Source organism: Platalea leucorodia (assembly GCF_965183815.1).
Source record: "Platalea leucorodia genome assembly, chromosome: 2".
In the NCBI taxonomy this organism is placed as follows: domain Eukaryota; kingdom Metazoa; phylum Chordata; class Aves; order Pelecaniformes; family Threskiornithidae; genus Platalea; species Platalea leucorodia.
The window spans coordinates 103,952,439-104,096,617 of record NC_138824.1 but is presented as its reverse complement, the minus strand read 5'-3'; the positions used below and the strand labels follow the sequence as shown (position 1 = coordinate 104,096,617).

At 43.3% G+C, this 144,179-nt stretch overlaps 1 protein-coding gene across 2 annotated transcripts; it reads right to left on the bottom strand.

The window, feature by feature from the left end:
• Window positions 1-51,038: 51,038 nt before the first annotated feature.
• On the bottom strand, window positions 51,039-110,774 carry CYYR1 (cysteine and tyrosine rich 1). 2 transcript variants are annotated; one of them, XM_082337213.1, is made up of 4 exons: window positions 110,657-110,774; window positions 108,393-108,495; window positions 56,955-57,112; window positions 51,039-53,894 (listed from the first exon to the last, which is right to left on the bottom strand). In XM_082337213.1, the coding sequence occupies exons 1-4, from the start codon at window positions 110,730-110,732 to the stop codon at window positions 53,761-53,763; spliced, it is 471 nt and encodes a 156-aa protein (XP_082193339.1). In that variant the 5' UTR covers window positions 110,733-110,774; the 3' UTR covers window positions 51,039-53,760. The 2 variants fall into 2 exon arrangements, with proteins under 2 accessions (XP_082193339.1, XP_082193338.1); XM_082337212.1 differs by having other exon boundaries at window positions 108,393-108,498; window positions 110,657-110,758.
• Between the last annotated feature and the right edge of the window lie 33,405 nt (window positions 110,775-144,179).

Sequence of the window (144,179 nt, the reverse complement as noted above, 5' to 3'; positions counted from 1 at the left end):
CCATTATTTACCGATTCTTTTTACACGTAAGAGGCAGTCCCAGGAGTAGTAACTCAGCTGACAGGAGTAATGCCAACTTAGGACAGAATTTTCCATCCTAGTCCTGCGCCACTTCCTTTGTGCTACGGTACAGATGAAGTCAACGTGTTATTGAATCCACATTTACACTCTGTCAAGCGCTATTCAGAAATAAGTGCTCCTTACAAGCAAGGAGACCTAGCACATTCACTGTGTCTTACATCTGCTTGTGTTCAACCCTACCTATTTTGTGAATCCCCAAATGAAAATAACCATAGAATAATTTATGCTGCAAGGGACATGTTGAGCATGCACTCAGTCAAATTGTCCACGTTGTAAATAAAGCCATTAACAGTCTTGGCCGTGGTATTGATCCCTGAGGCACACCACTAGTCATCAGCTGCCAGCTGGACTTTGTACTGCTGATCACCACCCTTTGAGCCCAGCGGTCCAGCCAAATTTCCACCCACCTTATTGTCCACTTATTCAATCCAGATCTCACCAATTTGGCAGCAAGAATACTGCAGGAAACAGTGTCAAAGGCCTCGCTAAAGTCAAGGTACACAACACCCACTGCTCTCCCCTTCATCGCACAGTTAGTGATCTTCTTGTAGAGAGCAGGCAGGCTGGTCAGGAGTGATAACAAAATATTTCTTCTTCAAATAATCTTTGCTTCCTCTCTTCTTCTGGGTGTAAACTAAACAGAAAAACATCCAAATCCCAGATGTAAATTTGCCCAGTAAATGTGCATGCAATACATTATTACAGGCATACGTTACTGTAACACCCAAAGTCTCAAATTCAAATCCAGGGTGGTATTACAGAATACTATCTTAGCTCAAAGAGAATTTACAGTCAAGGACCAAACCTTAACATAAATGACTCATGATTTCCTGTTACCGGTGTAATACTACTTCTTTTGGGAATGATTGCACAAAGTATTGCTTGCTAATAAAAGGTAGTTGTTTAAGAGCCAGCTTACAGTTTTATCTAAGAATTCATAAAGCTAATAACCTTAGAAAGAATTATCAAAAGCTACATTTCCACTGCATATTACAATTGAGGGGGTAGCGTTATACATTTTTGCATACCTATGCAGTAAACATTTTTAGGCAACAGAAACTTGTATTTGAGGGACTAAGGCTTATGCTTCAGCTAGAGATGCTTGCCCAAGCTTTCCAAAACACAGAATCTTCAACAATCTGCTTCACACCTACAAGCAGTGTTTTAGAGAAGAATATATATATATTTTTTTTTTTTTTTTTTCTGTTTGATAGATGTGTTCTGCCCTCTGATGAACACAAATCATTACCATTACTAATCAAGGATGATCTCCAGGGTACAGGTAGCGATTCCTTTCTGCAGAAGTTTTTGTTTGCTCCATTGGCTTCTGGGGAACTCAGCAGCTATAGGAGTGCTGAGAATCCACTGCAAATCCATCATAGTTGGAAAATTCATTGTAAGATAGCAATAAAACCAAAAAAAGTTCTTTCCTTCTTTCTCTCCCAGCTCAGAGAACATCCAAAATACAGAAAACCCTGTAGAGAAAATGAGATAAATTGGTTTCAGATGACTTGTCACTATAAATCATCTTGGACCTCAACACCGGGAGTGGACACGAAAATCCCTCTGAGTTTTCACAGACACTAAAGTACTGCAAAGAAATTTCATGCCCAATTTCAGTAGAAATATTTCTTGGTCTGTTTTGTTCACATCATTCCTTATTTGCACAAATTTGGCTAAGTCAAAGGTAAATAACTTCCAACCATATCTGATTTTACCTCAAAAGTTTCATACAGTTTCTGTTGCCTGAGCTCAAGAGATGCATCACATAGAGTCATCTCCCAGGACGGACTGACAGCGATCTGAATCCATTCATAAGTCCTGACTTAGTTATGCACAAGCAAAAATAGGCCAAACTCCAGCACATTCTTTAAACTGAGACATTCGTTATACTTCGTGCATCTCAGCTCTCCGTCATGCAGCCTGGACAGACGAGGCATAGCACTGGCCTCCACATCTTACAACAGCCCACCAGTGGATGTTCTAGTTTTAAACCTTTCTTGGAGACGGGAGCAGGCATCGTGCCTGAGCTGCAGCCAGAGGAATGGTGGCAGGTGCCTGCCCAGCTCAGGCTCCCCCAATGTGCAGGATGAACATAGCAGTGATATTGCACACAACTTCCCAGCCTCCTCCCTTTAAACACGGCAACACCACTGCTCGCAGAGCTGAATGCAGAGCTTGGCCAAACGGAGACAGCCTCATTAGCAACCCCCTGGAGGGGAGCTCTGCGCTGGTTTGAGTGGGAACTGGATTGAAGCCTTTTTAGTTCTCAAAAAGAGTAAGGGAAAAGTGACTATGCTACGATAAGGGAGCAGCGACAGATCAGGTCATCGGTTTTCCTTCTAAAGTTCTGGAAATTCAGTTTGCAAAATCAGAATCTAGAAGCACACACCGAGCAAGTTCAGTTTTGTCTGCAGACAAAACTGAAGTAGCAGGACATACTGAATCGGGCCTTTTCCTGGGTTATACCTGAAATAAACTGCTTATAAGCCTGTTGTAATAGTGGGGAATATGAAAGATTATTCACTTGCAACAAAGGCTGGAAACAAAACATTGCAAGAACACTGCAGATGGTTAAAAAAGGGTTTCTCATGTAACGTTGCCTTATGTAAAAGTGTCCTCCCCTCTGTCCTCCAGCGTCAACAGGAAACGGTTGCATGTCCTTCAGCATGGCTTGAATACATTTTTATAGTACTATCCTGTGTTGGTGCTTTTAGATTTAAATCATATGCAAAGCTGAGTGCTCTACAATGATTAGGAGGATTTTCCTTTGAGTTTGTAGGTTCACTTAATTCCAGAACAGGAAGCCATTTTATTTACTTGCTTAATACAGCATCAGCATGATGAGCAGGAGAGCTTCCTAGCTGCAAATGAAAAGGTTCAGAGATAAGCACTTTCCCCCGATGGATGTTATGGCTCATATACCAAACAGCCCTGAATGGAGATGCCGGAGATGTTTCAGACCTTAAAACTGTAAAACTGTGTGTTAACTCAGATGAGTCTTGTATTTTATTACTACAGATAAAACATACAATTTAATTAAACGTGCACCTATAAAATGTAAGGTTCGGTTAACTCTCGGCTTTATTTTAATACAACCTACATAGGTAACTAATGGTAATGTTATGTAAAGAATGAATAGCTTTTCAAGTCATAAAACACCTCGGAGCTATGTTGTTTTCTCAATTTATAGCAGCTCCAATTTCAAGCTCAGTTTCTGCTCACATCATCACTTAACCCTTCATCTTCTATGCTCTTCCTCACTTGTCTATACAGTTTATCTTTAGACACTATAATAGATCCATTACCACAGCTGCTTTCTGTATCGTAAATGTAAGTGAATTTCAACCTGTATGCATCCAAACCCAAGGCTGAATTTTAAATAGGGGAGATACAATATTTAAAAGAATGCATATACAGTGTTACAGTCAGAACATCAAGAGCAGCAGAGCCGATGAAAGTAAATTTGGGTATGCTTTTTACCTGGGTGCGTATTTGAAAGTCAAAGGAATTGAGTCACAGGACGTTATTTTCTTATGTGTAAACAGATGCCTCAAGGATTCATCTTTTACTTTGGTATCCAATGAAAATTGTTTTTGATCAACAAGCCTGAGTAGGCTGCTTTTCATCCTGATGCTGATATGACTTATAACTTCTGTTGTCAAAATAAAACCTAAAGCATTGCTGCTGTGCAAACATACACTTGTATCCACTTACAAAGTCAAGAGACCTGGTCTTCAGCTGGGATAAACAGAAGAAAATGAAAATGCTACAGTTGTTTTGAATTAAATCAACTGATGAGCCATCCAAGATCTCCTTACACCAAGTACCTGTACTATTACCCATCTACCATACATTTAAAGTACCTTTCCTGAAAACAAGAAGCATAGGCCTCCTTTCTCCAAGACACTGCTTTTCTTTGCTAAGGCAGACTTAGAATATCCCCTTTTCAGATGCTCATTCTTCAGCCATTTCTCCTCAGAAGTAAGAGTGCTATTTCAACTTCAATAAATAATTGGAGGGGTTTTTTTGAGGGAAAAAAAAACAGTTAGCCCAAATTCTCCCAAATTCAGTTGAGCATACTGAACACCATGTTTTCTGTAAAACAGGAACAAAACAAAAGCAACTCTACTCCTTGAGGCAGCAGTAGTACATTGGATGACAAGAGCAATTTATGCTGTACATCCTTCTGTCTGGTTTAGGATGCCCCTCAGCATACTCGGCAGGCAGCATCCCTGAAGCACACCTTTCTTCCTTCGCTTCTCTCATCAGCGCTTCCTCCCTCATGCACAGCTGGTTTGCAGAAACCCTCAGCATGCAGATGATCAGGTAAGAGCTACAAATGCTTAACTACCACACTCCTGTGCTAAGAGCAACAGAAACGAAGCTCAGGTGGCACAGTACAGAAACACCAGGCTTGGGGAGATGAGAGCAAGGGCAAGTCAGAAAAAATGGTGCCCTGCCTCTCCGGGGCTTGGGGTACTAATACTCCCCCCTCCTGCAGCTTTCTTGCTCAGGACCTGGTCAGGCAACTCCACCTCGCACATCATTACGGAGCACCAGTGTAACACCAGGGGCATTAGCGCCCAGAGGAAAGCTCAGCACCAGGTCTTTACGTTCCCTTCAGAAGAGTTTTTGCTAGCTAAACACGTGCATGGTACAAATCCTCTCCTGCACTGCTTGGAGCTCATGCCCTGAGAGGTCAAGTCATCCTCACACCCCTGTCGTCTTAATTTGCTTTAGTTTAGGGAAGTTATTCTGACATGTGGCAGGGCTGCCTAAAGTTATGCCTCTCCCTTTATGTCAGGCAGAGGTGAGCCATAGTAGAGACCTAAGGCAGTTGTGGAACTGGCCTTTTGTCCAGATTTATTAACTGTAATTACAACACCATCCATTCCTTTGGCTTTTAGACATTCATTTGTTTCTTGCTGGTTTACAACATCTTTTGCCAAGGGAATAATGGTGATTGACTCAAAGGACAGCTCATCAAATAATGTTTTTCTCATCTGCAGCCCCTCAGATTTCTAGTTAGTGAACACATTTAATTAAGTTAATCAGAAGTAGACTTAATACAGTTTACATGATAAAAGAGTATTACTGCATTAATGAAAGCATTTTAATTGGCATTTGACAGATGTTAAAAGAAATGCATTCCAAGGCTATATTGACTGCATTAGTTTTTCTATCCTGTATAAAGACCAGTCATCAAATTAGCTACCTGACAGCAATAAAAATCTGGATCTTTACAATATGGGAATTCATCATTCCTTAACTGTTACCGTAAAGGCATGCCAAAATCTTTCCCCAGTCAAAATCATTGGTCGATTTTGAAAGTCATGTCTAGAACCATGAAGAAATTAAAAAATAACTAACTTTTGTTTGTAAGCTGTAAAAATTCTTACTAAAATATCCACTAAATTTTGGTTAGTGAAAAAATGTAAAGACAAAACCTGCTTTCTATCAGTGCTTCATAAATGTTTAATTTCAAACTTGTAAGAACAGCTTTTATTGATTTATCTTCCCTCTGGTGTGCCTTCCAAACCAACCATACACACACACGCACAGGATTAGGGAAACAATTGTAGTATTGGATAAAAATCAGTGTTTTCCTTGCCCTCTGCTTCCCATTCCTCACTAGTCCCACCCTATCTGCTGCTTTCCTAGCAGCAGGTGATGGGGGAATTAAAACCAACTGGAATGAAAGGCAGATGGATTTTTCCACCCAAACTGAAAACAGTTTGTTAGAATGATCCCAAAGGAGAAAAGAAATCCATTTGAAAAGCAATCTTTTCTTCCTTGGCGTTTCACATGGAGAAACATTTCCAGCCAGTTCAGTCCTAGCATATTGTGTGTGTGTGTGTGTTTTTAGAAACAGACTCAACACTTGGTCTCCTGCTGCCGCCTGCTCTCCAGAGCTTCAGGCCTAGGTTAGAGAGGCGCATTTCAAGAAAGGCACAATACCTAGGAACAGGTAGCACCTGCAACGATCATAACCATTTAAGTAAAAAGGAACATTTTATGCTCTGTTTAAATGAGACAGCAGAATTTTTACTCCTAAATTTGGCTTAGGCTTTTGTTTGAATGTCAATGATAGTCTAAAGTTATTCACTTTTACCGCAATTTGGTCATTTAAATTTTATAACTGCCATTTGAAAATAAAAGGCACACACTTGTTTTCATGGGAGCAGGGAAGGCTAACACTGAAGTCTTCTCCAAATCTTCATGCTTCTAGAATAGGGGCAAATTTGCTGTCATGTGCATGGTGCCCAGTGTACACAGTCTGTGTCCATCCTTACTGATGAGACACCTGACTAACATTTTTAGTTTACTGTGCAAAGAACAGACTAAATCTTCTTTCCTTTTGGACAGAATTTAATCAGGAGGACAGGGACTATATTTTCTGAAAGCTCTAGCACAAAGTTCACAAAATTCAGCATAAAAATGCCTTATTAGTACTTTTTGTCCTGATCTCAACAGCTCTGTGTTTGTAGCAGAATTTTTTTGGCTTCTTCCTATTATCTTTTTCCTCATTCCTCTTACAATACAGAAGGGCAACTAGGATACTGCTTGAAGGCAACCATTTTCAAGAAGATTTCCTCTGAGTCAGACATTTATAGAAGCCCTAATGAGGTTGTACTCAAAGAACCGCATCTCTCTCTGCTATCCCTTTTAGCTACACATTAAGCACTTCATGAACATTTGCATGAAGAGGCAGACTGTGAGTCTGGTATTATAAAACCATGAAAATGTCTGAGGATCTAAGGCCTTTCTAGCAACATCTCTCTCTATTTGGTCCATGAGAGAGATGTGCAAAACCTAGGTTTATTTTCAGTTGGACAGTGAGAGAAGCAAAAAGTTGCATGCACATATAATTCAGATAAAATTTAAGGTCTTTAGATCTTTGCTTTACAAGAATGAAAATCTTCCACAGTACATTTAATTTCATTCAAAACATGCCACTTGAGTCCATTTGAATCCCCAGACAGATGGGGATGGTACCACTGACTCTGTATTACCCAGAAGCACAGGGTTAGAGCATTTGGAGGGAAATTTGAGGCAACGGTTTTCCATTTCTACACCTCCCTCCCTCCTGCCTGCCCTGAGCAAACTATTTTGATTTGGCCATAACGCACAGCTCATCTGGGATAACAAAGCCCAGGTATTTCATCAGATTTATTCTTCACTGGAAAATATTTGGCATCTCCTGCAAAGCAGCGTGCCAAGAGGGGCCTCCTTGTCAGACTCAGCATGGTTTGCTCAGATACAGAAGTAAAAACACTAAATGCCCAGATTTTGTGGCTACAGATCAGCTTAAGGATCAGAAGATAGCAGATGCAGCATATGCCTCAGTTTGTGTTCCCAATACCAGTTAAAAAAAATAGCAAGCACAGCAGCCAGCCTGCCAGCCAGCGCAAAGGGGCTGACTTACCCAGGCTGAGACTCTAGCCAGGGGAAAGAAGCAGCACAGATTTATGCATGTGGGAAGAACGGCGATCCCCTGCCAGGCAGGAGGCAGTAAGGGCTCATGTAGCAAAACTCGTCCTCTCTCACACAAACCATGCTTTTTAAGGAGGTTCACAACATTTTTGCTGCAGGACTCTGATTCAGACAGGAGTTTCCCCTCAGCACAGGCTTTCTGGAAACAGTCTGTGTAGGGAACGGGAACACTGTCTGCAGCGCTGTTGGGTGCCTCCATCAGCACCGTTCCTGAACATCCCTCTCTGGGGCACTCCTGCCTGTGCCATCTGGACCCAGCAGAGGACAGATGTGGCAGCTCTAGGCTTCTCTTTGGCAGCCTGGGTCTCCTCTCCACCCCACAGCATGGCACCGGCAAAGGTGGCCATCCTGCTTGGATGGAGATATGGGACCTCAACACTCTCACTGGCAGCGTGGCCCAGCAACCCCAGGGCTGTGCCACGCTGGAGGGGGGACTGCACTTAGAGCAGGGGTATCCTCGGGAGAGGTTTTCCTGGTCCTGCCTGGTATCCTTTCTGACACCCATTCCAGTGGGACATGAGGCTTGAAGTGGTCCATGAGCTGGCACCTGGGGACCACAGCCTGGGGAAAGGCAGGAGCAGGCTATCCTCAGGGCCCGGGTCTTTGCTTGGAGGCCAGAGTGTCTCAGCTTTGAAGGACTGAGTATCTGCTTTTTGTGGGGATCCTAGCCACTAAGGACAGGTGGCCGCCCACACAGGGGGCATACCACAGCACGGTCCTGGGCACCAGTACCACCCCCTGCCACTGCTCAGAGGTGAGGAGGGAAGGCAGGAAAGGTTTGCAGTGGGTGGGCAGTGGGGTACAGTCAGGTCCCGGGGGGCCCTCACTGCGGGGCTGCAAGGCTGGCAGGGAAATGAAAACCCAAGAGCAGTAGCTCAAGGCAGGAGGAGCCCGTCTGGAGGTAACTGGGGGGGCTTTGGGGTAGGGGAGGGGGCCTGAGAACACTTCACTGGGGTGCACCTGGTGCATCTGGGAGGCTGCGTGATAGACACCCAGAGTGTTCAAGCCAAGGCAGCCCTTAATAATTTAATAGAACAGCAAAGATGTTATCAAAACTATCTTTCTAAATTCATCATTCCCTGCTTTCCGCACTTTGGGCTTGTATCTAAGTATACATCACACTACCAGTAATCGCAAAGCAGTTAGTACCTGCCCATCAATATTAGCAACACACCTGTGTGTTACAGCACTTATCTCTTGTCTATGAGACATCTCAGGTGATTACATGCCTAGAATGCTTTGCTGAGTACGTCTATGAAATAAATGTCCTGGCTAAGGTTTTCTAGGCAAGAGACACTAATCTTCCATTATTTTTCATGGAAGATGTACAGCATACCTAGTCTGAAAACCCAAACCCCTGTAGCTATGCTACAAGGCAGCAGTTTTGAACTTCAGTGAAGTGCTGACAGTAAATAGAAAGTTACTTACAAGGTCTGAGCAGCAGCTACAACATTGTAAAGGCAGGCTTCAATTCATTAAAACAAAATTTTAAGTAGGAAGGTAAATTTTGCAGCTGCTAACTGGCATAAAATTTTCCAAAAGTTTTTCTTAGGTTAAAAATTAAAAGTACATAAAAACAAAAGTCAACAGTCGCATTTTCCTTAATTTCATATACCAGTACATTTATATAAATGACTGAGTCCTTCCTTTCTCTTGTAGGCAGCATGAAATTCAATAATTTACTCTTTTCACAGAATCTTAGAATGGTTTGGGTTGGAAAGAACCTTTAAAGGTCATCTAGTCCAATCCCCTTGCCATGGGCAGAGACATCTTCCACTAGATCAGGTTGCTGAAAGCCCCATCCAACCTGACCTCAAACACTTCCAGGGATGGGGCATCCACAACTTGGGACAACCTGTTCCAGTGTCTCACCACCCTCATAGTAAAGAATTTCTTCCTTATATCTAGTCTGAAACTATCTTCTTTTAGTTTAAAACCATTAGCACTAGAGGCCCTGGTAAAAAGTCTCTCTCCATCTTTCTTACAAGTCCCCTTTGTGACAGGCCACAATAAGGTCTCCCTGGAGGCTTCTCTTCTCCAGGCTGAACAACCCCAACCCTCTCAGCCTTTCTTTATAGGAGAGATGCTCCATCCCTCTGACCATTTTTGTGGCCTCCTCTGGACCCGCTCCAACAGGTCCATGTCTGTCTTCTGCTGCGGACCCCAAAGCTGCAGTACTGCAGCTGGAAGCCTCACAAGAGCAGAGTAGAGAGGGAGAATCACCTCTTTCAACCTGCTGGCCATGCTTCTTTTTATGCAGCTTTTTTCAGTTCCTCCATGTTATGACAACAACCCAAGAACATCACTTTTCCCTTTATCATTTCACATGGTGCTGAACAAGTGTCCACAACAAAATAAGAACAAGAAAGTTTCAGGGCTGTTTTGCTTACAAGCTTCTTCCTGAATCCTCTATTGTCCCTTTTAAGTAGATTTCTAAGTTTTATAAAAACAAAACCAAGGATATTAAATCCTCACCAGACTACCTCTGGAAAAGTACCAGTTACCTTTGTAGCATTCATGACAAATACTTGGGGCATCTCATCACACAGGTGCTTCTGCTGCAAGCACTCGTCAGCTTTCACTGAGAATAGCAACATGGGGACTATCAAATCCAAACACTTATTTGAGCCCCTGGAAAGTATCTTCACAAAAGATGTTAAGGCAGTTTTGGGGTCTAATGGTTAAAACAGATTTAACCATGTCATATAAATCCCTGGAGGCAAACTATACTGGCCACAGAGCAGGGACAATGGCTGCTAACAAGACAAAACACAAAAGAAAGGAATATTTACTTTTTTTCTGAATAGTATTGTGAAATGTAAGAAAATTCTTACTCAGAAGACCGAAGATAATGTTCTGCCTATGGGTTAAAATCAAGGCCTCCTGGTAATCAGGCTGTTTATTACAATGTGGTAAACAAACCATCCTCAAGCCCATGAAGACAAATAACCATGTATTTATAACACAAAATAGGAATGTTATCACCAGTTGTGAGGAAAAAAATTAAAGAAACAAGTGCATGTAGGAGAAAATAAGGAAACAGTCTACTCCTTTAAAACTCAGTGGATCAAATGCATTACTGATATAACTTTATTAAGATCAATTGAGTCATACCATGAATGGAGTGGTTAATTGAATAGAAATTATGAGGCAAAATTAGGTGTCTTTTTTTAACAAATGGAAAAAGCAGAGTATCCTAAGTAAAGAATGAACAGAATAAAGGGGTTAAGAGTGGGAAAAGCTTTTTCCTTCTTTTTTATTGAATTAATAGGAAAACAGATTAATTCTGGGAGCTGGTCATGGTACAACTTGCTTGCTTACACTTCACAAACCCTGTGTCCACAGGACCCTTGATGAGCTCTCATTAGGCAGCTTCTCCACTCCAGTGTATTCCAGGAGCAAAGCAAACCAGAGGTGGTTGTTTGGAGTCTAGCTGCACTGAAGCTGCTCAGCTAGAAGCCAGCCTCCTGTTGTCAAAGGTTATAATCCGTAATGAATCATTTCAGTAATGTGATCATGAGTTACTGATCATGAGTTACATCATAATAATTCTATGCCCAACATCTGAAGACTTAGGTCATGAGAAAGTTAAGTAAAATGGAAGAGGCAGGAGCTGAGCAGCTACTCGGACTTGCTTTCCTTTCTTAAAGCAAAAACAAACAGCTTCATGAATGTTGGAAAGATATAGCATAAAAAAAGCTATTTTATGACTCATCATTGTATGATGCTCATCACAAGTGTGAATAATTTCTTAATAAGCAGAGAGAAATCAGAGCAATACTAGTAAGAATCCAACAGCTGCACCAAGCATAAAATTTCTGTACCTTGTGCGCTATACAATTCAGCAGAACAGATTCTGGTGTATACAGTCCTTAAATCTATTATGTCTCAACTCATCTGCTAGTGCAAGATGGGGCCTGAGGTATTTTTTCTTCTTCAGTACAGTGGTTACTCACCTAGATGACAGGACACACGGTAGGTAGGAGGCTCTTCTGAGCTGTTTCATCCCTGTCCTGCACAGACAGAGTACACACAAGTCAGATTATCATGAGCCCTGTGCTGATCCAAATCTTAAGCAATGGGAAGATAAGGGAAAATCATGTTGCCCAGGTGGTAGCATCATTCCATCAGACCTCCATTCTTGAATTCCTAAACTATTAATATTAAACATTTATAAGTATGTAACAAATGAAATTATTATTTGCAAAGTCTTTTTTTCCAGTTAAGCAATTTAATAAGTCAATGAATTAGCAAACAGAAGGAAACAGAAAATAAATTAGAACATCATACTTGTGTTTACAATAAATGGTCACTTGTATTAATGTTTATAGCTGGTTTATCTAAGGGCAACATCCTATGATTCATTATTCATCAATATTAATGAACCTTTTGTCCTTTAATTTCTATAAAGAGCTTTGCCCACAATGTAACTTGAGTACAATTTTTGAAGGATGTTTTGAGAAGATCAAAGAGCTGAAACAGGAGAAAACCATCGACAAGAAGGGAAGGGTACGTTACAGAGAAGATGTGTCCCTATGTTTGTAAATAAGAACACACAGTTAAATATCAATAGAAGTTATTTTATCTACTGCCATTAAATGAACCATAAAGTCAACCCTTACTTGCCCTTCCTGAAACCCATACTCAGGCAGACACTCTCAGAAGGCACCTGACAACTACTGGCAGATCTGGATGTGTTAAGAGACTATAGTAGTGGCTGCAGGCTTGGTAGAAGTAGTGATGCTGCTACCACCCTTTGTTACAGAAAATATCAATCCTCCAATTCTGTTAGGACCTGTTCAGCCTGTTTACTTCAAGAGAATGGTCTGATCACCAGGATAACAGCTGTCATCCATGGGAGAAGAAATGAAAAGAAACCTCCTTCCATGGGGATTGTCAAGATCTGCCTGGAGAAAGCCCTGAGCAGCCTGGCCTGATCTGAGAGCCGGTCCTGCTTTGGGCAAGAGGTTGAATCAGTGACCTCCTGAAGGCCCTTCCCAACCCAAGAGATTCCATGCAAATGGAAGCATAGGAACAAGGAGCAATAATCCCTATCCCTTTTACTGGAACTGTGAAAGATCTGAGAAAGCAAATAATACAAATAACTATACGTCCAAAATAGTCATCTTGCAGAAAATGAGGATGTACATTCAATGTACATTACCAAAGACTTTTCACACTCACCAGTTAAAACTTGCAACCAAATACACAAAAACAGTTCTTGAGCAATGTTTTTAAAGAAAAAACAACCCTTGATCTATTCTTGCAAGGAAACAAAGAAAACAACTATTAAACACAGGTATTGGACTTGGGGTCCTAACTGAAGGAAAACAGGGAGCCACAAGTAAACTCCAGAGACCTAAAGAGAGGCAGAATTTGCGAATTTCCTTATTATTTTCTTTAAGATTACATTTAGACAGAATACAGACTGAGGAGCTGTATAGTTTTTGGATCCCTCCCGTGGTAGCCAGCTCTTCCTACTGCAGCACGTGAGAAGCCAGCACATACCACTACTCCACTGAGGCCAAGTGCCTAGAAATTCACTGTGGCAATACTGAAGTTGTGGGGACACTGCAGTCTCAGTGCTTGACAACGAAACAAAGATAAAAAAAAAAAAAGCTGCGTTCCTTCCTCTCACTTGCAAAACTCAATTTTTGATGCAAAACAGCATTCATTTCTAATCTGCATAGGTAAATAGGAACAGGAGCTTTATAATCCCAACTTTAGGTTGCATAGAATAGCTTTTAGGTAGCTAAATTACATTCTGAAGTGCTAAACATTGCTATGTTTTTCTTATACAGAGGCTGTTTAATTGGATTCCCTGTACTACAGTAGCCTAGCTCTGGAGTCAGAGGTGACTGCTGTTAGAACATCAGAAGGTAAAGCAGGTTTTCTATATAATATATAGTACCTCAGTGATCTTTTTGGTGGAATGATATATAAACACACCTATTTAACTGACTCATATGATGCCTGATAGCTGAAGCTAGAGAAATTCAGGCAAAAAAAGTGCATCTCACTAGATGAAAGGTATTTATTCTCTATCCAAGCAAATCTGTAAATCAACATTAAATGCTTAGAAGATATGTTCAGGCAGAAGGTAAGGGCTTGATGCAAAAAACATTTGGTAAAGTTATGGACTGAGCTCTGCAAGATGGCAAATTATTCCAGTAATGCCTTCTAGGGCATTAGTCATTTTGCTAGCAGCAGTGTTACCACTACCATTAAAACCTGCATGAAACAGAATTTCAACTAGAAACCAATAATCACGCCTTTTCTTCACAGATGGATCTATTTTTCAGAACCTAATCTGTGAAACAAGTAGATTAAATCCCCTCTTGTTTGATCCTTTCTAAAGCCTCTTTTCCTCATAAGGTGTCCATTCCCATTCACTCCATGAGCATCTCCAAATAGATCTCCTAGCCAAAGAGTACAAATACCCCTCCTCTACTCTTTTTGTCTTTTTTATGGGGCTGTGCCCCGGATTTTTAATTGAGATCCAGGATCCCTGCAGACTGCCACCTTCTTCCATAAACATTTGTCTGGGCAGCCTCTCATCACTCACAGCTTCGGCCAAGTCCATCGCCATTAGTGGATATTGAGCCACAAACAGGAACTTTAACAACTGTTGTATGGATTTTGTCTCTCTAAAATAGTCTTTAAGCATATTTTCATGCTTTTTTTGTGCTCTTGGTGGGCTAAGATTAAATTCTGACTTTGGACAGAATGCTGTTCTTGCCTGCCCTGTTGCAGAGAATTTTGATTGTGTGTTGATATTTTTCTAAAATAATTGCTTATGTAAGTACCAAAGATATCAAACCTATCAGTCCTGTTTTGACTCAGGGTAAGAACATTGCTCTCTGAAAGCTCTTCTATGGTAGGACAACACATTATGACAGTAAGAAGAATTCTTTAAAATTATCACAACATTGGGCTTCATATAAGTCATTCATTTGTACTTAACTCTCAAGAACTTAGTCTGTTTGCCTCTGTTTCCTAACGTAAAAATTGGAGATACTTGGTACAGACTTTCATATTCTGCTACAAAAGGGAGTCCGCAATGTTTCATTTCATTCTTTTATGTTCCCACTTTCTTCAGGAGTACTTCTTGCTGTCCCATTTCTTCTGAATATAGAAGAGCTGTAATTCCAACTCAGTGGCTATGCTTCAAGTTTCCTAGTTCATACAGCATAAGGTAAAAGTTAGAGACCTCATGGATACACTTTGGTTAAAACCGTCAACATTATAGGTCCTAGACAACATGCAATTTTAGGATAGAAGACCACAGTAGAGATTTATATATGTAGATATATACATATATTTTCTTCAGTAGTGTAGTGGACTGAGGTGGCCCAAAGTCTTCCCACCTCCACTATCAGTTCCTCTTCATGCATCATGGTTTGTCACTATCTCAGATATACCTATGCAATCTGAGACCACGTAATCCTGATAAGCACAGCAATCCACTTTTTATGGAAAAAAAAATCCCTCCTCTCTGCTGCTGGTCTGCAATCAGTTGCAATGGCATGCCTGAAAGGGCAGTCAACTTCAAGAGAGCAGACAGGGCAAGGGAGGGATTCAGCCTCTTAAAACTGCTTTGCCTCTAGAGAAAATGTAGTTTTAAAAGATGTGATTCAATCTGAATACCTCACATATGGTGTCTCCAATACTATGATTCAGCTGAAAACATTTAAAGTAGGAAGGTAAAATTAGAGTTTAGAAATGTCCAGTTCAATAACGGTGTTTACAGTAGACACAAGCCACCTCCTTTATCCCTGTTTCTGTATACCAGTATAGCTGCTGATTTAGCAAAGTAATTAAACCATGCCTAATTTTAAGCATGTGAGGAGTCCCATTGGGTTCAGAGAGATTACTCATATGCTTAAGTACATTGCTGAATCAGTGCTGAAATGAAAATAGTTACATAATTACAGGATTATATGAACATAGAGTTGCAAATGTGATGTTTAAAAGAGAAAGGCTAATTTACAGGATGATAGGAACATTTAATTGCAGTTTAGAGATGGAAGGAAATCCACAACCATAAGTGATGATACAAAACACAGCACGTCTTTTACAATCACTGTGGCATCTTTAACTTGGAAAGCTTAAACTGAGAACCCAGGCAGGTGTATGAACAGCACAGTGCTGCAAACAAGTTTTCACATACATCCTTTGTATATTCCATCCTGTACCTGTACACTTCTATATAAAAATGTCTGCTTTTCAACATTCTTGGGTTTTTACTCTAACCCAACACCAGTTTCACTGTATTGTAATACTCAGGTCATAACTCTGAATTATTTCACAAGCCATTCCATTATCCCAGCTATAAGAGCAGAAATCTCTAACAGACTACTGGGCAATACTGCCTTTTTTAAAAAAAAAAAAAAAAATCTTCTATCACTGATTAAACCCAGCATCTATGTCCACACCCACAGATTTTAGGGACTTATCCAGAGTAGGATCTAGAGCTAAGCACCAAATCTACCAATGGTAGAAGGCAGCCCTGCCTTGCAAGTAGGGACTATGTCATGTTGCAATGGTGAGTGACACGGGTGCCCCTCTGCTGCCCACAACACCCTTCTCTCATAGGTTTCCACTTTTTCTTCCTACAAGGAAAGACAAGTTGCTGATGAAGCCTCTGAGCTTTCCCTACTGCTGATGGCAACATGATGTGTTCAGACAAAACCTTCCCAGGAACTGCTCTGGGCCAGCGCAGCCTCCGTGGAGTGAGGGCAGATGCATCATCTGCTAACCCAATATCAGTTGCCCTGTTTGCAATTCAGAGCCTTCAAATGTGGTCCAAAGATCAGAAGAGAAAAACTTGGTGTGCCCGAGTCCTGTCCCCCTCTGGATTTCACATCCCTGAACTGTGACTACAGAGAGGTTTCTCTCTCCCCTCTGTTTATAACCCACAAACAGCTTCTGAAGGGAGAGGACTACAATTATCCATTGAAAGAACAGGCCTATCTTCTGAGTCATCTAGCAGGCCACACGCTGTTCTCAGTCACATCCAGTTAAGTCAGTGGGGTTGCATCAATACACGCTCACAATTTGACCTCAGCTCTGCTGTTGTGCATGCCCAGCTTCCTCAGCTGAATAGCTGGAGACTATAGAGGAGGTCAGCAACATCTAACAATATTAATGAAACTGGAAGCTGTAACTATATATAGCAAGTTTGTAAGGCTTTGTTCGCATGGCTGTTTCCTTCCTCTTTAAATTTCTCACCACTGCATAACCCTGATGCCGTTCTATCAGATACAACAATTTCTCAAGGGGCAACAGTTCAAATGTGGATGGGCCACTGCTCTACTTTGCAAATCAATACAGCTTGGAATAAATCTAGGTAATCCATGTCTGCGTGAGGGTAGAATGAGATGAGCAAAGCCCGCAAGAACATCTACTGCATTAAGAGGAAGTAATTGAGACGCTCCTTAGTTTGCTTGGTTAGCTGGCAGAACAAGTTTGGGGTGGTTTATGAGAACGCCTGACATGTGATACTTATTTTTATTTGCTTTTCAATTCCATTGAGTGCTCACTCTAAAAGAACACAGGGCTATCAAAGCAGCCCAAAACAGTAAACACTTCAGAATAAAGACTTAAAATCCACATCAATGTGAAATACACTTGCAGAAAATCTTGGTAGAGTTAAGCTGTATCATGCCTCACAAAATGGTTCCCAAACATATAAACTTGCAGAAATACTACCAAAGATCACCAAGATCAACTAAAGTTGCTGTTTTCTGTGGTAACAGAGAAATACTCAAAGCTTGCTGACAGATGTCATATTGTGCTTTGTGCTTTACCTGTTAGAAGAGCATAGTATCAGTTTTCCACTATCTAAATCAAAGTTTTGAAGGACAAAAGCCTGCTTTTAGAAGACAGAAACAAATTACTAAGTTTCAGAGTACAAACCTGGCACTGCAAGTTCCGCTTTTATAGCCCTTGTGACACTGTTGTGAGTTCGGTACTTGGTACCCTGGGTTCCCGAGATGAAGGATCACATTCACACCTGGGAGTTTCTGGAGTTAGACTCATGACTGTGCTGTAAGAGTAAACTCTTGTGCTTGACACTCTGTCTTCACCTCACTGCATCGTGTAAGGTTAGATGTTTGAGGGTGCATTTAATCTAGTCAATGTAATCCCAGTATCAGGAATAGTTGCGGGCACTTTCCAGCATAAACTCTGCTGAAGAGTATTTTTGCTGAGGTACGTGAGAAAAGGTTTGCCAGCTTTTTCTGTTGGACTTTAACTGCTGAGAAATTAGGGAAGTCTGAGAATCTGCACATTGGTGACTTTTTGCAGTTTCTCTCCTCCTGACTTACCTCCTCTAATCAGGGAAAAACGGTCAGTTTTGTTATGAATAAATTGCCTATTATGCTTGCAAAAAAAAAAAAAAAATCAAAGCCAGAGGGGAGCAGCAGGGGTTTCTCAGCAGGGGAGGAGCACGGCTGCAGGGGGCCACTCAGCCCAGGCCTCCTGCCAGAGCCCCACAGCAGCTCCCTGAAACAGCTAGGGATTTCTCCAGGCACCTATGCACACATACCAAGATCTTTATCTCAATGTGATGAGACCCCTGCTCACAATTTAAACTTGCACCCAAACCAAGAAGTCTTAAAGCAGCCTAACTTGCACAGAAGCAAGACCTGGGGGAGTTCAAAGGAAGGGATGCTTCAATTTTAAAAGAATTCCTCATCTTCTGATACTCCCCCCAACAGAAACGCAGGAATTGCTACTCAAGCAGCTGGCAAAAGAAACAAAATGACATTGTCTGGTCAGTCAGGAAACAAGGGGAAGTTTCAGGATCAATTGCAGCTAGCCTCCAGAGCTCAACTTTAAAGCACTGAATAACAGTCCCCTGCAGCCGGAGGTCTGCAAGCAGTGAATAGAACTAAAAAATGAAAAATAGTTTACTTGAATTCACTCAAGCAAGCAGTTTCTTAAAAAAACCGTAATGCTTGTGTTTCATGAAAAAAAAGAGGAAAAACACAATTTAATGAGCTTCACTTATGAAGTAAGTGTGATTTTCACATCGTGAAGCCAAGTGTACCATGTCTTCACAGGTGGGCTCTGATGTCAAATATTCCCTCAGGCCAGTGTCACTGTTCTGCTGTCCCAGAAACATTCATCCCAACAGGAACCTTAGCAGCTTGGTGTTTTAGAGGCAAGTTGCAAAGGTTTTGGGTTTGTTTTCCCCTAATTATTTCCTAAAAGTTAAAAACATATGCTAAGTCTTTATGCAGTAAGAAAGCACACCCTTTTAATCTTTTGATTTTTTTTCTAGTCCTACCATTTTTTTTCACATTTGAAAATGATTAAAGCAGTGGTTTTAATAAAAATCGGCAAATTACAAACAAATCTCTCAAAGCTACATATGTTAAGCCAAGAACACATACAAACATCATAACCTTGCAATTCTTTGGTTTGTTTCAGTAAACTCCGATTAAAAGCTTCTTAGATAGTTTAAATAATTGGCTAAAATAGTTGTGGAACAGTCCTGGTTCCTTTGTGCAGTCAGCTATACTGGAAGTCATTTCTATGACAAAAGTGTTTGCTGAAGGAAGAAAAGGAAATTCACCACTTGAAATTTTCTTGCTCTAACTTGGAAATATCCTTGGTACATAATGCCATAATCAAATATCAACGATCTGATTACTGAATATCAAAGGTTCAACATAAATTACTTTCCTGCTGCATAAGATTTAAGTTTTCTGCTCTGGGATTAGGATAAATTGTTTTTAGAAAAAAAGAACAAATAAGCTTTGCAAAAAGTCTGATATTTCCATTTTTAGTGAGCTTTCCTCAACCTCCTGAGAATGAGCCTGCAGAACACCAACTGACTGCAAAAGCATTTAACTGATAATCAGTGAAACCCTTCTAACTTTGCAATTACCTTTGATTAGCAAAGGGCACTTCAGGAAACACAATCGCCAGCTTTGCCTAGAAATTTTGCTCTAGATTTCAGCATGAAAAAGGTGAGCAGTGCACCAGGAGCTGAAGGGTAGCAAGGGAAAGCACTGAAAAAAAAAAATGTTAGTCCTTACAGTACTTTTAAAATTGTAGGCTGTGGATAGGCTCATGTTCTCCATTTTGATATATCTATTTTAAGAGAAGATTAAAATCTTCATGAAATAAGACCTGATGAGAAGTAAATAAAGCCCTTTATCATCTCTGTCTACATCTTGTCTCCTTAATCATACTTCCATTTCCAGTATACATCTGTCAAAGATCAGTTACTATCTCAGCAGATAAACACACACCACCCCACCCCCAGGCTCCCAAAGCCATCAGAGGGGCTGATCATGCAGCTTCTCTGTGTTTGCAGGCTCCAGTGACTTTTTCTCCCCAGCTTCAAGCGATGGATTAACCATGGTTGCTGCAAGGTGGTGGCAGACCAGGCACCAACAGCCAGCAACACCCCAGAGCGATACCCCCGTGCAAGTGCAACCTGGGCATTTCCCAGGAAGAACAGATGCAGCTTGTGACAAAGTTCCCCTCAGCAGGATGCATCTCAGCCCCCAGAGCTCTCCCTCCGGCGATTTGCAGAGTCCATCTTCCCTTGTTTTTGACAAGCTATCAGCATTCTTCTGGCCTTGTATTATATTTGGCTGCATGGTAACATCTTTGGGAGTTGCAGTGAAGCTCTGAGCACATCTAGTCAGGAAATACACAGTGCATAAAATGCCATAAAATCTCTTATGAACATACTGATGGACCATGCAGCAGGTGAGAGCTGTGAAGGATGTTGGTATTCGAGCTGGAGACTGACCAACAAAGTTATTCCCTTCAGTCTCCAGACCTCTGGGTGTCAGAGGAAGCCGAGGCTCTGCAGGGGCAAGGGAAAGGCTGGAGCTTCTTCTAGCTGTCCCTGACTGCACTTCAGGGAGACACTGTTCACATCCTTGTCTTTCAGGACAAGCGATACAAGTTAGAGGTAAAAGATGACAGTATGTCAGCAGAGCAGAGATTACACACTGCTACAATACACTTCTGTTCTAGGTCAGCTCTACGATGTGCTCTGGGCTCTCCTCCCAGCCCCCACCCCAAAGCCCAGACTGAAATGCCTTCTCTGAAGCTTTCAGGATTCTCTCCTCATTTCTATCAGGCCACATGTTGGGGCAGCTTTGCTTGCCAGCAGAAAGCAGCATTCCTCAATAATCCATTTTACCTTGGATTTCATTTAGGTAAATCTTCCGACAGCTCTATCTCTCAAAATTTGAGTGAAGTCTGCTACTCCATCAAGTTTTCTTGCAAAATTATAGCATGATTTATAGTTAAGTTTTTTAATGACTACTGCTTCTTAGGCATGGGAAAAATTACAGAATTCGAGAGATGTGAGCAATGCTTCCTTGGCTATAATGGTGACAGAAAAACTACACAGGCTGAGCCTTTATATAGCACAGATATACCACAGAATACAGTGGATTCCATACTGATTTATGATATAGTAAATCAAGATTATCTAATCAGTATTGCTACTTAGAACACCTATGGATTTTGGAAGCCTTATGAGCCTTGCATGATATACTGTTAATCTAGCATTAGGGGAACTAGAATATCTTTGTGTGAAACATCCGACTGCAGCAAAGTCAGCGAACGTTTTGGGATGAAGCAGGAAGGTTTTTTTGGACACCCAGGTTTTCACTCCACTTTGTACTCCCATTAGTATAGACTAGGACAGCATCAGAGCCAGCCCAACTCCGTACTCATATTAATACAGGGCTGTCCCATGAAAGCTGCACACAAATAGGAACATCCTGCAGAACTGGCCAGAAAGAGAAAAATATTCTACTGAAATGTCACAAAGTCGCTGAAGTAACACTCATAAAAGTTCAGTCACGTTTCTCTTAAGGTACAGGATTACAAGTCTGGAGATCTTCCTTTTGCTGGCTGACTAGTACAGATGCCCAGGAACATCAAGTCACATATCCTCTTGGTTCTCCAGCTTTCCTCAACACAAGCTGTCACGAATCCCCACCTCGCAAGCGCACTGAGAAACTAAACTGATTTTTTCAGGCACGCACTGGTCGTGGAACAGAAGGTACGAGTGCCTGGCGAGTTAGTTCATGCAAGCCGAAAATGGGTAGCATGACCTTTTCCTCCCTCAAAAGTACCCAGCAACAGTACTCAGCTTGTGTCAACCCTAATTCCATGCAGATGAGATTTTTCTTTGCTGCAGCTTGTCAAGAGTTAACAGTTAAGCCAAGAGAAACAAACACTAAGAAAGAATAACACTATTATGGCTACATTACATCCTTTAACATACTCTTTTAAGAGGCTGAGTATACATATTTGAAGGAATAATTTTCAGACCATTAAGTACAATGCCTTCCTGAAGAAAACATTCTTGCCTGATCACTTCTAGAAATAGCTGATATCTGAGGCTATGAGAGCAAATTGCCATGGATCAAGTTAAAGTAGGATTTGAAAGCAGTCCAGCTGGACTAGTGAAAAGACTATATATTCACCCTCGTTCCGAATTAAAGTGGATTTTTTTTTTTTAACATAATGGCTTGAAAAGTCTTTGCTCCTTAGCGAGGAGGTATCAACAAATCAAACGATAAACACAAAAAATTTCCTTAAATTTATAAAGCAGGTTTTCTGTGCAACACATCAGGTATAAAGTGGTATATTAAATCACATCAGCTTGTGCAATACTGTTTAGCATTCTAAGCCTTTTTTTACATTATAGTATTTGGGAACAAATCCAATAGACTAATTTTCAAAATGTGTAAGAAGGGTTAACATAGTAATTAAATACTTCTTTTAGGTGTTGTTTTATAGGCTTCCTCCTCTCTTCAGTTTTATGAGCACTGCTGGAAAAGCTGGATTATGATTTTGTTATTTTCCAGCCCCTCAGCATTTCCCCTTCCCCTCAGGATCATTTTATTTGCAATGAGAATTCATGAGAGAACGCCCTCAGTAAAACTGACGTTTTCCAAACATGCAGTTTTGGAACCTACAGGGCCTTCAGCAGGCATCTCGCTTTCCTGCTGAGCTCAGGAGGAAAGCTGCCGACATGGTCAGTGGGAAGATTAATGTTCCAAGAGACATTTTTTAAAAAAGAATAAGGCAAGATATTGGCATACATTTTGTATCTGTTTGGTTTAACAATTAAGATAAACCAAATAAAAGCTTATTGCACCATATGCTTACAATAAAGAATTTAGTGTTAAGAAAACTTGATATTATTTCAAAAGCATATCCATCTCTGTCATTGCGTTCTATGCATGCATATGCATGACACAGATCTCATCAGTGGCTGAAGTTGTGCTGTGTCAAAAAGACTGAAATATTACATTTATTAGATTTCATGGATGTAGCAAAGGTTCATTTTTCTGAGGAGCTACTTATCTTATAATGAAGGTAAGAGGTTCCCTTCTCTGTGATCACACAAATATTCCTTCAGAAGGATTAAATCCTCTGAATTATAATTTGGAAACACTGAGCTCTGCTGTGAGTTTGATGGCAAGGCTGGCTCTGAATGCAGTGTTTTTGTATCTCAATGGAATAACTACATCAGCCACATTTGTAACTCTGGCTGCCTTTAGGGTTTCACAGAGTTGGCTTTGTGCTTCCATTAAACAGAAGCTGCGGGCCTCCAGGTGTCTGACAGCCACTTGAAAGTCAATTTGTAGTTGTTTATGCCTGTTTCACTAGAGCTGCTCCTCATGGCATTAGCCAAAGGGTCAACAGCAAACACATAGCACAACATTTCAAGTGGCCCATGAAAGGCAGGCAATGGGGAGCTTCACAGGTTGTTACCAGCAATCCTGCATTTCCACTTGGCAGGACTTGGACACACACAGAGGAATTCATTTGGATGTGAGGCAAAAATCACTAGGAGCTGGACTGGCTTAGGATTCCCTGGAAGATCATAAAAGTAAATTGGTGTCCTGGATTTATTCCTAAGATTCAGTCTGTTTTCCCCCCAATACTTAGAATCGTAGAATCGTCAAGGTTGGAAAAGACCCTTAAGATCATCTAGTCCAACCATTAACCTATCACTGCCATGTTTCGAGCACCACATCTATCCGTTCTTTAAATACCTCTAGGGATAGAGACTCAACCACTTCCCTGGGCAGCCTGGTCCAATGCCTGACCGCCCTTTTGGTGAAGAAGTTTTTCCTAATATCCAGCCTAAACCTCCCCTGGCGCAGTTTGAGGCCATTTCCTCTCATCCTATCACTTGTTATTTGGGAGAAGAGACCAACCCCCACCTTGCTACAACCTCCTTTCAGGTAGTTGTAGAGAACAATAAGGTCTCCCCTCAGCCTCCTCTTCTCCAGACTATACAACCCCAGCTCCCTCAGCTGCTCCTCATAAGACTTGTGCTCTAGACCCTTCACCAGCTTCATTGCCCTCCTCTGGACACGCTCCAGCACCTCGATGTCCTTCTTGTAGTGAGGGGCCCAAAACTGAATACAGTACTCGAGATGCGGCCTCACCAATGCCGAGTATAGGGGCACTATCACCTCCCTGGTCCTGCTGGCCACACTATTCCTGATACAGGCCAGGATGCCATTGGCCTTCCTGGCCACCTGAGCACACTGCTGGCTCATGTTCAGGCAGCTGTTGACCAACACCCCCAGGTCCTTTTCTGCCAGGCAGCTCTCCAGCTACTCCTCCCCAAGCCTGTAGCATTGCATGGGGTTGTTGTGACCCAAGTGCAGGACCCGGCACTTGGCCTTGTTGAATCTCATACAGTTGGCCCCAGCCCATCGATCCAGCCTGTCCAGGTCCCTCTCCAGGGCCTTCCTACCCTCCAGCAGATCGACACTTCCACCCAACTTGGTGTCATCTGCAGACTCACTGAGGGTGCACTCAATCCCCTCATCCAGATCATCAATGAAGATATTGAACAGGACTGGCTCCAACACTGAGCCCTGGGGAACACCACTCGTGACCGGCCGCCAACTGGATTTGACTCCATTCACCACAACTCCTTGGGCTTGGCTGCCCACCCAGTTTTTAACCCAGCACAGAGTGCACTTATCCAAGCTGTGAGCAGCCAGCTTCTCCAGCAGAATGCTGTGGGAGACAGTGTCAAAGGCCTTACTAAAGTCCAAGTAGACAACATCCACAGCCTTTCCCTCATCCACTAAGCAGGTCACCTTGTCATAGAAGGAGACCAGGAATACTTACTTTATTTCAACACTTAAGCATTATTTTCCTTACAGTTGTCTAGCCATCCCCATTTTACATTCACTACATTTTATCTTTTAGGGATTAATTAAAACCAGCAGCTCTGCCTCTTCCTCTGCCTGTAAAATAAAGCCCCAAACATAGTTATAACTGCTTTTATCTTCTGAGTTTTACCTATCATATCCTTTTCGTTCTCCAGGGAGATACTGCTGTTGCCAAGTCTAGGGTGATGCTATATTCTGTTCCTGTTATGCGACTTCGTATTTGTAAAATTTACCACAAAAATCCATTTTGCTTCTTGCCAAAGGAAAACACTCTAGTATACGAGCTAGATTTAATTTTAAGTTATATTTCTTGTCTTATATGGTGTAAAGTAAACTTAAAATGGAATAATATGAACAGATGTAATGATTCCTCTGAGCTTGTAGAGAGCCCCATAAAACACCCAGGGTAAGAAGCAAGGATTGACCAATTCACTTTATAAAGTCAAACTAACAATTACGAACAAGTTACTCTAGCTTGAAATTTTCACTCAGTCTTCTTCCAGGCCATGTTTGGCTATTCAGTGTTTCTGACTTTCACAGAACACCAAGTGCATTATCTGTATTTTGTGCCTTTTAATGTCACCCACACAGTCCACATGGAACACTATGTAACACCAGCCTGACAGTGGGGAGGAGATAATTCTACATCTCAAGAGAAGAATGTCTCAAAACAGTATTAAATACACTAATATGCATGTGGACCCCCTGAACCCACCAATCTACAGGCCCTACCAGCTGGAACTATGTCCAAGGTGGAGGGACCAGGAGCATCTGCTGAGCTCTAGGTTTGGATGCACACCCCACCTGCATCTCATGTTCATCATGTGTGTTAAGACTTCCGTGTAGATCACTGAGAAGAGCCTAGTGTGTTCATGAGGACAAGGAGGACAACCCCTCTGTGCTCCCTCACCTCCCCTCAACCTCCCATTTTTCTTGGGGAGTAAGGCTTGAGGGTAAACTGCAGAGCACAGCTGTACCACTCTATCAACATAGTTTTAATCTGCCTGTAGTTAAAAATATATTAACACATCAAAGTCACAGAAGCTCCTCCTATTATCAACTCCCACAAAAAAGGTTGATCAAAATAAAATAAGAAAAGGTCATAGTGGTAGAGAGACAGAAGCAAATTTTTGCATACAATAAGAATAACCCAAGTGGATTAACACGAAATAGAAGTACATTTAATGTAGCACTGTGGTACACATAATGAAAGAGAGGCAAACCAGCCATTAATTAGCCAACTTTTATCATTCCTAAAGACAGCATCTAGCATCAGTCAAAGCCTGGAGTAACAGCTCAATAGTATGTCAAAATAAACATCACATATGCCATGCTCAATTTCTGCCCCATTTGCTGAATGCTTTAATTCAGAATCCAGATGTCACAATAGCAAACTTCACCATCTCCTTTCCAGCAACTGGAAGCTTAGCAGCAAATAAAAGAGTAGCATTCATTCTTGAGTGAAAAGTTATACCAAGGTTAAGGGATACAATCGCATTATCAAAGCTTGATATTGGCTGTATTCAAAGGCAAACTTTTATCTCTAGAAATATATCTGTCCTCAAAGATGGACTCACATTGTCTAATCTGAACTCCTGCTTTTAATCTGCTTCTAGAAGATCCAGCCTCTAAGATTATTTTGAGTAATTTCTTATCTTGGATGTAATGTGTAATTTTCTTTAATGACTATCCTACTAACAGGTTGGTCATTCCTCCAGGCACTTACAATTCCAAGTTTTCCTCCATATTTAATGGTGCTTTCAGCTTAATCCAATATTTCCTCTTTTTCCAAAGCCTCATTTGCACCGGGTGCATAAACTTCAAGTTCAGATTCAAAGTCTTGATGGTTGGAGGGAAAAAAACATTAGGGAAACCTTCCACAGTGCCAGGTCAACACCCAAGCATATACTTTGAGTGGATGCTTAAGCCTCATTAAGGTCTGTTTCTCTGTATACAGATAACAGCTCAGAATATTTCCCAGTTAAGTCTCTCAAACCAGCATACTGGCTGCTTCTCTTTCACTTCCAAGACAACATGTCAGGAAGCACATTCAATCAATACATCATACCAGCTTTACATTTAGAAAGTCTTCTTGAAACCACCCTTTGCATGCACTGTGAGAACTAAAGCCACGTGACAATACTTCTTTAACCAGCGTCTGGGAAAAGAACCACCCACACACTCACAAAATAAAGAAAAAATAAAAACTTGTGATGCTATGCCCTTATTCAACACAAAGATGTAAAGTTGGAAATTTGTTTTTAGAGAAGAACAGATTTTTCCTCCAGCTATGCAGAAGAATCCTTAGTTTTTATTCTAGGATAGAAGTAAGACTCAAAATACATGTCTTTTTAAACCTAGCCATGATTATCAGCACTGTGTATACGCAATATTTAAAGAGTTTATTCCAATTTATTGAAGTACTCCATGGTTATTTGCATTGCACTTGTTTCTTTGCCTCTTTCATTGAGCTTCATAATATTTAGGTGTACAATTGTTAATTGTAACTGTTAAAAGTGAAGTCTCTGACTTACGTATTTTATCTCCAAGAGACAACCCACAGCAAGGAGCTGCACCAGGCCTCATGCAATTGCAGCTAGTTAATGGTCTGTGCACCAATTCCCATTTCAAGATGATTTCCAATTAGAAAGAAATACCTTTGGACTAATCCAGTCTTTTGCTGCCAGTTTAGTACCCAGGCAAGTCATTATCAAGGGCTGAAACACAGTGAAATGGTAAACATAGGAGGACCTGAAGTAAAAGGCCACCTTTACGCAGAAAGCATCCCAAAATGATGACCAGAAAGCAGCAGAGGCACCGCAGAGGGCATCCCCCAGCAGTTCAAGACAGCCAGGCAAGTGATCGTTGTGCCAGAGACGGGCAGCAGCCCTGGCAGAGAGGCAGAGAAGGCAGCCAAAGGAACAACCCACTTCTTGCTGCTTCTCCAGCCAGCAGCAGGGATGACTTGTAACAGGGCTCCAGTGGGACGGGGTGCCTCCGTACAGGCTGCCACCGCCGCCTCCTCCACCATCCGCAGGACCGCAACCCCGCACCTCCGCGTTTCAGGGCGCTGGCAGCACTTTGACAGTAATAAGATGGATACTCTGGGCTGCTCACACATTTTCCAGAATTTTCACTCATTCCCAACCAGCACAGAAAACTCAATAAGTAAGAGCTTCATGTCTCTGGAAGATTTACCTTCTATTAATACAAGCTATAGCCCAAATTCACATATTCCAGTAGCCATTTAGAAGAACTCTCTGGACAAACAGATGTTTGTCGAGAATGAGAGGAAAGATATGGTCTTAAAGTACACTGTAGCAAGCACAGTCTGGTACCTTTGAGGTGTTCTAGCAGTAAGAGGTTTGGCTAGTTATAAGAGAACTTATATTGAGAGCATCTGGCATCTCTAATGAAATACTTAGTATTTCTCCTAACTGATCTTATAATTAGATCTCATTCTTACATGAAATAAAATGCAAAACACTAACCAGTAAGCATTAATGAAATTGGTGCTGCTGAATGCCCGCTGACACAAGGATATATCCTATTTGCCTTCCAGGCGATGCCCCAAAACACACTGACAGTTATTGTATTGCCCTTTTCTTTGTTACTCCTGGGTAAGCCTCACCATGGAACAGCTGGTTTTCCTCCACTGAGCCGGTGAATAAAATTATAATCCACACCTTTTCTACTTGAATTGACATGCTATTGCCTCCAGAATGATAAGGCTGAAGGATTAGACCGAAGAAGCAGTTGTTCCTCTTAATCTAACACATACCAGAAACAGCAGAACAGCAGTCATCACACAATAACCGGCTTCCTGAAACGCGGCAGATCTGAAGTCTTTACACCAGGTCCTGGATGATCAGAAGAATAAATGGAAGATGCAAGGGCTCCCTCATTACTACTGTTAATAAACATAATATTTAAACATATATATCTTTGGAGACCCATTCGTGTTTCATCCTTGAAACCTGAACAATTCTATTTACGAGGGAGAGATTAGGCATTCAAGAAATGTGAAGTGCCAGGAAATGAATCTAGAGTTTATTTTAATACATTCATTGTTACCTGCAGACACAGACTAAGCAAACATTTCCTTCAGCAATAAAGTCAATGGCAGCCTTTCCAGCTGCTGTAATGACTGCCTTTTCTGACATCTCAGTTGATAGTTGTCTGCTCCATATTAGTTTGTTGAACCGACACCCACACAATAACAGAGAAAACTGAGACAGTTTTAATTTTAATCTCCACACTCTAAACAGATGAGCAGTTTCCTCACATATTCATGGTATAATTAAGAAGTTATATCAAACAAAATGTGATTATCAGACAGGGAGACGAATTACCCAGCACTTCAGAGATCCATAAGGCAGAAGCTGGCACTGGCAGAGGACTCGTCCTTATTTAGGCACACAGCTCCCTGCTGCAGCCCATGAGGCTGTCTATCTGAAACAGGGCACAGCACTAGATATTTACTTATAAAAAACAAGCTGTGAGTGTATTAAGGATATTCGGGGGCAATTCTAGGCAGCTGAAGAATAATGGAAGGAGGGAGAAGGAGACTTTTCACAGCATACATCTTCCTGCCTCTTGTTTTGTGAGATACTTCTGGATTTGTTCCAGTTACCCCTCCCTCTGATTTTGTTTGCTCTCTTTTTATCACTAGCATTGCTTACATCAGAAATGCAGAAGCATAAAAAAGAAATTACAGAAAATGGTACTGACAACAAAAAAACTTTAATTTTCCTATTCCTCGAACTTTCTTCCCCATACATGCTGGGGTGGGAGCAGACTTCATACTATGTTCTGGGTCTTACAGGCTGAGGAGTGTGCTGGCAAGTGATTCACCTCCCAGTTGTAGAGGCTTTCCTGTCCATTTGAATTAATGTGCTGCTATCATGGGGAATCATTTATTCCCCTCCTTCCCCCGATTCTCCCTATAGGATTTTTACACTCATACACAAAGGTACGTGCTTGCTCACATGCACATATGCATGTGTAAACACATGCTCACACACAAAGCAGGTCTTGTTTCTGTGGCACTGCAGCAAAAATATTCTGTTACATATCAGAAAACAAAACCCAGCAAGCAATTATAGGTCTAAAACTAAATGAATGACTTGCTATACTAGTGTGTAGATAAGAAATATTAATGGATACCACAGTCAAAGTGTATATGGCTTAGGAACTCCAGAAACAAAAGTGTTGATCAGCAGGATACTACTAGTGTCACCGCTCCAGCAAAGGGTCAGATTTAAAAATGATTTCTTGCTTTCTTGAAACAGGAACTGGGAATTCAAGAACTTCACCAGTCTGAAGTTCTCGTAGTTACAGTGGTGCCAAAGAACCACCACAATTTATAGATAAACACCCTCCCACACCCCCTCAGCTGATTTCATTGCTGTCACAACAGTAGAGCTCCACGGACGTTACCCAGCGCTACAGGGCATGCTAAGAATGATTCCTGAAGTTACCATAATTCCTTGTGGCTTAAAGCTTATTTTTTATCACATAGTCAATGAAAGCCTTTTCTCAGCATTGAAACAGCCAAAAGAGATTTACATTGCTTTTCTGGTCTTTCACTTGAAATTTGAAGAGCCGCAGATCTCTTATCAAGGCATATTCCCCAACAGGAATAAACCAGGGGAAATGGAGAAAGGAGAAAAAACCAGGAGAGAAATAAACCAGGGAGAAACCAGGGGAATGCTCCCCTCTGCTAACTGTGGCGTTCTAGGTATAATTCAGTAACAAAGCCACAAACACCCAGTATCATTTGGGTACCCTCAGCCTAACCTACCTGCTACTTCAGAAGAGGTATGGATCCACCAGTCCCAGGTCATCCCTACCAGCCCCACACCACCCTTCCAAGAAACCTGAATCAGCCTGAGGACTGATATTTAAGCAACTGAATCCCACCCCAGGTGTTTAGACTACACATTTTATCTAGGATCCATCTGCAGGCAATGAAGAGAACAAGGTGTCTTCAGCAGGTGATTCATCTAACTTAACAGCTACCCTGTAATGGGTAGTTCTTTTTTCAGGAGCTCAGAGACTCAGATAGCCTAAACAAGGCATATTTTAAAAGAGATTTATTAATACTTGCTATTGCTATGAAGGTCTGTAAATTTCATATTTATCTACCTTAAAGATAGTAGCAAGAAAAAAAAAAAAAAAAGAAAAAAGCAGAAGTGAAAAAAGCCCAGATCCTCAAGAAGCAAGGCATACTTCCTTTTCAGATAATCTTTTTTATAGGCAGTATCGTCCTCTTTCTAGCAAAGTATTTAAGTCAGAGAACAATGACAGCATAGGCTGTCAGCTATCTGATACGCATAATCACTTCTATGGTCTGGTTTCCCTCCTCATCAATATAGTGTAGGCAACATGACAGATGTAGCTTTTATTTGTTTTCATGTTTACCTTAATGGCATCAGGGTGACTTGCTGCCTGCACGAAGGCTACTTCATTGGCCTTTTAAAAAAAAACAAGGTGGCAAATTGACAGTGGCCTGAAAAAAAGGCAGGAACCAATTATTCTGCTACCAAGTATCAAATTCTATTTTTGTTATCATACATCCCTGGGTACATAAACCTCAAATTTTGAGAATTTCAAACAATGAAAAACAAAAATCCCTGTTTGCTCAGTGCATATATATATATACCAGAGAAAGGATCTGCCACAGACGCAATATCTATGGCAATTTTTGAAATCAAAACCAACGTGCATAGCTTGAAGGCATACTAGTAAATCAAACCTATCCATGGCTGTCCCCTGGCTCTGGGGCCAGGAGCCACGGAGCACCCGGAGCCCATGGAGCACCCGGAGCCCCGGATCCCCCGCATAGCCTGGCTGCGGGCAGGCTGTCAATGGGCTCCCTGGTCCACGCTAACTCCCGTAGTCGTACCCAGGAATTGTTTGGCAATGTACTAGTTCTCCTGGACCAAAACTGTTCAAAAAAACCAGTATGGGATCACGTCCCAGTGCCCAGGAGCCTTTAAACCAGTTATGCAGATGCATGCTTCCTGACTGCAGCACTGGTGCCAGCCCTCTCTTCTCAGAGTGGCTTTACTAGCAGCCTCAGGGACAAAACCTCTGCCCAGACATACTGTTCACTGGGGCTGGTGTGAAGCTCGGTGCCCCTCGGGCCACCACACTGAAGGGAAGGCTGCGCAGATGAAGAGGACCCAAACTGCCGGCATTGAGCCCTGGTGCTGGCAGAGCTGCTCCCCACGAGAGGCATCTGCAGCAGAGGCAAGGGAGCTGTTGCAGGAGCATCTGGAAATAGAGCAGTGAGATTTTCCTGAGGAAGATGAGGATCCAGTTGCGCAAATGGTAGAGAGCTGTATGCTGGGGAAACAGGAGGTTCTTCACACCCTGAGACTCGGCTGGGTGCCACCAAAATCTGCGTCAGTATTCAGACATTCAGCCTTGGCTATAACTGAAGGGGAGCCAGCATAAAAGACCACAGACACTGACCGTGCTCAGAGATGACGAATGAGATAAAGTGAATGAAGTTTTCAAAGGTTGAAGAAAGACCCACATGTTTCTCTTCAATATTTTCTAGAAGTGCTAGTATCTCAAGAACACCTTGGATTGTTTTAAGCCTTTTCATGAGTTTTTCTACAGCTGCTTCTCCTGTTTAACATTAATAACCCCAAGGATGTTCACTTCTTGCTATATGTGAACACAAGGATACTAACCAAAGCCCACAAAACATTTTCATATGTGTGAGCTGTAATGACTGATCTTTTTCTCACTGAGACTGCGATTTGGGGGCAAATGCTGACTATTAGACTAAAGAAGTGCTGTAAGTGTTTAGCACAGATGATGTTTTATTTAACCAAGAAACAGCTAAGAGCCAGTGTTATTTTACAATACTTTATCCTAGAATTCACAGAAACTCTGTCTTCTTTACTTCCAAAACATCAATGAATTCTACGGTGTCCCATGAAGAGGATGCCGCCTTCTGCTGCAAATGTGAAATCTTATTCAGAAAAGAGGCCCAGTTATTTATTTTAGAGAGACAATACAAAGCAAAGGCTCACCAGAAGAGCTCTTGGCTCCTTGGGTTGCTTCTTTAAAACAAGACTTACAGTATAAAGCAAGAATATAAAAATACCTATGTTTGGAGTACAACTTCAGAGAGGACAGAGAGCACCAGTATCTCTTCTAATAGTGTTCCCTCTTTACATGTGCCTTTGAAAATGTAGTAAAGATATCCTGTACCCTCTCTCTTTCTTGAGCAGCTGAGGGAACCATTTTGGGTCATAGCTTCTCAGATTTTTGACATCCCTTATTAAGCAAGCTGAGACACAAAGGGGTGTTTACAATGATACCACTCTTTTCGGTTCCAAATGATTTGTTTATCACATAATCATTTATGGCTAAAAAAAATTAATGTTGAAATTAAATCATTTTGTATATAGCATTGTGAATACAAATGGACACTTTGATCACTAGCTGACACAATGGATTGTCTCCCTGGGAATAATTTGGATATTAGACTTATGTGTGCTTCCCCACCATCATGCCTATAATAAGTTAAGCTACTTAATATGATTAGCTTCCAAAATGGAATTTACTGAATCAGAGAAGATGGGAGAAAATGAGGAAATGAAGTTTTCCTTACTGCTGAGTACTACAAATACTGCGTGTCATTTTGGCTATGGGAATCTGAGTTTTGTCTTGTTTTAATTTATGGTACAGAATAGAAGTCACACAAATGCTGTCTTCTCTTCAGACGCCAGTTTAAGTGATAGGGTATAAGAAGCTCAAATTCAGATTTGATTTATGAGAAAATAATTCACACAGTATGTCAGCTCTACCAGAGGCATTGTACAGAGATCAAAGACTGTCAGAGTCAAGGTTGCTGAGTTGTTCTAGCGAGGTCCATGTCCTCTGGACCCACAGAGATAAATCTGAGACCTGGCTTTTGTCTCTGGTTTAGTGTGACCTAGGATCTTGTTGTCTGCCTTGCTTTCTGTGGAGAGGACAAGAGCTATGGCTGTCCCTGTTTCCCCAAAGAAGCAACCTTCTCTTCATGAAAAGACTGACAAGTTACAGTGCAAGGGTCAGCTTGATGCAATTTCAGAGAGTCCAGACATGAAATTTCTGTAATGTAAAAAAAAAAAAAAAAAAAAGACGACTTTCAGGTTTGATAATCAGAAAAAAACAGGGGGAACATTATTAACTATAGCCACTTCCATTGGCAGCAGTGGTATTAATTAATTTTGCCAACACAAGTCGATCTTATAGCCGTAAAAAAGTTGCAAAGGTAGCTTCAGTGTAAGCAATGTCCCGTTCAGCTGAGTTTTCAGTGGTTTAACTTTCATGCAGCATATAGTAAACACACAAATAACCCATTAAATGATGTTCAGGTTAGTGAGGATCTAAAAGAGGAGGAAGAGGTTGGCGTCTCCCCTAGTGTTACCTGGAAGGTAGCCTTTAGCACGGAAAGGATGGGGCAGATCTGTACTGGGAAGGCATTTGGCTGTACCGAGGTCAGCTGAGCTGTGCGTGGTCGTGCACGTCTGACTCTGGTTCCTGCCGTCGGGAACGAGGAAGCACAATTTGTTCTTCTGAAGGAAACCGGTTCTGAGAAAAGCCATAAAACTAGCAGGAACGTAAACTTGTTGAATCCCAGGGAAGAAAGTTTTATGCAAATATATCACGTTTTACTTAGAATTAAGCTTCTGGAGTTATTCACTCCCTGACTGAGCTGTGTGAAGAATTAGGCCAATGAAATGGAATAGGCTATAGGAGAGAATTTTCTTGTCACAGTGTTTGGGGGTTGCTTGTGGCAGAAGCATTTCAAGTAGTTGCAAACTTTTTAATAATTTGTGTTTATTTATTCATTCTTTCAGTCTCAACAATCTTCATTTGAAAGCAAACGGGAAGTCAGGGATACATGGATGCGTAATAACCAAAAGCTTCTAGGAAAGCACCGAGTTTATCCCTTCTTCTGGGAAAGGCAGACAGCAACCCTTTATTTCTACCAAGATGGATATAATTATTGCAGTTCGGTTTGTACAGTTTTATTGGAGATTCTTTTGAAAATCATAATAGGAGGGAGAAGAAAAGATGGCCTTTCACCAAAAACTAGGAGAACCTGAAAAAACCCTCTTACTTATCACTGCATAAAAGGAATACACTGTTCAAGAGACGTCTGCAAGCTGGCCTCCCACTGCTTTGAGCCTAATTTGGTTGGAGAGAAACAGAAAAATAGTGGCCCTTGAAAACTCAACATTGTGCTGCAAAAATCTGGTCTAATGTTAACACGGACCCTCAGCTGCTGTTGCCACAGTCAGATGTTTTAGAAATGTTGATTTTCTTGTACCGATGATAAAATGCTATGAGAGTATTTGTCCAGTGAGTGCTTAGTGGCTTTTTTTCAAAGTTAAGTACATTATCTCATCTGTTTCAGAACATTTTTCTTTCAGAGAAACCGTATGACATTAGACTGTTGTGTGTATGACTGCCTGCCAAGTCTCCTTTGTCTCTTCAATATTTAATAACAAGTCCAAAGACTGACACAAATGTAGGAAACTGTAGTCTGAGAAGCTGTGCTTGCTTACTGCAACCCATTTTTCTCAACAAGGAGAACAACAAAGTCAGAGCAAGGTTTTTGGCCGAGTCGAACAGTGAACACATTTTTGCATGAATATGCATTCCTATTTTCTAAGACTTCAGCTGCTTACACCAATTCTGTCTGCCTTCCATGAATTTCAGATTTCTTGTCGAGAACATTCATCTTGGAAATGAGGTCCCACGGGAGTTACGCCAACCTGCACAGCTAAGTGACCCATGTGGCATGGCTGCGGGTGTATGTAACTCCACCTCCGCAGCGTTACCTCACTCTGATCTCTCCTCTCCACCAAACTGCTGAGATCTGCTCCTGGAGCAACCTCACACTTGTGACCACTTTGGCCGCGCTCTTGACACGAGTGTGGTGCGTATTCACTGTGCTGATCCAGCGGATCTGCTTGAGTTCAGGCATGTCCTGGCCTTCCCTACAAGAATCCATGTACGGTGTGGTACAACTCAAAGAATTGTTTTGAAAAGCAGGATCGACCCATTTTGATACACAAAAAGATTTGAGAATAAACCATCCACATGAACTGATCTCTAACATTTAGAAGCTCATCATCAGGTGATGCACCAGTCTGGTCCCTTAACTGATCACCATCCTTGAGGGAAGATGAATTTTTAGCATCTGTCAGAGCCCTTGTATTCTTCCCTGCTTCTGTTCTCTGGACCATCAAGAAATGAGTTCCTGCAGGTTCAAAGGGAGACTGAACCTGAACCTAGGGGCCTTTTTTTCCCCCTTCCTGCCTGTTTCCTCAGACGCTTTGGGTGATTTAAGCCAACACCGCCATGTGGCAAGCCATTTTACAGTGCTAATACACAGCTACAGAGCAATCCCCAGCTCATTAGCGTGTGTGTCCCATAAAACACAGTTGTATTATTATTTGCCCTGCCATCATTTATGCAGAATGCTTTGGTTCTGAAGGAAAATTAGGCACAATAAGAAAATTAAAACAATGACATAGAACTAAAGAAAGGAGGAACCTATTTGCCCCAGTAGGACTCTTAAGGTCAAGCAAAATAAGGATATCTCTGCTTACCCTCCAAGTGATTCTCCCAAAGGCCCAGAGAGCTGTACCATCTTTTGTTAAACCACCTACATTTGTCCTCTTTATAGTCCTAAACAGTAATTCATTCCTGGATTGGCTGAAATATTAAGTCCCTGGTGTTGCCACTATGATGCTAGGCAGAACATACTGCAGATGCAGAAGGCCAACCGCTTGTGTGTGCAGTTGCGTGTGTCAGAAGTGGAGAGAAGGGCACTTTGAGGAGGCCCATGACTGTACTGATCTCAGGTGAAGCAGGGGACAGCTCACCACGACAGGGACTTACCTGGCCCAGGCACCTGACCCATGAATCAGCTGTGCTGGTGATGGGTTTCCTTAGGCTACGAGCTCAACTCAGTTTTGCACTGGGGGGAGTCTCAGTTATTTCTTCCAACACTGATACTCAGGTCTTTCATTTTACTTTCTACATGGGCAACTTAGGCAAGCCCTTTTAGACCCAGGCGCTCCTGGCCTTTGGGCAAGAAATGTCCATCCTAGAGCAAGTGCCTTGAGGCAAGACAGGGCTTCGAGGGGGCTTCAAGGGAGCTTGCAGAGTGTCATTCAGTTTTCACTGGGGAGCAGTATTTCTTCTGCAAAACTCCTCCATCATACATAAGCCAGGGCTGGGGAATTCACAATTTTTTTTCTCAAAAGCAATTTTTTAAAATTGTCAGAATCATTCTGTCTTCATCTGTACCCACAGGCAGATTTCTACAGAGGGCTATCCACCTTTGTGGTTAAAGACACAGGTCTCTTCTACTTTGTAAAGACTTCTGTATGGTCTGTCTTTCATGAATACACACACACACACACACAAACCTCCACAGCCCCATTTCCCTGCTTGTTACAGGTAGTACAGATGATGTGAGTGGCAGTCTGCTAAAAGCTATTTGGCTAGCAGACAGGGGCACACCACTCCTTTAATCTATTCAAGTTCTTTAATGGCCTCACCAGAACCATACCTGAATCACTTGCCAACTTTAAGTGGTTCTGTTTTACAATGCCCCTCTGATACAAAGAAATGCCATCCCTACCTTACAGACAGGGAACTGAAGCACAGCAAAGATTAGACGTTGAAAATCACAGCTGCAGCAGTTATGAGCAAAAGCAAAGTACATCCTAGGTGAGTGTCCTATTCATTCAACTATCCTATTAACAGCTACATATTTGGAAAGGAAAACGAGGGTAAAATAATGAGGGAAGGAGACATTAATAGAAAGAAAAGAACCGCGGGAAAGAAAGATTTATCATCAACTGATTTTACTGCGTAATCAGGCAATTGCTCTCCATTTTGACTGCTTGAGAGTGTCCCCTGTCGCATAACTAAAATGGCATTTGGGGCAAGTTTTCATATTTCTTTTAGTGCTGCTGCGAGTGTGGGATGTATGGGAATGAGAAGGGCCACTGGATGAGGGAGCAATATTTGCTGTGACCCAGGACCCCAGAGGAAAGCAGAAAAGAGAAAAGCAGGACAGGGAGAAGAAAACCTCTGGTTAGTGGTTTGAGAACGCGTCCTGTAAATAGGTTAAACGCTGATCACTGGCCAGCTGCTTCTAAACACTGCAAGCGTATGCAGCTCTGGGTACGGCTTACTCCAACTCAGGCACTTGGAGTCAGATTTTAGTTCTGGAGCAATGGCTCAGGGTTTCAGGCACTCAAGTTTCAGAAACTCAGGCCAAACTCAATTTGAACATTAAAAAAAAAAAGAACAGAAAAATAAGAAAAGGAAAACCAGCCATTCTGCAAAGTGAGCCAGAGCCACTGTCCCTTGAGTATCTCATAAATAGGGTTATCAAGAGATACTCACCGTTGGGAAGCTGTTTGAAACTCAAAGAAAGGCTGTATTTAAATAATTATATAAACGATACTTTTCTAGACTATTCCTGCTCCCATTTTAATCAAGTTTTCTCTTGCAATAAAAACAAAAATCTAGACATTTAACTACCATCTCCCAAGACAATGCTATTATTATAAAGAAAAGCAGATTTAGAGAGTTAATAATAAAGTATGGATTATGTTTTCTTGAGTGAAAAGAATCGCTTCATAATATATTGCTCGCAATAAAGAGTAAGCCTCAGATTTCATGCAGCAATATTAATTACTAAGGAGAGAGAATGAAAGAAATCACGTCAGATTAAGATTCTTCTGAATCACAGCAGAGACGATAAGAGTGCATCTTCTGAATAAACAGATTATGTTACAGGGAGTAAAATTAGCAGGCAATCTTCAGCGATGCCTGCCTCTAGCAGTTCTCCATATGACTTCTTGTGGGCAGGCCCAGGGGAGAACAACTGATGGCAGAATGATTATTTCAGCTTCCCATGTTATTATTCTGCAGCCTTTCTCAGAGCGAGGGGATATTAACTATTCCACCTCTTCGCTGCGCTGCGGAGAAATTAGGCTTCACATCAGCATGTAATGTGCGTGTAACAAATAACTGCTTATCACAAAAGCTTTTTGATCTGAAACTATGAGAAATGGCATGCAGAAGAGAGAGGACTTTGTGTATTACTGCTGGAGGAATGATACATTTCAAATAATTGATGAAAATAAGACTGCCATCAAGAAAGCAATGTAATAAGAAAGACCAAGGTACACGCTTTACATGTTGCAGTGAGAATATTTCCACTGATTTTGGTGAACTCAGCCATTCTCCCCTCCAGACCAGGATACTGCCCTCGGCAGCGCAGCCCCCCCCAAGGGCAGCACAAGCCAGTGTTACCGGGGCTGAGCCATTCTGCTCTTGGGCTAACGCTGCCTTTTAGGAGCCAGTTCTTTACTTAACGTACACACATTTCATCCCTAATGGAAACAAGGTTTGCGAAGGCCCTGGGCTCTGGAGGGATTTGTCGCAGGCTGCCTCTGAAGAAAGCTCCGTTTTCTGCTGAGGTGACAAGAAAACCAACAATGTGCACGGTGCCGCAGCCTGCCAGTCTGCACGTGTCTTCCCAAGCCCCTCCTGAAGTAGTTACCCCAGCTTCATGCTTTCGAATGCCTCAGCCTTAATACTCTTCTCCAGCCTGCTGAGGAGCATGAGGAACAGATCAGAAATCCTCAGAAGGGCCCACGTTGCTGAGACATGTCCTACGCAGGCTGGAGCACCTGAAGGGCTGCTGGTGGGGCAATGGCCCAGCGCCGGGGTGATGGGAGGTGGGAGAGATGAAGGACCCCTCCACAGGCTGCTCTCGGAGGTGGGGTGCCGCATGGGGAGCGGGGGTGCCGGCAGGAGCACGAGCAGGCAGGCAGCCCCAGCTGTAATGCCAGCTCGGTGTCAGGGAGCAGAAATGTTGGCCCCAGATCTATCGTGTATCAGGGTTGAGGAGTCGAGTACCACACCGCCAGCCTACCCTGGATGCCAAAAACTCTTGCCCACCTGTGCCGAGTCAAGGAAAGCTGTCATTAGCAGTTCACTTGTAAGAATCTCCCCTATCCTAGAAACCCTGTGAGGAATACATATTAAAAAAAAGAAGGTTCTGAAATACTAACTTTCTCCTTAAAATGCAGTGAGGTTACACCACCTCATGCCTATGTGGCATTTACAGAAATGTCTCTTCTTCTTTTCGTCAACTGAAAAACTTTGCTTTGCCGAGCTCTGCAGAGATCCTGAAATGCACCGTTGTTCTTTGGTGACAAGAACGGGGTCAAGCATGAGAGAAGCTCTTCATCCTCTAAACTTTTTTAAAGTCGTGGAGGTAACTGTCCCTCCTAGAAAGATGACTAAAATAAATCCACTGAGTTTTTATTCAGAGCAGGTGGGCAGACTATGCTGTACACTGTCTATTCTCTGCCCTGCAAAAGGCACTCCTTCGTGCCCTCGTGGTGCACAAGGCTTGCCCGTGCCCATTCACGACACAGAGTTTCTGTTAAGAACTCCTCTTTAGCCTAGGTGTTTCTCCAAAGCTTCCTACAACAGAGAAACACCAGCTGCCTAGAGATAATGACATAACATCTTGCCCTTTGGGAAATACTACCTAATAAGAATCTGACCACTCTTTGAAAAATGGGTAAGAGAACATTTTTCTTTTTTTTTTTTTTTTTTTTTTTTTTTAAAACATTTATGGTTAAATCCACACTAAGGAAGAGACTGGTTTATATTGTGTTCGTAGTGGTGCCCTACCTTGTATTTGGGGGCAAGATCTCATCTGGCCTCTATCAACCCAAAGCCACTGGAGGCTGAGCTGGCTCTGGAAGAAGAGAACCATGTGAATTTGAACTCCAAGCAAGGCAAGCACCCCTCTGGAGGAACGGAGGGATTCTGCCTACTCCACTACTCGCCTTGTCCCCCAGCAGCACCGTGCCTCAACAAACTCCTCTCACAGCACTCTCTGGGAATGGGGAGCTTACAGAAAAAAATCCACAATAAGCTGTTACTAGTGATAACAAATACGGTCTTTTATTTCTGAAATTCTGTGAGAGTTCCTAGTTACTTCTTCACTGTTTTCACTAGAAGAGTCAAGCAACCTTTAAGGCAATGATATGGTTTTTGTGCTAGCTTGTTTTTTTAAGGTTTGTGTCCGCAAGGTCCTCAAAAGGGGAAAGGGCTCTGCCTTGCAGAGTAACGTAAGAGGGATATAATTTCCTTGCCTTTCTGAGAAACACTTAACGACTAAATGGTAAACAGTACATGCGAAGCAGTACAACTTTCCCTTGTTGTAACTACGGTATGAGGTACTTAATTCCTATACAGTTACTCCCACCCAGGAAGAACAGGGCGATGTAGCCAAATGAGGCATCCTCATGCCAATAGAAACCCTAATTATATGTTGGGGAGTGGAGAAAAGGGGGGAAAAAAATCTCAGTAACTAAAGCAGTTATTAAAATAAAATAGGAATGTTTCAGCTCAGGATGAAGCATGAAGCCAAAAAGAGGATATTTGATGGCATGGAGAACTGAGCGCTGGATGACGGGCAGCCCCCAACTCACAGACCAGTGAGTTGCTGGTCTCCTGCTCCGCAAGAGAGGAGGCCTCTTCGCCAGAGCAAACGTGTTGGCTGCCGCTTCTTCTGGGGATTGCCACGATTTGGGCTTGGGCACCCATGAGCAGACTGCCCAGTGACAGCAAACGGGCACAGGTCTCACTCTATAAATATTTCCACCTGCAAGGGTTTTTTTTGGTATTTTCTTGTGCTTGCTTTGTTGTGACACAATGAAGGACCATATCCGTGGATGATCCAGTCATCTTGTGCTGGGATTTCACCTGTCAGCACATTCACCGTCCTCTCTCAAAAAAGAGAAACAAAGGGCTCAGAGCTGCTGCTCACCCTCCTGAGAGGAGGAATTACATTCAGATCAGAAGAGTTGGGGCCAAGGAACTTTTACTTGTGTACTCATACTTTTGCTCAACAGACAGCTTCCAGAGGAAAGGGAGAGGGAACTGATGTGTGAAAATCAACTATGGACACAAAAAGATAATTTGCCAAACTACCTGCTGACTTCAGTCTCATTAAACTCACATTTCTGGCAATGTTTCATGAAGAAGCTGGCGCATCCCAGCTGGCTATGAGGTGCCAGCCTCCAGGGATGGAGACAGTCCAAGGAGAGGGGCTGGCGGGGGCACCCAGCCCACCCCATGGCTGTGCGACGGCAGTGCAGACCAGCTCCACCGCTCCCCCTGCCCCAGCGTCCCCACCGCGCAGGGTCCCCACCAAACGCAGATGCCGACGGCACCGTCACAGAGAGCGAGGCACTGTGCTGCTGTGCCGTGTTGCAACCATCAGGATCCATCCCGTTCAGTGCATAAAAATTGAACTTACAGCTTTGGTTCAGGTTTAAATGGGAAGGCAGCTCTTCCTTTCTTCAGCTCCATTGAGATTTTTAAAAGACTCTATCTTCCCTATGTGAAAGATGGGTATTTGCCTGATTTTTTGAAGCTGTGAGATAGCTAATTATCTTACTGAAAAATTGTGAGGGGGGAGCGACTCCTCTTGTTTGCAGAGTGTGGTTGAGGAAAGGAAAGTTGCTGTCAATACTAAACCAAACGACCCTGACTTTTATTTCCACTTGATTTTGCAATAAGATAACTAGGAGTGGTTATTAGCTTAGCCTGTGGTAAAACATCTTTTTTTTTTCCTCCTTTTTTTCAGCAACCTTTATTTAAACCTGGAGATTTCCTGGACAGAAATATGAATGCATGCACAATAAATCTGAATTTTCTGGAAAGCTCTGTGAAGATGCAGTAAATCTCTTTCAAAGATAAAATTAATTTACCACAAGTAGCAGGCAATCGGCAGCATCTGAGCTGAAGACCTCTCTGGCCCTTCCCAGACCCATCAGGCCCGCGAGGAGTGCGGGCAGCCGTGCCGCAGGCAGCAGTGTTTCTTCCCAACAGCGGCAGCCTTTCTACCTGTAACTCATGTGGTGGCCCCAACAGGTCTGCTGCGTATTCCCAGCGAAACTCTGGAAAGTCCTCAGTATCCCCCAAGAAAAACCCTCTGGGTGTATAAGGAAGACAGAGAAAAGCCCTGAAAACTTGGGAGACGAGATCATCTTAGCCCAAGTGGCCTACAAACCCAGAGTAGGTGGAAGGCTTTCCTGTATTACAGTGATTTCATTACTTTTGCCTCCAGGTCGTGAAAGTTTATTCAGCATTCAACAATCATGGAAAACAAGGGAGGAAAAAACCCCTTCTTTTCCCAAAACCACAGGCCAGCTCCTCATTTCAGGGTAAACAAATCAAATTTCAGAAAATCGTCCTATCCAACTCATATTCACCCTTCATTTATCAAAAGACAACCTTCTTGTAGGCTGTCTGTTGTAAGGCAAATTATAACCTACACCAGGTATAAAGTTTAAAAAAGGGGCGCCTCCCAACCCACTTAGATGGTTTTAAATTCCTTCTGGTCTTGGCGATACCCCTGCAGTGCGCACAAGGGTAACGATGCTTCCTTCCACTAAGGGGCGTAGGGCAGGCGTGGTGGCCTGCAGTCATCACAAGAACTGATGTCGGTGGCATGGCCTCAGCGAAAGGTTTAGATCACTAAGTCTCTGTATCACACTCCAGCCCAGGAAAACGTAAATTTCAAGATCAGTGAGGAAGGCCAATGATGAGCCTTAGTCAAGCTCAGCAATACCACATAGGTAATAGAAAACATATTAATCACCAGTGAAACCCAATACACCACGGGAGTTTCATCTTCCATGTAAATGGATGCTCAGACCAAAGGGTTTCTTTAAAAGGCATTATCTCTCCTACCACACTCTGTTCTCATGCTGCCTTTGCGGGATATCAGATCTCACTCAACTCAACACACCCAACTCCAATGCAGTAGTGATGACATGAGTAATGGCAGCAGCAAAGACGCGGGGGCAAGGGGCTTACAGCAGCAGTCTGGGAGCGTGGTGCAGCCTCTCCAGAGCCCCTGCGTACCTCCCTGTTGCAGGTCTGCATGTTGTGTCCTCTCTGCTGCCCTCCCAGCTGTGCACCAACGTGTGACAGTCACACTTCCATGTCGCCACGCAGACCTAACCTGAAGTCTTGCTGGCACATTTCCATGAACGACGCTAGCAAGACACTTTAACTGTCGACCTTGTATCCACTATTTCTGTGGGCAAAACTGAGTATTCTGTCATGCCTGATTACATTTCTAAGTTCAAGTCTTCACTCAGACCCTAACTAGATGCTGAGTAATTTTCTTCCTGAATTACACAGAGACTAGCAAATCATATGTAAAGGAAACCATTTAAAAAAAAAAAAAAAAGCTATTTTGTGATTGCATTGTCTCTAATAAATAGAGACTGTGAAAAGGTATTATGTTCAGTATCAATTATTCATATTTCCAGCAAGTAACTGACACATCCTCAAGTTACGACTTCCATCCACACTGGCTATAAAATACCGTTTTCACTATGATTGGAATGGCTGTTACTGGCTGTCAATTAAAATATATATCATGTACCAGGCAACAGAAGCTGACAACACCAGGAAGAAATAACACTTGACAGCCACTTGGGAAATATATAGGCAAGAGAAGACTGAAAATTGCTGAAGATCTCTATCTACAGCTTCTTAAACACTGACCTCCAAGATATGAAGAACAGAAAGATTTATCTGCACTTGAAAATTTCCCTTACCTCCTGTTGTTCTGTTTCCTTTTCATAACCAGGATATATGAAATATTTCTAAATTAGATTGCCATACGCATATTTTAAAGAAGCAGCATTAAAGTCACTCCTACGGCCCAGCACGAGAAAATCCCCTTAGCAGAAATCCTTGGCTGTCATTTTCCAGCCCTTGTACCCAGGGTCGACTGCAGCTAATTACCTAAGTGAGGAAGTCTCCAGGTGAAGCCCAGGGAAGATTTATCATTTTGTTTGTTTAGCCCTTAGATCCACTGGAATTGGCCTTTCCTAGCAATATATCATTCATACAGGAAGGAGTATTTTTTTTTTCAGAAGCTGAGAGGTCTCAGCTCTTGGGTAGGCATCCAGATATGGACAACTTATGCAAAGTAACTATACTGTCTCAAAAATTAACAGCCCAGAGATCGCAGAGTTGGCCATATAATTGCCCAGCAGTTCCCAAGGCTGGATGCAGATGCTTGGAGCTGTGCCCATTCCTTCCGTCCGTGCTGTCACCGGGCTCTGCAGGAGGGCAAGGCTAGGCAGAGCTACTGCCAGAGGTCAGCCTGTACTCCCTTTTCTTACTCTTGGGGCATGGAAGAAACAAATGGCAGAGACTTAATTGCCCTTTTCTATTGCAAAGGTCAAAAATACCAGCTTATCAAATTGATATAAAATGAGCGAGTGTATTTCTGGTTGTAGATCCCACTTTGCTTAATCCAACCTTATCATACAAGTGTTATGTGAGGATCATAGTGAACAGGGCACCAGATGAACCAGACACTGTGCTCTGTCTAGACCAGAATTATTCTTCCGTCGCAGACTGAACCGATCACTGTTGTCCTGTTTCATTTATGAAAACTCTCATCAGGTACCTTGACTTTCATGATCAAAGTAAGTCTATTATCCATGGATGCAGAAGTGCTTGAAAACTTCAGTGAATCTTGAGCTCCAACTAGTGGGATGCTTTGTTTTCCCTCACTTCCCACAAGCCAAGATCTAAGGTCTGAATTAATGCCTTTTATTATCCTTACTGGTGTCAGAAGGATCACTGTCCAAGCTTACCACTGAGTACATCAGGCTTAGAAAGGAAATTCTCTGCACTCATCAGCTAGAGAAAGAACTTCTTTCAGGAGCCAGGCTCCTGATCTTTTTTTTTAAATGAGTATGACAGGTGTGGAAGGGATAGGAACATCAGGATGCTACTCTTCTGGCTTTAAAGACAAGCATCAACAAACCTACCTGTTTATGTTGTGACTTTTCCCAGGCTTCTTGATTATCATCAGGTCAACCTTACCCTTCTGCAGGACTTCAATCCTTGAGACATACAGCATCCCCTCTCTGCACCACATCACTAGTCACAGCTTGTTCTCAATTTTACTCACTGAGGCTGACCAGAAATCATAATCAGCAATGAACACCAACATCCAGAAGGATTTTAATGATAGACTTTTCAATGAAAGTAAGTACTGGCTCTTGCCAAGCTGACTTACGGCCATGTCCCCCATTTGTTTTACCACCCTGCAGGTGCCGCACACCAACCCTTGCAGAACCAGGGAGCAGCCACTTGTACAGTGGGGCATGAGGACTCACGGCTGGGGAGAGGGAGCCTTCTCCTGTACGGAAGGATTACTAAACTGCCCTAGTTTGACTGTAATCACATATAGTGAGAGCTGGTGGAAACTTTATTTTACTCTACTGGTCTCTCAGATGTGTCAGGGACCATTTATACCTCGCTATAGTCTCTTGTAGATTATGAAGAGGAATATACAGTGATAGTGGAGCAAGGCCTGCGGCAGACCTCTGAAACATAGGTTGACAGTTTGTCGGTAAGTAGCCCAAACCTGTCACCCAGCTGGGATGGTTTATCTCCAAGTTCATCACTATGTGCACACACACCTATCAGCTGATTTCCCAGTCCTGAATCAGATGGCCGATGCCCCACCCTCCATCTCAGAGGAAGAGCACCACCAAACGAGGAACAGTAATGCAGCACATATGTCTTCATTTTCATTCCTAACTCTCAAGAATTTACCTGATGAGGTCTCAGCTGAGGCACGGTAGTGGAGACTGCACTACCACAGCACTTCTTTGATGAATGCCCACAAGAACTTTGCCTTGTTTTTTAAACACAGAAATAATGATGATGATAATTGACAAGGGCAGCCTCAGATGATTTCATAAATTCTTGTTATGTGAGGCAGCAGGTACAGAAACAACCTTGTCTCTTAGCTGTCAATAAACGGCAGGTACCCTGGTATCCCTTTATGCCTTGGCAAGTAATCAACCACCCCAAGCCCACTACCATAACAAAGCGGCTCACTGCTATGATCCTCAGCCTCAAACAAGGGCCAGTCTCAAGTATACAGATTTATTCCATGTATACATTCTGCATATCTTGCCGTACAATCTATATAATCTGTAGTTGTCAAGTTATTGTTCAAGTTTCAGGGTATAATGAAAGTGTTTGAGTCCCACTACATGGGTTCACTGGATTCCCAGACATAGATTAACATTTTGTTTAATTAAGCACAGCCTTGTCACCAACAAGTTACTGCCTGTACAAGACCAAGGATCATTAGATATCTAAAAATTCAGCCAGGAAGTGTATTACACTTCAACAAAAAGGGTAAAAACAATTTCCCAGTTGAGTGCTTGTTCATAAAGGTCCAGACGCAAAGCAGGGGGCTATAGGTACCGAGATGACAAAGCAGCCCCAGGGCATGTCTGGGCTTTGCAGTTGCACAGATGCCCATAGCACACCCTCCCCTCCTGGTAAAGATGCTTTACAGCGAAGGAAAACAGGAACATTCAGAAAAGAGGAGACGTGCTATCAACTTGATAGCTGGCAGTACACAGGGAAACAGACATCCCTCAGAGCTGAGCTAAACCAGAAAGCAGATGTGGGCATGACTTCTTTTTCCATTTCCCTTTCCTCTTTCTAAACTTCCTGACCACACTTGGATTTTTGGAAACAGAGAGAGAGTGGAGTTTCATCACAAGCAAAGCTTGGGCTGAGGGTGATCTCAGGATAGCTGCTGACAGCTGCTCTTCCTCCCCTGCAGAGGAGGTGATGTTTAAAACCGGGGTAGGGATGACTCTCGCAGAGCCCAGGCTCCCCAGGCAGCTCCTAGCAGCGGTGATGCAGGGGGGCAGGGGAAGGGTCTGCTTGGAAAATGTTTTCCTGTGATCAGCACTCTTCGGAAAAGCTCTTTGGCAAGCAGCAGTAAAATAAGGACACAGCCCTGAGGGATCTTAAGGGAGCATGTAAAATAAAGGCAACGAGATGAGTCACCGGTAAATATGCTGCAATATAAAAAAGATCGGGCAATTTGGATGAACTGGCGAAAGGCCGTACCAGTGCCCAGATCAGTTCCTGTAATGGAGGACTTCCCGTCAATACGATGCCATATCTATCGAGAGAAAGTTGGGGATGGCTTACTGGCCATGAAAAAATGGTTTTGCCCATGTCCCTGAAAATGAACGTATTATAGATGTGTTGCAAAGGGCTAAGATGTGTTGTGTTATGGGCAAAGATGACCAGCTTGGCATTAATGCAAGAAAGGAGAACTGCCTTGAAGCCTCCCCCCAGCAGGTTTTCTGCAAGTGAGCAGGGGGTTCAGGTGAAGACTCAGGCCTGGGGAAAACCAGCATTACACAGCTCCCACTTCAGCCTCCCTCCTGCAGGCTTCAGTTGTTTAAAATCAGCTGCCTTCACTGGCAGCAGGCCAGCTCGCCTCCATGAAGGAACTGGCTCCATATGCTAGGCTGACAAAAAAAATCCCACTTTCTTCAGAAACACCTAAGTCTTTGGCTTTGCTTTTGTTTCTGTTGGCTTTAGTCCATTCTTAGTCATCACTGTGATAGCAATGGCATCTAAAGGCTGCCCTTTCCTAGTCTCCACCAAGGATGCAAAATACTAACGGTGCACAGCATAACAAAAATAATTCACATTTTCCATTTCCACTGCTGTGTAAATATTGACCATCTAATCTTCACAGCAAACCAGACAGACAAACATTTCTGGTCTAGTTAATGCCTCCAGCACCTTGAGCTACATGATCCCTTGAGCTGGAGCTCCCTGGTTCCTTCTCTAGGCTGTTCTCCCGATTGCGTGGCAGCTCTTCAGCACAGTCCGTGCTCATTGCTTTCCCTCTTCCTACAGTGAAGAAACACTGGCAACAGCATCAGCGAGCCGTCCTCTGTAGGTCATACAAAATCAAAAAGTCTTGACCGTTTTGTTTTTCCCCATATCTCTTTCCCTTTTGTAAAGTGGGGGACCGTCACCCCTCCTTTCTTTAGTCCTCTGTTCATCTCTTTTGGCTGCACAAGATCATGATGGAGCGGGAGGGGTGTTTTTAGAATGGGTGCACTACAATCCAGGCGTGGACTGGGGCTCTGCTTTTCAGACCTCATATGTTGCTGCAATATAAAAAACACCACTAGACTGGGCACACCCATTGGAAAATAGCAATAGGGACCACTTGAGAAAAGGTCCTGGTCATTATTTTCTCAAGGTGTTTTGTCTAAGCACTGACGTTTTAGTGAAACTGAAGAAATATATTCAATCTCCCTTAATTCTTTTGTGCAATTTCTGCCTCAGGATGTTACATACTATTACTGTGTGCCGTTAAATACCTGTTGCATTTTATTCCAAGGTGACTAAAATAATTATTTTTCTAGTTACTAAAGCATTTGGAGAGCTTCCAGGATGAAAGTGAACACAGAAATGCCAAACATTTACTGTTCTAATAGACAGCCATCAGTGCTTTATGAGCTATCCCATTACATCCAAAAAATATCATTGCGGTTTCACAAAGGGTCTTGAGAACATTTGCTTTAAATTGAAAGACTCTCTTTCTACTATACCAAGAACAGAGTTAATATTGATCCAGGTGCTCTATGGAGCAATTTGATCTTTTCATTGTGGCACTATTGAAAATCTGGTCTAGTACACTGGTAAAACTGCATCTTTCAAAGTTACAAACACTAAAAAAGAAAATCATTACATTTTTCATTAATTAAAAAAGGCTTATAATAGCATTAACGATCCTTTCATTGGAGTGTGTCATTTAGGTAACGGCAGCCTAGCACATTAACTTCCCTTGGCTTTGCCTTGGCCTTTTAACTCCTCCAACTGATTATTACCTAATTTGTAAAGTCTCCCAAATGGGTCATTAGCTCTTAAATACATTTCTCCTGCTGTTTGGTATATACCCAAGAAACAGTAGGCTGTCAGAGAGGTAACTGGTATGGAAGTAGCTCGTTCTGGGGAAAAAAAAGTTAAAGAAATGCCAGATTAAATTAAGTTTGCGAAATGAATCATGGCTTGAAATATCCCCGATACATGATTAACTAAGACATCACACAGAATTTATTTTTTTCCACAAAAGAGGACTGAAATCAGCGCATATGCAAGCATATGTGCCCTTGTAAGCACCTGCAACTCCTGCTGCTTCCAATCCATAACAGCAATCGTGAAACCAGGCAGTCATCTAATGTGCTAAACTATGAAACCAAGGAGAAAGGCCCATGGGACCGGGTCCTGTACTCCTGGCACGGTGACCTTCCCTGGCTGCCTCCCCAGCTCAGCCTAGAAATTGTGAACCAAAGGCAGAGCAACCCAAGACCACAAGAAAATCAGTGGCACCTGGCTCAAGTGTATGAACTGCCCAGGGCAATGCTACATTCACTGACCAAATTAGCAATATTGTCCACTGCCAAGCAAGAAAAGCAAAAGATCGTTTGGCCTTTCCCAGCCATAGACTACATTTTTGTATTTTTTTCTTACTTTACAACATGATGTAGGGCATGAGACTGAAATAAGTTGGTGTGACTAAGTAAAAACTCTTTGTACTAACCCACTCATCTGCAAGCTATTCATGTGAAAGAGAATAAATGACTATTGGCCGGCAATATCTGCACTGCAGGAACTTTGAATATGGAGGTGTTGAACAAATTACATTCCCATACAAAGAAAATAATACTTAAGGTATAACAACACTTCAATTTTTTCAGCTAAATTCAACTAATAAAACTTCAGTATTAGCAAATGCTCCCATTTGTTTATGCAGCAACTTCTTTGTTCTATTCCTTTACTTTTATAAATCTTTCTGACTCCCTCCTACTCTTTGGCTGTCAGTTTGCTTGCTTATTTTCAATGCAATCATCGCCTCTTTCCGAAAAGAAGCTACTCTGTACTAGTTTTACCTGGTTTGCTGGAAGGGCAACGCCTTTATGTTTTATGCACTTCACAAGGACAAGGGATGTGGTGTCCTTTGAGATTAAAATCATTGTCTGGTATGGCCCAATATATACGGATCTGCAAAACATTAATTAACATACTAAAATCAACATCCTCATTAGTGTTTCCATATCAAACAAATAGCTCGCTATCACTATGAAATTCTCAAATTGCTATTTCCATAATTTTCCCCTGGAATAAGCCATGTATACATTGTAGGTACTTCAGTCACCGTGACCTTTATGCAACATCAACAGGGGCAACACACAAAGCTGAAAAACAGAGGACTCTCTGATCAAAGACTTACAGTTATTTTCCAGAAATGCCTTTTTATTTAAGAAACCTACTTTATAACTTGTTCTGACAAATGTCACAGCTGGAGAAATTCTTCCTCTAAGGGAAGATTTACGATCTATAGGATAGTTTTCTTTCTCTCTATTTTCCAGGAGACTGGATTCATTAAATACAAACTGCTCTTTGATTTGTGTGTCTGCATGTTCAGCACAAAGAAATGAAATGCAAGAATGGGAGAAATGACAATACTTGTTATCTATAGGTAACTTTTTGGCACAGAAATGTCATCCAGTGTGATCAACTGGAAAGTGCTGAGGTACTAGCGTAGAATTGATGTGGTACAAACAAGATTTCCCGCAGAGAAAACTATGCTTATTCTGTTCTTCATGCTGGCCACCACATTGGCAGGCACATCCAATACCCCAGCAGATGGTTTTGAGAAGGGACTGCCAAAACACCGCGTGCAGAAGGTTGCACTTCATGGGAGGGTTTCAGGAGGAACATCCGTTTCTTGAGAGGTCACAGTACCAGCTGAAATGTTGCAGGACATAGCCCAGAGCAGAAGTAACTGTAAGGATAACCTAGTTCAGGACTTGTCACCTCTGAACAGCAAAACAGAAATGAGAATATAACTGTCCTTATATATACATATATATATATATGTATAATTATACATATATAGAATATAACCAGCAGCAACCAAAACCTGTGATGCAGCTCAGTTTTCCTCTGACTGGGTTACAAATGCCTGGGTAGCTAATGGGCCTGTGACTCAAGGCTCAGTTTGGCCAAGGGCCACAACACAGAACTTATAGTTCTTTCTTACTTCTTCTGAACTTACAGCAGTGAGGACTAAGGCCGTTTGCGCTTTCAAGGAGGGTTTCAAGAAGATAAGCTTAGTCAGCCTGGAAAGGACAAATACAATTACAGAATCTGAGCAAGAACAGTCAATAAGGTCTTGTTTACAAGAAAGCCTCTGAATAACTTTTGTGCTCAAAGTTAAAAGGTTGCTTGAGCTCCTCCCTGAATCAGGACTGAATGCCAAAAATATCAGACTTAGGGGGCGATGAAGGCTTGTCAGTTGACCTCACTTGGATATGGTACCACGCTTTGCAAGTTGTTTTTTTATTCATTAATACACCGACACACTTGAAAAGAAGATGAGGGCTACGCTGGAAAACATTTAAATGCGTTCTGATCTCCAGGAATCAGCGGTAAGCTGTAGTCTCTCCCTCTGAAATGGACCTGATGCCACATCCTGAACTCTAGGTGCCATATTTTTGTCACCTTCTGCTATTTTGGCTGTAGCGTTCTCGAACTGCCCAGCCACCCAACTCAAACTAAGGACGTTCAGCACTTTTAAATTCCCAAAGAGAACCACTGTCTTTGTGCTTCGCATATAAAATTGAGAAATATACTAGTCTTACCACTGAAGGATGATGCTTTAGGTAATGGGATACCCTATTCTGAAGTCAAACAGCTGCTGCTGAATCGCAGTTAGCCCCATAAGTATATGGAACATTTTAAATCATGAAGGCCTGTACTTTACATAGTAGAGATTAAGTAATTTTGAACAATATGTCTGACAAATGCAAAAAATATTATTTGGTGACTTACAGTTTTAAAATGCCCAAGACAACATTCAAAAGCAATCTGATGCTCAGTCTCTCTGCTCATCTCTTTGGTTAGGCTGAATATCATTATTACTGGTAAACAATATGATTTAAAATAAAAGTCTTTACACAATCCAATTGAAGACAAATCTATGATGTTTTAATATTTGGTTTGTATTTCTTCTCCCATTTGTGAGTTCTCCTGATTCAGTATATTTTAAAAAAATGGAAGTATCATTTGCTGATAAAAAAGGCATTGTAGCATATGTCCACTGTATACAGTATTTAAGTCCAGGTAAAAGTAAATCAGCTATAAATTAGTGTATTTCACATATAAAAATGCTCTTTATGTTTACATTTCAGGCTACAAACTAGTCTCAAACTGTTTCTAAGTAGGCACTTAAAACAACCTGCACTTGGCCAAAAATAATATCCATCATTTCTTGGTTACTGAATAACTCCAACAGCACTTCTCTTGATACTATGCTTATCAGACCAATATGCACTGCTGATCGTTGGGTATTATCAGCCTGAAGTAGAAACTGAAAATAGCTTCAGTCTTCAGTCTTCTTTTTAGGGACATGGTTTAGTGGTGGACTTGGCAGTCCTAGGTTAACGGTTGGACTCGATGATCTTAAAGGTCTTTTCCAACCTAAACAATTCTATGATTCTATGATTCCTTGTTCTTCTTCTTCCCCTTGTTTCAAGAAAAGGCGTAACACATGCTTGAAGACAACAGTTGGGAGTTTTCCCCGAAAATAAGCCCCAGCAGCTGCCTCTTGTGGTTTCGAAACAGCTTGTTGAACCATTTGCACCACCTGCATGTTCTTACATGGGAAGGCCCCCTCTCCCATGTGCTGTAACGGGCTGCAGCTGAAGCTAAGCACTGATGCTAAGCACTACTCGTCAGGCACTAACTTACAGGAACTGTTTCTTTGGTCACGCATTGTTTAATCATGAAACGTGATGGTCTGGAGCGGACAGTATTTGTCTTCATCCCGAGCCATGGCAACCCTCCCAGGTTATTTCAACACCTGGCCGTATGTATTGATGCAGACCCCATCCTATTTGTCCCTGAGCTGACAGTATTTGTTCCAACGGTGCTGGCTGTTTCAACAGGCAGTTAATATCCATGTGAAGGCATGTAATTATTTCCCTGAATATCCAGGGTAAGGAGGGGGTGGGGGATACTGTATCGAAGTCTGTGGAGTTGGAGTATAAGGTGGAGGTAGGTCAGCTGGGTACTCCATTTCGTATTCGTAACTGTATGGTGGTGGAGCCACTGAAAGGGGAGAAAAAAGAAGATATAATTAAAAATGTTTTTTTCAGATGCAGACCCCCAGGTATTTTCTAGTTGACATTCAGACTTTCATACAACAGATGCAAAGTCTCCTGGCAATGCGCTCATGTTTTTTTTTCAGGCTGTCATTATACTTAGGACTTTATGTCAGTGCACGTCCTTGCTTATTGCCGTTTCCTTCACTGCTTAGCCGTGTGCCCACTGACACGTTGTGCTGGTAACAGTGTTTGAGTGGCCATATGGCAGATGATACCAGGGTGATGTGGCAGAGCTAAACTTTCTCAGGGGAGGAAGGTTGTTTTTTTATCAGACCCATTCCCTTTCGCCCCCTTCAGCAGCAACATGGACTTATGTCATCTCAAATTGATGGTGTAGCCAGGGCTTTTGCTGATCTCCACAGACCTCTCAACCACCCTCTGGATCCCCAGGAGATGTGTGCCATGCCATGCCATGCCATGCCATGCCATGCCAAACACAGCTGACAGTTCCTCACTGCACAAATGCTGGACATCTTCCCGGGACTTGGGCGACGGAAGAACAAAGCTTTCGCCTTGTTCACCCCAACAGAGACATCTGAGGAGAGTCCTGCATTTGTAAACTGGGTCAGGCATTTAGGAAACAACAAAAATGTTCACAAACAGCTGAAAACATTTTCTCAACTACTTCTAATAACCTTACAGAGGAAGGATTAATTCAGTGATCATAAAGACAGTAAATGCTGCAGAATGATAGCATGTTAGGAACCAACGGCTCCATATCAAGACTCCATTAGAGTACTCTCTACAAATTTTAAGGTCCAGAGTCTGCTTCTTCTCTGTCCATGTCACCATGGATGCTTTCCTATCCCCTCCCTAGATGTCTCAGGCAGACTGGCAGTGAAATAGCACTTGAATAGAGAGAAAAGAGAAACCTAGGATGTTTGTGATGGGGGTAAGAGACTCAAATCCCAGTGTGCCATGAAAAGCACTCCCCGCGCTCTGAAAACCCTGCTGCCACTGTGGCTGAGGCCAAAGGAAGGGCATCCCCTTGCTTGCCGTTCCTGTCCAAAACAGGTAATGGCAGGGGGGAGGGTTGATCACAAACCCTGCAGCCAAAGCCAGGTTAGTCATTACTCCAGAAGTGTTCACGACAGCGGGGAACACAAATAATTTCAGAGCTTCCCCATCCTTCAAAAACCTGCTGCTGCTGAGAGGAAGAACTGCTTGAACTAATGTTTGCACCAGAACAGGGAGCGTGCAGAGTCAAACTGCCTGGAGGTGGAGAGACAGGGGTGAGTCACTGCAGGAGCAGACTTGGGGAGGAAAAGGCTACAGCCCCGGAGTCTTCATTTTGCTCTTGTTTTTACAGCTTGCAGTGACTATTAGAGTCTGAAGTAGCTCTTCAGCAATTCATAGTTGAGAATATTGCAGTTCTCTTTCAATACTCATCTCTCTATGCAAAACAATGTTGCAATGATAAGGATGATTATAGATGGTTTTAGTTTAACTGGAAAGTAAGAGCATGAGGGAGAAAACAGACACTCAGAGCAGTGAATGCGATAAAGAACACCTAATAAATACTGCATAGCTTTTCGTATAAGTATACGTAATGCACCTGGGGTTTGCTGCAACCTTTGCAACAGGAGGGAATATAAAGGGAGGGGATCTCTAAGAGTGGGATGAGGGGACTTCATGCATGAAACACCATTGCCTTTTATTACAGTGAACTCTCAAGTTATCCCAAGGCAATCGCTCCTGCATTTGTAATTAACAGTGTCACTGAAGCAGAGACATAGCTGCATTGCATAAACACCATTATGCTGCTTCCAGGGTCAGCTCTGCTCTTCAACAATGTGGCCACTTTCTTGTGGTGGGGAGCCCAGACAAATCAGCCTTGCAGACCCCAGCTAGCTCGGTGCAGATCCACCTTTAGTGCTCCTGTACCCCAATCCTAGACTGGCACGAGTTGACAAGTGGCTCTGCACAGAACTAGCTCAGGTACCAGTTCCCACTCACTATGGGCACAACTGCACTGGAGCAGACCCATGAGGGGTCCCTACTGTCCCCTGGGGCACCCCAGAGCCTGTGACAGCTTATTAGCTCAGTGCGAGATCTGACTTAGGCTCTGTGCCTCCCCTGGTGCTGCCCTGCACCTAAAAGCCATGACACCAAATCAACGTAAGCCCACAGACAAGACTCCATTGAGCACGTCCAACACTAAGCTAGAGCTAACAAGCACTGCCAGATCTCACTAGCTAACTTTGATCAAGGCACAACCGGCATCTCTGCACCGTGCTCCAAGTTCCTATCAGTTCAGGCACGGTGCCAGGTGAATGCAGAGAGCTAGCTTGGATCCAGCACCGCGTGCTAGCCAGCAGTCCCTCCTGGGACACACAGCAGAGAGCAACACACTGCAAAGATGCTTGTGTGCCTTTGCAGAAGTCACCTGGGATCCTGCAGCACCCGGCAGGGCCTGTGAGCTCTGGCCGAGTACCAGCCAGCTCAGGCTGCATTAGACTCCACATGGCATCACTCGAAGCCTTTGCACTATGATCCACAGACCTTATTGTCCAGGTTTTCCCCCCTCTGTGGTATGCCGGGCCCCCATTATATCGGACAATGAAAGGGAGCTGACTGCACGTGACCAAGAGCAAATACAAGAACCAGAACACAAAAGAAGAACAACTGATCCGTCGCCAGAGAGCCTCTGGCACAAGGAGAAGGTCTATCCTGCACAATGCAGCACCGCCCTGAGCGAGGTCTCAATGTGCTACTGCGGGCACCGCAAGCCATACAGCTGTGTGAGTATGGCACCCCGCCAGATCTCATTAGCCCGCTGAGTGGCTGAATAAATCAGCCCAGGCAGAGTGCTGCACTGACGAACGCTGCGCACGCTGAGCTGTCTTGCGTTTCTCAGCAGGGAGTCGTGCCGTTCCCCTCCGGACTGAGAAGAGCTGCCTGCTGTATTCACATCCCCCATTTGCTGCGGAGCCGTAACTATCCAAAGATACGCTTCTGCCATGAATGCAGGCACTCCTGCAGGGGTGTCATTTCGCTTCCTTACCTGGGTACGTGCTGATGGTGTTGATGTGCGTGGTTCGGATGACCCCTACTCGAGTCCCACGGTTGCTCTTCATGCACATGCAGATACAGATGGCAATCCCGGCAATCACTCCCATTATAAATACTATACCGAAAACAATTCCAGCTATTGCTGTGCCTCTGCAAGGGGAATGGAAACATGCAGTCAGTCTCAGCCAAATAACGTTTACAAAACAATTTGTTTTTCTCAGGAGCAGCCCTCATTTGAGAAAAAAAGTGTATATTGATTACTGAAAATGCTGCAAATTTTGATCCATCAGGGCACCTCAACGGAAGAAATGAAAATCTTCAAGACCAAAATGAGAAACTCTTTCAAAGTCACCTTTGCAATCATGCCAGATCACTCTGCTGATCTACCCTATGTTAAATCCTCCCATTCCAGGGCCTTCTGAATTTAACAACTTTTAAATATTACCAAGAATAACTTCTTCCCTTTCCCCTCATCACACAAGACTTTTTTTTCCCTAAAGGCACTGGTATGATTTTCTTTTGAAAAGGAAGAGTAAGTTATCCCCAGTAATATATTCCAGAAGCATCCCAAAGCGCCTGCATGCTGTGCTTCCACAGGAATAGTTTTGTCATTGTTTTATCTTAGGTCAAAAAGTCCTTCTGCTGTGCTTCTGAGCCCACAGATTAAGGAGAGCCTCCTTTTCTTGAGGATGAGCAGCAAGAAGCAAAGCGAATGCCCACTCTTTCACACATCTGCTGCTGCAGCCAGCGTAAGTATTTGAGGCTTAAACGATTCCTTTTAAAACGGTCCAGAGGAAAGAATTTAGCTCAGCCCCTGAAGTAATGAATCAGACTTTCCCTGAAATTATATAGAGAAAGGAAAGAAAGCTTTATTGCACTGACAAGTGGGAGAAGAACCTCACCAAGACACACTGAAGAGCTCCCAATAATAGAGGGCAAAATCAGCCTTTCTGATGAACCCTAGTTCACTCAGGTTTGTTGTCAGGCACAGGCTGTGAAGCATATGTTATATGAAAGACGATATTTATAGCCTGCCCTTTTATGAAAAAAAGCCAGTGACTTGCCAGAAATATTCTTACTTTGTGCATCTCTTCATCTTCCAGCAAAGATTTCAAATAGCAACCTTGCTGGCCACTTTTTTACTGGACATTTTAATCAATCCAAACTGATAGTTTGTCAACATGAATAAGGTCCACTAGGAATTATTGCAATGTATAGAATAAAACAGACACTGCAAAGACAAATATTAAAAGGCATCTAAACCACAGTTTAGCTTCCCCATACAAGCGTGGGAACACATAGCAGGCCTGATTTTCAAACTGCTGATAGCCTACTGGCTTCCAAAAAGTCAGCAAGAGTCAGGATGGACTCAACATTTGAAAAATCCGAACTTCTGGTTAGGAACCTAAATATGAATTTAAGAGCTTGTTTTTAGGCCCCAACTATTCAGGAACCTGGCCAAGACCTGCAGTACAATTACTGAATTGTACAGCATAAGTAAACACAGACAATTTGCTGTCTTACTAAAATACACTGCCAGGGACCTAAATTGCTCTCTGCTGTTATGTAGCAATGAATGAAGAGTGTGCAGGGAGAGTAAACCTGTTAATATTTTGCAGAATATATAAAGGCCTAATTTACAAAACCCTAGCTCATGGCAGCAAGCACCTGGCCGCAAAACCAGTAGCTCAAAACACTGATGTGATCAAGCGCTTTGGTATTAACCACCACAAGTAACAGAGAAACACCTCCCTACCCTCTGCACATCCCCGATAGTTTGTATTTAACAAAAAGGTAGTCTGATGCTCTTGGAAGATGTGACCAAGAGACCTCCAGTTTTCCCATCCTGCTCTCTCTGGGAACATTATCTCTACCTTGAGAGAAAATGCCATATGAGAAAACAGTTTTGATTCAGAAGACACTTCAAACACAGTGCTTTCTTCATCCCAGAAAGTTTTCTTATAATATCACAATTAAAAAATCAGGCATAAAGGACAGTAGCCCTATTATAAACAACAGTGAATCACTACTGCTTTTGCTACATCCACTTAAGTGGATGAATCACTGTGCCCTTTGCTGGGAGGGCTGCCTTGCAGAGTTGCAGGGAACTCCGTTATGCTGAAATAACCCCTCTCCCAGGTGGAAGAAGCAGAACCAGCCACTGCTGACCGCTGGCCTCAGGTCCTGCACTGCATTTCTGCTTTGTACATGGTCCACTGCTGCCCAGCTCCTGCATCCCAGGTACGCTCTGCCTGCCTGATCTGCTCAAATCCCAGAAACCACAAGTTTCTTGCACCTCAGCTGCTTCTTGCACCTTCTTCTTCTCAGTTTCTTTTCCTCAGCTGCACCCTGAGGAAAACCCAACCTCCATCCTAAAGGCTGACAGAAGTGGGTAACACACAGCACACGTTACCTTCCCAGTGCTAAATTAAAAGTGCTATATTAAGAAAGCCCATTTTAAACACAGCTTAAATAGAGTTTGTGTCAGCTGCCTCCAAAGGCAAAGGTGTCCCGTTTGTTCCAGAAGTGGTCAGCCAGATGCCATTCGGTCATCTGCCCTGAGCGATGGGTTGCACTCCTCATGCGCCGGTGCCTACCAGACACCCCAGCCTCACACCCAAAGCCCGCTCTCCCCTTCTGCATGAACAGTAACTGCTCCAAAGCAATATCGCTCCACTAATTTAAATGACAATTCTGTGATACTTTACGTAAGAAGTAGAAGTATTCATAAGGAAAGGAAAAAAGATGACAAAAGGTCCGATACCATCTTCAAAAGGAGTTTCCACCTTTCCTCAGATATTAAGCAGATACTTAGAAACCTGCCAGCTTGCTTTGGGTGATAGAACTGAGATCCGAGGACTCACTTGCATTCCTATAGCTTTTCCTAGTGACTCTTTGGTGGCGCTGGCTGACTGGCACTATCTCATCTCTGCAAAGAAACAGTGGTAGGACAAGACACAGCTGTAGAAAGCCCATCTGTATCTGCCTGCATCTGAAATTCAAAAAGGGCTGAAGTCCACTGGCAAAACTTCCAAGCTGGAAAATGCCTCTCAGTCTAAACACAACTATACTGGAAAGCAAAAACCACTGCTGTTGAGCTAGCAAACCTCTGCCAGTAAGCAAAATAAGGAATATCAGCTGAAGAATTCTTTTGCTGGTCCCCACTGTAGCTTCTGCTAACAAAAATGGTCACCAAAGAAAATATTCACCAGCTTAGCTCTGCTGACAAAACTGGTAAGTGCAAGTCTTACTCATGGTTCTGAAATCAGGACAAAAAGCAGTTTAAGTAGCTAGACCCACCGCTGCTCGTGGATTCAGGTTTTCACACTGCAGTGGTAAATTTAGACCACCTATGGATGGTTACGCAAAGAGAGCCTGAGATATGGAGCAAAAGATGTAGGTCACTTTTTAAATCCGGTTACAGCCTGACTGAGTACCAGCAGAAAGGTGCTTGCTGGTCTCAGTGGGCTTCAGATCAGGCCCAGTGCCACGCACGTGAAACTGTCCTAGGAACTGAGTGAGTTGAAAAGGATCTGTTTGAGAAGACTTCAGGAAATGTACTCTCCCAAATATCTATAACAGAATATATATAACGCTATATATATATATATAAAATGCTCTGACAGTGAATCAAAGTGTAAACCCATCCTGATTCGGAGACCTGCAGCCCCTGCCACTCACAACGGTCCCCAGCAGAACTAGGAGCACTCTGCCTCTGAACATCAGGCTGCACCTTCTCAGTACCAAATCCTGGCAGGATGATGGTCGTGCAGTAGCTGTTCTGGGCACACAGCACAAAAATAAGTGCTTGTTCTTTTTCTGGAAAGCTTGTGGTATGACTGGAACATATGAAGAAAAACAAACATGTATCTTCTATAAAATGAGGAAGTTTCTCTTCATGCTATTAGGGAATTTTAAAAAATAAATATCCTATCAATAAATATCCCTTATTTTATATTAAAAAATGCTTGCTTTGTCTCTCTTTCTCTCACTGATATTTTAGACTTCTGTATAGAGACACAGAGGGATACAGAGATTTTTCACGCTATCACCACTGTAGAGCTGTTCAAGAGAAAGTGCCTAAGAGAAAAAGGACACAGTAAAGCAAAGTAAGACCTAGAAACCACACAGCAGAGTCACGTAGCAACTAGGAAGTCTGAAATAAAGGGAAAACTTTGAAATGGAACAATTTGAAGGAAAACATTATGCAAAGTCCTTTACAGAAGCAAAACCAATGAAGAGAAAAAGACTGCCACAGAAAAACAATGCGCAGAAAAGTAAAGATAGAGAGGGGGAAAAATAATTTTAAAGCCGTGGAAATGTCAAGAGAAATTGTCGGGGTAAAAATCAGATATTCAAAGAAGCAGCTTTCCACCTGCTTTTAACAACATCCCACTGGAAAGAATATAAATCTCATATAAATCTCATATAAATCAATAATATAAAGAATATAAATAAATAATATAAAGACTAGAAATCTCTCATAAACCAGTAGAACCCTGTGCAGGGGATCAGGCCATTTGCTGGGTGGCACCAATGGCTTGGCAATGCTGGAGCCAGGCAGAGCTCTCACTGCTCTTGCAGCTGGCACGGCTGAGGTGCCCGGGGCCAGAGAACCCGTCCCTCAGGGGAACCGGTAACTTGGAGGTGCCCAGGGTCAGAGAACCCGTCCCTCAGGGGAACCAGTAACTTGGAGGTGCCCAGGGTCAGAGAACCCGTCCCTCAGGGGAACCGGTAACTTGGGTGTTTTACACAAGTGGCAGAGGCATCACCAACAGTTGCTCCAGCCTGCGACAGCTAGGCTTGAGACGACTGGAGAAAAGGAGATAGGCTGAAGAGCAGCCCTGCTCCTTCAGGTCTTAATGAGTAGGAATGGAGTTCATTTAGTACCCCTTCCCCCTCCAGAAGGCTACTAATTTGGCATTTAGGCAAGCCAAGTGGATGCCAAGTTTGCTCAAGATGAATACTACCTCTGCAGTCATCTCCACTGTGGGGACAGTGGATCTCGGAGGCCTAAAAATCTTATGGCTCAACAGGTTAGCATTTCCTGAAGGAAGAATGATTACTGAATAGGCATCAATTTTTAAATGCATTGTCAAAATTTGGGAGCCAGGTATACATAGCCTGTACTGCTGTACGGCAGGGACTTTGTAGTCCACTGGCCTCTGTTTTCCCTTCTTGCGTTCTGCCCTAACTTCACACGCAGTATGGTGTGGAGCATAAAAATTTGCCAGGAAGCCTGGTTTATTAGTACAAAACTGCAAAGAAAAGAAAAAAAACTTTTTAGTCAGCTTTTCCAGAAAGCCCACAGACTGTAATGCAAAATGTTTTAATCCCACTGGCACCAAGACAGACCCTCCTGAGTCTGCCCCCTCTATCCCTGCTTTCCACCCAGCGAAGCGCATGTCCCAAAACCTCCCTGCATCACTGCGGCTGAGGGAGGCTGCGCAGCATGTCCCCCTGGCCTCCTCCTGCCTCTAAGGTGGCCTCAGCAGCAGGGCACGCACAGGTCTGGCTCCAGTTCTGGGTCAGGGCAACCAGGCAAGCACAGGGGGACAGATGCCCACCTACCCAGCCTCGCTGCACCAGAGACCTCCAGCCACATCCTTGCATCCCAATGCTGCTTCAGCCTCCCCCGAAACCCTCCTGCTGAGGCTTGGGTTGCCCTCCTCCCCTCATGTTAGCACTCATGCCTCCACACCTGCACCTCCTCAGCATGCCGGGACAGCCCCAGCTGCTGGCGCCGTTCTCCTCTGAAGATGCCATGGGGACAGTTTCCATTTGCACGTCCTCCCGCGTCCCCACCGGGCAGCACCCCTTGTCCCCCGCGTGCCTTGGAGGGAGCGGGTGCTGCCCGGCGCTCTGCTGGCTGTCCCCGCGCCCCCGACTCTTCAGCTTTGGGTTGTGCGACGCTCACACCCCTGCCCTTCTTGCATTTGTTGTCCTTCACCAGCAGGTGGTTTCTCTTGATTCCCGTTTTCCTTTAGCCCTTTCCCTCCCTGGAACACCTTTAAAGGCTTTCTTAAACTGGAGAAGTCACTAGGGGCAAGTAGCCAAAAAGATGCCTTGGGAAGAGCATAAGAAAAGGGAGAAAACTTTTCTCTTCTGGTGTCCTTCAATGATTCGCTGCTCAGCAACTTTCTGACCCAGACAGGTTGGCTTGTTTTTTAACTGTATCACTCAGTGGATTTCTCCTCTGCAAACCTGCTCAGCCTCATCCTGAGCTCATGTAAATTTTAGCATCCACAGCCTCATGAGGCAAAGAGCTCCCCAGCTTAATTACGTATCTGAAGATCTGTCTCCTCTGGTCTATTCTGAACTAAACGCCCAGTAATTTCACCCGAGCCTCCCATCTCTCAGCTCGTCAGATGCCAGCTACCTCTGCCGCGCTGCCCGTGATTTACAGACCTTTAGCATCACGGCTGGCAGCCAACTCTTCCCCTCCCTGCAGGAGCCCCGTCCTACTTGGCTGTTCTGCGTAGAGGGACCACTTCATGCCTTTGGTCACCCCGGCCACTCGTCCTTGCACCTCTTCTCATCCTCGTCTGTTGTTTTCTGAGAGCTGCAGCAGAAGCACGTACGACACAGGGGCACAATAACATTTACTGTTCTCTTCTCTATTTTCTTCTTAAATAATCCACGGTATTAGATCTGTTTTTTCTTGACTGTCAAACAGTTTTATGGCACTATTTACCGTAATACCATGTCTCGTTTCTGAGAGCCCATCAATTCGTGTGGGAGTTTGGGTTGGTTTTCCCTGCATGCATTACATAGTGTTTATGGGCCCAGGATTTCCTGCCATGGTGCCTGGACGCACGTCCTCTACCAGAGGACACAGACCAAAGCTAGCACAGGTGAACTTAAGCCACCAGTTTTTCCAAAGCCCAGCTCACTCTCTAATACTGTATCAATTTAGAAACTATCACTGCAGAACTGACAGAGCTCCGCACCAGAGATGCATTTATGTTGGCATAAAGGTCTTTTCATCCTGTAATAGCTCACGTTAGCAATTTCACAGAAATTTGACTGAGTATGGCAAGAAGTTGTTAGAAGCATGTGAAGATCAGTATTCCCACTCTGCCTTTGCTATATTTCATTACCATATTAGTGCAAGAAAGACATGCCATTCTCGGTCTTCACTTTGCTCGGCTGATCTCTTCCATCTCATCATCTTCCCTAATTTCCAGTACTTTTTCAGTTCTCCAATTAATTTATTGCCAACTCTCTGTATCTATGATTTGCTGGCACTGCATATCTAGAATAATATTAATAATAATGCATGCAATACATTTTGGAGTACTACTGCTAATACTAATAAACACCCTTTAATTTTTTCCCCTTTCAGGCATTCAGAAAGAAGCTGATAAGGGATTTTTTAAAACTCATTCTCTGAGATAAAATAAAATAAAAAAAAAAAATCAATGATCTTTGATCTTCTGATCCAGCCACTGACGTTTTGAAAAATGTACTCTTTGGATTCTTAATCAGACTTGATGTTACTTGGAGGGAGGGAGTATTGGGCTATTTATTTAATTTGGTTGGCAAACCCCGGTTTACTTGGACCGACAGCAGAAGCGCAGCGGGGTTGCATGCCATTTTCTCCTGCCTCTGCTGGAGCAGGCAGACCCATTCTGGGGGGTTTGCCCCTCTCCACGTTTGTCCCTTTACTTTCATAAGGACAAAACCACGTAGTGAGTGGTCCTCTAAGAGATTGGACTTGCTGTCCAGGGCATTTTGGCTTTATGGCTGGGGTACCTTGAGAACCCCATGGCACAAGCTGATGGAGGAGCCACTGAATCAGCTGGGGTACCCCATGGCTGAGCCAGCAGCCTTCTCACCACAGAGTTTTACAGCCTTGGAATGCAGACACCAGGGTAGCATGGACTGAAAAGCTATCCAACTCAGGAATCGGTTAAATAGTCAGCTAGCTGCTGCCTCCTGGTTTAAATTCAAGAATTAGTTTACAGAGTAGCAACTCAAATGGACCAAGCTTTACGTTGCAAGTTGTACTTAGACAAAATTCCTACTAGTACTTCCTTTAAATCACATTTTACCGCAGGGAGGAAGGAGGTGATTGTCTGCTTCCGTAAACAAATCCCACCTGCCTGTTAAAACTGGGTACAGACTGTACTTGAACAGTTCCCTTCTTTTGCTCCTACTCGGTTGCATTTAAGGTGTGTTGTTAATGTTTAATTCCTTCCAAATAAGTTTCCTCTGTGCCGTTCCCTCTCTACCTTGTTATATTTACAAGATTATTAACTCAAGCACCAAAATATCCTGAGTAGCCGCTCTACAAAGAGAAGGTAGTGGGTAATGATCTCAATTCCTGACCTCCCTCCTCCCAGCTCCTTGTGGACAGGTCATCCCTTTGAGAGTACTCCATATTGTTAAGCTCCATAACCTTGCAAAGGGTTAAAGAATAGTAGGTTCTGTCTTTTAGTACTGCCAGTGCCTGAGCAACAGGGTACCTTCTACAGCTTGTTAAAAGTGCGCTGAGCCACTGAAGTGTGACTGTGGCACACTTGCAAAACCAGAGAGAAAATCATATAAACTGCAAACCAAAAGGATACGTAATTACAGCTTGTTCTGGTTTGGGCTATCATCACACAGACTTTTCAGCCAATTTGCCTTTTGAGAAATATGTAGACATTTTATGCTTACTTCCTTTATGCCAAACCGTACGCTTTTCTCCCCAGCGCTCTGCCGGAGATGCTGCTTGGCCAGTAGTGCTGCAAAGTGTGTCAGATAAGCGATCCTGGAAAGGCCAACGTAGATGCTACAGTAAAGGGAGAGCAGAGAAAGTGGGCTCTTCCTCTAGCTGGTTCCCAAACTGCTTCCCCTGCCTGTGCACAACAGGCCTGAGACCTTCCCGCTGCCCTAGACAGAGGGGGTGGAGGGAGGGATGGCATCGCTTCTACCCTCCTTAAGACTCCGTGCAGGGCAGGCTCAGAAGTAATTTTACGGGCAGAGGGAATGATGCACGTAATATAGCTAGGCGGCGCATGCTACAATATAGCAAGCACAATACTTAATACACAGTGGTGGTATTAACTGATCACGGCTAAGCAAATACATTTTCATCAGTCTCAGCCTGCCCAGCATTTTCATCAGACTGATACATGCACACATGCAGATGCTGGTTTTGAAACACTGAGCCTATCTGTCTGGCAGTTCAAAAATTTCGGAACGTTGCCAGAATGTGGGAAAAAAAAAACCCAACAATGCATATTTAAATTAAAACAAGAGATTTTAAAAAGTCAGAAATACAGACGTAATGGGGGGAGCTTTTTTTTGACCTTTTATGTGAAAGAATTTTGATTAAGATACTGCAAGGCTTCCAGTTACCACTTTTCACCCTCATGCTCTCCTGCTGTTTCCCTGTCCTTGTTTTGCAGCAGCTCCTCTCGCCCCACCTTTCCCTCTCAGACATCCTGTGCTGTTCCCTGCAGTCATGACCTTCCCTCGCTCTGTAATGTGCTTCACATGCTTCCCTGGAAAGGAAACAGAGGCCATAATGCAATTTCCACTTTCCAAAATGCTCCTCATTGTGCTCACGAATCCAAGGCCCAACCTGATGTTGACTTAAATAGAAAATTATGGCACAATTGTATCTAACGTAGCCTTTGCTTTAATTTAGGGATTTTTATTCTTTTTGTGCCTGCAGTTTGCATTGCTGGCTGAGCCTGACATTTAAAATGCTTTCTGAATCAACAGCAAAGGGAGAGGCTGTAATTGCTGCCCAGCTTCCAGCCCTTTGAGCATCAAAGCGCGAGAGGTCGGGACGATATGGTGGGCTTCCAAGAATACCACAAAGTTAGTAACCCCCAGTAATAGCTCACTTTTGGCAGCCAGGTTACTGGGTATAAACACGTAGGACAATCCCAGGAATATTATCTTTCTGGTAATTCTTAACATACTCTTTCTGACAGTGATTTTATTGATACCAGCTTCTGCAAACGCTTGATTTTGCACGCTCCATGAGCTCAGCGCAGGAGAACCCTGCAGCTCCCCTCCTGGGAAGTTCTTGCTGTAGGAGCCTGACTTACTATTCTGACTTCTGGACTTCTTGCTTGTCCGATCCTGAAATCTCTGAGCGATCAACAGTCAAACCCACCTAGTTTTACCCAGGCGTGCATCTAGAGTGTATTTTTACCCAACCTTAAGCCAAGCCTGTAGAGTCACGGTTGCCAGGAAGGTTAGTTCCGCACCTTTTAGCCTGTCTGCTGCCTGCTTTGAGCCTGTAACAAACCCTGAAGCCAGCCACGCGTGATGTGATTTTGATGTGCCAGCGAACATCCTGCACGGGGCCCGTTTTTGGTCAATGAAACAAGCGAGCAGGCACTAAGGGAAAGGGCCAAAAGATGGGGCTCTTAACTCTTGCTCCGTGAGGCAGGGGAGCACCAAGCCAGGATGAAGGTGACCCACAGATTAATTAATTTTAAAAGAGAAATAACTGTGATGGCTGTAATTAAAAAGAGCAGTTCCTCATGATTTCCAAGGCAATGGGCTAAACAAAGAAGTAAACGCTCAATATGAACCAAAGGAGAGCTCTGCCATGCTCCAGGACGTCGTCTGTGTCCTCCCTTTGTTTTTCTTGCTGTTGGCCTTGATGTCTGTCTTCACAGTTTCACACCACTCTGCCCACTCTGATCAACTTCACTTGCAAAGTTTTGCATGGTGAAGGCTGGTCCTCACTGTATTTAATTTTCTCCACATACGACTGTCTCCTTCTCAACAGCCTTGTGTGTGCCATCTAGCCGCTACCCTGAGCACTGCGGCACGAGCTGTAGTCGCTGGCAGAGCCACAAGCTACCCATCCTCTGCTGCCACATTTCCTTTAGCTGGAACAAAGAAACCACTGAAAGAGAATGAACTGGTTGTTGGCAGAAAACCCCCTGCCCCTTAACATGACAACCACACCTTTTTATTGCAGTTTCTGAAAAATAACAACAAAACCAACAACAAAAATAGCAGTAGCACTCTCCTCTCTGTGTTTCAGTTGGGTGGCAGGGTAAAAGAGGATAGGCATCTGGGTGACTTTCCTCAGCTGTTGAGAGCTGGGACCTGATTCCTGGACAAGGGATCCTCCAGGCTTTCCCACAAGCGCTTGCGCTGGCTCAGGAGAGACCAGGACTGGGTGGCTCAGGAGGGCAGTGCTGGAAAAGGCTTCCCTTGCCCGTTCCTGCTGGCAGCACAAACTCATGCCAAACTCAATGACTGAGTGAATCGAGGTGACAACATGTTATTTCCCTGCCAGTTAAATCCTTTCCATGACAGTGTTCTCTTTGAGAAGTAAAATGACACTGAATATAACTCTAAGACAATGTTATTATTTGGTTTGCTAATGAGAAACCTGTTTGCATTATGTAAACATGGCTCTTCTAGGCTCTGACCCTGGACTTCCTAGGTTCCCCTCAGCGTCTCTCAAAGGCAGCCATGGCTCAAGCATTCAGTCTCAAAATACTCTAACGGAGGCAAAATCTCAAACTTGGTATCTTGCATTCGGTCCATGCTTCATATAAAATTGCATGTTGCTGACTCGAGATCTCCTTCCCAATTGTGGAAAAACTGAGGCCAACAGAAACATTTTTTTCCTTCTTGGTGGTCAGCTCTGAAGACAAAAGTAACCTAGATGCCAATCTAGTAGCTTATGTAAATTGCTAAGTAAGACATATTTTTAATATTGAAAGATTTCTGCCTAGATGCAACGTAGCTCCTAAATAAACACTTGGTGACTCATGCAAAGAAGTGCACTACCAGCTCCCGACAGAGACGGCACAAGCCAAATATGAGCTTTCAGACGAATGAAGACCACAGAGCACAGAGGGAGAAGCCACCAAGCAAATGCCACAGACCAGATATTACAAAACCAATTGCAGCTCTTTCTTGTGCAAACTGAACTGGAAGAGCATCATAGAGACCCTCATACCTGAAATGCTCCCTGCTCATTCAGCCCATTTTTCAGGAGTCCATCATTCTCCCTCAAGGGGGATCACAGATCTTCCTCTGCCATTCTAGGATACATCCTCATCACCTATTAAAAGTTCTACGGGACCTCAGATCATCCAGAGTAACTGCTTTTCAGGAACACTTCTTTTTCTTCATAAATTGCCTATCTCTGAAATAAGTACTGTCTTGGAAGAGATCAGTAGACACCTGAACCCACCAACGCCAGGAGTGCAAACCATATTTATACAGAACATCACTGGAAAAGCATCCAAAGAGTATAAACAAATTGGAGGCTTTGGCTCCCCCCTGCACCTTCTGGAAAGACCAGCGATGCTCCTGCTCCTTTTAATGGAACGTCGCATGGACACCAGCACCATGAGGGAGGGAGCACCGGGACCCACTTGCTGCAGCAGTGTCAGGGCTGGTGCCAGTTACCTGGTGACGACATCTGCAACCAGAAAACAGCTTTGGTGGTGAAAATCCAAGCCCCTTCCAGTTCCTGCAAAGCTCAATGCACGTGATACGCAATTCATGGTCCCTTCCTAACTAATAGTGTTGTTTCATTTGTACTCTTTCACTGACATTAGTGAGCTATAAATTATGCCAGAGCAGAAGCCTATTAACTCTTTTCTTTTTTTTTTTTTTTCTTCTTGGAGATTGAGGGAGGAAGAAGGAGAGAATTTTGCCTTTTTATGGAGAAGAGGAAGATTGTAACCAAAAATCCTTTTTCACAACAACAACAACAAAGTGAAAATAACATAGAATAAGACAAAGCAATAAAGTATCTGAAAAAGAACAGATGCCTGCAAACAACACTGCTTTATGGACCTGAAAAAAAGGTTTTTGACTTTTTCAGAAATCTGATTCCCAGAACATAAACTGTGGCCCCAAAATGCATTTATGATTTATTAAATTTCAACTCAAATTGGAAGATTTTACTGCTTTTAGAATTCTGTCTGTTAGATGGACAAATGAAAAAGATGTACGATTTTTCTGGACATTGAATAATCTGAAGTGGTTCCAGGAAGATTTGGGAGAAAAAGGCTGGATTAAGGGTTTTAAACCCCAGCGTCATAAATTAGTTGATTCCATTTTAAAAAGAAAATCATAAATTATGTGCATTGCCTGAGTAACAGTGCAATAGCTTTTTTAAAAGGCAGTGCTAGCTAGTACTGTATATTTTGAGTCTAAATAAATCTATCTGGGCTTTGAATTATCCAGCATAGGGATTTTTCCCTCATATCTTCCAATAAAAATAATAAGACATTGAGAGTTTAATTTTAGAAATACTGGAGCAGAGTGAAGAAAAAAAATGTTTTTCATCTTCTCTTTCCATCTCCTTTTTCTAATGTACTTTAATATTCAACTCTTTACCTTGTGAAAGCAATAAAAGAGCCTCTTCTGCATTCTTTTCTGCATCAGATTTATAGCACCAATTCCATTTTTCTTTCTTACTCTCTCTTCCCAGGTGCTGTGTCAGAGCTTATGAGGACCACAAAGACCCACTGAGTCCAAGCCAGTGGACATTCTGGCTCTAAGTCACCATTTGCAAAAACCTACAATGAACTTGAAAGTATTTACGTAAGTCTTTGCAGGATTCAAACCTTATTATGTAGCATAAGTAAATTATGGTTTTAGTGGTTTGGAATACCCTCGTTAAGCATGCATGAAGTGCCATTTACAAATGTAAAAGGAGTTAAGTGCTTGGGTATATGAATCATTTTATGTTTCTGGAGAAAAGGACTATGAGTCAGAAAACCAAAAAAACCTGAAAATTAAACTGTAGTTACAAAAACATGCTGTGGCTCTTACTGATTCCATAAAATGATGAAAGTCACTTTATCTGAAGGCAGCTATGCTGAGGATGCAGAAGTCACCGCACGATAGAAACATGTGCACAGGCTACATTAAGTAACGTTGAGCTAGATTTGACCTCTTCCACCTCAGGAGCTGTTTAGGGGCTGGAGAAGAGCCGGTTACTGATGAATCAGCAATAACTTTCCTTGCAAGTGAACGAAATCCTTGCTCATCTGCCTGCATGGCTGGGATGAAGGACAGGGAAACCCCACTGAGCAGCGAGGGAGAGCAGAGCAAGGACCCTGCTCCCCTTTCCCAGGAGACGGGACATTGCTCGTTCCTGCAGAGATGTGCAGAAGAGACACCTCTTTGCCCTGGTCCCTTCCTCACAGTTTTGGTGTCACTTTACCTTGCTTTTTACGCTAATGGGATGTAGCAAATAAAGTGCCCTGATTTCTTTAGACAGAGAGCCCAATGCCTTTTCCCCTCCTGTGCAGGGAAGGTAAGAAGCGCTCTCCCCAAGGGCCTTGCTTGGAAACCTCAGTAATGAACTTAAACATATGCTTCGGTTTACATACCACACTCCCAACGAAGTCAACAGACTTCATGTGCTTTGCTCAATGAAAGCCTAAATCCACTGCCTCTCAGACAATTAAAATGTTATCCTTCCATTTTAGTTTTGCCTAAGGTAACAGCTTTGATGTTCGCTCGACTGTTTGAAAAGAAACGCTCTGCTCCCTCCTCTCGGAAACGCGAGGAAGCCTGGCAGAAGGCTCTCCCATGCTGTGATTATCACATTTGACAGTAGTTAAACACAACCAGGAACACCAAAGCGCAGCCAACCTTCAGGTGTCCTTTGCCATACTGCACGCTCTAGTAAGTCCGTGCTCTTTAACAGGGCTGAGCGTTCGTCATGGCTCTGTGAAACAACAACGGCATCCGCAAGCCAGAAGAGCTCATATCCATGCAAATATCTCTGGCAGCAAAAATAGAGATGTAGCGAAGATCTGAGCTATTTTGACAGAAAAATCTGTAAACATAACATTGTGAGAAGTTTTCCTTGAGGCTTTAAGTACTGCTGTTATGTCATGACCTGTTACTAATCTAAACTTTACACATTTTGCAACAGTGTGAAGGAAGTGACTGAATGCCGTTATGTGGCTTGTGAAATATTTAACATCAAAAGCATCCATAACCACTAAACCACATATTAATACTGTTTTCATTAAGATACATGCTCATGGGGTCTATTTTTTTCCCAAGCGTCACAGTCCATTACAGTAACTTCAGACATACATGCAACTGTTGGAGAGAGCAGACAGGTCAGCCAACAGTGCAGTGAAGTAACACAGAAAAATGTTTCCCCAGGAAAACGGACCGACTTCTGTCCCTTGGCATAAGCAAACCATGTACCCCACCGCTTAAACAAGAGTTACACCCTGACTCATGAAATGCACTTTAGCCTACACAGTTGACAGGAACGCTGTGATCAATGCAAGGACATATACTCTGCCACAGAGCAGCTGCCCAGAACAACTCCAGTCTGGAAACACCATCACTTAAAGGATCAAAAAAGCTCTTTCACAGTTTTATATCAAAATAGCATATGCAGGGTCAATTTCGAAATGCATCACTGGAATTAACACACTTGTAGAGGAAGCTTGCAAAATAACAGATTTTCAATGATCAGAAGAGTTTGGCTCTGAAACAGCCTTCCAGGAGATGCAGCAGGGGTTAGCTACTTGAGAGGTGTGAATATTGAGCTTGGCACATTTATGAAAGCAATCACGTGATGGGTTGGTTGCCTGTGATAGCGGGAGCCCGGTCACAGTGACCCGGGAGTGCAACGCAAGCAAAAGTTCTGAATTCAAATCTAAGCTGCAGTAGGTTTAAAAAAAAATATGCAAAGACATCAAAAGGACTCGCGTGTCTCTGAGTCAGTGCTAAGTCACCAAGGCTCTGGGAAAGTTCTGGGCTCAAAGATTGAGCGAAGGATCTAATTAGCAACCTTCATTCCAAACTTTCCTTCCAACTTCATCTCCAAATTTTCCATTCTTTTCTTTCTGAAGCCGCTGCATGCATCGACTGTTCCCATACAAAGCACAGGAACACCCTTGTTTTAAGCAAACATTTAGTCCAGCACAGATATTTTTATCCCATCAGGACAAATGGAGGTGAGAGAGTACCCTTGGACAGGTCTCGTCATGGCATGGGAGTGGCATTCTTGGTCACCTGCCCGGTGGTACCAGAAGCATGTCATGGACCAGCCAATCTGAACTGCCAACTCAATTAAACTAATTGTACTGTACAGCAAATTTTCTGCGGCACAAAGTAGAATTATGCTTCCCAGCTCTGGGGAAGACAAGTGGTAAATGAAAGAAGAACAGTGTGATGTGAAGCAAAAAGGCAGATGGTACAATAAGGCAGAGAAAGCAAAAAATGGGAATCTAAGAGCAATTATATTGAAGAACCAAAGAGACTAATAAAAGAAAGAATTAACTGGTCCTCTCTGTGCTGCTGAGGATCTCTCCTTGTGCCTTTCAAACTTCAAAGGCTACTCACACTCAAACAGGCCGAGCTGAATGCAAAGGTCCTGACTCGACAAAACACTTCATCACCTAGAGCTGAACATATGTTTAAACGCTTTGTTGCACTGGGACTCCAGCGCTTAAGGGGAACGAGGAAAGCAGGAACAGAAAAATAAGTGGCAGTATGTTGGACTTGGCAGAAGCAGCAGAATGCACTGCGTCTAATATGTGATATGAGCTGAAACAGAAGGAGGCTGGGAACAGAGCTAAGAATTAACAGGGTTTTAAGTACCGACAGCCTAGATGACACAATGGCCGAGAAGGTCTAATCCTGAAGTTAAGTGAAGCTAATGAGGCACACTGGTTTCTCTAAAATGGATCAGAGTTTTACGAGCAGTGGCGCTCTACCTTGGGACTGCACCTCACTTTTCAAACGATGGCCTTGCTGCTTCTCGCCCTTCACGTGAATAGTGAACATTTCAGCTGGACTGGTGTTTTGGGACAGGCACGCTTTAGGAACAGGACAGCAATGGCACACACAGATCGTGGGAGTGAGCGAGGGTGGGGGCGACGGAAGGGCCCAAATTCTGGTCTCCTGACATGACAGCATCCAGAAGTAGGAGAAACGCACCAGAAACGTGTGACTGCATCACCTGGCACACACATACTCCCATCACAGAATGAGATCCCGTCATGGAAAGCCACTACGTTTTGGCTGCATGATGAAGATACGTCCAGCCACAAATTGCAGAAAGGGCCACGGACAATAAGAACAGCAGTGGAGTAAGGTGTCAGCTTGCTTTAATTAGCAAATTAGCCATCCTCATATATAAGGAATTTTAATCACTGCACAAAAGCAAAGCACCACCAGGAACACTAAAGAAAAATTTTAAGACTTCGGAAAAAGGAGGAAAGCAAACCACTAGTGGGTATAATGAAGAAACTGGAAAAAAGAGGGGGAAATATGAAGGTGTTTTATCATACAGTTCTCATTTTCAGGCTTTTGCAATGGACAGCTTACACTCTTGAGTGGCTTTTTTGCAGTTTCACTATTTCATACTTCAGCTATGAGTATCTGCCTGAACAAAAACCATGACTTTACAATCAGGTAAATGCATTTTTATCTGCCTGTCTTTAATGCTACCCTCTTGTCTACAGCACTGAATAGAAGGCAAAGTCAATACGAAACCCATAAAGCAAGCGAATACAATGACCAGTGTATATGACTTCATGGTGTAATTTAATGGACCTATTTCCTGCCATAAAAATGCACTTGTGCCTTTCTTATGACCTGCCAGCTTGTGAGTAATGAAGTATGTGCTCTTCTAGCTAGTTAATTATTGCAACGTTTCTGTAGTTTGTTTTGCTTAAGAATTATTTAATAATCCTTTTTTCCACATGGTGTTTCTACTCTGCTTTATGACATAGATAATTACAAAGAAAGAGATTTACAGCTTCTTTTTTTCTGATCAGAGAACTCATGCGGATAAAGTAACATACATGCTTGCATGTTTTATAAGACCTTAATTGCAAACATCAGGGTATCACTTGATTTTCAGCCTTCATCTCCTGCACTCACCAAAGACCACAAAGCTTCTAACAGGACCGTGTCAATGACAAACCACCATTATTTTTAAGAAGCAATTTGCATTTTTAGAAGTGAATGTAAGAAAGTAAAATAAAAAGTAGTCTCTCTGTATTTCTAACATCTAAGATATTTATTTCGGAACTACTGTTCAGTACATGCCTCATAGTACAGTCACCACAGTAAGATACAAACATTGCAGCTGCCAAAGAAGTAGCATGAAGTATCCAAGGAATCACTTCAGTCTCACTGTGCTTTTGCCTTCCTTTATCAGCAACTTATCCTGAAAGGTGTTTCATCTATTTCAAAATGTTTTTACAACCCCCTCATTTCTTTAATGGGTTTGGGGATTATGAACAGACCCTCCCACCACAAAGGAATCAGATAATGCTCAGATAAACATCTGTTTAGAGACTGAAGGTTGTGCTAGACCCATTACCAGATTACGGGTGATCTGGAGACCCTGTTGTAAACACTAACTTTTGCGAAGCAGAGAAACAGATAAATTAAATCCTTCCATTTCAAAACAGCAATTTGACAAAGTGCTTTTTCCTATTTTTCCCCCTTTCAAAAACAGGGAGAAACAGGAGATTTCAAAGCAATAGGTTTTCACTACTAATGTGAGGCTTAGCTGAAAGCTCATATGATTTAAACCATGGTGTTCCTTTTTTCCTATTTAATTGTCAAAGGGAACAGCCATGTTTTAATTTTGCCTTTTCCTCATTTACTAATTGCACAGAAAGCTGTTTCATTTGGCTTATTTAGTTCCTCACAGAATTAAACTCTACAAAAACAAAATATAAATCATGCTCAATCATTGACAGTTTAGACTACCGGCAAGCAGTTAGGTCTGATTTGAAGCCAGAGAGAGTTTAAATGCATATCCAATACAGAAGTCACGATCAAATACTCCGCTTTTCCTAGCTTTACAGCTGTGCTGGATTTCCAGAGATGCACACCACGATAGGGTTTTGACTGCCTTTGACTGGCGTTTTGCTGGTCCCACTACTCAACCTTCAGCCTCAAGTGAACAAGCCATCTCAGGGTGAGGGGAAGCAGGAGGCGGGGAGAGAGAAGATCTCTTTCCCAGCTTCCTGAAGAGCCTCACCTCTTTTTAATTAATCAACACCGTGCATGTCTGACAATATTCACAATATGGAAAATAGCTTCTCCTTTCTTTCCAGAGGACAAAAAAGTTGTTACAGATCCCCAGCTGGCTTGAGAGAATGTAGGTCTATGAAAGCTGACAAATATTACTGCAGGTACTCACTGGCCAAGGACCTAGCTCAGAGGGTTTCAGAATAATTTCTCCTCAGTAGCATTCAAATGACCCTCACTGTACTTCCTCCGTGTAAAACTATGGTCAATGAGAGAAGAAGTATTTTCTCCAACTCCTACAGCACTGTACCGCGCAGGTACCCACACTGCAGCCCACTAAGGAGCGCATGCTGGAGCAGGGGAAAAGTGTGAGAAGGAAGGAGCAGCAGAGACGAGCTGTTATGGACACACCACACCTCCCATTCTCCATCCCCCCTGTGCCACTCAGGGCGGGGGGGCAGAGGAGTTGGGGATGAAGGAGTGAAGTTGTGCCTAGGATAAAGTCCGGGGAGGTAAGGGGAAGGTGTTTTAGTTTTTGTCTTTGTTTCTCACCATCCAACTCTATATTTAATTGGCAATAAATTAAATTAATTTTCCCCTGGTCGAGTCCGTTTTGACCGTGATGGTAACTGGAAATTGATCTCCCTGTCCTCATCTCAACCCACAGGCTTTGCCATCTTATTTTCCTTCCCTGTCATGTTCAGGAGGGGGAGTGAGAGAGCGGCTGGGTAGGCATCTGGGAGCCATCCAAGGTCAAACCACCACAAGCAGACAAATAATCTAGAGCCCTAAACCTAATATTCTTCAGTGATTCAGGCTCTTGGAGAGAGATGTTCCAAGATATCCAAGTACCCAGCACCTATGCCAGGAGGAGGCAGATTTTTAGCGGATTAGCAGGGAGGATCTATCTATCTTAGAAACCCCCAGGACGGGCCCTTAGCTGCCTGCTCCACCTCCTCCCCAGAGATTCCCATCCACACTGCAGGGACCGTTCAGGTTTCTGCTAATTCCTTACTCAACTGCCGCAAATTACAGCCTGATGTATCAAGAAAACACAAAACTGGATCAAGTTTACCGTAACTGCACGAAGCCTGACTGCCATTTTAGGGCAGGGGCCATAGTTTTTCATTGAATGCCTGGGCTTTTTTTTGTTTGTTTGTTTTGGTAATGTTAATGCGACCTCTGAATCAGGACAGTAGAAAAGTTCTGTCTCTTCCAAAATTTTCTGTTTGGTGAGAGCAAATCCAAAGCAAATCACTATAGAGATATCAGAACTGGCACAGACCGGCAAAGAATACATTATATTTAAAAATGTAACACACAGGTGCTCAGAGGTTAAGCTCACCTGTTCTGGTCTCAAGCTGACATGACATAAAATCAGAGGTAGAACAGCTTTTGCGAACCGAGCTGAGGGAACAGGCCGTTCATTAAAATGTCACACTGAAACACTGGAGATAAGTGACAATCGTTTAAATAGAAAGCAAAAATAGAATGAGGGGCAAAAATTTTCCCTATTTAGCAGTCCAACAACATTAAAAAAGACTTTATAGTAGCTGGTTAATCATCATTTCCAGAAAAAAACAAAAATCTCCATGATTTAATGTGGGAAGAGAAAAATAAAGACAACCCCAACACTACAAAACAAAAGGAAACACATTCTCTTGTCTTTAAGGCTAACCTCAGCAAATACCTGTGTATCATCTAAATTTATGAAGATCACACCTCTCACAAATACCTGTGCCCACCCTATTAACCTTCCACAGGGAAACCTCAGGCACTTTTTTTAGCACATGTGCAGCATCCTATTATGTGGAGCTGTAAAGAAATTAGTCAGTGCTAGAAGGGCAAAGCTGGGAAATGCAGCCAAGAAAATCATAGCCTAGAAGTTATAGTGGTGGCAGAAAGAAGATTTGCTGCTGTCCTGGGACTAACAGCGAGAAGTGGATGATATTTAGTCCTTTCCCACCCTACCAGTCTCCACTCCTGGGGACAGGATCTGAGTAAGTTTGACTGAAGCAATCAAATAAAATGGAGATGTCATGCTGGAAGGGATAGCATGGCTGGACAAACTAGAGGTCACAGGCTGGATTTTGCCTTCAGTGCCTGTCTTCACTATCTGAAAAGACAAATGGATTCTTTATACATTCACTCCTATGTAGAAGGTTTGCTTTGCCAAGATAAACACTGGAAAATCACATTTTTTAAGTTGTGGAAGTTGATGTTGGTGTCCCTAACTGGGTTTTACAAATCTCGTTTAGGACAGCAAATTAGCTTTATAAAAGGACTCTGTAAGGTAGGTAAACAACAACCCCATTTTACGAAAGAAGAGGAGGCACAAGAGGTTGAACTGCAGCAGTTCCTGAAAAAGAACCCAGGATTTCCAGTCCTCATACATATTAGCTGCTTCCCATGCAAAATAAAGTTTTATAATTTCCAAGTGTCTCACTGCATTGATGTGGAGATACTGAAAAGCAGTGCTAGAGGCTTCCTCAACAGTCAGAGCACAAAGATCTGTAGAGAAATGCAGAGTTTGATGCAGGCTGTAGGATGCTTTCCTTTCCTTTCTCTTAGCATATGCATTCAAAGGGTCTAACACATAAAGAATATGTTCCAGCAATTGGTGCTGAGCTGAAGAGCCCTCCAGTGACTCAGTATGACTCCAGGCTTGAATTTCTGTCACTATTCACAAGGAGTTCTCACCCAAAGAGGCTGGCAGTCATAAATAAATGTACAGCAGTCTGTGGCTACCAGAAATTTTCCATGATCCATTAGTTTGGATCTGGGCTAAATATGAACCGAAACTGAAGAAGTTACGGGTCAGAGCACTGCTGTGTAAGCAAGGCTGGCAATAAATGGAAAAGTGCAGCCCCAGAACATACTACAGGTAGTTTCAATCTCATCCAGGCATCTCTATTCAAAAACAGACTTTGGGTTTACTGGGTGCTTCTCCTGCCTCAGGCGCTGTGGCAAACAGGACGCTTACCGAAACATTAACCCTTGATGTGCTTGCTCAATACACAAGCATCGAGGACTGCAGATAAGCTTCGTGTACCTGCTGGAAGCAGTAAACTTCAGGCATTTCCCCTCTTTTGTACAGTAACCCTTAGATTTTTTCTCCCCCTTTGACTGGGCAATGAATGGAAGGAGTGAATCCAAGGCAGAGTTATGCTGTAGGTTTGCTTGTTGTCTAGAAGTGGGGAAAAGTCCTCCAGCTTTCCTGAGGTCCAGGTAAATACAGAATGCTTCTTTTACTTGGCACGAAGTCATGGGGCAAGAAGCTGGGTGGAATGGAGTCACTCCCTGGGAGAAAAGACATAGGTCTTCTCACCTATCTGGTAATAAACAAGGAAAAAATCTGGTAGTGCATCCCATTCTTCATAGTGTTTTGAACTTTAGAGTGGCCATTTACATTCATGTAAAATGACAGTAAAAAGTCTGCAAATTAGAAGGCTAGGCATTTACACTCACTCTGCTCCTGCAGAAACATGCAAGATGCAGTGGAGGGGGAAAAAGAGTAAATCGGGCATTCATGGTAGAAGTTGTAGGAAAAGGGAGATTGTAATGCTTCCTTGAAATCCTCATGGCAGATTGTAGAAGAGCCTTTTAAGCACAACACTGAGACCTTGCTATGCTGGGACCCCGTCATGCCCTATGGGCTATGCATGGCCCGAAGCCCCTGTCAATCTCTGTGATGCTCCTTCTTTCACATAACTGGTGCTGTGGCAGAGGGTGAGTTACTTGACAAGCAACATGCATTTCTCAGATCATTATTACATGCTCAGACCTTAAAAACCAGGAGTGAAATGGTGGCACAAATGTAATACAAGAAGACAGTACCTGCTCCCCTGGGAATCTTAATGGCACTGCTGTGCACTTTTGAACCAGGCAGAAAAGTCTAGAAGGTATGTAATAAAAGATAAGTGAGCTTTTGTAGAACAAGTCTGATCAAAATCCCCACCAATGTGTTTCCCCGCCTTCAACACTTCAGTTCTTTTAATCTTTGTGTCAACTTCCCCACGTTTCAAATAAACCAGGAACTATTAATGCATTTTCTTTCGTTTCAGGAACTAGGCAGGCTCTTGGCTCAGGATGTGGTGATTGGAAATAGTTATTTTGCCTCAGCATTGGGTCTGCATGAACATAAAATGCTTTGGAAGCCACTATGGCATTGGCAACATAATTCTTTCAATGTTATCTGTGTGGTGTAAATCCAACCTTTTTTGAAATTCATTGCCTGCCAGGCAAAACTATTCATGCATAATACATATCTTGGAGTTGGACACAAGATTACTGACATATTACTCCCTGTTTCCTTTGTCATGGAAGCTCTGCATTCTTGGCAAACAGAAAAAAAATATCTTACATCTTTCATAAAGAAAGACCTCTCAACTATGTTTTTATTTACCATTTCTGAGCACTGTCTCAAAGTTTGGCAACAGTATAAGAGTTACTCCTGTTCTTCCTTTTTGTAAAATTTTGAACTTGTTTGCATTGTTCATAAACTACCTTCAAAATAACATTGAGAGAACATGCTTTACAACAAGTACAACTACAGTACAAGTAACAGCATGTGTTATAAAGAAGGTATGCATCAGTCATTCTTGGGGTAATTCTAGCTGTAACAAAACAGAAAAATGAAGCAACTCTGAGGTAAGCCTGTAATTTTCCTCTGAAAGCCGTAAGTCTACATTCTGCTAATATTCTTCACACTTTTATAAGGCAAGACAGTCACATTTGAGCTTTGCTTTGTCATCTTTTTGAACCTAAGCTTCTCATTAACCACCTTGAAAACGAATACTTGTTCCCAGGAAGAAATAAGTGGGTACGTACTGTGTTGCATACATGTGGTAAGGGCAGTGCATCCTGGACACAACAGGGCCGCAGATAGAAGGAAAAACAACTTCAAACCATGCCAGCCCAACTGTCTCTATGTCAATGGTATAATGCCTGCTCATGAGGTTTGCAGACTATGGAAATTTTGGCCTTACTGTGTGCAGTTCTTACCTCTGGGCACAGATGATCAGAGTCTGACCCCTGGGGTGTTCACAATGGAAATCCTCCTGGTTATGGGAAGTCCCAGGACCCGGGCCTGCACTAAGATGGCCCATCCCTACCCCTCAGCTCCATAAGCATGACAGAAGAATGGCCAAAGATGGGTTTGACAGATCATAGAATGGTTTGGGCTGGAAGGGACCTTTAAAGGTCATCTAGTCCATCCCCCCTGCAATGAGCAGGGACATCTTCAACTACATCAGGTTGCTCAGAGCCTCGTCCAACCTGACGTTGAATGTTTCCAGGGATGGGGCATCTACCACCTCTCTGGGCAACACGTGCCAGTGTTTCACCACCCTCATCGTAAAGAATTTCTTCCTTATATCTAGTCTGAATCTACCCTCTTCTAGTTTAAAACCATTCAAGTAATTTCTAGGGGCTAGTAGGGGGTCAAATGTAAAAGAAACAGCCTTTGAGATAATTAAAGACAGCCTGTAACCATGTTCTTCTAAGTTGTCCCACTGGCCACTTGGGAGTGTGACTATTCAAAGTTATTTTTAAGGTCTTTCCAAGAGGGTGTTTTTGAGGAAGTCAGTATGATTTAAACTCTCAGCTTTGTACTAAATAATAGTACAGTGAGCATGATAAACATGCAGAATTAAACTGTGGAGCAGAACTCAAGCTGCCAACGGCTGCTGGCATGGACCTACCAAACATTCAAGCCTCTGACCCAGGTGTATCGGGTTCTCCCCCCCATTGTTAATCATATCCATGTCAACATTTCTTTCAAGGATTATATGGAGTACAATGATAGTACAGGGAGTACAATGACATTTTTACTAGCAAATAATGCAAAATAGGACCTGACAATTTCTTGGCGGTTTCAAAATAAGGGAATAGAACTAAGAGGTCTTTAGGTTAGCTTTCCATTAGTGACAATACATCCACTGATGGAGGGAAGTATTTGGTTTTCCCATCTCACCACTGTGATTTTTTAAACAGAGTAATTGTCAAAATCCAGTGTGCTTTCATTTCAGAATCTTAAATGACAGGGCTCATTTCAACATTTCCTTGTTGCTTTGTTTAAGTTCTCCCTTCTTTCACTACACCTCCTTCCTCCTGGTTTATATCCCTGTGCATAGGTGTTTGCTCAGTTAAAGCCTAAGACAGAAAAATGATATGGCTATTTCATGAGAGCTACTCAGTGAGGGCAATCTTGGGTCTGCATATCACGGCTGTGGAGGGCCGTGTCCACACCAGAGCAGCGGCATGTAAAGCGAGTTCACAGGCTGCAACAGTGCTGCACGCCCTGGAAGCGCCTGTGCTCAGTTTTGTGAGGGTCCTGGGGTAGTGGTGTTAAACAGGACAGGAAGGCAGGCAGCACCTGAAAGCATCTGTTCCTGTACAGGGCTGGGCTGCAATAAAAGCCACTGCTGACCGAGGCGCCTGCCACCTCGGCAACGCCTCTGAAAACACAGTTTCACATGGGGAGCCTCTGGAGCTGTTCCAGAAAGCTACTCAGTTTTTCAAAGTGGAAAGCGACGAAGCAAGAGCTGCTACTGCCGAGCCAGTACCCCCCAGTCACGTTACCCGAGCTGTGGCTGTGCCCTTGGCTGCGGGGAGCAGACTTTTCAAAGGAAAACAGTCAAGTGTGATGGACGCGTGGAGAAGGCCAGCCGCGCAACCCTGAGCAACAGCTTGCATCAGTGAACAGTGAACACATGGTTGTAGCTATCTGGCACGGTTATGTTTTCTTCTCTCTTTGTCACGACTTAAGCAACCTGCCTTGGGGAGCAAGGACAAAGGAAAACAGTGGAGAAGATGGAGACCAGGGCAGTCTGCAGGAAGACACAAACATGATTGCCAGAAGAGAAGAAAAGAACTTCTTACATGCAAAAGTTATTTTCCATTCTATTCAGAAGTAAATTTAGTCATGTCTCAGAAATCACTTTAAATACGTGACAGCCTCCACTACCGTTTTGGCAAAAGTGACTTTTCCTTCTGAGCAGCCTTTCAGGATTATTTTCGTCCTGCTGGTTTCCGCATTTGGCCAGGCTGATCTCCTGCTAAGAGCTGCTGCTGAGCTCCCCACCCCTCTGACCCTCACAGGACCTCTACCAGTCCTGCCTCTCATCTCGGGATCAGGAGCAAGAGGGTGGCCTGGACAGTCAGCCCTGGGAGAAGCCAACCTCTAAACGCACCAACCAAAGGGAGCCATGCCACTGCCAAGAAGGGCCAGCAACAAACCACACTCCATTGCCCCTCACATGTAACTGTTTAAAGTCTCCAGGGGAAGAAAAAACCTCTCCTTCCTACCATGTCTACTAGGAGGTTTCTTACTGGCGACCCAGGCTGAAATAAAACACCAGGCCCTATGCCAGCGCACGCAGAAGCAGAAGCAGATATAAGCCATGCACTGTTCTTCCAGGGATAAAGTGATACAAAACACAGAAACGCAAGACCAGAATTTTCCGTTTAAAAATTATGCCAGGATTTGACCTGATTTGACCTGATTAGACCTGATTTGACCTGATTAGCCCTGATAGACTTTTACTGTTCTGATTCATAAATCAGTGATTTCCATCCAAGAGTAAAGAAAGGATTTATATTTGAAAGCGTATTTAGGATTTATTGGCAAGATTTGTACTGTAAAGGCATGGAAAGATTTGTAAATCTAATTTTTCACTTATAAAAGCTTTTGAGGATTTTTGTGTGGTAAATCCAATTAATGTAATTTTAATTTCATGATTAAAAATCAGGCAACCCTGCCCCCCAAATTTTGAACCATGTCACATCCTCATCAGTGAGAGCCACTGGAATAGCAAGAGTGCCCTGCCACTGAGCGAGGTTGTCTGGAAACGCCTCAGCTGCCTACCACAGAGACAGGGGAGACAAGGAGCACGGCTTCCAGCCAGACGGGTGCTGGAGAAGAAGAAACACTGATGGCACAGAGGTCTTCAACTTTCTTCTCAGTACCTTCTTTGCTTGCTCATCACCACCCCTCCTGAGCCACAGCAGGGACACAGCCAAGGCTCTTAGCCCCAGAGCGGCTGACAGGAGACCACCTCCTCCTTCAGACCCAGCTGTGTGCCCTGTCCCAGCTCATCCAGGGCAGTAGAGATGAGGGAAGTGAAGGATCTGGTGGGTGACCAACCCACAGCTTGGGACAGCTGTCTGTGGAGCGTGGCCGTCTCCAGGCTGATGAACCCAATGACACCTCCTGACCCTGGCTCTGATGGACCTCCCTCCTGCATCTATCCCTGTCTGGGTGAGGGCACCCCCAAACACGCCGAGTGACAGCTCTGACAGCTCAGTTCACAGCGTTCACAGCACTGCTTCCCACCAGCACATCTTCAGGCCAGAGATGCTCGTGCTTCAGTAAGGACGCTACCATCAAGCTTATTGCTACCCAGGAGACCAAGATCCAGACGCTGCTAATCCTTGAAATCCCAGCCTTCCCAAGCTGGAGAAGGTATGTTGCATTATCTCTGCAGGGTTTATTTTGAGGACCTAAACTAAATTAGATCCTAAATAGATTTAGGTTTTGAAACTCTACTGGACTGAGTTTCCCAGGCGCTGGCAGGGGGCTGCAGGGCGGCCTCTGTGAGGAGAGGCCGGGGCTGCCCCACGCCGGACACAGCCGGTTCCAGCCGGCTCCGACGGCCCCACCGCAGGGCACGGCTGAGCCCCGCAGCCACCATGGCGGTGCCTTGGGGAAAGCCTGGGTAAGGAAGGGCAAAACGCTGCCCGGCGGTGAGGGGTGAGGGGGAAAGTGTGAGAAACAGCCCTGCGAGCCCCGAGGGGAGAGGGGGAAGAGGTGCTCCAGGCACCTGAGCAGGGATCCCCTGCAGCCCCTGGAGAGACCATGGTGGAGCAGGTATCCACCACTGCAGCTGTGGAGGACCCCACACTGGAGCAGAATATGCCCTGAAGGACGCTGCAGCCCATGGGAAGGACCCATTCTGGAGCAGGTTTGTCCTGAAGGACTGCAGCCCATGGAAAGCCCACGCTAGAGCAGGCGAAATGTGTGCAGAGGAAGGAGCAGCACAGAGGAGCCGTTATGGACAGACTGCAACCCCCCATCCCCCAAAATCCCCCCGCACTGCTCAGAGGAGGGGGGAGGCAGAGGAGTCGGGGATGAAGGAGTGAAGTTTAGCCTGGGAAAAGGGGAGGTGGCGGGGGTAAGGTGTTTTTAGGTTTTGTCCTTGTTTGTCACCATGCAACTCTATTCTAACTGGCAATAAATTAAATTAATTTTCCCCAGGTAAAGTCTGTTTTGCCCATGACGGTAATCAGTAAGTGATCTCATGTCCTCATGTTGACCCACAAGCTTTTTCATCTTATTTTCTTCCACCTGTCCACTTGTTGAAGAGTGGGAGTGAGAGAGTGGCTGCGTGGGCATCTGGCAGCCGGCCAAAGTCAACCCACCACAGAATCACAGGAGGTGCTGGCACAATTCAGGCTGCCGAGGTAGCAGCACCCATGCTATCCTTTTTCCATGACTAAAGTTTCACATTTCATAATTCTTCCTTGACAGTCTGTCAGTATTTTTACCCGTTAACTTAATTACAAGTTTACATTTTAGAGAAAAAAACAACCACCCTGTTCCTGATGTTTGAAACAGCTAATGCAAGACAAAAGAATTCCAAGTACTTAATTATCCACAAGAAATGAGTTGATTATAGTAACGTTAAAAACAACCAGTATCACATATGCGCTTGGATTTTAACCAGAGTCTGTTTTCTGCATTCAAATATGCCCATCAGTTTCTAAGTCTCCCGTGTCAGTAGCTAGAACAGCCTGTTTCTTTTCAAACAATGAAAATTACTTTTAAAGAAAGCAAATTCCAACCTTAGGGCCAACTGTTGGCAGGGTAAGATCAGGGACCAAGTCCATTAGCTATGCCAGGCCCTGCCAATCTGCATCTGGTTAAGATTTGCACTGAGATGCAGTCAGTGGAGCAAGGGACTGGATATCAGGAGAAATGGGTTGAGAGTGGTGATATAATTCCATCCCTTGCTCTTTTAAAATGTTTAGACAACTCACTGCATCTCATGGTGCTGCACTGCAAACACAGGGCAGGGAAAGAAATGATTTTCTGCTACTTCCAAAAGGAGCTGTAAAGCTGTACCCGGTTCCTAGCAGCTTTGGGATTGCGGGCAGTATAAAATGTGGAGGTAATTCTGATTTAATTTCACTCTTAAATTCTGTCAAAGTGCATCCAGTGAACAGGGAATATTCTTTATTATAACTAACAGTACCACAGGGTTTCAACCAAGACTATGAACCTACTCAGCCACGAAAAAAAGAAAATAAAAAAGACTGTACACAGACGCTCACAGATTTGGGAACACTTGATTCCTTCAATGCGTTTACAGTCCGAGCTGATGACAGTTTGCCCAAGGCTGCCCAGGACGGCAGTGCCAGAGCCAAGAATTTACCTGTAACTTTCACTAGTCCTAATCCAGCACTTCAACCTGAATTCCCTCCTTGATACTTTCACAAAATGAACCAAGAGGGAGGAAATCCCAGTATTAGCTGAGATAATTCTGATGAATCACAAAAACTATAGTCTGGCTGAACATGTGTTTCTCTCCCACGCATCAGAAACAGGGACGATGCAGATAATCCCCAACAAACCACTGGCTTGGTAAAACAATTAATTACTGACCTTATAAAGGTTTAACAGGAAAAAAAATCCTGCTAACAGAACAGCACAATGTACAATTAAGTTTTATCTTCAGCACAATGTACAATTAAGTTTTATCTTTCGACAAAGAAACCTCATTTGTACTAAAATATTGGGTGATTTATATTTTCTGTTTCAACAGATCATTTAAGATTTAACAGATTGCTGAATAAATTGTTTGAATATGCAAATCATCTGGGCATTTTGTAATATTTCTCCACGGGCTTTTTCCCAGTAGTTCTCACCAGATCATGCAAATTACCAGTGATTCAGAAAAGGACGCATATAATATTTTAATTGACAGAGTGTTTATTTCGGCTCCAGTTCTTTTACATCTTCCCCCTCAGATAACTAGAAACATACGACCTCCAGGAATCCCCATATTCTGTGGGGCTTATGACAAAATTGAGTGTTAGGAGAGACAAAGCACAGGAAATTGTTTTATGTTGATAAAATGAGCTGACTTGGGGAATACGAATAGTACTAAATTACACTACATAGTCTGCCCTGTACACCTAATTTCCATGATAAATGACGAGCTGTAATGGGCATTCATGCATTCCTTGCACGGCCTCCCCAGAACTTCATTTCGCTTCTCCCCATGTCCTGCTTGGAGGCTGGCAGCTGCTGCTTCCCAGGGGTCTGCCAAGCTTCCCCAGCTCTGCCAAGGGGGAGCCGGCCGATGCTTGGGGTAGGGGCAGCTCACCCACCCGTGGTTTCCACCGCCACATGCGGCTGCAGCCAAACCCCATTTCCATGAAGCACTCCCGACTTGGTGCTCAGGGAATCTACCTTTCCACCCTAAAGCCAAAAAAAGGAAAGGAGATTTTCTCCTTATTTCCCATAACTGCCTCCTGAGACTAACAACTCTTTAATTGCCCTTCTTAACCACCAGCAGCCCAAAATCTGAACCTCTGGGCCAGAAAAGGGGGGGGGGGGGGGAAAGGAGGGGGGGAAAAAAGGCAGCTTTTTTCTTAATGAGTCATGCACTGATTTCCTTTACCCGCTACCTGGTTAAAAAGGCAATGCATGTGTAATTGCATTATAGAATAACATTAGACATAATATTACTTTTTTCTCCCATTTTCTTAAAGCTCAACCTCTGTACCAACCCAGAGAGCAAGCCACACAGACCAGACGCAGTCCCCACTAGCCAAGTTGTTCCCCTAATACGCTTCTGCTGAGAAGCAAACCCTGCAGTGGCAGATTTGGCTATGCTGGCTTCAGCGTACACGCAGTTCCCCAGTGATCCACTTCAATCAGAATCCGAAAAGAGCGACTCCAGCCCTGCAGCATGGTGTGAGCTCTGCTACCTCATGCATTATTTCAGCATGAAATATTTATAAACTGGAGAACAGGGGCAGGCTCCTTCTCTAAAAAGTGTAATGAATTTTTTTTAAATGTATGAGTGCAACTTGTAAGAATCTGCAACTTGTTTGACATCCTGGGTTTAACAGCCCAGTCCCCACTCCTCATCCATACAAAAGGAGACGAGATTTCACCATGTAACTGACTTCTCTTTAAAAATTGAACTTAGACTAAGCAGGTATTTTTACATCTTAGGGCTTTCCTTGACATTAGCTCTGAACACCACACCTGTATATTTTTTTGTAGAAAAGAAGAAATAACAGCCTTTGTATCATAATTATCTTTCCCCTGGCAGCAGTTTGTATTCTGAAATTAAAATGGTGGTCACAGCCTACAGTGACACACTGTCACAAAACTGGTCCTTGGAAAGCCATAGGGGACTGATGGTGGCAAATCTGACAACTTAAGGGCCAAACCAGTATTCCCATAATACAAAGCAGTCGGTGGAAAAAGCCACTGACGGGTGGATTCTCTCGCTCTACCCGATCATACCTGTAAAATGCAGCTCCTGTTTTAGTTGGAAACCAGAAGGTGGGACTTCAAAAAAGCTGCAGGTAAATTGGTCCCCTGTGGGCACCGGGGTCCTCGGCGAGCGCAGCAGTCTTATAGCTTGGAGGACTTGGGGCTGAAGAGCACAAGCCTCTGCAAATTAACCTTCTGCTTTGACTGTTACTCTGCTAACGAATTCTGCAGAAGCAGTTACACAATTGACCTGTTCTCTGTAGCACTGATGAAGCTTTACTCTTTTTTTACCTACAGATATAGAAGTATTTACCAGCAGAGAACTAATTGACTCTCAGGAGAACAAACCCAATTTTACTTCCTTTGAAACATCAGGAAAATAATTCCAGATGCGTAGCACCTCGCAAGCAGGAATACAGCAGTTGTTACTACCTGGCATTTCTGAAGTCGTTTGATTACAGAATAACTAGTTACTTTTATTTTTCATGAAACGTGGAGTGATTTCATATATATTTTTTGTATTTCCGATTTGGCAAAACAAAGGTTAACTGACCTGCCTTCCACTCAGCTCTAAAATACGTCCTATCTCTGTCACCTGCTAGTGTATGCCTTAATTACATTTCCTTCAAGCCTGCACTATAAATAGTCTTCTGTGGAGGTACTGTGCATACAGAGATCCTTATAAATGCCAGGACCACTGTGAATCCAGCCTAGGGAGCCAGGAGACGTGCATGGAGCTGAGCACCCAAGCATGCCACACAGCCTCTGCCGGCTAAGGGGAGCGCAGCTTTCAGAGGGAATGGGCAATTCCTAAGCGTCCTGGTTTAAACAGACCACAAAAAAAGCTTAAGTCCAGTGACAGAACATTAAAATTAGTTATAACTTGGATTATCTGTGGAATTTTAAATTCCTGGTTTGGTAACTGCAGGACAGATGCACCACAGCTAAGTTAGCAGATGCAAATTCTCTGAAGACAAGACATTTGCATCCCCTTACTAAAGTGGTAATAGGAGAGTACTACAGTGAGTTGCTAAAAAGACTATGCTTTTACTTTATTAAAGGTAGCTGGTCTGGCTACGTCAACTTATCTCAGTACAAGGAGTCTTCCAGAAAATCAAGCATTTGCCGAAGCTGATCACTTTTTCCCACCTGGGGTCATCACTCCGCTTTGGTCATTCATTCCTACAGAGCATCATCTGCTTGACTGATAGATACTGCAGTGAAAGGTACTACGTGGGGAACAAAAGTCTCTACTTAATCTATTTCTATCTTGCTGGACATATCCTTACCACCACCACCAGAAAAGGCTCCATTTCACTCGGTGCAGCACAGGCTGTGCTAAACTGATGCCATCTGGTGCAGATGCAAGCAGTAAGTACCTATTTAAATTTAGAGAGCAGTTACAGCATGACCTGCAGACCACGGCAGTAGATACTCATGTCTGAGCAACATTATGTGCTTCCATTATCACCCTGCCTTTTAAATGGAGTCCTAAAGCTGACAGCACATTAGCTATTTTTGCAGGAGTTGTCTCTGTTACACACTGCCTTCTTCGTGGCAGTATAACTAATTCACTGGAAACTGCCAGACGTGGACTATAGATTGCAAAATTCACTGTCCTGCTTCCTGGCATTAAGCGAATAGATTCAAAATATATCAGCTTTACATCAAAGCACCTCTCTTGGAGCCAAACTCTGCAGTCTTGTGTTTAGTATACGACTTCGCTTCAGGTGCTAAATGGAGATTACACTGATTTTTAAATGCACTGCTTGAGAGCTTGAGTCATCCAGGGGAGCTGTAATAAAATTTATACCCATGTGATCAGTTCTGAAATACTGCTGTAAGACCAGCAGCGAAATGACTGGATAGCTTCAGTCCACTTTTTGAACTGAAAGGGATCCAGCTCCCAATAACCATAACTGGCTATTAAGCCACCATAACCAGTGCCAGCCATGATGCTGACTGGTCAACTCAGCAGTAGGACTGAAAAGCAAATGCCATTTCTGCTCAGGTGGAGGAGGAGAGGATAGTATTACTGCTAAGAAGGCGCCAGTCCTCCACTCTCCTCCACCACAGTCCATGAAATACAGCGTGAAACTTTCTGCCAATTCCCTGGGAGCTAAACTGGGACTAAGGTTACACACCAAGCAGATTTTAAAAGAAGTTCATTACAAACGAAACAACCAAAAAGAAACCATCTACATGGGTTACAGCAAATCCATACACTCTCAGTACAATCACTTGTACTTACAAAATAAACAGTGTTTTAAACAACACTTTGGCCCTTGTAAACGATTCAAGGAACGTTACAACATGCCTTAGCATAAAACTACTCTGGTTCCCACTGAACACAAAGGCTTTCAGAAACTTGTACCAGTGCTGGAAGGGTCACTTAGGTTCAGACATCACCATGCATTTCGCAGCAGATGCTTGCTTCTTTCTTATGCCCCACTCCTTGTCAGAACCAGCCCAGCGGGCTATCTGAAAGCACATCCCCTCCTGCCTCGCTGACCCCACTAGAGCAAAATGCCGCCTTCTCCTCATCTTCCTCCTTGCTGCCCTGGTGAGGTATGGTGGGAGACCTTGGGGATGGGTGGTCACCTCCACACGGGCATGGGCGAGTCGGGCACGCAGAGGAGCGAGCTGCCTTTCCACGTGCTGCTCATGCCAGCAACCTGGCAGAAAGAGGAGGTGATTACGGCTTGGGCTGGTTTCTCGTATCCTGACAACAGGCCAGGCTTCCAGAAAGAGAGGGATTAGGTGGATGACGTTCCTCCACAACCCCTTTCAGCTCCCACACTCTGCAGGTCGCTCTGCAAGACGGAAGAAACATCCCTGGAAACCAGCGCTTATATTTGGAGGATGACCACCTCTGCTACCCCTTTCCTGCCTCTCCTTGAACATGAAGCACCCCTGGAGGGGGCAGATATGCTCCACCATCACCCCTCATTTCTCATACGTGCCTGCTGAGCCCTGCCACCACCTTTGTGAGCTCCTCTGGACAGACAGCTTACCATGAACTCATACAACTACATAAAGTAACCAAACAGATTACTTGACAGAGCTGTTAAATGGCAAGATGCAAGCAACAACTGATTTGCCAGGGAATAATCAAACACTTTGAGAACTTAAAAAGAAGCAAAACAGTAAATTCACCCTGACTTTGGGTGGGAGAAGCTTTAAATCAAGGCAACGTCTTCTTGAAGTTGCTAGATCTGTGCAGTAAACCACAGGGAAGGTAGTCCCTTTCAGCATAGAGTCTCTGGACAAATTTCTAGAGCCCATTTACTGTACGAAGCTGGATGGTACGACATCCCGGTTCACAAAGAGATGGGAGAATGCCACAAAGATATTACACGGATAATGCATTGCTACGATGATTGGGCTCCAACCATCATTTCCATCTATTTTATTTCAGAGATTAAAATGGCACACATGAACCATGCATTGACCATCGCTGTGCACGTGGACCAGAGGCACTTATTGCCAGTCCAGTTCTACAGCCTCAACAAGATTCCTATTGACTTCAAGATAAATCAAGTTGGCATTTTCATGACCATTGGAAATCTGTTTTCAGACTAGAGAAATTAAGCCTGAGACAGACATACAGAGGCAGAATTTTTTTTTTAAAAAAGACAGTTTTGAAAATATCTTGCTAAAAATACAACTACAAAAATCTTGTTTCATAACATTGCTATGAAAAATATGCTAAGTAGCTTAAGAGAATGAATATATTGCTACTGAAATCTATTTCAAACAGGATAGAGCTTATTTTCACTCTCTTCTTAACCTTTATTTGAGAAGATGCCCTGAAACTCTAGGTATTTTGTATTACATCTGATGGCACTAATTCAAAGAAGGTTTCAACGTATATTCCACTATCAGAGATCACAGCGCAATCCAAACCTCCCCCTCCCTCATTTAATTCACCATCTCAGACAGCTTTCAAAAACAGGAATGCAGTCACATCTGATTAAGAGTTTATTTATTATATTTCACGGTTTAGCAGAAATAATGTACCAATGTTAGTAGAAAGTATAGAAGGATCAAGAATCAGAGTAATTGACCAAGCAAAGGATGCAAGGGCCATTTGACATGTGCCTGTGTGTCTTTTCTTTTTTTTTTTTTTTAAAAGGAACAGGAAAGAGCCAAGGTGCCGAGACTAAAAAGTCAGGAAGTAAGTGCACTGAAGTCAGCGTACACAAAGACATGCAGTTTTCCAATACAGGGAGTAAAATTTTGGTTACGGAAAGCAAGTGTCCCAAAAGCCAGGGGTGACTCCGCAGGAGACCACCTGCAGAAAGTCTGAGTCTTTTGAGGCCTCCCAGAGCCCTTCCTCTGGAAGCAAGCCTCATGCTGGATACATGAAAACGGGAACTGGGATCCCTAAACACTTTTGAACATAGAGGCTGGAACGCACTTTGTTATGGTTTTAATTAGGTTGCATAGATCATTTCTCATTGTATTGTCACTGAATTCCTGAAACACCACAATAAAAATGACACTTAATTAGAACGCTGAAATTTTTATTGCCTTTTCTTAACGTGCTAACATCACAGGAGAACACATCTTGTTTGTGTTCAGAAAAGTTATGCCACAGAAAACAAGAAAAAAGCATCCCTGCACTGCTTTGCTAGTTGCTGTTCACCCTGGCCAGGAGGTACTGCCTCTGCAAGGAGAGGGCACGCTCAGTTCTCTGGCCCTTGTGCTTCTGGTTTGAGCTATCCAACAAATATTTTGCTTGGCATCAGCTCTGATGAATTTTGGTTGTAATCAGTAGCAGCTGGAATGAGGCCAGCAACATATTTCCTATGAACTGGTAAAGAATTTTGGCCATCAAAGGTTCAAGCCACTTAGAGGTCTGAAACCTCCCACATCAAGACCAGAGAGGGGATCGTTTGCACTGCTGCATGCAGTAGGTATTAAGGGGCCAAGTTTAAATCTGTACATGCCCTTACGCATTGAAAACATCTCCATGGAAGACATATATGAATATTACAATCCCACTGCTCTGTGAAAACCATGTAATTGAAGGTTGCACCACAAAGTACATGAAAGAGGACCAAACTAAGGTCACAGAAACACCCTTAAATCTGTCATCTGAGAACTTCCAAAGTGCATTGATTTAAAATGTATCTTCCTCACACACACACACATTTACAACCAGGGATTTTTCATTTACATCCTAGGTCCTGACTGGCATTGGAAAATTTTCAGTGCTAGTACTAATCCCTGAAGAACCTCACTGCAAACAGCCCTCATTACAAAATAATTCTTTGCTGCCTCCACTTTCTGACATGTCAGCCAGTTCTTAATCCTTTTAACTTCTTAATGAAGGAGTAGTTACACAATGGTGGCGTCCCGTGGAAGGTCACCGATCTGTCCCTTGAGAGCGCTTCCCTGGCACATGGCATGGAGAAAAGGGCTGGGATCCTGCTCACGGGGATGGACAGCTCTGGGACACGCACCTTCCGAGAGGATGGGGCTCCCAGCCTGGGAGGAGCAGCAGCAGGCATTTAGGGCTGAGGCGTAACACCGCCGCAATGCGTAATTTCCTCTAAAGAGATGTCCTGCTTGCAGCTGGGCTCCCTGGGCGGAGGCAGCGACAGCTCCCACCGAGGGGCTGCAGCCCGGCCTTCCTTAGGATGGCTGATCCATGCCCACATGCATCCCCACAGCGCGAGAGGCACAGCATCGTCGCCCTGGGGAACAGCAGCGATGACGCTGAGCCTGTGCAAAGAAGAGAAAGGAGAGCTTTTTCCTCCCAAGCATTAGGGTCCTGCAGTGGATAAGCTGCACTTTCGAGCCCAAACTGTTTTTATTTTAGCTCCTGGGCCTGTTTGGAGATGCTACAGTGGAAGAGCAAATGCCTGGAGAGGGGAGCTCTTCCAAGCGATGTGCTCACGGCTGAGGCTTTTGTGTTGCTGCAGTCATCGTGAAGGCTTTCCAAGTCCACCGGCAGGCTAGGCAGGTGGGACAGAGACAACAAGTAAAATCAGCTGGCTATTTTCTGAGGAAGCAGCAGATAATAATCACAAGAAGAAAACAGGACTGGAAACACTTGGCTACAAAACAGGGACCAGTTTGATGTTCAGCCTCAAGCAACTTCTTAAGTAGGTCAGAGCACAAAACCCAAAGCCAAAGACTTGAATTCACAGGGGGAGAAACCTCCAATCCCCGTTTTAAGGCACAGGCACCTGCACAGAAAGGTTTGTCTCGCTCCTGTGAAGCCAACATTAGGATTTTGTTGACAACACCAAGGAAAAAGGTACTTCTCACACCTGAGCGTGGCCAGTGGAGCACAGGGAATCCTCACGGTGGTGGAGCTACTGCAACGCTCCTCTGGACGGGCCAGAGACAGCCCGAAAGATTTTGTTTGCCCGTTTTGGAGGAAAATCTCATCACTCGCCTCATGCTGGACCATATTTTCAGCCAGTGCTTGTCAGTACAAATCAACTGACTTGAGGATTTCGCCCAGTTAATTGACAGTTTGTATCTCCTGACACAAGTTGAAAAAAATGAGAGTCATAGAAATACAGCAACAGCTACAGCGGTGCTACTGGCGGTTATGAAGGAGCCGTTAGTTCTGGCAATTATTAAAACCATTCAATGCAAGTGACAGATAACAGTAATAAATCAGCTGACTTGTTTCACGTACCCACACATCCAGTGTTTTCTGTAAGCACAGCAAGTATTCAGCCTAGAAAAAACACGGCATCTCATTATAAAGCCCTATCAGCAACTGCAACGTACATTAAATTAGTGGCACATAACGAAGTGAAAGTGCAAACCCTGACTTGAGTCGCAGCTCCTTCAGATTTAAACAACAGCTGCTAACTGGTAACTTGCTTTCCAGTTACCAGTCTCACAGAGCAGTAATTGCTTTTATGTTAGCTAAAAGAGGTACTGAACTTTCCCTCAGCGTGAGAGCAGTGTCCCAATGGGGTGGCCTTGAAAGCCTACCGGGAAGGTGCAAGAGGGTACCCGTGCAGCAAGAGCATGTCCTCACCACCCACAAGGCCTCTGCATCGTCCCTGCAAGGTCCCAGCCTCTCCCGGGGGGCCCCTCCAGCTGCCCCGAGCCGCCACGCGAAGGCTGAGCACCGGGCTGGACCGATGCACCCAAAACCGTGCCCTCCCAGAGCACGGCACCGTGGGCAGGTCAGGGAGGGCAAAACACAGGTGTCCAGCAAAGATGGGCAGCGGGGTCAGGCCCCCAGCGAGCGAGCACGCTCAGGGGAAGAGCTCATAGTACCGAGGTACAACCTGCCCTTTCCCTTCAACTATGGAGCACAAATGCTGTGAGCAATTCTCCTTTAAACCCCAGTACGCGACGAGGTGTAGCGACAGAGTACCGAGCAGCAGTTTTCCATCTTCCACACAGCTCTGCTCTCCCCCACGCAGTCCGGGCAGCTGGAAACTCCTCAGAAGGAGTCCTCGTGATTTTCTGGATGAGACAGCAAACCTCCCCCTCCAGGGAGTAACCTCCCCACCTTTTAAGCAACAAGAACTTCCAAGTAACGCAACTTCTTCACGGAAGAGATGAGTGAACCTTTAATGAGAGTATAACCTAGTCGTTGTGAGTTCCTGGGGTAATTTGGGATTGCAAGTAGCTCTGCAGTGATGACAAATCTCTGGAAGGAAAATAAAACAGAAGTATACAGAAACTCAACTAATGCTGTCCCAAAGGTATCTGACTGTACCTGTACCTGACAGATTTAAAGCGACGTGGAGATAAACTATAGGCGTTATTTTTCTGGACTCCTAAAAATATCTGACGATCTAGTGGACACTCAGCACAGAGCCCAGGGAGAAGCCCTGGGCTGGCAATCACAACAGCCTCCCTGCAGCCTCCCATCGCCCGTCTGCTCAAGCGGGATCCCCCGGCACGGCTTCCCAGCCCTTCGGAGGGGATCACAAGGCTCTTCAGACTGGGGCATCCTTCTGGGGAACTGGTCACAGACACGCAGAACAAAACCTCCCTTGCAGGAGGTAAAAAAAGACCCTCCTCCCTTTAAACAAGGATGCACGGCTCAGAAACCCAAAGTTGCTTTGTAACTTGCCAAACTGGAGTGATGTCAAACCGGGCTGTTTCCCTGGCAGTGCGTGGGCCAGCCGACAGGCAGAGGTGACTGTCCCTGCTGGATGAACAATACTGATCACCGGCTGCTGCGCAGATGCCGGCCTGGAGGTCAGCTTGCAAGTAGCTGCTGCCAGCCTGTGCTGCAGAAGAATACGGGAGAGAGACCCCGTATCTACCAGCTGGCCGAGAGCTTCAAAATGTTTGATCAGCCCAGGTCCAAAACGCAACAAACTCTTACTTCTGTGGCTAATGCGAAAGGACCTTCCCAGGTCATCAAATCCACCCCTGGCTAGCACAGGCGGCCGCGCCGCAGAGGCCGTTTCAGGACCTGATCGCGCTTCCTCACATGCCTGCCTCAGAAGAAAAGGATGACTGGGGAGGGGCGTGAGGAGCGAGCAGGAGAAATTTCCTCTCCTGAAGGAAAATATGGAATTTTAATGCAAAATAAATTATGTTAGAAGATAGCGACAACGTGAGCTTACCAAATACAGACATTAAATACCATAGCTCCCCTCCTCATCTCAGCACATTATCTTAATGTAGGATATTATTTCGAAACATACAGCAGACATGCCACTATGTTTACAGCACCTCTGTCATATAGCAATTTTGAAGGCATTATTGCCAAGCTTACACTTTATTGCATTTCTGGAAATATGCTAATTCAATCTTTAAGTTTCATTCAACAATCATGAAGGCTCAGGAACAAAGACGTGTTGTGCTTTACTTCAGACAATTTTAAATGTTGTTGAAAATGGAGAATGAGAGCCATAACTTTTCATCCATCCCCCATCCCCTTGAAGCTCTATTCTTTCGCTCTCCACTGGAATTTAATATCAAATTATCCCTGCAAGGAGCCACCGGAGGAAAACAATGCGAGGTAAGCAGATTGGCAATCCTGTCATCCATTTTCATAATTTCACTTTACGTAAATAGGCCATCTATTTCCAAGCCAAACACAGGGTTACCACCGTGGACTGAACAAACATTATTAGCTTTCAGCCATGTAAATATATTAGCTATCACTGGACACAGCCTCACCAAGGTCTTTGGGGACTAGGACCACGCAGCATAGCAAGTGGTCGGCACACTGCAGTGCGGGAGAAGCTGCGCCCCAGAGCAGAGATGTCAGCAAACAGAAAGGCAGACAAAAATAACTGCTGTCTTAAAAGAACCCAATGCTTGCACATGAGATGCTCTGACAAAAGAGTTTTGCGGGAAGGTTACTAATTACTTAGATTAGATTAACACCAAGGCTTCTCACTCACAGCTGAGAGCGCTTTTGTGCTGGGTGTGGCACACAGGACTCCCGACATGCAAGGCCATTCTCCATCCCAAGAGGTTTTCATATGAATGTACTTATCCGTGGCATATTCAATGTCTATATTCAGACATCAAACTTCGGCTCCAAGTAATCAAAATTCTGCTCATAACCCAAATAATTCATCTTTATTTGTGGTAGTTTATACTGCTCTACCAACTGAGGACCCATCACCAGCAGGAGCACACGCTACGTGGATGGCAGGCAGGACACGATGCCCAGACACTGTAGCCTTGCCTGACAGGATATTGTCAGCGTAAGACTGAAACAACTGACAATCTGAAGTGTTTTTAAACCCTTGGAAGATAATATGCTACACAAGTGGAAAGCAAAGATGATTACAAAAAAGCTGTATTCTTTATACAAAATATCGCACTAACAAAATTTTTGTTCCTGTTCCAGGAAAACCTCAAAGATTCCAAGAAATGTATTTCAAAAGGTCTTGTACAAAATACTATTAGAGTTGCTTTAGTCCCAACAATGAAAAGTTAAGTGTTAAATTTGTGCTGCCTGCTTATTTTCTCTCCTCTTGGTTTACACTTCCAAAGCAGCAGCTGAGGAGAGGCCCAAAAGCTCAGGGACTTGAAGGATTTGATCCAAACAAAAGAATTAAGAGCTACTGTCATGTATCATTTAAACATTATCATATTATAAGTGCTACCTGTACATAAGTAATTAGCTTTGGGTCTCTCCAATGCTTGTCTTCCATTTCTGAACTCTCCTCAATGTGATATCAGAATATTTCTGTTTCTCCGCTTCTCCACGCTTAGGGGTCTATTGCAGAGGCATCGCGACAGGCGAACGAGCGCTCTGCCACGCTCCTGCGTCCTCCCCGTTGAGCACCCCAGCCACAGCCGCAGAGGCCGGCCGGCCCGGAGCGCTCCTGGCGGCGGGGTCCCACAGGCTCCGCGGAGCCTTGCACTCCGAACGCCGAGCGCTGCCCACGGGCACCACCGACGTGGTGCTTCAACAATACAGATACCAGAACAGGATCATAATGCCAGCCGGTACTCTAGATGGTTTTAGCGTTGTAGGAAAATGGGAAAGTAGAATTTCAAAAGAAAATGGATTATAAGATAAAAATTGTGTGCATATATACACACACACATACATATATACAGAGGTATATACACATCTACATCACGTAGAAAAGATAACAGGTAGCAGTTGCAATCCCTTGCCCTCTCCTTGACAACCTTCCTGTTCTTCCCAGTTTATGTTACCTTACCAAGGGGGTTGCAAACTGCTCCTGGGGGGCTCTGTCCTCTGAAGTGCGAGACATCCGCTGGTGAAGCTGGAGCCTCCCCCTCCACGCTGGGACATGCCACTCTGCAAGGCTACCGGCTTCCCTCCTGTCCCAAACGACTACGTATCTTCTGCTCCTTTTACTGGGGAGGAGGAGGGAGCACCAGTGGTCAGGGGAGGGAAGGGAAGGGGCATTGCTTACATCCAGGCCCTCTCTTACCCTGCTGCTGGAAGGAAAAAGTCAAATGCATGGGCACAACAGGAATAAGCAGTACAGAGTATCAGAGACCAAAACTGCAGTTAATGTGATAGCATAAGCACACACATTTGGGACGGCATTTTATATGTTATTCCTAGTTTACTAACACTGGTGCCCTATGGGCTGCTCAGCAGCTGGAAATAGCTACAGGGCAGCAGTACCCTAATTATACCTTCATTAGATCACCTTGACCATGGACTGTATGAAGGACTGGAGTAGAGATAGCTTGCACAGTCCCTTTACGCTTCAATAGCAGCACAGCAAGTCCACAAGGCACCTAAAAATAAGGTTCACTGCGTCTTGGCTGATGAACAGATGTTTCAACAATAGCTGTAGATCCTCAGTACCTCCTGTGCTTGTGACAAACTGTACCACGGGCCTCAATAAAGAAAGAGAAGCTGGAACATTCAGCATTAAACCAAGCCTCCCTTGTGAGCAAAAGGAATAACTCCATTTAATGATAGCAGTAAAAATCTCTTATCTGTGTGGATGAGCCAACAGAGGGAGACACGATGATGGAACATGCCTACTCAGTTTGTGGTATTAATGCCTCTCCATCCCATACTAAATACTTAAGCATGGAGTAAGTCCCAGGAGAAATCTTGCATTTTACAAAAATAATTCACGGGGCGGGGGCGGGGGAAGCTTTTATGATAGGGGAAGTAATTCTGAAAGTAAACGTCACAACTTTTTTCTTTTTTAAGTAGAGAAAAATCACTGAGAAAATTTCATTTGATTTCTAAAGATTATATTAACTGTGGAATTTCTATCCAGTTGTGGTTATAAATCTCGAAGGAACTTGTGGCTGCCCTGTGAATTAATAGTTCATTTCTTTTAATTTTTAATAACTCACTTATATACGCCAAACTTCGTTTCTGTCCCTTAAAGAGGCGCATTAAGATTAGAATGAGAGTTTATCTTTCTAGGACAATATTGTTCAAATATTGAATTTGTGCTACAGGTTTTATTTGGATTGGCTGCAACTACACTGTGTGCAGCATCAAATAGCCCCCTTGCACAGCTTTTGACCCAGAAGTATCTTCATTAATAACCCTGCTCTGAGTTGGTGTGATATTACTTACTACAGAGCAACCAGTACAAAATGCAACAGACTAATCCTCTGAGAATCCCACGAGCTCGGTGAAATCTCAGAATTAGGCAATAAAACAGAAATTCTCCTGCTGGGGGTAGGGGAGGTATGTATGCATTGGATGTGCAGGGAGTGGAGGAGTCGGCTGAGGTGGATTTGTCCTGTGTATCTCCTGATGCTCCAGGAGTGACACCTTATGAAGCAGTGCTTGAACCGGGAGCAAGGGAGCATGAAGTGGCAGTGAACATGGAGGGTACCGTGGTGATTAAAAAAAAAAAAAAAAGAAAGAAAAAAATGGTTTTTTCTAACACTTGGATTCAACAAGGTACTTGAGCTTACAACTTGTCCCATTAGAGCCAAGTGCATGAAATCCCCACTGAAGTAATTAGCTTATTGATTTCAACAGAATGAGGAGTCTATCCATTGCATCTACTCACCGCCTTGAAGTTACAAATGCATTTAACTACTTTGCTGAACTGGTGCCTAGCAGACTATCTGAATTCTCTCGAAAGCTTTGGATGTACAGCTGACTGAACAAAGTTACAGATTCTTATCAAATTCAGAGGTGGACCTTTCCCCCACTTGAAAAAGCGAAAGGGGGGGTAATAAAATAACAGAGAGAAGGTAAAATTCTTATGAAGAAAGGACAGTCCTCTTGTGATCAACATAATCCCCAGGCTCAGTCTTTAGGTCAGCCTCACTAAGTGTTACGAAAACATTTATCTTTTACATGACCAAACTTTATGGGAAAATCCTACAGGCTTCCAAAACAGACCACTGCAAGTGATAAACACAAAATTATCTCTCCTTTTCACTGAAAAATCTTTTCAAAATAAACAGTGCTATATAAGCAAGCTAATTTCACTGAATTCCTCATGAATGTTTATTTTTCCCCCTTAGAGTTTTCTGTAAGCCACAGACAGCATTTCAGTGATTTATACCTTAATGCTTCCATTTTCAGTCCAAATTCTAACAATCTTCCAAATGATGAAAAACAGATGATCCACAGAGACGTCAACAACTCAAGCTCTAGCGCAAAACAGTGCTAGCCTTTTTTCTTATGGACAACTGAACTTGCATGTTTCCAAAGACTTACAGTTTTCACTAAAAAAAGTATTCTAGTTCTTATGGCTACCTACTAAATAAAGAACCCTAAACTTCCAAAACCGACCCAGCAAACAAAAGAACCCGGTCCCATTAGTCCCAAACATTTCAAAACAGTTAGTCAGACACCCAGAAAAACAGAGGCAGGAGACTTGAAGCGGGAGCTATCTTTTGAGAGCTGCCGTTTGGCAAGCAAAACAGTTTTTTCCCATTTTGAGCTGCTTGTCACAACACAGGGTCAGAAATGAACACACAAAGGGCTAAAGAAGAGGCGTCCTGTGTTTTAATTCTGGTGCTGACAGGGGTTTCCTCTGCAGCCGTCATCAAGAGCAGATACTGCTCTGGTCGTAAATCTGATCGCACATTCTCCGCTGAAGGATACGAACTGGGACAATAGGCATGGAACAAAAAACAACTGGAAGTTCAAACACTTCGCAAAGGTCACATTTCAAATACCAGTTCTCTCTCCAGCAGATCTTGCAATGAAAACGTGGTCCTAGGTCTTTCTCTAAGCTGTGGTTAATCAACCCTCTCCACAGACAGAGTTGGATACCTCTCTTGCAGAGGTTTTCCCAGGCTGAAGCACAGATAGCGTGCTGCCACAGGTACTCCAGATGATGAAGGCCAAGGATTAAAAGGCTGAACTGCTATTCACCTCTTAGAACGAAAGGGAAATGGTTTTAGTCTAATTACCAGAGTCTTGCCCCTATCGATGACACGTTTATAGCCAGCTCCCAGCACTCAGCACAAGCATCCTCAGGCTCTGCTCCGTGTGCTCATTCAGGAAGACTCTCCTGATCAGAAGCCACAACTCAAGCCGAATGGAAAAAATAATTATTGAACCAGGCCTTTGGTGCACCTCTGTCATCCTATCAGTCACAGAGCCAGAGGCGTGAAGTGGCAACTGCCAGGTAAACTGCAGTTTTACATATTGTCCCAAAGTGCTTCGATCATGGGAAATTTTGAACATTACATTGATGAAGAGGAACACAATTTTATTTTAAGCAGAGTACCATACAACTGTCGTGAAGACACAGAACCATCCCCAACCCATATGCTGCTTCACATATTTACTGTGGGATGCCTGAAAGTGTCTAATTTTAATTATTTGGAATCTACAGCGAATGCCAAGCTTCCTGAATTTTTTTAATTCACTATGAACTCCAGAGGCTACATCTTTGTATTCCTAACTCTTAAAATGTTAATTCTGTTCTTTGGTGCACTCCTCCTCCATCCCATATTCTCATATCAAGTGAATCAGCTTAAGGGATATTCTTCCTTTCACAAACAAAAATGGCATCCTCTGAGGTCAGCTGCTTATATCCAGCAGTACTTTTGCGACAAAGTACTCCACGTCAAAGGTGACGCTTAGAGACACTGCACATGACTTTTTCTTCAGTTTTGCAGGCTGAGGCATGCAGACGATTTTTATGCTAAATGTATTTTCTGCCTCTTTTCCTCCCATTCTCTCTGTCTGCCTTCCTTCCTTCCTGGCCACATTGTGCAACCTCTAAACTTGAAACAAAACAAAAAACCCACCCAAAACCTCACCCCCTCCAACATACATTAAGTTCATGTAAATAACACCTGATATTTCAGCAGTCACTGAACAGGCTGTTGCATCCTCATTATCTCTGGTAAGATTTTCCCACCTACTCTCTTGCAAATCACCATCCACTACCTGTAATGAGATCACAGTTCTCTAAAGTTTTTATTTACTTTTTCCTCCAGTTACTTCTGAGGTCCTTGGAATCACATGTTTTGTTTTATTTTGTTTTTTTCTAAATAAAAGTTGCCTTAGAGTAAGTAATTCTGAAGACATTTACCAAGAAACTTCCTACACTTTGCAATGTAATGTAGCATCACTGCATCTTAGCTTTCTTCTTCTGCTTAAGCCAATATTCCCGTTTACTGCCCTTAAAGACTTACCCAGGAAAATACGGACCAATCACTAGGGCTGAATATTTTATCAACGAGTTTTCTTAAATACTGCGGGCCAAATCTGGGTGTAAGTCCCTTCATTTCCACTGAATATTCAACTGGCCCAGAAGCGTTCATTTGAAAGAACAGCTGGACTATTTGCCCTCTTTGCTCCATTATTTACCTGGAATCTGGGATTATTTCACATGAACTCACAGCTGCTGGCTGTGAAGTGCTATGAAAGAGCAAAGGCAGCATGCAGAACCACCCCCAACAGCATGCAAGGACTGACATCTCTGCCCAGAGAGTTCCCCGCGGCTCAAAAGTTACCTGTGGGCCACAATAAACACAAGGCACAACGTGGTGGAGAAGACTAAGCTGGAAATCAGCCCGCAGAAAACCCACCAGGATAAGCATGAGGGCCAGGCAATTTGGGGCCTCTCAGAAGCAAATACAAAGAGCATCATCAGAAACGCACACTCAGATTTGGGTTCTCCAGAAGAAACCCCTTTCGTACTGACTCCGACCTCGGAGGAGCTCAGGGGTTCGAGGCTGGAGCTGAAGGCAATACCCAGATGTCTCCAATTCCTCTGAGCGACAGAAGGCAAAACGCTGCCAGTCGGTTAGTTAGGGAGGTACTGTTGTTGTGGGCAAACCTGGAGCATCTGTCGCGGAGAACACACGTGGCAGTCCTCGCAGTCCCTAGCCTGGCAGCAAGCTGCAGAAGCAGACACAGCACAGGGAAACTGATAAAAAGGTCAGTCACAAATGATTCAATAGCTTGCTTAGAAACCAGTGTCTGAGGAGGAGGGCAGTTTGAGCTTCTTGACTCAAAGGGATGAGATGATGCTGAAGGCTGGGAAGGGTGCCTCCAAGCTTTCTTCTGGTGGGGAGTGAAAAGGTGGGCAGGAGGAACAGTCTGAGCACTCAAGCAGCTCTGCACCTTTTCCTTCATCCCACAGACACAGCTCCGTTAAGCTGCACAAGTCCAAACATAAATCTGTAATTTGTCCAAGAAAAAAACCAAAACATTTTTAGAAGGGCTAACTATTAAGCACTAGATGCTGAGCAAATAAACAGGAGGAAATGCATATGCATCAGAGGAAATAATGACAGGCTGTAGCTATTGAAAACTAGTGGGAAGGGAAATATAGCTGGAACATTAATGCTGTAACAACTTGCTCTGAAAGGGTATCATGAAGAGGGGGAGAGGAGGAGGAAGGATGTGTTACTTTACATTAGAGATGCTCATAGGATTACAGATGACTCAGTCACAGACCTCAAATGCTACCGATGATACCTGTAGTCCAACTGAAGATGGAGTCCCGGAACAACTCTTACAGGCCCTGAAATCCTAATACCAGAGTGAGCCGATAACTCTGCATCTGTTCTTCATACGTGGAAAGAAAAACAGGCTAATCACAGATGCACACAGCCTGGAGGATGTTTGCTGAAAACCTCATCTGACTAAAGAAAAAAAATTCCCCGGTGTCCTAAAAAGATGATGATTTCTCAAAGCAGAAAATTCTAAAACCCTACATGGAATATCCCAATGTTGAATCTCATTTTAATGAGTGAAGAGAGTTAATCACCTAAAAGCTACAAGCAACTCAAGTATCAATGATCATGATCTAGTCACACTGACTTTGTTTTAAAATCAGTATATACATTATTGCCTGGTGTTTATAGTCTGTTTGCACAATTGCTGGCATATGGGTCTAGAAAGAGAAGAGAGGCGTGAAACAGAACAGAGAATTGTTTAAAAGAAACCTACTGCATGCCAAAAGGCTTTTCCAAAACTGCAAGACAGAGTTACACTCGTGGAAAAAAAAAAAAAAATCCCAGAGAACATAAAGAGCAGAAACTTCAGAAAGACATGCAGATTTATAAAGAATGGAGAGAGCAGAAAAATTAGTGTAAACAAATGAAGAAGCACAGGCAACCTCTAAAGAAGCAGAGGAGCCAGTACAACACTGAGGACTACTAATGGTGTTTAAGACAGTAAAAAGGCACTTCTGCAAGCGCCCACGCAGATCAAGTCCATTGTTTGGTGCAGACAGTAGGATCAAAAATGATGACACGGGAAAATAAGGGTATTTAAAGAACATGATTACACGGCATTATCGGGATACATAGCTTGTTAGATTAAAAATGGTTCTTTAAAATATTTCAGCACACAGGTGTTAACAGAGAGACATAAGCAGATAGGTCGCTAGTGGCCATTTCCAAATTCCAGGGACCGTGTCTTCTTCTAATGCAATTTCATCAGTTTGTAATTTGGGGGTGAGGCAACATGAAACTTCTGTGGGAAAAGCTTGCACATAAAAAAAAAAAAAAAAGACCAATATAGTGCCAAATAATGAAAAGGGAAAGTTATTCTTATGGAGCATAGTGGAAGTCACAATAACGTCTTTTGCAATGCAACTAAATGCAAGGCGGTAACCCTAGCAAAGACCAGTTTGCAGGCTTAAAGCAGCAGACATGCTTTGAAGAGCGTGACTTAAGGACTTAGAGCTGGAACGAATCGCTAGAGTTCATCTATGTCTTCTGTGATCATCACAGATAGCTGCTTCAAAATAGGTACTCAAAGAAAGATACAGGAAAAAATAATCCTAGCAAGGCTTCTGTCAAAACCCTGTGCTCAGCCCTGCTAGCCACACTTCAAGAAGGAAGTGAAAATACTAGAGGGAGCTCAAAGGAAGGCCAAAGAATTGACCCCTGGGCAGGGCAAAGCAAAACAAAGCAAATCTTACATGCGAGGCTGACAGAGTTCACCCAGCTCAGTGATAAGGTTGAGAGCTGTCATGATGACTATTTATGGCCACATTTCAAACTCGCAGATAAGTTAAGAGCTGACAGTAGGAATTTCAACCTTCATTTCCCAGCAAAACTTCCCAGCAGTATTAGTAAATGAACTATAGAACAATTTACCAGGACAGATGGCCAACTCATTAATGCCTGAAGTTTTCAAAATGAGATTACACGTTTAAAGAAGACATGCCCAAAACAGCTTTTGGGGGGGGGGGCGGAAATCTATGGCTCAATCACGCAAAATGTCAGGTCAGAGAAGTACAATGACTCCTGACTGGTCTTCAAGTCTATGAATTGGAGTACTTAACCATAAAAAATAAGAAGAATCAAATGTCTCCTTCGAGACACATTGTGGCAAACAGCACTTGTAAGAGCCCTTCCAGTATTCAAAACCATCCAGACACACACAAACCTTTCCAATGTGTCAGAGCTACTTGCACTAAACTCTAATTCAATAGCTGCTTACATTTGTTAGATAAACACACAAAAAGACTAGGTGTCAACCTGGTGCTGAAGGCATGGTTTGTTTGAACATTTCAGCAGTCACTCTAAAGAATCCCCTGGTCGATCCTTTCCAAAGCAGAGCTCTGACGTTAGGCTAGACAAATGCCAGTGATGTCCACGTGGAAGTGGGACATGAAATCCACTTGCTTTGTTGCTCTGTGGGAAGCCTCCTTCTTATAATGTGATATCCTATGCTGTTGTGTCCATCATCCCTAACCACATGTGAGCTGGGATAAGGTATTCAAAAACAGCACCTCCTTCCACGCATGTAAATGGGAAAGCAATTTTGGAATGACAAAAGAAAAAAAATACCAAAGCAGACATTCCCTAGGTGAGCGGGGAAAAAAAATCCCTTGTCATTCTCCAACAGTAATCAATCCTAAGTGCATGCTTTTTTATTTCCAGAGGAATGAAGGATTCTGGTGCTGTATCATCATTTTATTTACATTAGCCCAGGAAGTGTCTGATCTGCTTTAAAAACTGTGGACCAATTCTCTGTTAAAATACCATCACTCCGCCCACTCCTTCAAAGTGCTATAAAATACGCAGAAGGGAACAGTGGCATGTTCCCCAGGTACCACGGCTAAAACAAAACCTGCAACAGAGGAGTCTTTTTAGAAAAAGCAACTACCACCTTCCCACGCACTCCTCCTCAAGCACCGAGCAGTCCGTATGATGTACCTCTTTTTCCTTTTCTGGTTTTAGTCAAGAGTATAAACCAAAAATACATCACAGACTGCATGCTAAAGGTTAAGGAAATTACTGGTGGGGTTGACAAAACAGAAAGTAACATGCTCTATCTTGAACAATAATGTTTTATGTTTTGTTTAGGTATGTCCACGCGTACAAATGTAATATTTATGGGTTGTCACTTAAATGAAGCCCAGAGCCTAGAGTCAGGTCCACTAGCACGCAAGCTTCTCTTCTTCCTCACCGACGCAGAGCTAGCAGCTGCGCTGGAGCCTGTGTTTTTAACCAACAGTTTACTTCTATATTTTTCTCTAGATAGGAAATACTCAATATCCACCCCATTTCACATGCCGTGTTTTTTTTAAACACCGTGAAACATGCTGTTCATACCACAGTGTTAAAGGCTCAGATTACCCTCACCTAGAATCTATTCAACAAATTCCACCAAAAGCCAAAACATCATTTAACAAAAACAAACAAGTCAATAACATAAAAGGAAAAAAAAAAAAAGTACTCAAAGCAAAAAGGATTTCAAATCCAAGTCATATGAATAGTAGTTTGACTCAGGTATTGTAACAAAGCATTTCAACAAAACCCACAAGATTTCTATTCGCAGTCCTTTTCATTTGAAGAGCTTGAAACAAAGTTTTCACCACCTCTAAAGCTTACTTCCACAAATTATATTATTGTACACAAGCTAAGGACATAACCCTCAATTTTAGCAAGCTTTCTGGTATGCTTCAAAAATAAATGCAACGTGAGACTTTAGAGGAATACCCATGTTTGTTACCAGCAAGTTAAAAAACCAAATCAAACCCAAAAAACCCCAAACCCTGCCGCTGTTTATTGCCAAAACACAGTTTCCCACAACCCAATTTTACATCAAGTCCACAAACGCAGCACATCAGTTTTTTTCTAAAGCGCAAATATACTTACGAAAGGACATTCCCAATGTAGGCATAATACGAACAGCAGTAGGGAGTAGTCCCATCACAGCAGTAAGCTTTGCAGTCATTATCACACTGAGCCAGACAATCTTCTGCTGAATAAAAATAACATTCATGCGGTCAAATGGCAGCAACAACAAACTGCTGTACAGCACAGCTTTAAAGAAAATGCAATCTAACAGTTTTATACAATCACACGACTTCACTTGAGGCACGACCTGACCCTGTAATCCAAATGGCAGCCTGTTCCCACTCATTCTGCATTTCAGTAGGAAGTTCAGAGTTAGGTGCTTTGTGTATGGTATTTTGTAGCTGGCCCTATCAGTTCCTTCTCCTATTTAATCATTTAAAATAAAAAAAGAGCATTTTGAAACGTCAAGAGACCACAGATCACCTTTTTCCATTGCAGCAAGGAGTCCAGAGAGAACCCTGAGGCCGGGCTGCCTGTCTCGCTGAGCTGCGGGAGAGGAGAAGGGAGCTGCCTGGGAACTGGCTACCTGCCCCAGGCCCGGCCCAGCCCCAGCCCCAGGCATAAATCAGAGCTGCCTGGGGCTCTCTCTCATCCCCTGCCAGCTGGCAGTGGCTCCCCTTGCTCTGCTGCAGCTCCCGGGCCATGGCCAGCGTGGCATGACAGTGCCCAGCGCGGGGGCCAGCCATGCCCTCTCTGCACCGTTGCCACGCCAGAGACCGTCCTGCCCAGCCGGGGCCACAAACGTTTCCAGCAGCGACGCTCCGCCGGACTGAGGAACAACGCAAATTGTGAAACAACAGTAAGAGAGCTCCTTACAATTAAGAAACATGGAAGAACATGCATCCTTTTATTGCCGCGAGAAGCTCTTTTAAAGCTATCGACCTCTTGTCTCTAGGTACTGCTATTGCACTGTAAAAGCATCCTCATGAGTCGCACTCTACCCAAATCTCATCCCGGTCTCTCCTTCCCCGCTGCCAAGACCTCAGCTGCAGCCTGGATGAACCCAGGCTCCCTGCCCCGCACACCGTCACCCTTGGTGACCTCTTCGGTCACGCAAACCCACGCTGCCGCAGTGGAGACCTGAAGTTGAAGATGACAAACTACGCTTCTGTGTTCCCAATGCGCTGTGGCTCCCGTTCCCCAGGCAGCAGATCGTGCTAAGGGGTTCCCGCTCTCCCCATAGGCTTTACTGCCATTCGCACTACTGCTTTTCACCCAGGCCAGCCCAGCTTTCGGCCCTACCTCACCTCGGCTGCTGCCACGCTCCTCTTCCCGCCCCACCTCTGGCTGCAAACTCCCACCTCGCACCGAGGCTCCTTTGCACGCTGACCACCTACTGAACGGCTCGGGCTGCTGATCCCCCAAAACCCAGTAACGCCATCTTGCTCGATTAGATTGCAGCAGGTCAGCTCTCTGAACCTGCTCGTGCTTGGTATCTGCCTGAAAACAAGCGCCAACTGAGGGCGAGGGCCGGCGAGGGCTGTGCGACGCAGCACATGCGTCAGCTCCTGCGGCTGCACCCTAAACCTGTGCAGTGACCCCTGCACGAACGAAACGCAGACGCACAAAAAAGCGGCACGACTGACCCACCAGCCTGACGAGCAGCCCCCCAGCCAGCGCAGGGGGGCAGCCGGAGGGGCGGCCACCTCCAGAGGGCGAGGGGCGCCCCGCCAGCGGCGCGGGCCCTGCGGCGGCGGCGGCGCGGCCACGCGGGACGCCCCGCGCCGAGGCCGCTGCGCCCCGGCCCCGGCGGGGCTCCCCGCGCCAGCACCTGCGCGCTTCTGCGCTGTCACCCGTGTTTTGGCACAAGCACTCGTGTCTCCGGCTGCGCCCCTACGGCGCCCGCCCGGCACCGGCAGCGAGGGCAGCAGCCGGCGGCGGCCGGCGCCCCCGCTTGCTCACCGAGGCCGGCGGTAGCGAGGGGGGCCCCCGCCCCGCCCCGGGGCCGGGACACCTCGGGGCGCCTCGGCCCGAGGGCGCGGATGTCACCTCCGGGCAGCCCCGGAGGAACTCGCCCACCGCGCTCCCTGCCCCAGGGAGGGCTGCCGCGACCCCCCGGGGCGCCCACGCCAACTCCGGCTGCCAACTCAATCGCCGGCAGCAAGAAAAAGCCCCTGCGCCTGCCTGAAGCCGCCGCGGCCCCGCTGCGGCTGCCGGCGGGGGGCAGCGCGGGGGCCACCGCCGGGCCCCGGCCCTCGCCGCCCTCCCAGCCCCGCTCGCACGCGCTGCCCGCGGCTTCGCGGCTCCCGCCCCCCGCCCCGCACCCGCCGGGCCCCGCTGACCTGCCAGGAGGAGGAGGAGGAGGAGCGGGGGGCGCAGGACCCCCCAGGCCCGGCCGCGCCGCCCCGCTGCCTCCATGCCGGCGGCGGGCGCGGAGCCGCCGACCGCCCCGTCGCAGCGCGGAGGCGGGCCGGGGGCGGCGGCGGCGGGGCCGGGGTGGGGAGGGTGGCGGTGGCGGGCGGCGCCGTCGGGGCCGGGCCGGGCCGGGGCCGCTGCCCCCCGCCGCGCCGGGGCCGCCCCCGGGCTGTCCCGGCGGCGCCGTGGGTGGCGGCGGCGGGGCCGCCCCGTCGCGGCGCGGCCCCTCACGCTTCCCCGCCTCCCGCCGCCTTTGTCCGCCGCGGCCCCGCTCGGCCGGGCCCGGGCCGGCGGGGGGAGCCCCGAGGGGGCGGGAAAGGCTGCGCCCGGCTCCCTCCCGCCGCCGCGGCCAGGCGCTGTGTTCGAGGGGTTTTCCGATGGGATTTACAGTCGCGATCGTTTGTAAACGGGGATTAAAATCGTGATTTGTTCGCAAGGGCGAGAGCAGGGTCGCGGCTCTGGCCGAGGCGGGCGGGGGCCCCACCGGCGGCGGCGGAACCGGGCCGCTCCCCCCGCGGCTGCCGCCGGGAGCCGCAGCGGGGCCCTGCCGCTGACGGAAATCCCCAAACGCGCTTGTCCGCGCTGCTCAGTATTAGCGGTGTTCCACGACCGGGCCAGAACCACGCGCTCTGCCCAGAAGTATTTTTCGAGCGTCATTTCTGACAACGGCGCACGTGCTGCCGTAACCGACCCCGCGCGGGAATTCCCGCGGAGGGGGCGCGGAGGCCGGAACACGTACCGCGCTCCCACGCAGGGAGAGGGTTAGCCCTGCCTTCCCACGGCGGGCTGCGGGTCGAGGAATCCCCCTGGAGAGGCTGGGCTGCGCGCACCAAAATGAGCAACGTCCACAGGTGTTTCTGCTCACGAAGGGCTTCCCGCTGCCGGCAGCGCGGGGGGAAGGCTGCCCAGAAACGTATAATGGCATTTTTTTAAAGGATTTAGCTATTCTGCGCTGACGACAACCACAAAACCCCACATCACCAAGCCAAATCGCTTGAAAGCCGGTTGTTTTGTTTATCAACACACAGCTGAGTGTTTTTTCAAATGTGTGCCAGAACCTGACCTTCAATGAAGACAAACAACTTTTCATGTTTTTAACTACCCTGCAGGGTGTATCCTAGTTTATGCAACAGCCTGAATTAAGTGTATAAAAGGAAATTTCAGTTCTATGTTAGCTGCTGAGAGTAAAACTTGGACCAGGTGGGTAACTTAATTTCAAAGGAATTGCATCTGCTCCCTGTGTCTTTGTCTGGTCACAGGCCACAGGTTGTCACTGAACAAATGCCTGACAAAATAATACGGTTTTGCCAATAGATAGCATTGGTAGTAAAGGAAAAGAATTTATCGGATAAAGGAGACTCAGATCCGGTAGGTAACTCCCAGAAACTCTGACATCTCCAGGTTTTTAATTTTAATTAATCGTCTTTGATCACCATGGCAGACTGTCTTAGAAAAGCCTTTTGTTGGTATTTATTTTCTGTTCTTCCGTTTTTGTTGCTGATTCCTTCCCTTTGCAGCCCCCTCCCCTTCATAGCTCTCTCGGCAAGTCACATTTCAGTATTTCCCCAAACTGTTGGGTAAAATTGCTTCATAGCAAAGAACAACAGAAGATTAGAGCTAAGGTCCTAGCCACAGCCATACTCCTTAGAAAACTCCATATCAGCACCACATGACGGCAAAATCATATCTTATCAGAGATGTTCTTTGAAAGATGGTTTCGAAAAGCATGCAGGATTGATAAAATCATGTTTAAGTGTACAAGCCCTGAAGTACTAATCTTCAGGCACAGTTCAAGGGGAAAATCCCGCTCCCAGTGCACTAGTGTTTCGAAACTCACTATAATCAGGCATCTCTGTCTCCAGAAGCTTAATTAGCAGTTTAGAAACAGTAATTATCACACACAGAGCACTAGAGGAAATTTAATAGAGAAAAAAGCACATGCTTAGGACAAGCATTTAAACTTCTTTACCTCCAGACTACCTCTAGAGAAATCACTTCAAAACAATTAACAGGATTTCTTACATACATACTGAAAATGTCTCTTGTTGAACTCAGGCTGCTAACTGGCTGAACATGAGGAATGGTAAATCTTCTACATGTTTTCCAGCATGTAACCAGCCGATCAACTTCAGAGCACCTCCAAAAGAGCCTGGACACGCTTTGTGGCAGCAGGGGAGCTGGTGAGTTGGGCAAAGCCCTGGTTCTGGAAAGAAGGGAGGCTGGGAAGATGTCTTTTCATCTCTGCCCCATGTTATCCTGTAATGGCATTGAGAGGTAGTCTCATCTTCTGAGCGTTAGCCACCTCTGAGTGCCACCTGCTCCTACTGGCCCTGCAAGACTCGGGTGCGTGGTTCTCAGTCAGGAGCGGTGCTTGTATCTGCCCTGGTACCTGGGAGAGGTGTCAACCTCACCCTTATTTTCCTGTAGGTTCCTCGCGTCAATGTCCAGCGGTGAGGAGTAAAATAGATACACTGTACTTCAGATGGCAAATATCATTTCATTGTACATTTGATTTCGTGTCTTCTCTTTTCCTCCACCATGAAAGAACAACCAGGGTTAACTGACAGAGGGGATAGTCCAGCCTCTGCTGAAGTTAATGAATGGCTTCCCAACAGCTCCACTGTTAGCTGGACTGGGCTTTTAATTTCTGATTCCCTCCCGTCTCCCTTTACTTATCTCATCACTAGTTAAAAAGACTTAATCTTTTCTCCTCCTTTAAACAGAAATCTTTTCGCACTTCTCATCAGTTTCGTTGCCACTTTTGGATGCTCTTTCTGCTACATCTTTTTCTGAGGATGGCCTGAATACTAAATGCAATATTTAAAATGGATTTTCAATATCAAACTTTGTCCTCCTTTGACAGAGTGCCATGTCTTTTCCTGACCGCTCCATTAGCACGCGTTAGGTCTATTGTAGTATTGGCGTATAGTTACACATACACTGTTGATGACTATAACACAAAAAAATACATGATAACATGCTTGCTTTCTTTTTCAAAAAGGCTGTCTATGATTACATTGCTACTTATTTCCACACAAGCCACTTTATTATCTCCTTCAGGGTTTCTGATTTCTGCCGGTATTTTTGACACTGGAGAATTTATCACAGAGCTCCTATAAGGCTACGAGAGTCTTGTTCTCTGCACGGACTGCTGGTCCCTGTCACATGAGGAACGTTACTCAACAAGCGATAAGACAAGAGGAAACGGCCTCAAGCTGCGCCAGGGGAAGTTTAGGTTGGATACTAGGAAAAACTTCTTCACCGAAAGGGCAGTCAGGCATTGGACCAGGCTGCCCAGGGAAGTGGTTGAGTCTCCGTCCCTGGAGGTGTTTAAAAGACGGGTAGATGTGGTGCTTGAGGACGTGGTTTAGTGGTGGACTTGGCAGTGACAGGTTAACGGTTGGACTCGATGATCTTAAGGGTCTTTTCCAACCTTAATGATTCTATGATTCCATGATTCAATGCTCCTGCCTGTTGCCCTATAAAGCTTGCAAAAAGCATAATGCAGGAATGCCATTATTCCTAGGCAGCAAACAACATACCTCATGGCCCCTTCAGTTACATCTACCATGTTACGGTAGATGTAATCTCTTCAGTATAGTGGTTATACTCTACAGAGCAGAATAATTCTACAGGTAGAAAGACATTATTTTTGTAAACTTGTGTAAAAGCTAGTGAAACCTTTACCTACATTTTGCCGACAGAAAAGATCAAGGCAGCAAAAAAGAAGATATAGGTGGATGTTTTTTAATTATTTGCAAGTCAGAAATTTCCCTGTTCATACCGTCTTCACGCATTTGCCTGCAGGAAGGAAAATAGTGGAACACCTTTGGCATTATTTCTATTAAGAGCAAGGAGTGTCTCAAAAACACTGTATCCTTCCTGGTAGAGCACCAGACAGTGATTTATAAACCTATGTTGACAGTAGGCATCTGCTGAAAGGCTGAATTTCATTCGGACTTGATACACTCTATTTAAAAATACAGGCACTTGTGTGCTTTATTGGTTTCCTTAATGAAACGTTTATTTAATAAACTAATCAGTAGTGCTTGGTGAAGCTTAGCAAACAGTAACAACATTTGTGGAAAGTTCACTAACCACAGCAGTCTTGGATTTAGGCGTTAACATTGATGTGTTTTCTCTTCCAAACCCCCTCCCTCCCAAACAATCAATTTTTTTTTCATAATTCAGTATGAGAATTCAGAATCTGAGTAATGAAATACTCTTTCTTAAATATCTATATTGCTTTTGAGGATGTATGATTTGACAGGATCAAAATCAGAAATATAAGAACTTAGTCCGAACTAGACTTGTATTTCCTTTTGAAACTAAGCATTAGCCATTAAACACTCATCTATGACATAAAATCCGTGGTTGAAGTGAGTTAACTAGCAAAGTAAAAGGTACTAGGAGAGCTAGCTTACCATCTAGATAATAATCCTCTTTTCTTTTAAGTAAGTGAAGAAACTTTCAAGGGGGGTTATTTTGCAAATTTTATCCTGCACGTAGTTTTAGGGGACAATGGTAAGTTTTTGTGAACAGCATCCCTTTTCAGAATGACAGTCAATGAGGAAGGTGTGTAAGGGGATGAGCAACAAGCCGGAGATTACCAAGCTAAAATGTGGTATCAATGTCCTGGTCACTGTTACTTTTCACATTCCTTCTACAGAGCATTTTATATGATCAGCCAAACCTTCAATTACATTGGAAAGCATTGATATAGTATGGAGAGCTCTGTACCAAATTATTTCAGTGCCAGGAAAAGTGATGTACCCCGGAAAGCAATAAATCCCCATGGTTCGTTAGGGGCTATTACCAGCAGCCAAGATTTAGCATTATTCTAACACTTAGTTTGTGCCTTAGGAAAAATCCAGCAGCCCAGGATTCAGGGAACCATGAATGTGACTTAAAGCTCTCTCTCATGTTGATTCAGGGATGCTACACCTAAGAATTTCACCTGGAATTTTTAAATTATATGAAATACTTGTAGAAAATATTTAGAAATTACTAAATATTATCGCCTCTTTAATAAAGGTGATTGTTTACAAATATATGTTATTGTGCTGTAAACTTCATAGGAAGCATTGGTCTTTGTCACATTCAATGCAAACAAAGCAAGACCTCTGAAGACATGCCAGAGGCTAACATTAAAGAACTATTTACAAGAAGCAGATGAATATCCCCACTTAAGAAACGACGAACTCAGTGAACTTCAAGTTTCTGCTCCAAACAGAACGCTTTTTTAGTTTTAAACAGAATCATTCAGAGCACAGTCACGATGCCTCCCCCATTCAGTGCTGCGCGGGATTTTAAAAGCTTATGTTGGGGACAGGTAGATGAAAGTTTCATTGGATCAGCAGTTGCTGGTGAAGGATGCGTTAGAGTCCAAAGAATAGCTCTGCCTGGTATGGTGCATTTTCTCTTACAAAGTCTGCTCTATCTTGTGTTTTCCCAACACATCATGTATTATCTCAGTTTGTCTTTGTTATTTAGCACCTATAGTAAGAGCAGAACGAAGGGGTGGTAGGAAGGTCTCTGGGTTTTGGGATTCCAACCCCCATAATGAACCTACTGAAATTATTTTTCCTAAGAAATATACAGTGCCAACAGCCAAATGTCCCCTTTTCCTGCAGCATCCAGCACATAGGGCGAGTAGCCTCCAGTTCCCTTATTAGTGTCCGTTGTAATTACTGGTGCTTGGCTGGTATTTGTGACCTTCAGAGAACTTTGTGAAAAATATTGCTAAATTTACTTTTCTTCTTTGCTAAACAGATGGGTATAGGAAAACGCTTTATATAAACAAACACCAGGCTATGCATTACTCATTTCAGTCTGCTGGTAAACTGGATTACAAATTAATACACTTACTTACTTGAATAAAGATGAAATAGCAAGTAGCAGAAACCAGCTAAGACTGGTGGCAAATGAAGAGGAGCACACTGGGTAGGAATTGTAGCTTGTTGTATTTAGGAGGGAGGAAATAGTGATTCTACACTTAGGAGGGAGGAAATAGTTATTCTGCTGATCCTTTGGTCCCTGGCCTACAGTTATAAGGGTTGAAACAGGTAGGCTTCTGTAGTGCTATGTTCTTACATATTTTCTTGGGCAAAGTTAGCTATTTGCTATTTTTAAAAGGCCATCTTTTGTATAACATCCTTTTAATCCTGATGGTTGCAGCAAAATATACACGGCTCCCTTGGTGTTGTCAACATGGCATGACTTGACAGGAACCATTACATTGGAGAAAGCTTAACTTTTCCTCTTGAAGCCTAAGGGAACATGGGCATTGCTGGTCTGAAAGGATGGCAGTCTGACATGCTGCTCGTGGAAATGGTGGTGGAACGTCGCTAGCCCAGCAGACACCCTATGCTAATGGGCCCTGGTCATTCCTTTCAGTATCCTATTCCATGGATTGAAACAGGAGAGTGGTATTTGATAATATTATTTTATTAAGCTCTAGCACAAGAAAGAACCCAGTCCCTGTTAGTTGGACTCAACACCTTGCCTTTCAAAATTCTTTCTGCCTGTGTGCCTACACCTCAAATTCTTATATAAATTGGTAAGGGGAACAGCAGTGGTAGATGAGGAGTTGGTGAGACGGGGAAGAGAAAGAAACCCAACTACCATAATCACAAGCCTGCAGCTATGAAAGGGCTCAAAGTCACATGTCTGAAGGCAGCCGCTTTTATTAGCTTCAGTATTTGAATTGCTCTGGTCAAAATGCAGTTGCTCTTCCTTGAGCAACTTCAGGATGTGGAAGCAAATCTGGCTATTTCTCTGTCTTACATAAGGATGCTTTCAGAAGTGGCAGCGTGCTTTCATTGAAAAACAGAATGTTCTAAACTTTTCAGTTAAAGAAGATGACAAATGTTTTGGAGCAGGGTAAAACTCATTCAAGTTGGAGGCAGAGAGAAGGGTCAAGACAGCACCATCTATATTCAGCAATGTTCCTAAGCATCACGGCCAGTGGCACTGGAATTACTATTCAGACTGTATGCTCATTAGCACCTTGGCAGCTTGCTAGTTCACTAGAACTGGCAATAGAAACAAGTGATTTGTATTAATAAACTGTGGGGAAAAAAACACATCCTCACAATTGCTAGATGTTTTTCAGCTTCCCAAAAAAGATCAGCTGAACAACTTGTGTCTCTTCTTTTCAGTGCTCTATGCAAGCGTCTTTGTATTGATCCCTATGAAGTAGAGGACATTAGAATAAAAATATTGTCAATATTCTTACAGTGGTGTTCTGTTCCCTGGTCTGGAAGAACATAAGGTAGAGAGACTACATGGCTTTTCTAATCTGCTATGAGAAGTCAGTGACAGAAGCAAGGTTTGAATCTAAATGATCCTGAGCTCCTCCTTCAAGTGCAGTCATGAATGATATCCCAAATACAGCACGAGAAATATTAGGTAGACTGGTTTCATCAACAGGTTCTGGTGAGAAAGTTAAGGCAAAACTGGCCATACCTTGCTATGACATTCTGGCCACACACGTAAATGAAAAAAGGTGCTTCAAGAACTATGGCTCTGCTCTGGTTCAAAATGCAGAGATTGTGTAGCCCCATATAAAAGCTATAAACGTGTTGCTCTTTTTCCTAGTAATACACTAAAGGCACACATACATGCATATATATATATATTTATGTATTTGCATATGTATATAAATATTTTTACATTCGTACGTACATGCACACACACATATATTTGTATATGTGTATATATATATTTATGTATTTGTATGTGTATATAAATATTTTTACATTCGTACGTACATGCACACACACACATATTTGTATATGTATATATAGAAATAGGCAATGAGCCTGGGTTCTGATAAATAAGCATCCAGTAAAACCCAGTGATTTGGAGGTCTAGTGAAGCTGGAGGAAGGAAACTGAAGTGCAGTGCATAATTCATACACATCACCCGTGTTGTAACTGAAGCGTGGTTGGATGTTGCAGAAAGAGGACAAGGGACACAGCCTAATGCTATCCTTTTAATATTATTATCGTTGTGTTAGCTAGAGGGTGGGCAGCCCCAAGCCTTACCCCTCACTTCCAGGCCTCACAAGATGATAGAGCAGGATTTCAGAAGAGTGAGTAGTGGTAAGTCTCCTCCGTAGCAGAGAGCATGGAAAACCAGAGCTGTTTGGTCTGGTTCTTGCCTGTCTGGCCCTTGGGTACACCAGCTGCACAAGATGCTCATCGTGGAGAACCAGTGCTTCTGGCTAAGGCTAGGAGGCAATGTCCATAGGAGGCACTGGATTCAGAGGAGGAAACTGCAGTTGTCAAAGACTCTCCCCATGCTCTTCCGTGGTGGCACTGTGTTCTGGCCCTTACGTGAGGCAGCCACAGGCTTCCTCCTCAGACCCTGAGATCTGACAGTCTCCAAGTCCTGGGGCTAGAGAGAGAGAAAAAGCACAGGGATTCAGAAGTAAGTGCCAAGGACTAATAAATGGAAGATTAAAGCTCAGCCTTCTGAGAAACGCCCCACAGACATCTCACAATGACTTCTTGCCGTAAGAAGGCCTTACTGGAATTGAGAAGCTGTTAATACAAATAAAAAATATCATTAATAACAACATGTCTAACAAGTGACAAATGCACCTTCTTCATTCTTCCCAGATACTTGGGCCTTTGGAGGTCCTGCTGTCTCCTACAGAGATCAAGGCTCAGAGGCTTTTGTTTAAGGAATAATTTTCAAAGAGGAAAACATTTTCTAGAGATTTCATGGCCAGCTACCATAACAGTTCAGGTGATCCACTTCCAAGCAATGGCCCACTTTTCATGGTATGCTTTAACTTTGGGGGTGGAAGGTTTTCAATCTCTTTTAACATTTTTTTAAGGTTTTTCTTTTGAACTGGGAGGCAGCTTGCATGCAATGTCACCCTTGCCAGCAGCACATCAGCTGTTAATTGTATTCTGCAGTGTTTGTCATGTGGTGACACAAGATGTGGAACTGAAAAGCAAAGGGCTGGAACAGCACAGGCGTATAATCATAAGGGGGGCCGTTATAATCAAGCCATATACATTCTGTTTTGGAACTGAAAAAATTCTCTTTTCAGAGTGGTGAAAGACTTGGTAAAATGGATTGTAGGAGTTAAGCCAAGAGATTACTAACTTAATCAGAAGAGAAGGCATCTCCGTGTACATTTAGATTTAATTGCATCTATCCGGAATTATCCTGTTACAATGGATCACACAATGGATTACCCAGTATACAATTAGTAACTATTTTTTATAAAGGGTAGGGGAAAAGCGAGCTCTTCTCTCCGCTATTAATCCACATGCACTGGATGCAGTAGGGGCAACATTGGGAAAAGCGAGCTCTTCTCTCTGCTATTAATCCACATGCACTGGATGCAGTAGGGGCAACATTTTGTCAAGTACTTCAGCCCTCACCCGTAGGGACATTCTTTCTGAAGATCCCGTTTAGACACCAGAATGGGTCAGTTTGTGAAAACTGTTGCAGCACAAGACTTTGTCCTCACTATGTTGTGAAAGCAACACTCTGTGCAGATTTATTTAGGGTCCCAGTAAGGTGGGCGATGGAGGAGGAAGGGACATAGGGAAACTCTATATCCATGTATTGACGCTTAGTGGCTAAAAATCTGTTCTGTTGGAAAATTGTGTCTTTACAGCTCTTCAGCACCTAGCTTGTCCATGTGCCAAATTTGACAGGGCAAATAATTGATTTTACTGAGAACACACCAATGCAATCATGTAATTCACTTACAGGACAGCTGCCTAGACTCTCCTACCAGCTCGGGGCAGTTCCTGTGAAAACCAGTGGCATTATGTCAATATGGACAGCTGTAACTGGGCTCAGCCCTGCAAACACCTTACACCACAACTTCCTCCAGAAGAAGCCACCTCATTATGGACCCGTGCTCCCATTCTGCTCCTGGTATCCCCTTCTCTTGTTCTGGCTTGGGAATCGGGATCGCCTGGTGAGGAGGACTGGGAAACTGCTCTGAGTTAACCATTGCTTCCTTTTTTTTTTTTTTAAATTTTTCTGGTTGGGTGATTTTCTGAGAGCAAAATTGGGCCAGATGTCTATGTAAGGCACAACATATATAATGAGCATATCCTTATCCATTTCCTTTGTTCTGTCTGGGGTCCCTGTCTGTCTAAGACACCAGCCTTCTACATTGTATTCATTATTTCTCTTCCTGTCAGACATGCCTGTGATAAAGCACGAGTTTAAAATGCCATTCACCTGTTCATGGTGATCAGAGGTAATTATTGTAACTGGTTGATGACCAGTGAGGGTCACTTCAGGGAAATCAGCTGGAAAACTGAAGCTATGAAAGGTCATGTTTAATCAATTCCTCTCCTGAAAATCTTCTCCAAATATCTCTTACTTTTGTGTACTCAGCTAGTAATGCAACACCGATTAAAAAAAAGTAGCAATGAATACAAGGAATCTCAGAGATGTTTCACAGCCTATGCATAAGTTTACATGTCAGTAGTTACAATAAAGTGATTGTCAATGAAAATTAGGATTTGCAGACACTTATCACACAATGATTGATATTTTCTCTATTCAGAATAGAAAATATTTCTACCTATAAAAATTGACGTCTTTCTTAGTTATAACCACTGTATTACACCAGCTGGCCACACGTAGCTTTACTAAAACATTAAAAAAAGAACTTGGCACATATAGTACATATGTGTTCATAACCATAACTCTCAAAAGAAATACTGTTTTGGCTTCCTAAAGGCAATGCTATTGGTCAACAATATCTGTGTCCATATGACAAGCAGTCAAGGAGTGACCTCTTCAGGAAACAGTGATATTCTAACTCCTGTTTGACAGAGATCCTTACAGGGCATGATGGCACCTGGGATAATGAAAAAAAAATGGAAAATGCCCATAAAAAAGCAGTGTTCTTGAGGATTAGGTAAATCCTACTTTAGCATTCAGATTTAAAAAAGCCCACTAAATTAACGAAAGATATTTGAAACATGCTGTTTATGTTTGGAATTAATGTCTAGAGCCTCTGCTGTTGTAAACTGTGGGAGAGCTACTGAAATCTGAGCAGTTACACCAGTCTACAGCAAATAAGGATCTGGCTCATGGTGTTTATGCACAAAGCTTGCAGAAGGTACAAACTGCGAGAAAACATAAATGCAAACTTATAAACTGAGGAGGTGTTGAACCCATTTACTTTTTGGAAGCCACAATCAGAAATGGAAAAAATAACGGGAACGGAGGGCTGAAAGTAAAAAATGAGAGTTATTCTCAGAAGTGGCAAGGATTTCCTTTGTGAGCTCCCTAACCTTTGTATTCCTTATTTATCAAACCATGAATTAAATTGGACAATAACAGCTACCCACAGAGTGCTTAGTTCACTATTGTTTTGTAATATACATTGAAAGCCATCATGAGCATCTGCAATAGAAGGTAAGTTATATCTTATGGCTCAAAGGCATAATTACAGGTATAATAAATCAATAACTACTAAATTTAAATGTATAACACCTTCAGCATTGCCAGCATGACAATAAAAGAAAGAAGGACTTTTTGATAACACAAAGATTTCTGATGAACTTGTGCTATAGTAAGAAACATCATAACCAAAATTCAGAGAAGAAAAATCTTGGTCGCCTGCCAACACAGGATGTAAAAACGAGGCTTTTTAAACTTTTCTTATTTTTTGTTCCATTATTATACCAGGATAAAAGTCTTTACTAATATGCTGTGCAAGTGAATGCATAGTTCATGGTAGCATCCACGTCTGAAGGCTGGAATGTAGCTGAATATATCCAACGCCATTTGTTATTTGGAGGAAGAAAGAGAATCAGCATCATCCACATTTTCCAGAACAGAGGTCATTTTACAGATTTTAATAGGCCTGGATTTTAAAGGTCTGTTTCCTACAAGAGCTGCTTTTTTATTGCTGTTCCCTCTGTTGAGTAAAGAAAAAAGAAGCATTACTTTGAGCCCAGGGATTCCTGCTCAGTCTCTTCTTCAAGTTCTACAACAAAGACCACCACCACCACCATCCTCCTAGTTTCAAAAATGCCTCTTGCCTAAATTCTGTGTTCCACAAAAACCTTTTAAAAAATCCCTGTAAAAATGCAGTTGATTATGCAATATTAAAATGGCAATATTAAAAGGCAATAAACGGCAATATTAGGATGGCAATATTAAAAATCTGCAATGGTATTTCAATTGTTTGTCAAAAATAACTGCTTTTCTTACTCCTGACAGTAAATGACTTGTCTAACTGTTGTAAGCCATTTACAGGTATCTAGGATATGATGAATCTGGGCATTCATCAATTCAGGCACACCCTTCTTCTGTACAAAACTTAAAAGATGAAAAAGCCTCATTTTTCATATTTCCAGGAATGATCTCATTATTGCTACTAGTATGAGTGGGACTACCTGTTTGGTAAAGTTAAGTTTATGCTTAAAAGCAGTGCTGGATCAACACCTGAAAGTTGTAACTTTACCAGATTGTTTACTTTTGCAGATCACTGCTTATTGACTGATCCATTTACAATGGAGGTCCTACAAATTTTATAGAAAATTACACTACTTAAGTGGCATTTTAAGGCATTTTAAATTGCATACATAACACATAAAAGTATAATAAAAATATTTTAGAAGTCTCTAGAAATTATTTAAAAGACATCCCTCTTTAGTGTTGATGTTTTCAAAATTGATATAAACTGAGCACCTGCTTAAGCAGGGTGCTGAAACCTATCCTTAACGTTGGTTTACTTCAAGGGAAGAAAACGTGTTTAAGTTTAAGTTAAGTTATTGCTAAATAAGGATGAGCTTAATTCATAAAAGCTTCCATGAAATGGTCCTGAAAAACAAATGGAAAAGCTGGGATGTTCCTTTTGCTATAGTATAAAGCTTTCATACCCAGTTCCTATTAGTTGTATTGCATGTTTATCCTGTCATTACTCAGGACAGAAATACCATAGATTTATATATCATTCTCATGTTAAGGCAAATAATTATTTTTGTGGCAGATTTTAATAACTCTCAAAATCCTAATATATGCTTCATGGTAGGGATTTGGGAAGCTTGGAGAAGCCCCAAGAGAGGCAGCAACAAGCAGAAGTGATGCGCCCTGGATGCAATATTTTATATGTCTAAGACTTTCATGACACATTGGATAACACATATTTCTTCATGCACACTCCATTAACAACTCAAAATATATGTTCAATTCAGTTGAATAAATGAAACGTTACATACAAAGATGAAAAAGAGTACTGTCTGTAGAAAATTTAATGGACTTGAATGACTCTCTTAAATGGTAAATAAAAATTTGAATAACAGGTATAATTGCCTATTTACCAGATACTCTAGAGTAACTTCTGTATTGTCATTCTGGTCTGCCGAGTACATAATATGCTTTAAAAAAAGCTTAATTACATACTTAGCTGATAGACTAATAGCTCCAGTGGGAGTAATTTTGCTCTATTAAGTATGAATAAATATATATTTACCCAAGATGGAGCCTTCCTAGTCTCCTGAATGAAAGGTAAGAATTGTTAGTTTCTACCCAAACATGAAAGAATAATAATTAAAAGAAACCCCAAACCAGAAAAAGGGCAAAATAAGGTATTTTTACCTACTAGAATAACTACATAAAAATAAACACATGCAAAAGATTTCAGAGACAATAAAGCATTAAAGTAACACTTTTCCAGTCTCTCCTCAGATACAGTGTTCCAGCCATAAATATCCACAGGTGAGAGGGAAACTCCCCTTACATCTTTAAAATGCCAACAGCCATATAGTAATTTCCTTCCATGCAGGACAAATTGTGCTACAGAGGATACATAGGCCTGCCAGCTGGGAGGTATTTATGTTCTGTGGGGCTTGGTGGACATCAACAGAGACCTTGAGGAGACGGTCCTTCCAGATGCTCTGAGCAGCTGCATAAGCAGCTCCACACCAGCCTGTTCAGCACACACGACCAGCTGTACCCAGTTCTCTTTGAATACGCTAGAGAAATGCCCAGCATCCCTTTGCATCCCAGGACAACTAGGTACTGTAAGTCTAATTCAACACCCTGCTCCAAGCAGGGCTAACTTCAAAGTCAGATCAGGTCGGTCAGGCATTATATAGTCATGTTTTGAATATTTCCAAGGATGGAGGTTCTGAAAATTCACTGGACAACCTGAGCCAGTGTGTAAATGCTGTAATTGTTATCTTTTTACCTTATGGTTGGAATGTCCCTCGTTGTGACTTGTGAACATTGCCTCCTGTCCCTTTGCTGTGCACCTCCAACCATTCTGTGTCTCTCTCTTCTATAAGCCCCAGAAGACTGCTGAAGAAGCCAACTGGTCCCCTGGCCACCCTGAAGCCATCTCTCTCCAGTCTGAACAAATCAAGTTCCCTCAGCCTCTCCTTGCACACTATGTGCACCAGCCTCTTAGCGTCCTAGCAATCTGTCCCCAGACTTGCTCCAGCGTGTTGGTGTTTCTCTTGCCAGTCCTCCAGCTGTGGTCTTAAAAGAGCTGCATATAGGGGAAGAATCACTTCTCTCAACTTGCTGGTTACACTCTAACTCAACCCAGTTCGCAGTGGGTCTGCATTGCTGCAAGGGTGGTCTGCTGTTCATGTTGGACCTGTCAGGCACCAGCACCCACAGCTCCTTCTCTGCAAAGCTGCCTCCTGACCAGTCAGTCCTCTGCCCATGCTGCTTCACAGGATTGTTCAGTCCCAGGTGAAAGACTGCATTTGTCTTTGTTGAACTTCAGGAGGATTTTTTCAGCCCGTTTCTTCAGCCTGTTGAGGTCTCTCTGCATGCAGCTCTCCCCTCTGCCTTGTCAACCGCTTACCCTTGGTTTGCTGCTATCCACAAAGTTGAATTCTGTCACATTGCCAAGGTCACAGGTGGAGATGTCAAACAGTTGGGCTCAGTACTCAGTCCTGAGGAATGATAACAGTAATCAGCTGCTAGCTAGATTTTGAACCAGAGTACTATTATTTGAGCCAAATGCTCTTGTCAGATTTTCACCCACTTTACAGTCCACCCACCCAGTCCATACTCTTCAAATTCGCTGTAAGGATGAGAAATAATAAATGTTTTTTGCACTTTATCACTCTGAGTCCATACCGTGACTTCATACAGATGCTGAATGGAAAGAGAGAGAAAGAAATGAACCTTGTAGCAATCCATAATTGCAGAATGCAGCTTGCCATCCTTCCTACTCATTCAGTATGTTTCTCTATGTAAGTGCACACCCTTGAACATGTCATTTTTCTGATGAAAAACTACAGTACTGCATGACCAAGAGAGTGAGTTCCTGCACAGAAGCTCAGAACGATGAAAGTGGCCCTCCATCATAATCAGGAAGGCATACATTAAGATTTTTTTAATCCCTCTTCTGGTCCAAATCTAGATTGTGCCAAGTTACATTTAGACAATACAAGGAGTATATCTGCAGCTGGCTTTTGACTATTTTTCCCCAAGAGTTTGCTATGGAATGGCATGTACAACACTGGCAGTAGCTGCTTAGAGGCAATGGATGGAGGACTGGCTTCTCTACTTGCAACTGACCTGTTGAGAATTTGAAGTTGAAAGGGAAGACCTCTTCCCTTGTTTTGATCAAGAATTGCATCAGGAGCTCAGGAATATCCTTCAGTGGTCAGAAAGGGAATAGGATAGATTTGTAGCTCAAGGATCAAGTCTCTTTAGGGAAGGCTGATATCTCTTCAGAGCAAGCATATACAAAACTGAGATAGAGGTGGCCTAACTCTATAGGAAGCACAGATCCATGCTACAGAGGAAAACTTGCTGAATGTGTGTATTCCACTTCTAAAGTGGTGGAATAATAGTTTAATGTAAGAATCCCTGGTGCAGGCCAGGGTGAATGTCTGCTTTATTCAGTGCTATGTCTCTGATGGTGACTAAGAAGGGGTGCATAGGATGGAGCATAAGGAAGAGACAAAACCACACTGCAATGCTTCTTCAGTCTGAGACTCAGATTTATTTTGTTTGATAATCCTTGAAGAACCTTTTTTTTTGTACGAATGTGTCTGAATTTGGTTTTGAACCCATGAGAAAGCTTATGGCACTTATAGCCTCCAGCGGTAAGGGATTCCACACCTGAGCTATGCATTGTATAAGAAGGTGACTCCTTTTGTTTGCTTTGAGCCTGTTGCTTTTATGATTCATTTGATGCCCCTTTGTCCTTACACAGGGAAGCAGTGAATAATCATCCTTTATTTACCTGTGCATTATCATGACTTTATAGATATAAAGGTCATTTATCTTCTAGGCTGAAGAGTTCTAGTCTGCTTAATCTCTTCTTGTATGGAAGCCCCACACCTTAACCATCTCTGTTACCTTTTGCTGCACGTTTTCTAATAGTACTGTATTCTCTTGACATGGGGGGATGAAGGTTATGCATCCTACTGAGGCTGCAGCTACCATCCAGATCTATACAGCAGCCTAGTGATGTTTGTTCTTTTGTTCTCTGTTCTGTTTGCTTTTTTGACCGCTGCCAAGCTTTGAGCTGACATTTTCACAGAACTATTTATTATAATTCCAAGATCTCTTTTCTGAATGGTAATTGCTAGTTCAGAGCCCATCATTCTGTATGCAAAGTGAGGGTTGTTTTTCCTCTTGTGAATCACCTCACAAACAGTGAAATTCATATGCCATTTTATTCACCCATCATTCGTCTAAGAACCTTCTGCAGCCTGTCACAGTTTACTTTTTTCTTTTCTTTTGACCATTGCCCTGAAAAATTTAGTATCATCTGCAAATTGACACTGCACTTCTACTCATTTTTAGATCATTTAGGCATGTTAGACAGCATAGGTCCTGGCATCAATTTCTGCAACCTCCCCTTTTGCGAACATATCATTTGTTCCTACCTTTTATTTCCTGCCTTTTAGTGAAGTACTAAGCCATGAGAGGTCTTTCTCCTTTTAGTCTGTAGCAGCTGAGTCTCTTGAGGAGCTTTCTGCTTGGGGAGGAGGAGGAAATCTTGCTGAAAGCTTTCTGGAGATGAAGCAGACTATAAGCCTGTGACACTTGTCTGTGTGCTCAGTCCACTCAATCCACTTCAGAAGACTCATGCGGATTTGTGATGCGTGACTTGTCTCTATAAAAAAATAATGTTCCCCAATGTCATATTTGTTTGTGCATTTATGAATTTGGTTCTTTAGTGCAGCTTCTGTCAGTTTGCCCTACACTGATATCAGGCCTACAGGTCTTCATCTGCCGTTATAAAAAGAAGAAACAACAAAAATGATGCTGCTAAAAGCTGTTGGGGAAAGGAAGTGGCCATGTTCTGTTTTCTGCTGTGACTCACCTCCGGTAAGTTCTCTGTGGCAGTAGGTATACTCCCTGCTGTAGTGTATGATAGGGTCCTACAATAGCTATTCCCCCCTTATAATGATAATCTGAGATGCAGTTAATGAGAAGAATGAGGAAGCTCCTCATGCAAGGACATGGCTGACCTTGGAGTCCTCATGCAGATCCTAAGCACTGTCATGAATAAAAGTTTTGCACATGCAAAGACTGATTAAAAAAATCCCACCAGTCAAGACCTCACATTTGTTCTGGTTATTTATGGACACAGCTATGTATTGATGTTTACTGAAGCACACCTTAATATGTCTTTTCCCCTGTCCTTCAGTATTTTAAAAAGGTAAATAGTAGTTTCATAGGATACTTGGAGCTTTATGCATGCCATATGACAATAAGGTTGCCATGGAGACTTCTCATCCTTGAATACTGGTGTAATTAATGTAGAAGAATTCAGCTCCTTTTATCTGCGTGAGAGTTACAAGACAGTCTCTTCTTTTTTGTCGACTTTTTTTTCTAGTGAATACGCATGCTTTGTGTAACAGAGCAAGGCATGTAAATCTGCAGTTTCCTGACCTCTGAAACAATGCAGAAAATATAGAAATACAATGTTCGCTGCTGCAAGCAAAGACCGAGATTACAGCCTGTGTGAAAAATGCATCAGTAACAACACAGTAGCAGCTACTTGCAGTAGGATGCATACAAAGCAGGAGGAAAGCCGGAAACATGATGAATCACAAAATGGCAGCTCCTCTCCAACACATCTCTTCCTTGTAGTATCAGTAATAATTTGTCATGTATGATATGGAAATGTCTCTTTAATTAATTCATGGGTAGCTTAGTAGTCACCCGACATACAAAAATCTGACCTGGAAAATTTCCTTTACCTGCCACTGCAGAAGTAAATGTGTTGTCGATTGGAGATTATCACCAAAAGCAACATGTTGCATTGACAATGTAATGCTTTGAAAAAAAATAAAGCTGCATATTTAAGAGCTATGGGCTGAAGAAAGGGATGTTGGCTTTAAGTCAGAGGAAAGGTTCTCTTGCAATTCTGTATAATACTTTATTTACATTTGGGATGCTCTCCAAGACTGGACCAAAGTTAGGCTGCCTTATATATTAAGGCTACTTAGTTTTTTCCTTCCACCCTGTCTATCATTAGGGATTCAGATTCTGCCTGGACTGGATGATTCTTCTCTTTGCAGAACTAATGAAACCACGACTGCACGAGAGACAAGAAAATGAGCTATTACAACAAAATAGGGTTTCAACACAATTGTTTAAAAGTAATTTTTGTTTTGCTTTTGTTAACACCTATTTAATTTCAGCACCTCATGTTCTGTATAAATCAGCAAGGTTCTGTTAAAATTTCTACACTCTCAGCGTTTCTCTTAAGAATTTGAAATAAACAATCATTAGACTGTCTCCCAACAAAAAAACCAACATTATTTCTGGTTTTATATATTCCAGGGTATGCTGTCAGTAGAAAGTAATACATGTTCTCAATTCATGTTAATTAACTCAGCTCAAATGCTGAAAGATAATCTCTCATGCTGAACTTTTACTTAATGGTCTTTTTTTCCTCATCAACACATAAACTAAGGTACAAATCAGGCAGAGTTTAAGGACAACTGTAAAAAACATAGAAAAAAATCACCTTTCAAACTCTTTGATATTCCATCTGAGATTCAGTAGAGCTTCCAGCAGTCACAAGATTTCTTTTTCACCTGTATACTTCCATCCTCTCTGCTATTTTTGAAGTGGAAATACAGGAGAAATAGCTACTGATAAAAGCCATGCAACTCGGTCCTTGTAACTTTATTTTTGTGAGACTAATTGAGGTAAGCAAACCTCAGCTTCCCCTTCAACATCTGGTCCAGTTTTACATCTACAATGAAGTTGTCAAGTAGACTTAAAAGGAAACAGACTTCAGGAGCAGCAGTCTCTTCTAGTGTACAGGTAAGAGAGGCCAGACTGCAGTGGGCAGGGCACAACTAACAGGCTATTGGTAAAAACATACTTTCAGAGGACGTACCACTTCTGCTCCCTGCAACAGCTGGTCCTTAACCAGAAGCCTTTTGAGCAGGGCCTGGACTGGAAAACAGAGGACGTGATCTCAATTTCTGGGTCCCTCACAAGCTTCTTGCGGCCCATGTACTCAATGGGTTTTCAAGCACCTGACACCCAGTGAAAAGAGGTGCCCAAAATCCTTGAGGACGCTGGGCTGGAGTTCCCTGTCCATCAGCAAGTCTGTTCTCATCCTCCTGCTTTCAACCTCTTGTTCATCCTGTCTGTTAAGACTGGAAGAGTAATCCTTTATTCCGTACCTTATACAGCACCTTATTTAACTGAAAACCTGCTCTCATGTTATGGGTAAATTGCTCGCTAATTTAATAAAAAATTTGCTCTGTACAACCACCTGAAAAAAGGAGGTTGTAGTGAGGTGGGGGTTGGTCACTTCTCTCAAGTAACAAGTGATAGGACGAGAGGAAATGGCCTCAAGCTGCACCAGGGGAGGTTTAGGTTGGATATTAGGAAAAACTTCTTCACTGAAAGGGCAGTCAGGCATTGGACCAGGCTGCCCAGGGAGGTGGTTGAGTCCCCATCCCTGGAGGTATTTCAAAAACGGGTAGATGTGGTGCTTAGGGACATGGTTTAGTGGTGGACTTGGCAGTGCTAGCTTAACGGTTGGACTTAATGATCTTAAAGGTCTTTTCCAACCTAAACGATTCTATGATTCTATGATACTAAATTAGTAGATGAGATGTGCCCACAGATGATGTGGCTGGCACACTGCTCCTTGTCTTCATAGCAGTTCTTGTGAGCCAGATGGCCCCAGAGGGGTGCCTCATGCCATCTGAGTGGCACCCTACGTCGGCTGCATCAATAGAAAGGGAAGAGCACAGAAAGGCTGGAAACAAATCTCTCTAGGAGATGGGAGCTGTCAGACCTCTCCACGCAGGGCTGCATTAGGTGTGTTGGATCCTCATATTATAGCTACATCCTCCGTGGAAACATTTGGTGGTAAGCAAGAGAAAGACAGAGAGGGAGGGAGAGGAGGAGTGTCTCTGCATCCATGAGTCTGTCTCTGTGACTGGAGTGCTGTTGAGGTAACCATAACCTGACACCAGTCATATAGCTTGTGTCTGCTCTTGATGCTCTTCTGGTGTAGCCATTAAGAAATTCAAAACATCAGATTCAAATTTCTGGAGCCCGTCCACAGCTTGTCGTAAACCAGCTCTCATCATAGAAAATGTACATACCCTGTATTTTCATTTCACCTTTGGGTTAATTTCTAAGGGTCCTTCTGTCTTAATTTGCAGAATTCTCTTGAAAGTGATTACAAAATGATCCAGTAAACAACCAGAGCCAGCCACAGAGTGCCTGACACTGCTAGTGAGATGAGTTACAATGACCCATAAGTAATAAGAGATAGGACAGACTTTCCTATCTGAGGGTATTTTACTGACAGGAGTTTTAAGATTTCATTTTCACTCACAGAAAAATGTTGTCAATAGAAGGAGATCTTCTTGTCATACATTTAGACAGAAAGGTTATTAACGGCATTTGTTGTCCAAACATTGCAGGCGGTGAGCTTGATTTGGGGCACAGGGATTATTATGTGGTATAATTCATTCTGTGTTTTTTTGGCTTACAGAAGTTGAACAGAAAGGAGAAGCAAGAGTTTGTGCCTACCATTTCTGCGTGGAAGGCATATTACTGTGCCAGTGCCCAAGTAGCCTGTTGGCAATTACACTGCAAATGCCCAGGTAACACTACTGCCCTTTAAAAGGAAGCCCATGTCAGCAGCCAAATTTTATTTAGTGAGCAAGAAACCAGAACTGCCATGCAGGATGCTGTGAGAAGTCAGTATCAGATGGGACTGTAGAAAGACCATGGCTTGCCTGAAGCACAGTTTTGTTCCTTATGTTATGCCTCTGACACCTAACTCCACTCTGCTATCGGTCTGATCCTGATTGAGGTTCTCCTGCACAATTCCCTATGTTGGCACACCACATGTTTTAGAAAGAAAGTCGGGAATGTTGCTAGCCATTGCAAATGTCCCGCAGTGGAAAATATCCACCGTCGTGTGCTGTCAGCGTTTATCAGTTCTGCCCTTGAGGACACTGGTGTCCCAGCTGGGCTGGGCTTGCCCTGATGGGGCCTGTGGGACGGGACCTGGCTGGAGAAGGAGGGCATCACACTGCCCTGATGGTCCCACATCCCCTCTTCTTCCCCATGCAGGAACTGACTGAGGGTATTTAAGTAAGTTACCCATTGCTTTTTCCTCTTTAAATCTAAAAAAACCCCAAGACATTTGGCTCTCTGTAAAGCCTGGCTTATTTCTAATCAGGAAGAAGCACGTCAGATTTGCAGACATCATTGATACCAAAACTGGGCATTAAAGCAAAACCCCCAAATCAGGTGTATCTCCTACTCCTCTCTACCCCCAATGATGCAGTCAAAGATTGCATTGGCTACATCAGTTGTGTGACTGCATGTTCAGCTGACCATCTGCTACCATGGCCTCCTACTGGAGTGTCACCTCCAGTCCCCAGTTCCCGATGTGTGGCTGCACCATGCCGTATCCAGAGGAAGGTGGTTTGCTAGCTTGCCTCCTGCTTACCCAGACGACTCTGAATCAGTGACTTCGTCCTTTCCGCTGTTGGCTGCGGTCCTAGCACTTGTGTTCACTTCAAACTTTGTTAGCAATGATTTTATAGAGCCTTACAGGTCACACTTCAAATGTTAAATAGCACAAAATCAAGGCCAGCAATAGAGAGGTCTTCAGAGAGAGCCAGCAACCCCATGGCTTGTCCTTTTTTACAATTACACTTGGAGATAATGTCACTTAAGCCGGTTTAGATCCCTTTAGTGAATACCCAGTTGATTCTGAATCATTCTAATTTCTTGACCAAAATACAGAATAGTGGCCACTCAGGCAGGCTGCACAAGACTAAATACATTACCTCCATATGCTCCATTTATTAACAATATTTATAATGTCCTAAAAAGTTTTTTTTTTTTTAAGAAATAGGTGTGTGCAGGCTGGTGTGCTATGTCACAACTTCAAAGAGACATAACAGATATATACCAAATTTTTCTCGTATGGGTTAAAGACAGTGTTCCTACTGAGGAATTTGTATTTGGATTTTGTCCAGTATCACTTCATGGTATGTACCTGTAATAAGCTCCCAAGCATGGGGTAGTTATCTGAAAGATCTGGGATATTTCAGTTTTGCTTTTCAAAAAGCATAATCCCAATTCTGCTACCTGCAGTCACACTCAGATTTTATTCCTCAAGCATTTACTTGCATTCATGGGGAGTTCATAGATTAAGAGCACAGTCAGTGCAGGAAAAAGTATCAGGATCTGGTTCTAAATAGTAGAGGTATATGAATGCATATGGTATTTGAACTATTGTTTTGAAAGTATGTGACAGTAATAACCCATCACCTGCCCAACAAGTAGAAATGACCAGTATTATCACAGGTATAACATTTTTTCCTTCTCGATGGGTCAATTCTCAAGAAACCATCAAGCGTTCCTCTGAGTTTTTCTGTCCTTGCCCCCCACCCCTGAATTTATATAACTGAGGAACACTACTGAAATGATCTGCTGAAGCTTATACACCATGTGCTTTACAATCAATAAGAGTGTGAATTTCCTAATGCTGCTTGATTTCTTTTACATCATTGAAATATTTTAAAAACACAGGAGTAAAGCACTCACCGTGGCAGAAACTACTATTATGAGAAAAAATATAATGATAAAATCAGTTTCTAATAGCTAACAATGCTGACAGGCAGACACAAATGCAATACGGATCTTATGTTTTCCCAAAGCTATGCACTGCATTTTATGGTTTTAAAATGAGGACCTTCCACACTGAAAAATGAGATGAGTTTCCTCCTGATGTTTGCTCTTCTCACCATGAATTTCCCCATTAACTGCTGCTTTCTTTGGCAATCAGATCTTTTTATTTCCTAGTAAGTTGTCATTTTAGTAGAACAAAATGGACTGTTCACAGAGTAAACAACTTAGAAGTATGTTGAGAAAGGTGTCTGCCCCAACAGGGTCTGTTCTTCAGCTCCCTGCTCTGGTCAATACTCTCACTGAAATAAACAGGATTGCTTTCATTGCAGGGGTTTTCAGAAATATGTGTAATTGATCCCATTGCTTGGATCCAGTTGTGCAGTCTCTGATGCTGAGGATGAAGGAGAGTGCTGGATCTGACAAATAGCAGAGTCAAGTCCCTGTGGCACAGGAAGGTCTTATTCCAAGATTCAAGGAAGAATTTTTTTCCAGCAGCCACTGAGTAGTGCAAAACACTGACAATGACAAAGCAATAACAAAATAATGTTGCTAACTGAGTTTCAGTATGTTTTATTTGATTGGCTTAAAAGCAGTGAAAACACTGCTAAATACACTTTTGGCTATTCCAAATCATCCACAGAGCCCAGAAGGATTAGAGCTGAATTTCTAATATTCCCAAAGAAGTCTTTTTTAAGCTCTCTTCTCCCCTTATTTCTATTAATCACAAAGATTGTACAATGCTTATTTCAAAACTACTTTTAACAGACAGTTCAATTCTGACAGCATGCTGCTATCCTTTTCTAATGCATTATCTTTTTGTATTTTATGGGCCACAGACTAGGATATATGAAAACTTTCCCTCATGCTGACAGCACAGGACAGCCACACACAAATCCCTGTATCTATCTAAATTAGGCTATCAGACCACAAAATTTCTGTTTTGTTTTATTACAGCTGCTCAGCACCCTGGCATAATTCAGAAGCCATCTCAATCATTTTCTTTGCTTGATTCTCCCATAATTGTGAAAAAGGGGGTTGGGAAGAAGAAAACACAATTCTCACTGTAACAACATGCTGTTCTCTTGCCTCTGGGTGCTTGAAACACTAGTCTTGGATGCAGATTTGGATTTCCTATCTGGTTTTCCCCAGCTCTGGAGGCTTTGGAGACCTCCCTGAATCTTCCTGTGCCTTGGTTTCCCAGCTGTGCAAATAAGATACAAATATTGTCTCTCCCTTGTCGGTAGAGTGCTAAGCAGAGAGAGCTGCAGTTGTACCAACAACCAAATTAAGAAAACCCATCAAAGATATTTTATTTGTAACACCTGGCTCCAAATAGGTCTGAAAGCCTGTCAGCACCTTTCTTTAATAATAAGATGGACAAGCAGCATATTCATAAAAGACCATAAGTCAATACCAGCAGAGATGAACAGGACATTAGTGTGTTTCTACAGAGGAAGAGAGCTGATGGATTTTTTTTTCCCATTTTTTCTAAAACTTGAGAATCGACTTTTCAGTTTGAGTTAATTGCCAGTCAGAGGAGCTATGACAATTTCCTCCAGCTGAGAGGTCTGCTCACTACGGCTTTAGCGTGGTCCCTGAGCTGTGCGATACGCTGCTGAAGAAATGCAATTTTAGGGCTAATATGAACTTCTTTTATCACAAAGCTGTTGTCATATCAAATACAGTATCAGTATGTGTCAAAAGGAGAATCGTGAGAATAACAACACGTAAAAAGACCTGTAATTCTATTTTTAGTGGGAGTAAAATCTCTTCGAAACGATTCCAAGGACATGAAACGCAGAAAACTGAGTCATACGGCAATGACTAGAAAGAGATTGCTCCTTCTGATGAAAGTTTAGAAGCAACTGGGATTGCTGTGATCATGTCTGTTCATCTAATATAGGTTGGTTACAACAGTCTTTTGGACTAGCTTACCTAATGATTCAAAATCTTGCCTGCTGCAGGTAGAAGCCATTAGCCATCCCACTCACAATTCTGCCATTTAAAACCACTCCAACTCAAATCCAGGAGAGGTACTGGATGAGCTGTGTTGGTGGTTACAAAGTTTATCTCCAGCCCCCCTGAGGCTCCACCAGCTGCCCAGGGCCCAGGACCCCATCTCAGCCCCCTGGGGCCATCAGCCCCAGCCCCAGCAATGACACAGCAGGACCGGTCTCCATCTCCCCACAACCCTGTCCTGCCCAGCCATGGGTCCCCCAAGCTGGGCCCACCCACGGGCCCACGGCTTGGCCCAGCCTTGGCCCATCCCCAGGGAGCTGCCCGATGCCTGGGGCTGGGGCTGCCCCATGCCCCCTGGCTGCCCTGCTCCTGGCTGGGGCAGTGGGATGGGCCCTGCCATCCCAGGGGAGCCTCCGCCATTCCTAGTACCCTGTTCCCCAAGGAGCCAATGACCCAGGCAGAGCCCTGACAATGTAAGCCCAGGGTCAACTTTCTGAATAAAAGTTCTATATTAAAAGCAATTTTTGGTCAGAGTCTCAGATTTCAAAGTTAAGGAAGATTTGCAAAAATTTTTCATTGCCACCAAACTGTTGAAACCATAAATATGGAAAAAGAAGTAGTCTCTCTAAGTCTTACTTCAAACTGTCTAGGGAAATTCCAACTAGGCTCTTTTTCAGTGTCTTAGTAAGTGTGCTTATTCTGGATAGATCATGCAAACACTGCATGTGTTAGGAGAAGTCTAATTTCTCAGCTATGAAACATGTAAACAGAAGTTTGTGCCTCATCACTGAGATGCGTGTGCTCATGCACGCGTGTGGTGACAGCAGAGCAGGGACTGGAATTGCTGCTGCAGAGCAACGCGAGAGGGACCCCATTTCCCCCAGTCGAATCCAACAATAAAAAGTATTCCTCAATAAAATTCTTTGACGGTAAGGCAGAGACACACAAAGAAAGGAAAATCTCCTGCAGAACAGTTCTGGTTATATAGACAGCGGCCTCCTATTAGAATATTAATCTTCATAAGGGCTAAACCCTGTTTGGAATAACTTCTCCCTTCCTTACAGAGTTATAGTTCCTTGGAGAGGAGGTAAAGGTTTTCATAGGGCACTTTTCAATAGCTCAGCAAGTTTTAACTTTATGTATTAATCTTTCCATGAATCACATAAGTGTATCACGGTTTAAAGTGAAGTCTTTGCGTGGGCAGAATATTGTCTGGAAGCTGATACTGCAATGGATTTGTTAATGAAGTGACAAGCATCCATGTAGTAAAAGACCTAATAGCAAACTTGCGGTCAATGATGTGTAACTTCAGCTGGATGAAAAGCACAGTGGAGCGTAGATGTCTGAGTGAGAAAAGCAACCACAAATGTTATAATCAAGAATATCATTAAGCAAAGCCTAAACATGTAAACGGAAAGAGAACATTTGCTACATTGCACTACATTTCTCCATATAGGTCATTCCTATAACGCAGGGAAATTCACTCAAGGGAACGTTGCATGATTTTAGCGTGGAGTCACACTCATGCTTTGTTTGTTTACTCATTGTGTGCTTGGCAGGAAACATGCTACTCCAGAGAGGGAAATGCCTAACAGAGCTTCCACATTACAAACACATATGCTACCCTATTATTTTGAGAGCTCAGCATGGTGCCCTTTTCCCCATGGTGGATTCCTTCTGTTAAACAGGAAACACCCACATATTGCCAGTCTTCATCAACCCCTGCATCTTTCGGGGTCGTTCCACGGAGAAAATATATAGCGACTTTTCCACTCCAGATTAATAAGTTTCTTATTCTCTTCCTAACATACTGTGTTTCAGGGAACAAGGAATTGATTCCTCACTGATTAAAGAAAAAATTATGAAGCCGTTAACTAAATTCCCATGGTTATAATAAGGAATCAGACTCTATTATGCCTACAAAAGGCTGTTCTGAAGAACATCAACAAGGATGGCCAAGGATGGAAGAAGATCTGTAGGAAAAGAGAGAAAAAACACAATCATGCGGGGCTATTCAGGTATGAAAGGGAAGCTGACGTTAAATTGTCAGTTGTTATGTTTGAACAGGGAGGTGGAGGAACAAGCTGACTTGGAGGCAGTTGGGATAAGGACAGACGGTCTGCCTCGTGAGCAAAAGGGAAAACCAAAAGAAACCTCACAATAATCTCATCAGAAACTTTGTGGACAAATGTGTAAACCCATTTGTTCATTTAATCTTCTGTATATAACTATGGTCTTTATTCAGACAGAATTTTCAACTAGCAAGCTGGTGCGTGGCACCAGAAGCCATTGATGTATTGCAAATGACCAACATGCAGAACATGTTTTATCCTAAGCGCCACCACAATATTGAATTGCAGCACTGAATTATGATTTTTTGAGTCCTTTTAAGATCTTTTAAATTTTTTTCAGCCTTAAATTATGTTAACTAGCTTTTATTGTGAATACTGCAAGCGAGCATCGGAAGTCACTGTGTTAGCTTGTCTTTTATATAGCTGTTGTCACTGGGAGGTTTTGCATGGACATCACAGGTGGTGAGGTAGTGGCACACAATAATTCTGAAAGAGTTTTTCACGGGAAACATAGACGAGGAGAAAATATTGACATGCACATGAGAGAAGCTGCCTGATGGGCTGTGCTGGTGGAAACCAAACACTAGTCTAATATTTTGGATCCAAATAACTCCTCCCTAGGAGGCCACAGAGACTTGCTTGCCTTTGAGTCTGAGCACATGGATAGTAGTGAATGGACCACAGATAGTGTAAATGATACTTCTCCTCCTTTTTCTCATTAATTACTCAGAGACTGAAATGGCAATTACACAATGGTAAATACATCCCTACAGATTCAAAAGCATTACTATGTACCTCCACCATAACAACAGATTGTTAGACCACAAAAGAACAGATGGGAATTTCATAGCATCTTGGTAAAGAAGCAGGAATAGGCCAGTGGGCCTTAACAATAGCTACCAGTTTTTCAGCACCTTCTAGGCAGGAATCTCAAAAGTATTCTAACCTTATACTACCTTTCTGAGTTATGCTTTAATATCTCAAATAAGCATGCAGAAAAATGGTAGTCACCATTATCTCAGTATTACATGACTGAGATAATAAGCAAAATCAATGATTTGCAACTTCCAACCTTGTTTTCTCAACACACTCTCTAAAATGGAATTGTTTGCTCCACACTCTTTCAAAATTTGGAGTAAAAAGCAATCTAAGTGAACATCACCCCACATTAGGTCCTGTCCTGGTTTCGGCTGGGATAGAGTTAGTTTTCTTCTTAGTAGCTGGTAGAGTGCTGTGTTTTGGATTTAGGATGAGAAAAATGTTGATAACACACTGATGTTTTGGTTCTTGCTGAGCAGAGTTTAAACCAGTCAAGGACTTTTCAGCTTCTTGTGCTCTGCCAGGTGCACAAGAAGCTGGGAGGGGGCACAGCCAGGACAGCTGACCCAGACTGTCCCAAGGGCTATTCCATACCGTATGGCGTCATGCTCAGTGTATAAGCTGGGGGAAGAAGAAGGAAGGGGGGGGACATTGGGCGTGATGGTGTTTGTCTTACCAAGTAACCGTTACGCGTGATGGAGCCCTGCTTTCCTGAGGACGGCTGAACACCTGCCTGCCCATGGGAAGTAGTGAATGAGTTCCTTGCTTTGCTTTGCTTGTGCGTGCAACTTTTGCTTTACCTGTTAAACTGTCTTTATCTCAACCCACGAGTTTTCTCACTTTTACTCTTCTGATTTTCTCCCCCATCCCACCGGGGGGGAGTGAGCGAGCGGCTGTGTGGTGCTTAGTTGCTGGCTGGGGTTAAACCATGACAGGTCCTGATAGGTGTTTTGTACAAAAATCACCTGTTCTGGCTTTCTGTCCATGACTAGAGTAATGTAAGTCTGCATTGGCAGTCTGCCAAATGAGGTAGGAAGAGTAATCAGTGTCTCAAAAACAACACCGGGGCTAAAGTAATTTCAATAGGAAAGAATGGAAGCTTATGTTCTTTCCTGCCCTATTATTTTTGCATGTATTGGCTTGAAAGTTCAGAATCTGTTTCAAAATTTTTTGGTACCTAAAATGCCATATTACACAGAATTAGAACCATGCAAACCTCAGTCCTGCCAAAACACCCATGCACGTGCTGTCATGCTGATGTGCACTGGCTCGTTATGAGTATAACATTTGTCGCTGCTGCAGGTTAAGAGATTCTGAATAGTTTTGATTAATGCTCCTTGACTGGTTGAAAACAAGAAAAGAATCGCTATACATGTGGATGATCAAATTCCCTCATGGAATATAAATGAAAACATAATAAATTTCTTAATTATCATAAGAAGGGAGATGAAGAGTCCAAAAGATTACTTGTATACCTATTGTCCCAAATCCCTTGACATCTAGCAAATTGTAAAAGATTCCAGGCTTTCACCAAAATCCAAGTCAGATTAAAATGGAAATCTGTAAGGTTTACTGGATATAAAAATTTATAATCCATTTTTAATAGTTTGAGATTAATTTTGGTTATATATTTCCTATTAATCTGCTGAAGTATAGAGCTGTAATCCGGAGAGAAAATATAACAATATTTTGAATTCATTATATTAAATTGTCTTGTCTGGACTCGCTGCTCTTGGATTCAGTTTTGAAACTCCAGGGATTACATGTAAGACATATAGGTCTAGATTAATTATTTTTAACACTCTTTTCCCTGTAATTCTTCTTTTAAAACCAGCCTAGAAAAAAATACAGTTTCTTAGTCCACAACTTCCAAAATTCAATTGAGGAGCAAAAATCCTACCAAACAACCAAAACTCTATTCCAGCCTGTATAACAAAGCATCCCATCGACTGCTTTATTAACACATCCTATATCTTGTGTTAAGATAGCAACCTTTTCTTGATTTTATAGATGAGAACTAAATTCTAAAAGCTATAAGGAAACATAGACTTACTGTATCTGATTTTGAGATACAGAAGTCTAGCAAAGAGTTCAGATGTTAAACGAAGTGTCTGTACAAGTTGCAGCATAATATTGAGACACACTAGCTATTTTTAAAGAAACAACCAAACTGAAACACATGGACCTCTGTGCTACCATGGTTGCCTGCTTCCAGAACCTGACCTACCTTACTGAAAACTACCTGTAATATTACTGTATTAATGCTGTGAATGTAGGATATAGTAAATCCTCTCTTCCATTGAAAACTGCAGGGGGAGTCACACCACTTACCTTCAAAATTGAGTATTTCCTTGCAAAATGGTAAAATAAATGATAAAAGAAAGTGTTAAGTTCGTACACTTTAAATGTAATGATGTTCAAAATACAAAACAGTCCATTCAGACATGGTCAGCAATAACACAGCAGGGAAAAGATGAACCAGTCTGGCCTACAAAATAAAGTAAAACGGAATTTGGGAATTTGAAAGAACTTAATATGTATATTAAAAAAAAACCCAAACAAATAAAACATAACCTACCCATACCCAGTCAGTGATGCACACACAGAGGAAAAGAACTAACTACTACTATTTCTTTCCTTCTTAGGCAAGAATTCAAACAATCTGCTTGAATGCAGGGGAGATTCTCAGGAAGGACAACAGCCCTCTACTTTTCAACATATTCCTCAGAGCTCCTCAAGAGAACAGGAGAAAAATCATTAGAGCTATGAGGAGCTTCCTCTCTGTTGCATTCCCAGAGCACAGCCAATGTTCTATTCCTTTAGAGATTACTCCCCAGAGGCAGTGGAGGATAGCGTACATCTCCCATACTCCAGCCAGTCCCTCTACCTTACTTAGTATCACTACTGCAGCAAGGGCATCATTTATACTGGCTTTATAGCCACATATATACAAGGCACAGCAGAGAATATACCCAAAGCACTGATCTTAGCTTCTCACCTTAAAAAAAAAATCTCAGGATGGTGATGCTGGATCTTTCTGACCCAAACCCCGGGATCCCTATGAAACAGTTTATAACACATCATAAACTTCCAGGGAAGATTATTAGTGATAATTGACCTTGCTGTAGTGAAAACTGTGTGCCCTTGATTCTAGCTTGCGATGCTTAAGTGCTCAGCTCAGTCAACTGTATCACAGTAATGTTGATGTCATCATGTTTTACTATTTGAAGATACCGTCTGCCACTAACATCAGCAAGACACTCAGCCTGTCGCACATGAGCAGTCAGTGGCTGATGGCCTCTAATTCTCAAATTATAATAAATCTAAAGGAAAGAATTGTTCTGCTAAATGTTAGCTGAGTCACTGCTCATTACAATACAAGGCATAAATGTGGGGCTGAATTTTTTGAAGGGTCCAACACAAACCTTTATAGATCCATTATGCTTACAGTTCAATCTCTTGAAATCTGAATAAAGAAAATACCCCTCATAGTCTTTGGGAGTGTTCAAATACTCAAAAAATATTACATATTAAAAGAATTTTAATCTCACCTGTCCAAAAAGCTTGGAATAAGATGATAATCCTTGCACTACATTTGAGACCACTTGATCTTTCGTCATAGCGAGACTGAGCTTCTCTTAGCTGGAAATAAACATGACTCATGTACCCTCCTGCAGAGATTAAGCATTCTGGACTCAATTAATGTTCTTTCGTAATGCCTTGAACTTCAAAATTAGATCAAAATCCAAAATACAAAAATTACTCTTTTGAGAAAAAGGATGTTAGCATTCACCCAGAATATGTGTCAACCTACTGGGTCTTTTTCATCTTAGTATCCTGATTGCACCTGAACCCTGGAGTCCTACAGACCGGTGACATTTTCCACAGTAACAATTGTGTGGGAAGGGTGGTGACTATCTTCTTGGAGCTAATCCTAAACTTCTTTTCTTGCTTTCTCACTTGCGTGAGTAAAGGTAATTTGCTTTGGCCCTATACCAGGAGAAAGCTGTAACCATCTCCTGTTGGTTCAGCCACACTAGCTTCTTTAGTGGAAGAGTGAAAAACAGGCCTCTACATCCTCTCCACACTTTCCCCTGCCAAACCGTCAGGACTGATACAGATCTTGGCTTGGGTTTATCATCACACAAGATGGTATCAGGCTTCTTCTGCTACAGAAAGGCTGCCTCCCCCACTCTCCTCTTAAAATCTGCTTTGGGTTTTACTCTGGTTAGTTATGAGACTGAGATTCAAAGTGTTATAAGCTTAGATGAAAAGCCAGAATGTATTATAGTGCTGGTTCCAACTCCAATTTGTTAATAGAAAGCTTCCTCTGCCAGGATTTATCTTACCTCACTTCAGATACTTACACATTAGATGTCTAACTGTACCCACTGCCTAAATTCCTACTGTGGTCAGTTGATAGAGACAGGCAACGCTTAAGTATGATTTACTCCATGGGACTGAGATGCTGGCTGTGGAGACATAACATACTGCTAGAGGATGCCTGTCTCCCCGCTTCTCCCTTGACTGAGATTCAATGCCTAACTCCTAGACAGTTGAACAGATGGATCCCACCCCAGGGAACACCAAGGGACTGGATCAGCTTCCTAAACATTAATACTTTTTATCTGCAGAAAGAGTCTGTACAACATAAGTTTGTAATTAAGTAAAGAACTTGAATTCAGTAGTCCAGGCATTGGAGGTAGGTAGATTTTTAAGTATGAGGTAATATTGCATCACAGTATTGGCATGTTTAAATCTCCTGGGCTGAAACATGCTGTGCTGTCTACCTGACACCTACACCTGATCATTTAGAATCACTCAGTTATTTCTAAGGAGATTAAGAACAAACATGTTGCCCGTCATATACTAAAAATTTCCTATAGCATACTGCATGTGACAGTTCTAGTAATTTTGAAGCTACAAGTTCAAATGTGGCGAGAAGGATTCATCACTGTGGGTTGTCCCCTGAAAAGTCTTACTTAAATTTGGCCAAATTATGTGCATTTGGAAACTTCAGTTCATATTGCTCATCAGAGCATTTGGCAGCTGTTAATCTCTGTTCATTCCATCTGCTGTGGATTATGCCCTAGTGTAGTTCCTCCAAGGGCTGCACAAAACTCCCCACCGCAACTTGGAGGCTATACGAGTGTTTGCCCTGTGCTCTCAGCAGCCCTCACCCTGGTCCCAGCCACCCTCACCTACTGACCCACAAAGAGCGCGGTTAGAACTAAGGGAAGGGAAAGACTGGCACGGAAGAAGCCTGGGACTAAAACTGAGGAAGAGCTGGGGAAGAGAGGAGGGAGGAAGAACTTACTGATGAGGCCAGGAGCGGAGGATGTCCAGTGTCTGGATGGGGCACTAGAATTCATATGGGTCAGCGTTTGCCACTTCTCAGGAGGTCAATAACTGGGAAATGAAGGCTAGCACCTCCCTTAGTGTCAGCCATGAGAGTGGAGGAGATGGTTCATGCCTGGAGAATCCA

Bases quoted from the DNA above. Each gene is read 5' to 3' on its own strand.
- CYYR1 (XM_082337212.1), bottom strand. From the start codon at position 110,732: ATGGAGGCAGCGGGGCGGCGCGGCCGGGCCTGGGGGGTCCTGCGCCCC. The intron at 108,499-110,656 runs GTCAGCGGGGCC...ATTTTTATTCAG, and splicing joins CCTCCTCCTCCTCCTGGCAG to CAGAAGATTGTCTGGCTCAG. The intron at 53,895-56,954 runs GTAAGGAAGCGA...CTCCCCTTTCAG, and splicing joins CACCATCAGCACGTACCCAG to TGGCTCCACCACCATACAGT.